Below are 144,179 nucleotides of genomic sequence, written 5' to 3' on the forward strand. Positions count from 1 at the left end.
ATTCCGGCGCCCATTCACCGACTATACTCGGCGGAACTTGAGACGCCGGACTGACCCGGGAGGAAGCCAAGGAGATGGCGCGTGACAGAGTGACTTGGAGACGTCTCGTGTTGGCCATATGCTGCACCTAGGGAGCGAACATGGAGAGTAGAAGAAGATATGACGTTCTCTCAATTTTCTGGATTTTCCAGGCAAGTGCTGATCAGTAAAGTAGCGCTAGGTAAGGTTTACGAGGAATCCTCCGGGAGCCATGAGACTGCTCACGGACCTGCCAACCACCATTCCCTTCACGGAGTCCCATACACCTCCAGCACACGATTCCCGGAATACGTCATCTACAGAGGAGCTCAGGTAACTTGCTAGTATAGACTGATACATACATAGGTATTAAATGTAAAATCAAACACTGATTTTTTAAATACTGCTTTATTTTTACTCACATAAATTGTATACATTTCGCTCACTCCTTTCAACAACGTCACATATCAAAAATCGTCAATTATCAGTTTTGCATGTTTTCGGAATGCCCAGAAAATGTATTATATCCCAGCAAAGGCGGCATATTTATAACTTAATATTTACCCGCTACAGGGCAGAAAGTGTTGTTTTTGCATTTTGAAGAAAAAGTATTGTTTAATTATTTTTTTAAATGCACTAAATATTTTTCAAATGGAGTAAAAACATTCAGGTTTTACCTAAAAAGATCTGTTGCACAGTAAAAATTTCAATAAGTGGCTTGATATTTATTTTTAATACATTTCATTATTTAATAAAACTTTAAAAACGATCTCCTGAAAAATCAATTTTTCGATATATGACGTTGTTGAAAGGAGTGAGCAATTTGCTTAAAAGAACAATTTTAAACATATTTAACATATTTTTATTTGCTAATGCGTCAGCATTATTATTGAATAAATTTGTAGCACAAATAGCCACCCCCTTATAAGGTTGATGCTTCTTAAAGTACGATGCAACGGTTTTCCGTGCTTTCAGCATTTCTCTTACTGTGCTAGAAGATTGTCGCTCTGCTACTTCCTTCTCCCCCATTAACAAACTCTTCTCCATAGTGTATTTATTTATTTATTTATTGAACGGCTGAAGCCTTTAAGATAATACATATATACAGTATCCAATATAAAAATACACTAATGAATACACTAATAGAGAAACAAAAAGTCTTAAACATAAAATCATAATAAAATAACAAGTAGTAAGCACTGGTCAATACATGTCTCCTTCAAACACTATTGGCGAGCAGTAAGAGAGAGTGAAACACAACATTTAAATTTATCCATTATAACATGGAGAAGAAATGCTGAGAAAGTACAAATTTCAAGGAGGATAACAATATATTAAATAAATCTATACTTTCAAACGCATTAGCTAACACGTGAAGCCGCGGAATGGGAGAGAACATGGCATAGTTTGCATTATGTACAAATACTGCGAATGCAGATTTTTGCCTAGTACCTCATTGGCGCACGCTAAGCTTTATTTGATTTAGAAGATCAGGGCTGTCCAAATTTTTTTTAAGAATTTTATATAACAGAACCAGATCAGTAATTACCCTTCTATCACTAAGATTTATCAATTTAAGCCGCTTCATTATTGCTGTGAAACACGGTGCAACTCCATAAGCTCTTCGGTGGTCAGCTCTTGGCTGTACTCTTTCACAGGTTCTTCAATATTGAGAAGTCCCGGCCCACGAATGTGGTGAAAAAGGGACTTACCCTTCTCTGTAACTTGTTATGCGAAGTATCGCTTGTTAAGGAAGCAACCTTTCTACATTTTTTTTGCTTGCTATACGAATTACCGTAGAACAGGGCTACTTGAACTTTGATGTGTTACTTGAGCCCGGTCCAAAAAAAATATTTAAATCTGTATTTGGTCCACAATAATGAACGTATCGTAACAATTAGTGTCACCGGTCAGGGAAACAATGAATCATGTCGATACGTTCATTATTGTAGTTCTCATATCGAGTAGCGTAGAACGGGCTACTTGAACTTTGATGTGTTATTTGAACCCAGTACAAAAAATATTTAGATCTGTGTTTGGTCTACAATAATGAACGTATCGACATGATTCATTGTTTCCCTGACGGGTGACACTTATTGGACCGGGCTCAAGTAACACATCAAAGTTCAAGTAGCCCCATTCTACAGTAATTCGCAAAGCAAGCAAAAAAAATGTAAAAAGGTTGTTTCCTTAACGAACGATACTTCGCTCAAGTAACACATCAAAGTTCAAGTTAGTAAACGATACGAGAGGTGCTCGTTGTAGTTTTCACTGTAGTTTATGGCTAGCTCCCAATGCACAACTAGCCCCGTTTTCACAGGTGTTTCTTCTGTTCGCAGGCGTTGCCGTATTATTTGGTCACGTACAAGATTTCGCGCAGAAACGTAATCGAGCGGAGGGCGTCCACCAGAAAACAAAAGAGTCATGCGTCAACGTCTGGCCTCGTGATGCCCGCTCTGAAGAACACGGTCATGAACAATAACGTCTTAAACGCTGCAATAGTCTTCGTTATAACATGCTCGCTGTTTTTGATGTTAGAGAGCGCAGTCGGCTTCGCGAAGTTCACGTACGACATTCCGATTCGGTTCACCTTTGCCAATTATCCGACTGCGATTTGCTTGTCTGTGGTAGCCTTTGCATGCTGGAAATTTGTCTCTGAATGCAGAAGACTCCGAGACATTAAGGACCTTATTGATGTCCTAAAATCTGACATATTTTTAAATCTAGCGACTAGCGCATCCGTGGCCGTTGTAAGTCGATTTGCACTCACAATTTTATCAGTTTTACTAGACATTTTTTTGTGTATACCCAAACTAACAATTTCCTACGTTAGTTCAAAACAAGGTTCCATAATGACGTTGTTTTTAATGCTTCTCATTTTAAGTCACGTGTCCTTTAGAGATGTCTTCAAATTCACAGACTCACGGGCAGGTTTTAAGACCTGTGTTTTAATAATGTTTCTGATGTTTTTGAGTATTATCTTAGACCTCGTCTTAGTGTTTTTCAAATACATATGCTACGGCATTTTACTTCATATCAGTTCTAACTTTATGTCCATAATTGCCACTTGCGCGGGCCTTTGTATAATAACTTACATATTTGCCGCTGATGATTTAAAGTCAGAGATACGCTCGTTCAAAACGCTATATTTTACGATATTAGTATTTTTGAGTATTCTGTGTCCACTTTTAATGGATTTGCTAGTGTTTTTACTTACTTTGAGCAAATACGTTTCATTTTACGTCAGTTCAAACTACGCGTATATAACGCCAGGGTTTGTACTTCTATGCGTTCTGAGTTATCGCTTCTTCAGGGGGCGGCAATTTCAACACCAATCCTGGCCTTTCAAATTCTTCTTTTTCATGGGTCCAGCACTTTTCAGCCTTTTGAGTCCGCTCCTAGAACATTTGGTGGTTTTCTCTGTTTACCTGTGCGGCAATGTCGGATTTTATCTAATGTCAAATTACTTGACTTTGTCTGTAGTCTTTTGGACTCTGGTCGCCACTGGTTTAGTGCTGGGAGTGACGCAACATGGCGTTACCATACCGGGGCTGGTAGTATTGTCATCGCTCGCCAGCGTTATTGTGACAGTTTTGCTGTCTAATTACGTATTTGTGAACAAAGTTTTTGCTCCATTGATCTTTTTAATCTTGCCTTTACTGCCTTTCACAGTCCCCTATCAAAAAATTGAAAGTTTTCCTAAATTCGTTGGCTGGACCCTACTTACATCTGTAATGTGGACCATATTTGCATGTTTCATATATCTTGTAGGGTTTTTTGTTTACTTATTTAGTTTTGTGATGGATTACATCCTTGCGAGGTATTTTTCCATAGTATTTTTAACCTGTTTGATTTTCCTACAAACATTTAAATAATTATCACAAATAGGCGAGGCATTTCAGATTTTAGAATGAACTACCTAACTACAGCATTTTTAGTGGTCCAAATACCAAATAAAATGTACTCCGCATGCCTCCCGAGAGCCCCCATCAAGCTTGCCTCTTTTACAAGGCATCAGGTCCCCGACCACTGCTGAAAATTCGTCGGCAGTTCGCGTCAGAACTTCGGGACGCGGATCTGACTTGGGAGGATGCATCTCCACCTAGGGAGCGGATATAGTTTAAATAATAATATGTAAATACCAAATATGTTCTATACTAACTACGAATATGGAAGTCTGGGTATTTACGGATTATAATTATAATTTATATGATTATAATCCAGGATTCGGACTTCACATGCGAATAAAAGAGTTTCTGCTCATTAAAAAAGCTTCTTCACTTCATGAATAGATGTCTCTAGTGAAAATTCTAGTGATTTAAGTACAATATTTAACTGCCCCTTGCTTGCTAACCTCGAGTTCCTTCGGGACATTCGCTCGGAGGGTTGTCCTTCCCGCTGAATGTCCAGCACCTTTTATCAATGATGATTAAATTACACAAACTCAAATTTCCCGTAACAAATTGATTAAATTCAATTTCAATTCAATTAATATAAACATTACAAACTATAAAAAAATTAAATTGTATACATTAAAAATACCTACATTAAAATAAAATATATGCAAGAACTATTGCTAAAGGTGTAGAAGAACCCGCTTCGGAAAACTCCTTCAGACACATGGAACAGATCAATATCCAATGAGATATTGTTCAAAAGCGGTAGCTCTTCCTACAGGCATAACCATCGGCAGGTTGGTCCTGTGTATAGGAATGTGAAACAATCTATGTCGACGCTGTCTTAGGTAACTATCGGGAACATACGGACCAATGTTCCAGATAATTTCAGGATTATCCATCATACCGCGCAACAATGGATAAAAATGCGTAATCAAATACACATTCCTTCTATTGATGGTGGCTGTGTGGCATGTTGCGCCATCTTGTCGAATCCACAGTCAATAGACGGTGGAGATGTGACCTTACCACTGCTGACATCCCTTTTGGCAGTGTTTTTGTTGCTCCGGCTAGGTGCAGTCTACGAACAGGACGGCATCATGTCCCAAATTGTAGTGCTAGACGTATAACGCGATTATCATGACCGCTAAAAATTGTTTACATGTGGCGATACTTGAATTTAAGCTTTCCCATTCCAAAGAATACCTTCCCCTTAAGGTGTTAAAAAACCTCCGCATGCATCGGTGATATGTATTTTGTTCACCATATGAAAATGTGGTTTAAAAACGGGAAAAATGTGAATATTCCCTAAATGTTGCTTTTATTGACCATAGTTTTATTTATTTATTTTTATTTATTTAAACTTCATGTACAGAAAATAAAAAGTACATTGGCGGGCTTATTGCTAAAAAGCAATATCTTCCAACCGACCAAAGACGGACTAGTGATATTGATCAAAACGTTTGATACCATATATAGCCGTTTGCAATCAGCGGGCAGATAGTACTTGAACATTTAAAAAAACATAAATTACAAATTGACATTTAAAAAGAAACATAAATTAACAAAAGACGATAATAAGGAGGGCAAAGGAAGAAGGGAGTTTAGGGAAGGAGGTAGAGGGAGGAGGTTTGATCGACAGTTAGGATTCTAATGACAGATAGTAATGTCTCAGACGTTTTTAAAAGTTAATACATATTATTGTCTGATGTAATAGATTTTATCAAAAAAAAACTAAAAAATTTATTTTAAATTTTAAATTTTATATTTAAAATTTATTTTTTATAAATATTTTTTGTTTTTGAATTTATGTAATGCAAAAGAATTTTAAATAAAGAAAAAAAAAAAAATTATTAACAATTAGACAAAAAAGTATTCTAGGATTCTAATGATAAATAGGTAGAATCAGGTAGCAAGTTTAAGAAAGAGAGGAGGGGTCAGGGGAGGAGGAGATGGACAGTTAGGGTTCTAAGGTAAGATAATGATGTTGATGATGTAGTTGAAGTAGAAATGTAACCATTTTTATAATGTTAGCTTTGGCAAGTATTTGAAAACAAGAAAAAAATACATTGCAAATAACCGCATTAGCTGGCGTAGCGACACGACCGTCGCGCATGACTATCTGTGTGCTACTAAACACGTTACGACATGCACGCATACACAAAGCACGCCACACGCACACACTGAGAAACGTAAGTGTATTGGTGATTTTATTCCCAATTTTTACACAAATTATGGTACTTTTATGTAATACGTAGTTATTTTACGGAGGAATACAAAAATTGTGAGCCCGTATCTATTATATTTTATATTGAAACGTCTGAGACATTACTATCTATCATCAGTACCCTAACTGTCCATCAAACCTCCTCCCTCTACCTCCTTCCCTAAACTCCCTTCTTCCTTTGCCTTCCTTATTATCATCAATTTGTAATTTATGTTGTTTTAAATGTTCAAGCACTATCTACCCTCTGATTGCAAACAGCTATACATATATGGTATCAAACGTTTTGACCAATATCACTAGTCTGTTTTTGGTTGGTCGGAAGATATTGCTTTTTAGCAACAAGCCCGCCAATTTACTTATTTATTTTCTGTACATGAAGTTTAAATAAACAAATATAATAATATTCTCATTTTTAAAATCGAGTTGTAGTAAATACATATCACCGGGAGGGGAAGGTTACAAAACTGAAAATTTACTTTTTCAATATATTATGTAAGTTATTTTAATATTTTTTTTATACTTAGCATTTACTTATTGAGATATTCATAAATTATTTCTATTTGTATTTATATTTTTATAATAAAACTTATAAATTAAAATATTTTGTTTGAATGTTCCTTTGCCCCGAATCTGTACTTATGTCGTCTGCGTTTTTATATTAAACGCATCCCTGAGACTAAAAATCAGACGCCTATTACAATATTCTACTGTACCCGACGGATTCTCCAGTTCTTTGGACACGTTGCGCGTGGCAACGAGGATAGCCTGGAACGACTAGTTGTGATCGGTAGCCTGGAGGGAAAGAGAGGGAGAGGAAGATCCCCACACGGTGGACTGATCAAATTAAGGCAGCAGCAGGCACCTCGGTGGTTGGAGCGCTACGTGCAGCGCAGTCAAGGGATAACTGGTGAAGAGGCATTGCTTCTGCAAGGGTCACAACCCTCAGCAATCAGGAATAAGACGGAGAAGAATTACAATGTTGCATTATTTCCTGGTGCCAATGTTCAAATCAAAACTTAAACCGCTTGTCCACTACCCGGAATTTGACCGTCTGGCAGTCCGGTTTTGAATAAAAGCGACTACGACAGTTTAGCGTGATGGAATTTACGCGCAACGCGTTCACGCACCGATCAAGAGCTCCGATCCGGAGAAAGATGGACAAAAGCACAAGCCAATCATCGTTTTAGACCGCTAACTGACGTGCCGGACGGTTAAATTCCGTGTAGTGGACAAACGCCCTCAGAGCAAATAATGTTTAAAATATATATTATTTTTCAACATCTCATCAAAGATGAAAAAGAATATGGAAGTCTGGGCATTTACGGGGCTGACGACCGTCTTAGGCTGGTTTAAGTGATCACTTTACACGTGTAACATTCACCAATTCTACCCATTATTGACAACCACACTACTCAAACTCTTGGAAGTTCTATATATATATATATATATATATATATATATATGAATCAATTTTGAAACATTGTAGAGTGATCACTTAAACCAGCCTATGACGGTTATCAGCCGTAAATGTATATATATATATATATATATATATATATATATATATATATATAATATATATATATATATATATATATATATATATATATATATATATATATATATATATATATATATATATATATATATATATATATATATATATATAGCTTAGAGATGATAAGGAATTATCTCTCTCAAGTTATATTTGCCATTACTTGACGTTTTATCGAATTAAAAATGAATAAGGAAATTATATATATATATATATATATATATATATATATATATATATATATATATATAAATATATATATATATATATATATATATATATAAATATATATATATATATATATATATATATATATATATATATATATATATATATATATATATATATATATATATATATATATATATATATATATATATATATATATATATATATATATATATATATATATATATATATATATATATATATATATATATATATATATATATATATATATATATATATATATATATATATATATATATATATATATATATATATATATATATATATATATATATATATATATATATATATATATATATATATATATATATATATATATATATATATATATATATATATATATATATATATATATATATATATATATATATATATATATATATATATATATATATATATATATATATATATATATATATATATATATATATATATATATATATATATATATATATATATATATATATATATATATATATATATATATATATATATATATATATATATAATATATATATATATATATATATATATATATATATATATATATATATATATATATATATATATATATATATATATATATATATATATATATATATATATATATATATATATATATATATATATATATATATATATATATATATATATATATATATATATATATATATATATATATATATATATATATATATATATATATATATATATATATATATATATATATATATATATATATATATATATATATATATATATATATATATATATATATATATATATATATATATATATATATATATATATATATATATATATATATATATATATATATATATATATATATATATATATATATATATAATTTCCTTATTCATTTTTAATTCGATAAAACGTCAAGTAATGGCAAATATAACTTGAGAGAGATAATTCCTTATCATCTCTAAGCTATCTATAATCGTACCCGAGTGGGGCTTGTGATAATATGAGTCAGTCGGTATGTCAACTATTATTCGTGTTCAATTAAAGTTTACTTCCACAAGTGCAAATTCCAGTGCATTTTGCAGTTCATTTTGTGAAGTGAATTATCCTAGGACATTTTAATGGTAACATTTATGTGGATGTCCCCACCAAAATGTTACATTTCCATTGTAAATGATTTTAAGTTATCAGGAATTCTATTTAACGATTTCATATCGGTTTGACACAGGATTGGTCACGTTTTGTCGCAACTTTGATTAAGATTTGGATAGCATACAGTAAACAGGACAGATTTGCATCTAAGGGATTTTTGTGCAATATTGGAAACGTAACATTTTGGTGAGGACCTACACATATGTAATCGTATATCGTAACGTCAGAATGTCATTATATTTTGAAGGCACAAAGAACGAACTTGTCTTGTCCCTCCTATGAAGTTTCCCGTGCCGATGACCAGTGTTGCCATATCGCTCACTCCTTTCAAGAACGTCATAAATCAAAAATTGTCAATTTTCAATTGTGCATGTTTTCGGAATGCCCAGAAAATGTTCTATATCCCAGCAAAAGCGGCATATTTTTAACATAATATTTACCCGCTACAGGACAGAAAGTGTTTTTTTTTGTATTTTGAAGAAAATGTATTGTTTAATTATTTTTTTTAAATATACTTAATATTTTTCTAATGAAGAAAAAACCATCAGGTTTACCTAAAACGATCATTTGCACAGTAAAAGTTTAATAAGTGGCTTGATATTTATTATTAATACATTGTATTGTATTTTTAAACTTTAAAAACTTTCTCCTGAAAAATCAAGTTTTTTTTTATTTATGACGTTCTTTAAAGGAGTGAGCGATATGCCAAACAAAAAAATCTTAATCAAACAGTCTAGAAATCTGTATAAAATCTGTATATAATCAAATAACCCAAAATCTGTGCACCTACACCGTTTGCCATTGCTTTAAAAAAAGCGAGTGTTTTTGCCTAGAATTTTCACTCATGAATTACATGAAATTATAGTAACTTTAAACATAAAGAGTAAATCCACTCACGAGTAGGCATAGGCTATGAAACTTATTAAGTTGAAGCCTGAGTAGGGACATGTTAGGGTGTTGCATAAACCGTAGCTAGATTTCAGAGTCACTTGGACGTTAGGTAATAAAAAAAATGCTTTAAAATGTTGATACAAATAGCACGATCTGTAAAAACTTACAGTATGCATATTCTTCACATATTTAATATATACAGTATGAATATATACATATTTTCATTCTTCTGTTTTATCATATACTATGTCCAATTCCAAAAATCTCTATAAAACTAAAAGTACTACCTAAGAGTGATATCTGTCATCTGTAACGGCTGCCTAAAATCTGTATCAATACAGAACAAATCTATATGGCAACATTGCCGATGACACATTTAGCAATTTAGAGATGTGACTGACCGGTGAATATAATACTTTTCGGTTAGGTGGGTACCTAACCGAAAAAGTTCATTAGGTACCCACCTCATGGGCGTGGGGGTCCATGGAATGGTATTCGTCTCGTTTTCTCCCTATATTTCTATATCTATTTATTTTCTTCGTTTATTTTTTTTTTGTCCGCCTTCGTAGTGTAATGGTCAGCACGCTCGGCTACCGTTCTGGAGGTCCCGGGTTCGATTCCCAAGGGGGGTCAAATAAATATTAGTGATTTTTTCACTCTTTTATTTACTTATTCAATATTACCCTGGACTGCTACCTGAAGCGGAGGGCTGATCACCTTTCCTTCATGTGTAAACGATCAAGATAACACTGCGTTTATATGACGCAGTGCCCTATGCACCATTGGGGTGCGGATAAGGGTTTTATTATTATTTTTTTATTATTTATTTTCTACTTAAGTTTTTGGTGGCAAATTTCCAAATTTATACCAGGAAATAGAATCCGCGTTGATTGGCGCGAATTATTTGGAATAGTCAATATTTAGAAGCAGAAAAGAGAGAAATTACGATAATTTTATTCCTGACTGCAAAATTGATTGAATTTTCATCATTAAATTGATATAAGATATTGAATCCATTGTCTGGAGGAATAGCTGGTCTTCCACCTCCCAGGAGAGGACCGGAGAGTGACAGAACATAGTCCTAAAAGAAGAAGAAGAAGGAGTAGAATCCATTGTATAAATGCTTATCTTTAAATATAACTAACTAACTAACTAACCATCACGCCGCTTCCCCGCAGGGGTAGGCAGAGAGAATAGAGCGCCACACCACTCTGTCCTTGCAAACATTCTTGCCTCTTCCACGTTCATGCATCTCCTCATACATACCCGCCGATTGTTACGACTCCTAACCTGACCACTTTCAAGTATTTGGCATACCTGACCGTGCCATGTTTTTCTCGGTCTTCCTCTGCTTCTTTTCCCACTAGCATTCGCCCCATAAATTTGTTTTACCGTTCTTTCCTCACTCATTTGCTCTACATGTCCAAACCATCTCAACACACCTTTAAAAGCACAGTAAAAAGTTCAATAAGTGGCTTGATATTTATTTTTAATACATTGTATTATATTTTTAAACTTTAAAAACGTCCTCCTGAAAAATCAATTATTTTGATTTATGACGTTCTTGAAAGGAGTGAGCGACATAAGAAACGCCAGAAAATACCATTTTCATTTTTATTATTTTTTTAAGCTTATAATTTGACCAGATAAAATCTGTATTATCTCCAATTACGGGAGTTATTTTCATATTATTTTTTGAGATCTCATCAAAGATGAAGAAGAATATGGAAGTCTGGGCATTTTCAGCCCCGTAAATGCCCAGACTTCCATATTCTTCTTCATCTTTGATGAGATGTCAAAAAATAATATGAAAATAACTCCCGTAATTGGAGATAATCCAGATTTTGTGAACAAGTATTTGGACACACTCAAAATGTTGTAAAGTTATATTTCAATTATAAAATGGAAAATTAAAAAAGTTAGTGCTTCAAATATAACATGTACAAATATTTTTCTTTTCTTTAAAGAATAATTAAAAATGTAAGTAATATGTGTCTGTGGCGTTTCAGAACTCTGGCCGGTGAAATAAAATGGCCCACCAAACCAAGTTTGTCGTTCTGGACGCCAAGGAAAAGGAATATTCTGATATTGAGCTCAGAATGCAATCTACAATAGTGCAACACAAGAACGCTTCGTCCACCGGAGGAGTGTTCACGAGCTACGACGTCGTATCTGTGAGAAGACAACACATCACTAACTAACCAACCTATTTTTTGGACTGGGGAACTTCTAGAAAATTTGGTGATGGACTTACAATCTTGTATTATTTAGATTGGCAGTGTCAGGTATATTGAAAGCTTTTAAATGTAAATTCATAGTAAAATCGGGATACAATTTTATGTTGTTTCACATTTTCAATAAATTTCGCAACTTAATTTAAAAAAAATTACTTAGCAAGAGCAGATCTGCCAGGAAGCCTAGATGCTTCTGTATCAGGTCTGGGAATGCGGTGGGACAGCTCTCAATGTACCTCGCTTATTATTATAGAGAAGGTCTGTCAGGAAGCCTAGATGCTTCTGTATCAGGTCTGGGAATGCGGTGGGACAGCTCTCAATGTACCTCGCTTATTATTATAGAGAAGGTCTGTCAGGAAGCCTAGATGCTTCTGTATCAGGTCTGGGAATGCGGTGGGACAGCTCTCAATGTACCTCGCTTATTATTATAGAGAAGGTCTGTCAGGAAGCCTAGATGCTTCTGTATCAGGTCTGGGAATGCGGTGGGACAGCTCTCAATGTACCTCGCTTATTATTATAGAGAAGGTCTGTCAGGAAGCCTAGATGCTTCTGTATCAGGTCTGGGAATGCGGTGGGACAGCTCTCAATGTACCTCGCTTATTATTATAGAAAAGGTCTGTCAGGAAGCCTAGATGCTTCTGTATCAGATCTAGGCATGCGGTGGGACAGCTTTCAATATAATCTACAATAGTGCAACACAAGAACGCTTTGTCCACCGGAGGAGTATTCACGAGCTACGACTTCGTATCTGTGAGAAGGCAACACTTCACTAACTAACCAACTTATTTTTTGACATCTCATCAATGATGAAGAAGAATATGGAAGTCACTTTACACATGTGTAACATTCACCAAATCTACCCGTTATTGACAACCGCACTACTCAAATTCTTGGAAGTTCTATATATACTAACCAATTTCGAAACATTGTTCTTGAATCACTAGAACTTCACTAGAGACATCTATTGGTGAGATGAAAAGAAGCTTTTTATTGAGCAGAAACTCTTTTATTAGTATGTGAGGTCCGAATCCTGGATTATACATGAGAAACGCCAGAAAATATCATTTTCATTTTTATTATCTAAGCTTATTATTTGACCAGATAATTTATTTACAACATTTTGAGTGTGTCCAAATACTTGTTCACAAAATCTGGATTATCTCCAATTGCAGGAGTTATTTTCATATTATTTTTTGACATTTCATCAAAGATGAAGAATAATATGGATTCATCTTTTATGAGATGTCAAAAAATAATTAATTATAATAAAACATGTGTTCGACCAATAGCCACTTATAGGATTGAGGCAAGAGCAGATACTTCCAGAACAAAATCTCGACTTCGAACCTCCGAAAAGAAGACTCTCCGATCCATAACCGGGAAACACGTTGCGAGACCGAGTAAGAAATACTGACATTCGAAGCATGTGTAAGACGGAGGATATCGTGAGGTGGGGACGACAACGAAGGCCATACTGGAAGGAACATATAAACAGAATGTCAGATGACAGACTTCCACGTATCCCTGAAGGACGCAGACCCCCAGGCAGACCTCCGAAAAGATGGAAAGACAGCTGGGAGTCAACATCCCAAGAGCGACATGCGTAGGCACAAACAGATCCCTAGGATCTACATAAAGAAGAAGAAGAAGAAGAAGAAGATTTATATATTGTGAAATATAGTTTTATAAATGCCCAGACATAAAGATATTCTTCTTCATGTATATTGTGATGCCAAAAAATAATGTTTTCTTAGTCTTTTCCGCATACTAGCATGGCCCGTTGAATATGCCCACTCCTGACCTAACCTAACCTACCAAACCTTGCTGTTTTTTTCCAGATAAAAAAGATACTGAACGCAAGACTCTGGAGGAGGTACCGGAATCGAAGGAGTGAGTTGATCGAGGAAAATGGGTCTCACAATGAGCGGATGCTGTTCCACGGCACCACTGCCATAGAATCCATCGTAAAGAAAGGGTTCGATGAGAGATACTCCTCCAGCGGTAGGTCGTAAGAATACATCGCTCACTCCTTTCAAGAACGTCATAAATCTAAAATTGTCAATTTTCACTTATGTTTGTTTTCGGAATGCCCAGAAAATGTACTATATCCCAGCAAAAGCGGCATATTTTTAACTTAATATTTACCCGCTACAGGGCAGAATGTGTTGTTTTTGCATTTTGAAGAAAAGGTATTGTTTGATTATTTTTTTTAACATACTAAATATTTTTCAAATGGAGAAATAACCTTCAGGTTTTACCTAAAAAGATCTGTTGCACAGTAAAAACTTGAATAAGTGGCTTGATATTTATTTTTAATACATTGTATTATATTCTTAAACTTTAAAAACGTTCTCCTGAAAAATCAATGTGTTTCCGGTTATGGATCGGAGAGTCTTCATCTCGGAGGTTCCAAGTCGAGATTTTGTTCTGGAAGTATCTGCTCTTGCCTCAATCCCATAAGTGGCTATTGGTCCAACACATGTTTTATATATTTTCATTTTATTTTCTATTCTCATGTGTTTGTTCCTCAAACCGAGTTTCTGAGGCATCCTGATATAACTGCAGCCTTGTTTATTTGTTTTTGAGTCTCACCATATAAATCACCGTGGCTACTGAATTATATTATGATACTAAATAATTTCATTACAGGGATAATCTAATTTGGGCCGTCAGGAGCTTGTCAGCATTTGATCATTGCTGGGAAAAATTTAATCAAATCATCGCTTTGCTGTTTCAGACGGAATGTTTGGGGCCGGAATATACTTCGCAGAGCAGTCTTCCAAGAGCAACCAGTACGTGTACGGGATTGGCGGGGGCTCCGGATGCAGCAGCCACAGAGACAAGAGCTGTTACGTCTGTGAGAGGTGAGCGGATGGCCATTCCTTGCACGGACAGTCCTTTGAAAGGCCATTCCTTGCATGGGTATTCCTTGCTCGGCCATTCCTTGCACAGCCATTCCGTACACGGATATACTTCGAAACCATTTTCGTGCACAGCCATTCCTTGCACTGATATTTCTTGCACGGATATTCCTCGAAAGGCCATTCCTTGCACGCCTATTTCACGCACGGCCATTCCTTGCATGACCATTCTTTGCACGGGTATTCTTTGCACGGCTATCCCTTGCACGGCTACTCCTTGCTCAGCCATTTCACTCACGGCCATTCCTTGCACGGATATTCCTCGAAAGGCCATTACTTGCACGGCTACTCCTTAGTCGGCCATTTCATGCATGGCCAATTCTTGCACGGCTACTACCTGCTAGGCCATTCCTTGCAAGGATATTCCTCAAAAGGCCATTCGAAACAAGTGTCACAATAGATTTTAAGTAAAAGTGGTATTTACTTAATAAAACTTAAATTAAAAATGGATAGAAATATTTGTGTTTTTACTGTTCTTCAAGCCCTTATCCGCACCCCAATAGTGCATAGGGCACTGCATCATATAATAATATAATATAATATCATATAAACGCAGTGTTATCTTGATTGTTAAACACATGTAGGAAGGGTTAATTAACCAGCCTATGGCAGGTCGCATACTCTGTAAATAGGCTTCCATATTCTTCTTCATCTGTGTTGAGATGTGAAAAACGAAAAATAAAGAGGATTGAATTTTTCAGGCAAATGCTGTACAGCAGGGTCTCGTTGGGAAATTCTCTGCAGCTGAAGATAGCCAGGAATAAACTGTCCCACGCGCCTCCCGGATACCATTCCGTGATTGGAGAACCGTCTCCCGGCGGCCTCATGTACAGAGAGTTCATCATATACAGGGGCGAACAGGTCAATTAATCTATTTTAACTATTTCAAAAAAAAGATAAATATTTGTGTTTTTATTACTTACAATAATAATATTAAAACCCTTATCCGCACCCCAATGGTGCATAGGGCACTGCTACATATAAACGCTGTGTTATCTTGATCGTTCACACATGAAGGCCTCCGCTTCTGGTAACAGTCCAGGGTAATATTGAATAAATATTACAATGAAAAACTTGTATTTATTTTACCCCCCCTGGGAATCGAACCCGGGACCTCCAGAGCGGTAGCCGAGCGTGCTGACCATTACACTACGGAGGCGGACAAAAAAAAAGAGAAATTTTTATTACTTACAAAAATACCTAAATTTCATACTACTTCTGTGAGTTTATTATTAGAAATAGGTATTCATTTGAATTCAAACACAGATTTTTTGAGTCTACTAAGTTGTATTTTATTAACAAAAACACATAAAAAAGTACTATTGTGACAATTGTTTCGCCTTGTTATGGCATTATCGAATGAATGTGAAGATCAAATGGACTACATTCTTATTCAAATAGATGTCTCTAGTGAAGTTCTAGTGATTCAAGAACAAGGTTTTTAAATTGGTTCATATATATAGAACTTCCAAGAATTTGAGAAGTGTGGTTGTCAATTATGGGTAGAATTGGTGGATGTTACACGTGTGTAAAGTGGTCACTTAAACCAGTCTATGACGGTCGTCAGCCCCGTAAATGCCCAGACTTCCAAATTCTTCTTCATCTTTGATGAGATGTAAAAAAATAATTTATTTTTTTGTTAATTAATCTGTTTGATACTGTTTATGTACCTATATTTAAATATTAATGAAGTGCTATATCGCTCACTCCTTTCAAGAACGTGATAAATCAAAAAAACAGATTTTTCAGGAGAACGTTTTTAAAGTTTAAAAATATAACACAATGCATTAAAAATAAATATCAAGCCACTTATTGATCTTTTTACTGTGCAACAGATCATTTAAGGTAAAACCTGAAGGTTTTTTCTCCATTTGAAAAATATTTAGTATATTTAAAAAATAATCAAACAATACCTTTTCTTCAAAATGCAAAATCAACATTTTCTGCCCTGTAGCGGGTGAATATTAGGTTAAAAATATGCCTCTTTTGCTGGGATATAGTACATTTTCTGGGCATTCCGAAAACATACACAACTGAAAATTGACGATTTTTGATTTATGACGTTCTTGAAAGGAGTGAGCGATATGTTAAAAATTGGCTTCTTATAATTTCACACATGTTTATTTTTTCAGGCGTTTCCAGAATATTTAATAACATACAAAATAGTCAACTCAAAACAACCCGTTGAGTTGTCCCAACGACCTGTGTCTAGCGTGCCAATCGTCCTGCACAAAAAGGTAAGTTCACACACAATATAAGTCTTTTTCTGTTCAATTCACTGGCGATGGTGTTTAGGGCACTGTCTCGAACTGACGCGGTGTTTACTTGCCACTCTCTCGAGTTGCCGAGCCAGGATATACGCCTTCTTCCTACGCTGCGTTTACCTTCCACGCCGCCTTGTAATATAATACCTATTACTCGCTATTTCTCTCCCCTCATACAACGGCCCGAGTACTCCACGCTGAAGGTTGGCAATCATCGTGTCAGTCTGCAGCCGCTCTGAGCAGCGCCCCAGTGCTGCAGCGGAGCCAGGATATACGCGGAGTTGCCGAGCCAGGATATACGCCTTCTTCCTACGCTGCGTTTACCTTCCACGCCGCCTTGTAATATAATACCTATTACTCGCTATTTCTCTCCCCTCATACAACGGCCCGAGTACTCCACGCTGAAGGTTGGCAATCATCGTGTCAGTCTGCAGCCGCCCTGAGCAGCGCCCCAGTGCTGCAGCGGAGCCAGGATATACGCCTTCTTCCTACGCTGCGTTTACCTTCCACGCCGCCTTGTAATATAATACCTATTACTCGCTATTTCTCTCCCCTCATACAACGGCCCGAGTACTCCACGCTGAAGGTTGGCAATCATCGTGTCAGTCTGCAGCCGCTCTGAGCAGCGCCCCAGTGCTGCAGCGGAGCCAGGATATACGCCTTCTTCCTACGCTGCGTTTACCTTCCACGCCGCCTTGTAATATAATACCTATTACTCGCTATTTCTCTCCCCTCATACAACGGCCCGAGTACTCCACGCTGAAGGTTGGCAATCATCGTGTCAGTCTGCAGCCGCTCTGAGCAGCGCCCCAGTGCTGCAGCGGAGCCAGGATATACGCCTTCTTCCTACGCTGCGTTTACCTTCCACGCCGCCTTGTAATATAATACCTATTACTCGCTATTTCTCTCCCCTCATACAACGGCCCGAGTACTCCACGCTGAAGGTTGGCAATCATCGTGTCAGTCTGCAGCCGCTCTGAGCAGCGCCCCAGTGCTGCAGCGGAGCCAGGATGTACGCGGAGTTGCCGAGCCAGGATATACGCCTTCTTCCTACGCTGCGTTTACCTTCCTCGGCGCCTTGTAATACAATACCTATTACTCGCTATTTCTCTCCCCTCATACAACAACCTTAGTACGCCAAAAAGTGCCGAAATTTGTCTAGGTTTCTTCTCTTTACAGTTTCTATAGCTTAACTGCCCGTATTGAAATACAAAGCTGTGTCAAATTTCAAAGCAATCCGTGAATCAAAGATCTAGAAGGAAAAAGGTTTTAAACAAAGGTGTATTGTGACCGGAATTTTTTAAACTTTTTCAGCCACTATTCGATACTAGCAGTGAGGAGAGCGAAACTAGTTCCGCGGAAAGCGACAGCGAGGCCGACACTTCAGAACCTGAGAGCGACGACGGTGTACCTGAAGATAACAACGATAGCAGTGACATTGACGAGAACGAATTTGTCACAGATAGTGACAACGACGATAGCAACAATTACGAAGATGACAGCGATGATGACAATGACGAAGATAATGACCAAGATGACAGCGATGATGGTGATAGTGTCCGAGATGAAGAGAGCGACGACGACGACTGTGATGACGGAACTAACCGGACTGATAGTGGTAGTAAAGTGGATGTTAGAAGTTTGATCCAAAAAATAGAAAATAAAGTTAATTAAAAATGTCTTCTTTTTCTACGTTGCTGTCCTCACTATTGAGGGCAGTGACCATCCTATTTCCTTTCCTTATAGCTGAGAGTCGTGACCATACTCTGTCCTGAGAGTCACGACTATACCCTCTCCTTGTTCTTATAGCTTAGGGCAGTGACTAACTAACTAACTAACTAACCATCACGCCGCTTCCCCGCAGGGGTAGGCAGAGAGAATAGAGCGCCACACCACTCTGTCCTTGCAAACATTCTTCGCCTCTTCCACGTTCATGCATCTCCTCATACATACCCGCCGATTGTTACGACTCCTAACCTGACCACTTTCAAGTATTTGGCATACCTGATCGTGCCATGTTTTTCTCGGTCTTCCTCTGCTTCTTTTCCCACATCATTCATACATTAGAGTTGGAACCAGGACCTCCGTTGTGCACTGCCAGTTTAGCTTCCGCTGATAGGTTTTTATTTGCTATAACTGATTTCAGTGCACCATTAGCTTTGTTCCCAGCATTTACTCTCCTTTCTATGTCTTTATCAATCTTTCCATCCCTAGAAAACATACTACCCAAATACACAAAATCATCTACCTGTTCCAAAATCTCTCCGTTTGCCAATATTTCACATTCAGATCTGCATTCTTCTCTTTCAAAAACCATTGACTATTTACTTTATTATTATTTTTTCCAAACGCCAAATGCCGCCTATACAATGCCTGCATTGCTCCCGTTCTCTTATACGGCTGTGAAACATGGCACCTTACAAGGGCCCAGAGCAGCCGTGTACTGAGCGCCGAGAATAGGTATCTGCGGAGAATCTTAGGCGTGCGGGGGTTTGACTTTGTGAGGAATGAAGAGATAAGGCGTAGCACGCAGCAAATCTTGGTCACAACTGTCGCCAAGAAAAGGCGATTCAGTCGGCTTGGCCATGTACTCCGCATGCCTCCCGAGAGCCGCATCAAGCTTGCCTCCTTTACAAGGCATCAGGTCCCCGACCACTGCTCACAATTCGTCGGCAGTCCTCGTCAGAACTTCGGGACGCGGATCTGACTTGGGAGGATGCGGGGAGCTGGCAGCCGACAGAAAAGCCTGGAGACAGTTTGGGGACTCCATGTGCTCCACCTAGGGAGCGGATATGGTTTATTATTTTTATTTACTTATTGAACGGCTAAAGCGAGGGTGGCCAACCCGCGGCCCGCTGGGTGTCTACTTGCGGCCATTAATTGCCGTTGTATTCTCTCTCCCTACCCCTGCGGAGAAGCAGTGCGATGGTTATTTAAGCAAAAAATTACGACAAAATTTGTATTTTTTTACGATGTTATAATTCTGGTTAAAAAAATAAATACAAATACAAATTTTATACAACTTTATTAGGAAAGATATTTAAAAAATTAACACAAAGTTAGACATCACAAATTGATTTAATTACACATATCATATAATATATACAAAAAAACATTACATCCAACGTTTCACCCACATCCAGCCAATGTCATATGAATGGTCTAATTCCCTAGTATGGGAGCTTTCCGCTAACTTAAAAATTTAGAACATAGATGGCTCAGGCGAAGAATGCATCGATTGTGGCATACATATATACAGCTTCCTGAAATTTGAGCAGTGCGGTCGTCAATCATTGGTAAAATGTGATCACTGAAACCAGCCAATGTAAGCCCTTTCCATAAACCGAGAGTTCCATATTCCCTTTTCGATACATTTCTTCTTCTATCGACATCTCAACAAAGATGAAGAAGAATATGGAAGTCTGGGCATTTACAGGGCTTACGACCATCATAGGCTTGGTAAAGTGATCACTTTACGCGCGTGTAACATTCACCTATCCTACACATGATTGACAACCACACTACTCAAATTCTTGGAATTAAATACTCCATCGTTGGAAACTATATCCAAAATTAAACACGGTTATTGGATTGAATTATACTTTTATTTACATATATATGATAATATGAGACGCGTTTCCTCTTATTAAGTGTTTGATAATGTCTTAATAAGAGAAAACACGTCACATATTATCATATATTGCTCAATCCTTTCAAGAACGTCATAAATCAAAAATCGTAAATTTTCAGTTGTGCATGTTTTCGGAATGCCCAGAAAATGTACTATATCCCAGCAAAAGAGGCATATTTTTAACTTAATATTTACCCGCTACAGGGGAGAAAGTGTTGTTTTTGCATTTTGAAGAAAAGGTATTGTTTAATAATTTTTTTAAATATACTAAATATTTTTCAAATGGAGAAAAAACCTTCAGGTTTCACCTAAAAAGATCTGTTGCACAGTAAAAAGTTCAATAAGTGGCTTGATATTTATTTTTAATACATTTTATTATATTTTCAAACTGTTAAAACGATCTCCTGAATTTTTTTGTTTGATATATGACGTTGTTGAAAGGAGTGAGCGATATATGTAAATAAAAGTAGAATTCAATCCAATAACCGTGTTTAATTTTGGATATATTACCCAACGATTCAATATGGAATTCCACCAACTGTCTGCAGTTACAATATATAAAATATTACAGTCTGATTTTTTTTTAAATGTAAGTAATGAATCCGGCAGACATTATAATTAAGTAATAATAATTATAATAAAACCCTTATCCGCACCCCAATGGTGCATAGGGCACTGCTTCATATAAACGCAGTGTTATCTCGATCGTTTACACACGAAGGGAAGGTGATCAGCCTTCTGCTTCAGGTACCAGTCCAGGGTAATATTGAATAAATATTACAGTGAAAAAATCACTTATATTTATGTGACCCCCCCCCTGGGAATCGAACCCGGGACCTCCAGAACGGAGGCGGACAATAATTAAGTTATAATAAAATATTCACAGTGACTTTAAAACAAAGTTACATTTTAATTATAAAATGGAAAATCACAAAGTTAGCGCTTCAAATCGACGGTGCCCCTACGTAAAGTACTCTATCTGCAAATCTGTTACTTTACAGGAGAGGACTTAGAAGATTTTTTCAATATATTTTTTTTTTATTAATTAACGGTTTTATCTGAAATTCTAAACTAGTATTATTCATATTATTTTTTGACATCTCATCAAAGATGAAGAAGAATATGGAAGTCTGGGCATTTACGGTTTAAGGACCGTCATAGGCTGGTTTAAGTGATCACTTTACACACGCGTAACATTCACCAATTCTACCCATTATTGACAACCACACTACTCTAATTCTTGGAAGTTCTATATATATATGAACCAATTTAGAAACCTTGTTCATGAATCACTAGAACTTCACTAGAGACATCTATTGGTGAGATGTAAAGAAGCTTTTTTTTTATATCAAAAAATAATATGAAAATAACTCCTGTAATTGGAGATAGTCCAGATTTTGTGAACAAGTATTTGGACACACTCAAAATGTATTCAAAAACACGATACGATAATGTATCAAATCGTTATAAAAATTTATGCTTTTTTGTCCGCCTCCGTAGTGTAATGGTCAGCACGCTCGGCTACCGTTCTGGAGGTCCCGGGTTCGATTCCCAGGGGGGGTTGAATAAATATAAGTGATTTTTTCACTGTAATATTTATTCAATATTACCCTGGACTGGTACCTGAAGCGGAGGGCTGATCACCTTTCCTTCATGTGTAAACGATCAAAATAACACTGCGTTTATATGACGCTGTGCCCTATGCACCATTGGGGTGCGGATAAGGGTTTAACAAAAACGGTTTTATCTGAAATTCTAAAACTAGTATTATTCATTCAAAAACACGATACGATAATGTATTAAATCGTTTTAAAAATTTATGCGGAATCGCGATGCGAAGTGATGGGGCAAGTGAACAAAGCTGCAGCCATCTCGGGACGCCTGAAAAACGCTATATGGAAAAACCCTGAGATGAACTTCGGCAGCAAGATCAAGATATACAAAACTTGCGTCCGACGCATCATGACGTATGGAATCCAAAGTAAAGCGGACACCGCTGCCACAAAAAACGCGCTTAGAGTGTCAGAAATGACTCTGAGAAGCATAACAGGCAAGAGTCTTCGAGATAGAATCAGAAATGCCAGGATCAGGGAAATATGCGAGATGGAAGATGCCGTTAGGTGGGGAAGGCAACGAAGGAGACAATGGTATGCGCGTGTGAGGAGAATGGAACCATCCAGACTCCCCCACATCGCACTGTACGGCCAACCCCAGGCAGACCACCAAAGAGATGGGCCGATAGCTGGGAATCGACGTCGCAGGAGGCTAATCCCTCTCAAAAACAGGCCGCAAGGCCTATTAATAAGAAGAAGAAGAAGGAGAGAAGAAAAATTTATGCTTTGTCAAAATTAAGTAGTTAGCGTTTTAGGAGTTCAGTTCATTTCGAAAATTCCACGTAGATAGCGCCTTATACGCCTGAAAACTAGGCGTAATTTATTTTATATATATTTTTTGTTTGTTTATATTTGTAATAATAATATAATAATAATAAAACCCTTATCCGCACCTAATGGTGCATAGGGCACTGCGTCATATAAACGCAGTGTTATCTTGATTGTTTACACATGAAGGAAAGGTGATCAGCCCTCCGCTTCACATACCAGTCCAGAGTAGTACTGAATAAATATAACTGTGAAAAAATCACTTATATTTATTTTACCCCCCTTGGGAATCGAACCCGGGACCTCCAGAACGGTAGCCGAGCGTGCTGACCATTACACTACGGAGGCATTATATTTGTAGTCAGTTGATAATGTACACCAAATATCTCAAAATTGTCGCAGATGTAGTTAGAGCGCTTTACGTAGGGCACGCTGAAATATAAATTATACTGTATTTATTGATGTAAGACATAATTGCAATTACAAATAAATCTCTTGTATTTTACCACTTGAGTATTGTATTATTACGACTAGTTTCGTAAGCTACAGACGCTTCCGTCTACAGGTTTAAATATGAAAAAATTCTATTCAAACCCGTAGACGGAAGCATCTGTGGCTTCCGAAACTCATTCGTTCATTCGAAACCTCATCCGCACCCGATGGTGCATCGGGGCACTGCATCATATAAACGCGGAGTTATCTTGATCAGCCACAGCGTCCCGAAGAAGGCCTAGGCGATGGCCGAAACATTGTGAAGAAATGCTAAGGAGAGGCGCCAGACGGATCACAATTCGGATAGCAGCGTGAAGCGCCAGCGGTTCAGTAATACGCGTGTACGATGGCCGAAATGTTGGGAAGAAACGCTGATGAGAGGCGCCACACGGATCACAATTGAGAGAATGGCGTGAAACGCCAGCGGTTCAGTAATACGCATGTACGATGGCCTCTGCGATGGTTGAAACATCGGCAAGAAATGCTGATGAGAAGCGCCAGACGGATCACAATTGGGGTATTGTCTTAAAGGGCCCATGATTCGGTGGCGTGTGTGCAGGGCCGGAGCAGGCGGCGGCACCTAGAGGTGGCTCTGCAGGAAGGACAGCAGCGTGGTCTCGTAGTGCGTGATGGAGGACATGTGGCGCAGGGAGTGGCGCTCGTTGGGGTACAGCTGCAGTCGGTAGGGCTTGTTGGCCTTGACGAGCGCGTCCACCAGCTGCTTGGTGTGCAGGAAGTGCACGTTCTCGTCCTGCGTGCCGTGGACAATCAGGAGACGATTCTCCCTGCAACGACAAAAACAACTCATTTTTCCCTCATTTTACAAACCGCTAGTACTGTTGTAGTACTAGTTTACTGACCTTAGACGTATAAATCTTTTTCTTCTCTCTAACCCTTATCCGCACCCGATGGTGCATAGGGCACTGCATCATATTGACGCAGTGTGCATATTGATGTAGAATGCACGCCTCTGTCCGTATGAACACCTCGCTTGGTCCCATGGCTGCAATGGGTTAAACCATCATCTGCGCTCGATGGTGCATAGGGCACTGCATCATATTGATGCAGTGTTATCTTGATTATTAACACATGAAGGAAAGGTGAAAGTGATTTTTTCACTCTAACATTTATTCAAAATTACCCCGGACTGGCACCTGAAGCGGAGGGCTGATCACCTTTCCTTCATGTGTTAACAATCAAGATAACACGTCTATATGGTGCAGTGCCCTATGCACCATTGGGTGCGAACAAGGGTTAGTAGTAGTGCAAGCAAGGTGTTCAAGTAGGTACTGCATAAACACGGTTTGGATACGTGGTACGAACAAGTGAGGAGATAACGGTAAAACAAATTTATGAGGCGAATATAGTTGGAAAAAAGAGCAGAGGAAGACCGAAAAAAATTAGGCTCGATCAGCTATGTCAAATATTTGAAAGCGGTCAGGTCAGGAGTGGGAATAACCGGCGGGCACTTGTGAGGAGACGCACAAATGCAGAGGCGGATCGGGGGACGCTACTCACTGGTCGGGGAACAGGGCCGCCTTCATGACCACGTTCCCGCGGTCGTACGCGGGCGCGTTGAGCGACGGCAGGTCCATGTAGCGCTCTGTGTAGGCCGTGTCGTACATCTCCCAGGAGGTGACGGGCGCGCATGCCACGCACAGCTTGAACACCTCTGGGTGCTGCGCCAGCGCCATCAGGGACAGGTACCCCCCTGGAGGGACAACACATCGCAATTTAGAGACAAGAAGGAATATTTGATGAGGCATATCCATCCATTGTTGCGCGGTACGATGGATAATCCTGAAACTATCCGGAGCATCGGTCTGTATGTTCCCGATAGTTAGCTAAGGACAGCGTGGGCATAGATAGTTTCACATACCTATATACAGGAGCAACCTGCCGATGGTCCTATATATATATAGGAATGGGAAATGCCTGTAGGAAGAGCTACCAGTTCCTCCAGGGTATGCTCGGCTACAATAGTTTATAGACTAGAAAGAATGTGTATTTGATGAGGCGTTTCTATCCATTGTTGCGCTGTACGATGGATAATCCTGAAATTATTCGGAGCATCGGTCTGTATGTTCCCGATAGTTAGCTAAGGACAGCGTCGGCATAGATTGTTTCCCATTCCTATATACAGGAGCAACCTGCCGATGGTTATGCCTGTAGGAAGATATGCTGAACAATACCCGTTCCATGTGCCTGAGGGGGTATTCCCATAAGGGATTCTTCTACACATTTTAACAAAAGGGCCAGGGTTGATGAACAAAACCACAATGCGTTAAGGGTGATGAGGTCACAGGATTAGGTCAAAGAGGACTCACCATAGCTCCAGCCGTGTACGGCGACCCTGTTCAGGTCGATGCAGCCAGTCTCCTTAGCCAGCCATTTCAACACCTCAATCTGTTCAAAAGACAAAACCTTAAATATACCTCTTATATATACCTTAAATATACCTCTTAAATATACCTCTGTACCTTAAATATACCTCTTTTATGGGTCGAGGGGCATTTGAATCACTATACTCCTCTTTTAATGGATCAAAGAGCAACTGAATCACTAAAATCCCCTTTTGTAAAATGTTTATATTCTTATTATTTTTTAACATCTCATCAAAGATGATGAAGAATATGGAAGTCTGGGCATTTACGGGGCTGACGACCGTAATAGGCTGGTTTAAGTGATCACTTTACACACGTGTAACATTCACCAATTCTACCCATTATTGACAACCAAACTACTCAAATTCTTGGAAGTTCTATATATATGAACCAATTTAGAAACTTTGTTCTTGAATCACTAGAACTTCACTAGAGACATCTATTGGTGAGATGTAAAGAAGCTTTTTTTTAAATCTTTTTTCATCTTTGATGAGATGTCAAAAAATAATATGAAAATAACTCCTGTAATTGGAGATAATCCAGATTTTGTGAACAAGTATTTGGACACACTCAAAATGTTGTTTATATTCTTAATTTGTTTTCTTTTTTGTGTGTATATTAGGTTAAAATGGTTAAAAACAATAAAAAAATGTATGTAAAAAGAACTCCACCGAAAAGGTGGCTTGGTGGTTCTCTGCAAAACAAAAAAAAAAGGTCTAAATATGTATAAATTGAGATTTAAATAAATGTATAAAATAATAAAAATTATAAAAGCCCTATCCGCACCCCAATGGTGCATAGGGCACTGCGTCATATAAACGCAGTGTTATCTTGATCGTTTTACACATGAAGGAAAGGTGATCAGCCCTCCGCTTCAGGTACCGGTCCAGGGTAATATTGAATAAATATGACAGTGAAAAAATCACTTATATTTATTTTACCCCCCTTGGGAATCGAACCCGGGACCTCCGGAACGGTGGCCGAGATTGCTGACCATTACACTACGGAGGCGGACATAAATAAATATATACAAATAAAAAAAATTAAAAAACCCAACAATTCAAAATGGAATTCTACTAACTGTCTGCAGTTACAATAAATATACAGTGAAACCTCTATCCGTCGTTTTTCAAGGGACCTATCGAAATAAACCATGAATGCGGGAAAACAATTTGTAAGACATACCAGTAACTCGAGTGTACTTTTTTGCAAAATTGCACAAAAATACTTGATTTTAGAACAAAAAAACGTGGAAAATGGGTATCATGCGAATTGACAATAAAACCAATCGATAAGTATTTAAAATGGTTTATTTAACTCTATCCACGCGGCTCGCATAACCGTTTGTGTTTTTACAAAACATTCCCCACACGCGGCTGACATAACCGTATGTGTTTTCACTTAGGTCCAAGTTTCGAACCTCAGTTCAACTTGGAGGGATTTTTTCATGGTGTGGAACTTTGGATAAAATAATACGTCAATCCTCGGCCTTATGACATATGTTGAAATATCTGACTAATAATTTGTAACATCGCAAGGATAAATAAAATAACAGATCCCTGATTTTTCTTGCGGTCGGTAATTAGTCCGCGCCATAATCATGCCCTATATCTGTCTCACTCTCGACGCTACGCATCGTCAGTGTGTAAGAGTGACACACGATGCGTGCTTTGATTTATTTATGTTACGATCTTCTTTGTTTATATTACGATATATTTCAAGAATAATGTGACACACGTGTATTATAGAGTACCAAAAAGGCACAATGAATCCCATTGAACGTTTTTGTTTAGGAAAATAAATCGTTTCTTAACTAAATACATGATAAAAGTAATCTTAGCGCCGCGTATGGGCGTCTCTCATAAACAAAGTTGACGCAGTTAAAAGGTTAATTTACTAATATAAGAGTTTCTGCTTAATAAAAAGCTTCTTTACATCTCACCAATAGATGTCTCTAGTGAAGTTCTAGTGATTCATGAACAAGGTTTCTAAATTGGTTCATATATAAAGAACTTCCAAGAATTTGAGTAGTGTGGTTGTCAATAATGGGTAGAATTGGTGAATGTTACACGTTTGTAAAGTGATCACTTAAACCAGCCTATTACGGTCGTCAGCCCCGTAAATGCCCAGACTTCCATATTCTTCTTCATCTTTGATGAGATGTCAAAAAATAATATGGTTTATTTAAAAAAATAAAGACAATTGATTACTATTTTAAATTTTTATAGTCAAAAATATCAAATTTGAAGCGTAATTCAAACGGTGAATGCGATAAAATGATGATAGAGAAACGATCAATGCGATCTATTTTTGTATGAAATGAATCCGGGGTAGAAGAAATAAACGACACATCCGGGAAAACGATTATTCGAGGAACGATAGATTGAGGTTTCACTGTATATATATTACCCAACAATTCAATATGGAACTCTACCAACTGTCTGCAGTTACAATAAATATACATATTTGCCCGGCGAGTTGTTCCCAGTCCGGCCGCTGGTCACTCTGGCGGTGGCTCACCTGGTCGTCGAGCTCCACGGTGCCCATGCGGCCGCGGATGTGCGCCTCGAAGGAGACCCCCCGGTGTTTGGAGCCCCGCGAGTCGATGCTGACCACGCAGTAGCCCCGCGCCGCCAGCATGTGCATGCGCAGCTCGCGGGTGCCCTGCGGACAGAGTCGCGTCGTCAAGTATGCCTTCCAAAGGCACAAAGTGCGGGTGTGGCAGAGTTACAAAACACATTCACAGCACCCCAGCGGTGCATAGGACATACATTTTCAAACCCTTATACATTGAAAAATTTTGTGACTCGGTTTTAAAATTAAAAACGAAGATATAAGAAAGGAATGTAAGGCTGAACGAGGAATAATCGAAAAGATTAGGATTAGTTCTTTGCGGTGGTATGGACATGTGGAGCGAATGGATAACGAGAGAATGACTAAGAAAATGTATATGTGGCGAATGTGAGAGGGAAACAGAACGAGGACGACGGAAAAAGACTCGGCACGATCAGATCAATCGGAACCTAAAATCTGGCGGTGTCAAAAGTCTGCGTAATCGGAGGGCATGTATGACTAGATGTATGGATGTGAAGGAGGCGAGGAGTGTGTGTCAGGACAGAAGAGTGTGGCGTTCCATCCTCTCTGCCTACCCCTGCGGGGAAACAGCGTGATGGTAGTAGTAGTGACTCTGTTTTTTTCAACAATGGCAGTCTTATTTTATCCTTATTTCTAGTAATATGTTCATGACAATTTTTTATTAAAAAATATTTTATCCTTAAAACATTTGGGTAATTTATCGTTTGAAAATGTATTTATCGCTCACTCCTTTCAAGAACGTCATAAAAAAAAAAACTTGATTTATCAGTAGAACGTATTTAAAGTTTAAAAATAAAATACAATTTATTAAAAATAAATATCAAGCCACTTTTTGAACTTTTTACTGTGCAACAGATCTTTTTAGGTAAAACCTGAAGGTTTTTTCTCCATTTGAAAAATATTTAGTATATTTAAAAAAATTATCAAACAATACCTTTTTTTCAAAATGCAAAAACATCACTTTCTGCCCTGTAGCGGGTAAATATTAAGTTAAAAATATGCCGCTTTTGCTGGGATATAGTACATTTTCTGGGCATTCCGAAAACACGCACAACTGAAAATTGACAATTTTTGATTTATGACGTTCTTGAAAGGAGTGAGCGATATAAAGATCAGCATATTTAATTTTAATAAGAATAATAGGGCTATCTCTCTATGCGAACAATCTTTGCCAATCTTCTCATACATCTTCTCAACACTTCAAACCCGCATCCGCACCCGATGGTGCATAGGACAATGCATCATACAAACGCAGTGTTATCTTGGTCGTCAACACACGAAGAAAAGGTGATCAGCCCTCCGCTTCAGTTACCAGTCCAGGGTAGTTGGAATAAATATTAGAGTGATAAATCACTTGTATTTATAAAACCCCCTTCTGGGAATCGAACCCGGGACCTCCAGAACGGTAGCCGAGCGTGCTGACCATTACACTACGGAGGCGGACAAAATACAGGTATGATAGGTAGGTAAATAGATAGATTCTCAATCAGGCTTATGTCTGGCAAAATTCTTGACCAGTCCAACACAGTTCATTATTTTTGTGTGAAAAAATTCATCAATTTTTTGGCAGGGGGTTAAATCCTGCTGAAATATTCCATTACCATTTGAACTTCGTTTTTGTATCTCTGGTAGTATCTTTTCCAGTAGAATTGAGTGATACTTCTCGCTGTTCATCATCTCAGTCACTGACAGAAGTGGCCCTGGTCCATAATACGAGGAATACCTCCAAAAAATTTTTTTAGAGGGTGTTGAAAATATGAAAAAAAAGTTTTGTTTCAATTAATCTGTTCGATACTGTACATATCGCTCACTCCTTTCAACGTCATAAATCAAAAATTGTCAATTTTCAGATGCGCATGTTTTCGGAATGCCCAGAAAATGTACTATATCCCAGCAAAAGCGGCATATTTTTAACTTAATATTTACCCGCTACAGGGCAGAAAGTGTTGTTTTTGCATTTTGAAGAAAAGGTATTGTTTAATTATTTTTTTTAAATGTACTAAATATTTTTCAAATGGCGATAAAACCTTCAGGTTTTACCTAAAAAGATCTGTTGCACAGTAAAAAGTTCAATAAGTGGCTTGATATTTATTTTGAATACATTGTATTATGTTTTTAAACTTTAAAAACGTTCTCCTGAAAAATCAAGTTTTTTGATTTACGACGTTCTTGAAAGGAGTGAGCGACATCACCGGTACATGCGGAAGATTTTAGCATCGTAAGGGAAGGATTAAGAATATGAATACGGATAGATGGTTTAGTACCTTGAAGGTGTTGGTGACGGTCTGCACGACGGGGCCCCCGTAGACGTAGAGCAGCGTGGGGCGGGGCTGCGGGGGCCCCACGTCAGGCCGGAACAGCATGGCGTGGAGCTCCTCCCCCCGGCCCCCCTCCAGCCGCATGCTGTACAGCTCCGGAGACCGGCTCTTGCACAGGGACCCTGGACGCGATGAAACGAGTCAATCATCAGGAATTTCTGTATTCGGCCACATCACCACACTACTTCACCAACTGCACTGGTCAAGCTTTGAGTATACAACCCTGTCTTCCTTTGGACGAGGCAGGGTGATCACTCCTGCGCTTCAGGGATGATTCCAACTAACTAAAAAAACTAACTAACCATCACGCCGCTTTCCGCAGGGGTAGGCAGAGAGAATAGAGCGCCACACCACTCTGTCCTTGCAAACATTCTTCGCCTCTTCCACGTTCATGCATCTCCTCATACATACCCGCCGATTGTTACGACTCCTAACCTGACCGCTTTCAAGTATTTGGCAACCCGATCGGGCCATGTTTTTCTCGGTCTTCCTCTGCTTTTTTTTCCACTTACATTCGCCTCATAAATTTGTTTCACCGTTCTTTCCTCACTCATTCGTTCCACATGTCCAAACCATCTCAACACACCTTTCTTAATTTTATCGATAATTCTTATCTCAGCTTTGCATTCCTTCCTTATTTCACTATTAGCACATCTATCATACATTGCTTTGTCGCACATTCTTCTGAGAGATCGCATTTAGAATTTATTTTATCCAAATTAAACGCCAAATCAATAAATTAGAAATAAGTATCAAATTGTGGTAGAGTGGGTTCGAACCGAGAAACTCTGACTCGAGAGTCCGCGACACTAACCACGGGACCACAACCTGACATATCGCTCACTTCTTTCAAGAACGTCATAGATCAAAAATCATCAATATTCAGTTGTGCATGTTTTTAGAATGCCCAGAAAATGTACTATATCCCAGCAAAATCGGCATTCTTTAAACTTATTATTTACCCGCTACAGGGCAGAAAGTGTTGCTTTTGGATTTTGAAGAAAAGGTACTGTTTAATTATTTTTTTAAATATACTAAATATTTTTCAAATGGAGAAAAAACCTTAAGGTTTTACCTTAAAATATCTGTTGCACAGTAAAAAGTTCAATAAGTGGCTTGATATTTATTTTTAATACATTGTGTTATATTTTTAAACTTTAAAAATGTTCTCCTGAAAAATAAAGTTTTTTGATTTATGACGTTCTTGAAAAGAGCGAGCGATATATCATCCATTCATTCATGCAGGTGCCAAAAACTAAAATTGGAAATGAATCGCAGATACTGGCGAATCGGACCGAGTAGCGATTCCACTACGAGGTTTGAAGTCTCCGCACCGACCTGGCAGCCTGTAGAGCGGGGAGTCCAAGTGGTTGGCTCCGTCGGGCCCCGAGGAGCTGGCCTCCAGCAGGGAGCCGTGCGCCGCGAGGTAGGGACCCGAGGACCCGTGCCTCACCAGGTAGACTCGGCACGTCGGCTGCGTGTGGATGTTGGAGTACGTCGCAACTACCACCTCGCATTTCTATAATAATAAAATTAAAAAAACAATTACAGAATAAGAGAAAGAGGAGTGTCCGCCTCCGTAGTGTAATGGTCAGCACGCTCGGCTACCGTTCTGGAGGTCCCGGGTTCGATTCCCAAGGGGGGTAAAATAAATATTAGTGATTTTTTCACTGTAATATTTATTCAATATTACCCTGGACTGGTACCTGAAGCGGAGGGCTGATCACCTTTCCTTCACGCGTAAACGATCAAGATAACACTGCGTTTATATGACGCAGTGCCCTATGCACCATTGGGGTGCGGATAAGGGTTTTATTATTATTATTATTATTAAGATTACAGATTTTACTCTAGGTTTATATTCACACAAATTATCAAAAATATCATGTTTTTGTAATAAATAACGAATCTCAAAGCAAAAATGGTGAAATGATATTCTCGGCACTGCCGTATAAATTTTAACCAGGCAGAGACATATTTATGACGATAAGACTTTTAACGATGTATGATAGATGTGCGAATAGTGAAATAAGGAAGGAATGCAAAGCTGAGATAAGCATTATCCATCAAATTAAGAAAGGTGTGTTGAGATGGTTTGGACATGTAGAACGAATGAGTGAGGAAAGAACGGTAAAACAAATTTATGAGGCGAATGTTAGTGGGAAAAGAAGCAGAGGAAGACCGAGAAAACATGGCACGATCAGGTATGCCAAATACTTGAAAGTGGTCAGGTTAGGAGTCGTAACAATCGGCGGGTATGTATGAGGAGATGCATGAACGTGGAAGAGGCGAAGAATGTTTGCAAGGACAGAGTGGTGTGGCCCTCTATTCTCTCTGCCTACCCCTGCGGAGAAGCGGCGTGAGGGTTAGTTAGTTTTTTTAGTTAGTTAAAGTTTTAACTTAAAAAAAATGCTTCCCGTATTCGAAGCATCACACGATAATAAACAAACAAAAAAAATAGTTAAAAAATATCACAAAACACCGTGTTACACAATCACTTCACTGGGTTTATATGATGCAGTGCCCTATGCATCTTTGGGGTGCGGATAAGGGTTGGAATAAATGGATTCCAAGTGTGTCCGAGCTGATATGAAATGGCTTCTGAGCCGAGCTAATCCGGTATACTTTGATGATTTGGACACACTCGGAATGGCATTTTCAATTTTCAATTTCAATTTATTCAATAATTAATATATACATTACAAACTAACATTTAAGGTGTATATATTAAAAAAACAAATTAAAAAGTAAGCAAAAAGACTCTTGTCAAATGTGTAGAAGAATCCCGCTTCGGAAGACTCCTTCGGACACATGGAACAGATCAATATCCAATGTGATATTGTTCAACATAGCGGTAGCCCTTCCTACAGGCATAACCATCGGCAGGTTGGTCCTGTGCATAGGAATGTGAAACAATCTATGCCGACGCTGTCTTAGGTAACTATCGGCAACATACAGACCGATGCTCCGGATAATTTCAGGATTATCCATCATACCGCGCAACAATCGAAAAAAATGCGTAATCAAATACACATTCCTTCTAGTCTCTAGACTGTTGTAGCCGAGCATACCCTGGAGAAACTGGGTCAGGTAGAGCCGAGGATAATAGCCATACTCTCTCATGTAGAGATACCTCAAAAACTTCTTTTGGACTTTCTCTACCATAAGAGAGTACTTAAGCTTGTGTGGCCCCCAGATCATGGAGCCACTCTCGAGTCTACTTCGCACCGAGGAGTTATAAAGAGTTCTCAGCACGCGGGTATTTTGGAAAACCCTGGCAGTACGCAGAACAAATCCTAGCGTTTTCAATGCATTAGCACTGACTGCCTCTATGTGATCGTGAAATGTCAGGGTGCTCACAAACATTTTACCTCGTCCATGTCTATGGTGAAGGAGTATCCGGGTTCGGTGAGTAGCTTGGGCGATTCCGGGTTCGGTTCCAGGTACGACGTGCAGTACAGGTGCCGCTCCAGTGGGGTTTCCTTCAGCCCCACGAAGTACACCAGGTTGTGAAGTTCGTCCACCTGGAAATGTACATATGTCGGTTGAACTAATGTGTATGTGGACTTGGGTGATACATGGACTTGGCTTTTGCGTAGGGGCAGGCGGAGAAAATAGAACGCCGTACCAATCTGTCTTTGCACATAATCTTCGCCTCTTCCACATACATCTTCTCATACACACACACGCCGATTATTCCGATTCCTGACCTGACCAATTCTAAGTATTTGAAATACTTGATCGCGCCAAGTTTTCCTGGGTCTACCTCAGCTATTTATTGTCAACCTATTGCCAGCCACACTCGCATCATAAATTTGTTTTACTATTCTTTCATCACTCATTCAATTCACACGCCCAAAACATCTCAACACACCTTTCTATATTGTACAGATAATACTTATCTCAGCCTAGATGACTTAACCGGATCCACGCGGCTCGCATAACCGTATGTGTTTTAACAAAACATGCCCCATACGCGGCTGACATAAGCGAATGTGTTTTTACATTGCTTCAAGTTTCGAACCTCAGTTCAATTAGAGGGATTTTTTCATGGTGTGGAACTTTGGATAAAATAATACGTCGATCCTTGGCCTTATGACATCTGTTGAAATATCTGACTAATAATTTGTAACATCACAAGGATAAATAAAAGAACAGATCCCTGATTTTTCTCGCGGTCGGTAATTAGTCCGCGCCATAATCATGCCCTATATCTGTCTCACTCTCGACGCTACGCATCGCCAGTGGGTAAGAGTGACGCAGTGTTATCTCGATCATTACTTACACGAAGGCAAGGTGATCACTCTTGCGCTTCAGGAACCAGTCCAGGGTAATATTAAATAAATAAATCAGTGTAAAATCACTAATATATATTTTTACCCCCCTGGTAATCGAACCCGGGACCTCCAGCACGGTAGCTAAACTCGCTGACCATTACACCACGGAGGCGGACATATATGTTTAGTCATAAATTAAACCCTGAAGAGGGCAACAGGTTGTTGCCGAAATTAGTTGGTTAGTAAAAATGTGAGTGGATCAAAAAACAAAGTATTTTTATTTCTTGAAATAATATATCGACATGATCCACAAAGTTAATGCTTTCAATATTCAAAACAACAAGTTAGTATGTTGATTTTTTTGAGGTGGGATGCGAGTATAGTGTGTCCGGTCCTCAGCCTGCACAGAAGGGACACTGTATGTGGACTTATGTGTATATGGATGTGAAGCTCCTACCGCCAAGGCAGGTCGTGAGTTACATGACTCCTGTAGGTCTTGGCAGTGAGCCGGAAAACACAGGGAAGTCACAATAGACCTGACATGGTCGCGGTGACATAAGGGATGCAAGATCCCATGACCCCCAAGGAAAAAAAAGGGTATATGGATTAATATATATGTAGTGGAAATTAATATATGCATATGAAAACATTACATAACTCACAGATCATTATCTCTTCTTCCCAAGAAAGAACACATTCCATTCCTCGCCATAACACATCATTCTTCAGTAATTCATTCTCTGTCCAAGCGGCCAGACTATATATAACGCTCACTCCTTTCAAGAACGTCATAAATCAAAAATCGACAATTTTCAGTTGTGCATGTTTTCGGAATGCCCAGAAAATGTACTATATCCCAGCAAAAGCGGCATATTTTTAACTTAATATTTACCCGCTACAGGGCGGAAAGTGTTGTTTTTGCATTTTGACGAAAATGTATTGTTTAATTATTTTTTTAAATATACTGAATATTTTTCAAATGGAGAAAAAACCTTCAGGTTTTACTTAAAAGGATCTGTTGCACAGTAAAAAGTTCAATAAGTGGCTTGATATTTATTTTAAATACATTGTATTATATTCTCAAACGTTAAAAATGATCTTCTGAAAAATTAAGTTTTTTGATATTTGACGTTGTTGAAAGGAGTGAGCGATATGTGTAAAAGCGGTAATATATTACCCATATCTTTCTGCCGATGACTTCCCATTTTCCCTTGGTGAGCGTTACCGTGGATATAATTTTGCGGTCGACGTACGACGGACTAACCATCAAATCTGTAACAAAAAATCTATATAAAGAAAAATGATTCCCTTCACCGATTCTTAGTGTAATTCTTACGATGAATGCGGTAAAATGGTGGATTTCTGTTTAAAAAAATATTTTATAAAATGTTCATTAAAATCCGGCAACCTTCCCGCGCGGTGACCGCGGCCGTTATGAGGTAGAGGTGCAGGTGCCCCGACTGCTCGGAGGCCCAGACGAAGCGGACCGTGCCGGGCCCCGCGCCCGGCAGGAAGTGCAGGATGTCGTGGACGTTGATCCACGCGTCCGGGGAGCGCTCCGACACCAGCACCTGCCGGAGGACAGTCGGACAATCAGACGGCGGCCGGAGTTCGCTTCAAAGACGGTAGCATGAATAAAATTGTAAAATAAAAATATTTTAATAAAGAAAAGCTTATAATTTGACCAGTTGATTTATTTACAGCATTTCGAGTGTGTCCAAATACTTGTTCACAGATCTGGATTATCTCCAATTGTAATAGTTATCCGCCTCCATAGTGTAGTGGTTAGCGCGCTAGGCTACCATGCTGGAGGTCCCGGGTTCGATTCCCAAGAGGGTCAAAATAAATATTATTGATGTTTCGGTCAAATATATATTTAATATGACCCTGGACTGGTACCTGAAGCGAAAGGCTGATCACCTTTCCTTCGTGTATTTAACGATCAAGATAACACTGCTTCTATACGATGCAGTGCCCTATGCACCATTGGGGTGCGGATAAGGGTTAAAAGAAAAAAAAAAGTAATAGTTATTATAACATGGAGAAGAAATGCTGAGAAAGTACAGATTTCAAGGTGGATAACAATATATTAAATAAATCTATACTTTCAAAAGCATTGGCTAACATGTGAAGCCGCGGAATGGGAGAGAACATGGCATAGTTTGCATTATGTACAAATACTGCGAATGCAGATTTTTGCCTAGTACCTCTTTGGCGCATGCTAAGCTTTATTTGATTTAGGAGATCAGGGCTGTCCAAAAAATTGTTAAGAATTTTATATAACAGGACCAGATCAGTAATTACCCTTCTTTCACTAAGATTTATCAACAACATTTTGAGTGTGTCCAAATACTTGTTCACAAAATCTGGATTATCTCCAATTACAGGAGTTATTTTCATATTATTTTTTGACATCTCATCAACGATGAAGAAGAATATGGAAGTCTGGGCATTTACGGGGCTTACGGGGGTTTACTGCTTAATAAAAAGCTTCTTTACATCTCACCAATAGATGTCTCTAGTGAAGTTTTAGTGATTCATGAACAAGGTTTCTAAATTGGTTCATATATATAGAACTTCCAAGAATTTGAGTAGTGTGGTTGTCAATAATGGGTAGAATTGGTGAATGTTACAAGTGTGTAAAGTGATCACTTAAACCAGCCTATGACGGTCGTAAGCCCCGTAAATGCCCAGACTTCCATATTCTTCTTCATCGTTGATGAGATGTCAAAAAATAAGATTTATCAATTTAAGCCGCTTCATTATACAATTATAATCCAACTCAACAATGGGTATATTTAGTATGAAATTAATATATCTAAGGAACTTGTGTCGTACCCTCTCTACGCTGTCAGCGTGTATAGCATAAATGAACGAAGGAAAGGTTAATATGCTTTATGGCGGTCGATGTGTTCCGGCGTTACCTGCGCAGGTATCCAGGGTCTCTGGATCTCCGGCTCCGCGGGATCAGCGTGAGACAGCGAGGTGTCCACGTCGTAGAGGAACGGCTCCGCAAACACCTGCAGATGCAGCAGCACCAGGTCCAATCGCTGCTGCCGTCGGTCCAGCAGCTGGCACCAAACGCTGAAATCGACATCTTCCGTGACTTTGTATACGTTGAGATGCAAAAAAATGATATGACAATTCCCCCATATGTACAGAGTCAACACCTAAGGACAATACATGGCTCACTCCTTGCAACAACGCCATATATCGAAAATCGGCAATTTTCAGTTGTGCAAGGTCCTCCAAGGATGTGACTTGGTTTGCGAGCGAGTGCGTCACAATTATAGAGAATGGATGGGTGTTTCGCTATCCTCCGTACAAAATCTGCAGACTGGGGAATCATGCCGTCCAATAAAATTTAAACATCGCACACTCCTTTCAACAATGTCATATATTGAAAATCGTCAATTTTCAGTAGTGCATGTTTTCGGAATGCCCAGAAAATGTACTATATCCCAGCAAAAGCAGCATATAGATAGCAGATATATAACAGCCAAGAGATGTTTATTGGTGAGATGTAAAGAAGCTTTTTACTAAGCAGAAACTCTTATATTAGTATGTGAGGTCCGAATCCTGGATTATAATCACACACATGAGAAACGCCAGAAAATACCATTTTCATTTTTATTATTCGTCAGCCCCGTAAATGCCTAGACTTCCATATTCTTCTTCATCTCTGATGAGATGTCAAAAAATAATATGAAAATAACTCCTGTAATTGGAGATAATCCAGATTTTGTGAACAAGTATTTGGACACATTCAAAATGTTGTAAAACACTTATATTTATTTGATCCCCCTGGGAATCGAACCCGGGACCTCCAGAACGGTAGCTGAGCGTGCTGACCATTACGCTACGGAGGCGGACTAAAACTATACTATATTAAGTATGTAAAAATTATGTCCGTAAGTAAATGGAGAAAAAATCAATAAAACGTAAGCGGAAGGGATTACTAGTTTCCGCAGGGCGTCCACCCAATCCTGGGAATGTACTCCGCCCAGGAGAAGACGTCTTTCAAAGGCCTCGTCAGGTCCAGCCATCTGCAGTCGGTGATGGATTCACTATCTGGAAATATGACTCAACTCAGTCTAAAACATCATTTTCAAATCATGTCACGGAAACTAACCACTCACTTGACTCTCATTCACTTAAACTATTACACTCTGTTACAAATAAAGGTCAAGTCATGAATACTTTAGAAAATTTAAAAATACATAAAAATTTTAATTCGGATAAAACAATAATTAATAATATACTGCTTCAAAATACGTCACCATTATTATCAATGTTTCCTTTTACAAAAAATGTTGTTCCTTAATCCCCCTACCTATATTTATTAACCTATATATACCTTTTTTGAGATGTGGGTTTGGAGGAAGATGACCAAGACATCATGGGTTGTAAGGAAGTCCAACGAAAAGGTGTTGCAGGACGTAAAAGAAAGAAGAGAGCTTTTAAATCATATTTTGAAGAGGAAGGCCAAGCTAATAGGGCACTCAATTAGAAATAGCACCTTTCTTAGCAACATCTTCGAAGGAAGAATCTTGGGAAAACGAACAAGAGGCCGCCCAAGAACTTCATACTTCCAGGATTTGAAGCGGCTCATGGACGTCTCCTCCTATTCGCAGCTCAAGAGGATGGCGACTGACAGAGACAAGTGGCTGACACTACAAGGCGCTGCCTTTAGAAGATGATGATGATATACACCTAAATATATTTTTATTCGTTAGTTTTAATTTGTACCAAAAGATGAAAACATTTGTCGTTTTCGAAACTAGTCGTAAATAAAAATAAAACTCAATAAAGTGGATTATTCAAGGACAGAGTGGTGTGGCGCTCTATTCTCTCTGCCTACCCCTGCGGAGAAGCGGCGTGATGGTTAGTTAGTTAATTTCTTATTTTTATTTATTCGGGAATTTTACAGCTTACATATAAAAAAAAATGATATAATAAACAATAGTTACATTAACAATAATAAACATTACATTACATGGTTACAAAAAATGGTTACGTTTAAAAAAAAAGCCAATTAAACAATTCCACATTTATGTTATAAAACTATTAAAAAACATGTTTTGAATATTGAAAGCATTAACTTTGTGGATCATATTGATATATTATTTCGAGAAATAAAAATACTTTGTGTTTTGATCCACTCACATTTTTATTAACCAACTAGTTTCAGCAACAACCTGTTGCCCTCTTCAGGGTTTCATTTATGACTAAACATATCGCTCACTCCTTTCAAGAACGTCATAAATAATAAATTGACAATTTTCAGTTGTGCATGTTTTCGGAATGCCCAGAAAATGTACTATATCCCAGCAAAAGAGGCATATTTTTAACTTAATATTTACCCGCTAATAGAAATAAAAACACAAAGTATTTTTATTTCTCGAAATAATCTATGAAAAAACATTCAGAGATTTAAAAAAAAGGGTATTACCTAACTAACTAACTAACTAAGCATCACGCCGCTTCCCCGCAGGGGTAGGCAGAGAGGATACAACGCCACACCATTCTGTCTTTGCAAACATTTTTCGCCTCTTCCACGTTCATGCATCTCCTCATACATACCCGCCGATTGTTACGACTCCTAACCTGACCACTTTCAAGTATTTGGCATACCTGATCGCGCCATGTTTTTCTCGGTCTTCCTCTGCTCTATTTTCCACTTACATTCACCTCGTAAATTTGTTTTACCATTCTTTCCTCACTCATTCGTTCTACATGTCCAAACCATCTCAACACACCTTTCTTAATTTTATCGATAAAAAGGGTATTATATAAAATAATAGATTTAGCAGGAAGGAGAAAGAAAGGAAGGAGAGTTATTTTGTTGGAAGAAATCGCATTAATACCTTCCGGCGTTGAAAGGGCCAAATGTTCCCGTTAATTTTAATAATAATAATAATAAATTTGGATAACTTATATAGCGCCATTTTCGTAAAACAAAAACCTTGTTCTTGAATCACTAGAACTTCACTAGAGACATCTATTGGCGAGATGTAAAGAAGCTTTTTATCAAGCAGAAACTCTTAAATTAGTATGCGAGGTATTCTTGGAATTCATTCATTGAAACCCTTATCCGCACCCTAAGGATGCATAGGGCACTGCATCATATAAACCCAGTGAAGTGATTGTGTAACACGGTGTTTTGGGATATTTTTTAACTATTTTTTGTTTGTTTATTATCGTGTGATGCTTGAAATACTGGATCATTTTTTTTTTAGTTAAAACTTTTATCGTCATAAACATGTCTCTACCTAATTAAAATTTATACGGCAATGCCGAGAATATCATTTCACTATTTTTGCTTTGAGATTCGTTGTTTATTACAAAAACATGATATTTTTGATAATTTGTGTGAATATACACCTAGAGTAAAATCTGTAATCTTAATAATAATAATAATAACACCCTTATCCGCACCCCAATGATGCATAGGGCACTGCGTCATATAAACGCAGTGTTATCTTGATCGTTTACACATAAAGGAAAGGTGATCAAGCCCTCCGCTTCAGGTACCAGTATAATAATATTGAATAAATATCCAGGGTATTGAATATTGAATAAATAGTCCAGGGTAATAATATTGAATAAATATTACAGTGAAAAAATCACTTATGTTTATTTGACCCCCCTGGGAATCGAACCCGGGATCTCCAACGGTACCCGAGCGTGCTGACCACTACACTACAGAGGCGGAGGCGGAGGAAGAGTAAAATCTGTAAAGTTATTTTAAGCATAATCTTTGTGAAATTGCGAATCATTCGAGTAAGTTTAACGATTTATTCTTTAAATCATTAATATGAATGCAACTTCTGAGGAGATAGTGGAGACATGGATGCTAATAATAATAAATTTGGATAGCTTATATAGCGCCATTTTCGTAAAATAATACCTCAAGGGCGCTTCACGGTGAATGCATTGGGGAAAATACGATGGTGGAAATGATCATAAACTAACTAACTAACTAACCATCACGCCGCTTCCCCGTAGGGGTAGGCAGAGAGAATCGAACGCCACACCACTCTGTCTTTGCAAACATTCTTTGCCTCTTCTACATTCATGCATCTCCTCATACATACCCGACGATTATTACGACTCCTGACCCGGCCGCTTTCAAGTATTTGACATACCTGATTGTGCCAAGTTTTCCTCGGTCGTCCTCTGCTTCTTTTTCCAACTACATTCGCCTCATAAATTTGTTTAATTGTTCTTTCTTCACTCATACGCTCCACGTGTCCAAACCGTCTCAACACACCTTTCTTAATTTTATCGATAATGCTTATCTCAGCCTTACATTCTTTCCTTATTTCATCATTCGAACATCTATCAAACATCGTTTTGCCACACATTCGTCGGAGCGATCGCATTTCGACTGCATTCAGCCTGCTTTCATCCTTCTTTTGCCAACTCCATGCTTCGCTTCCATACATAAGGGTTGGAACCAGAAATGAAATGAAATGATCATTATCGATAAAATTAAGAAAGGTGTGTTGAGATGGTTTGGACACGTGGAACGTATGAGTGAAGAAAGAGCGGTTAAACAAATTTATGAGGCGAATGTAGTTGGAAAAAGGAGCAGAGGACGACCGAGGAAAGCTTGGCACAATCAGGTATGTGAAATACTTGAAAGCGGCCGGGTCAGGAGTCGTAATAATCGTCGGGTATGTATGAGGAGATGCATGAATGTAGAAGAGGCAAAGAATGTTTGCAAAGACAGAGTGGTGTGGCGTTGGATTCTCTCTGCCTACCCCTGCGGAGAAGCGGCGTGATGGTTAGTTAGTTAGTTAGTTTGGAAATGATTTAGCAAACAAATGTGTTTTTAGTCTTTTTCTAAAGATCATCTCACTCTCGCTATTTCTAGCCATTGGTGGGAGAGCATTCCACGCCGTCGGTCCTGTAACAGCAAAGGCACAAAACAATTTTCTACAGAACGATGGTACACGCGTGTCTTACCGGAGTCCCAGTGGTCGAACTGGCCCTCGGAGCCCTGCGAAGACCCTTCCGATTCAAAGGCATTTTGTTTCATATCAGTCAATTTGAATTCCAACAGTCGCAGAACCGATCTGGCGTTCTTAGAGCCGGCACGGGGAAACCTACAAACCAATAATAAAAATAATAAACCCTTATTTGCTCCCCAATGGTGCATAGGGTACTGCATCATACAAACGCAATGTCATCTTGATCGTTTACACATGAAGGAAAGGTGATCGGCCCTCCGCTTCAGGTACCAGTCCAGGGTAATGTTGAATAAATATTAAAATGAATAAATCACTTTTCTTTATTAGACCCCCCTCTGGGAATCGAACCCGGGACCTCTAGAACGGTAGCCGAGCGTGCTGACCATTACACTACGGAGGCGGACAAGTGTAAATTAAGTAATAATAGTATATATTAGTGTAATATAAGCTAATTATTGATTTGGCGTTTAATTTGTAGAATTCCATTTTAATTTATGTATTAATTTGAAATCAAACACAGATTTTTGAGTCTATTAAATTGTATTTTATTAACAAAAACACATAAAAAATTATATTGTGACAATTGTTTCGCCTTGTTAGGGCATTATCAAACTGTCACAATAGTAATTTTTTATGTGTTTTTGTTAATAAAATACAACTTATAATAAATAATAAAAACCCTTATCCGCACCCCAATGGTGCATAGGGCACTGCGTCATATAAACGCAATGTTATCTTGATCGTTTACACATGAAGGAAAGGTGATCAGCCCTCCGCTTCAGGTACCAGTCCAGGGTAATATTGAATAAATATGACAGTGAAAAAATCATTTATATTTATTTTACCCGCCCTTGGGAATCAAACCCGGGACCTCCAGAACGGTAGCTGAGCGTGCTGACCATTACACTACGGAGGCGGACAAAAATACAACTCAGTAGACTCAAAAAATCTGTGTTCGATTTAAAATTAATACATAAATTAATATAAGCTAATTAAAGAAATAAATATAATGAAATCTCTCCGCCTGCCCCGGCGGTAGACGATTCGGCGGGCAGACAAAACCGTTACCTGAATTCTTCGATATCACCGTTGAGAGTGTCGCAGGACGGAAAACTGTACACCTTAACGTCAGACTCGTCCACCTCCTCGTAAAGTATCCTATATACATTATCTGAAACAAAGAAAAACACAAAACACTTGTTACGATATAATAATACATGAAAAATAAAAAATAAAGGGAGTTTGTGTCCTTCGCGATCAACCTACTGCTATGTTTGGGCATTCTGAAAACTTGCATAGCTGAAAATTGAAGATTTTTGATATATGACATTGTTGAAAGGAGTGAGCGACATGTCAGGCAGCTGGTTAATGTGGGTATAGGCAAATATATTGTAAGACCTATTACAAACTTAGTTATGTTCAGTAGTATATTTGATAATAATAAATAATAAAACCCTTATGTGCACCCCAACGGTGCATAGGGCACTGCTTCATATAAACGCAGTGTTATCCTTATCCTTAACACATGAAGGGAAGGTGATCAGCCTTCCGCTTCATGTACCAGTCCAGGGTAATACTGAATAAATATTACAGTGTAAAAATCACTTATATTTATATTATTTTTTGACATCTCATCAAAGATGAAGAAGAATATGGAAGTCTGGGCATTTACGGGGCTGACGACCGTCATCAGTTGGTTTAAGTGGCCACTTTACACACGTGTAACATTCAGCAATTCTACCCATTATTGACAACCGCACTACTCAAATTCTTGGAAGTTCTATATATATATATGAACCAATTTAGAAACCTTGTTCTTGAATCACTAGAACTTCACTAGAGACATCTATTGGTGAGATGTAAAGAAGCTTTTTTTATTAAGCGGAAACTCTTATATTAGTATGTGAGGTCCGAATCCTGGATTATAATCGCACACATGAGAAACGCCAGAAAATACAATTTTCATTTTTATTATTAAGCTTATAATTTGACCAGATAATTTATTTACAACATTTTGAGTGTGTCCAAATACTTGTTCACAAAATCTGGATTATCTCCAATTACAGGAGTTATTTTCATATTCTTGCACACATTATACACCAGACATCCATATTCTTCTTCATCTTTGATGAGATGTCAAAAATTAATATGGAAAATAACTCCTGTAATTGGAGATAATCCAGTTTTTGTGAACAAGTATTTGGACACACTCAAAATGTTGTCAATCAACCAACTGCATACATCTTTTGCAAATTCACCCTTTATGTCGTCATTCTGCGGGTTTTCCACTTTGACTCTAGGGGGAGCCGCCACCTTGTGTGTTTAGGCCCTCCACCCTTGGAACAGGATCACTCTTGAAACCACCGAAAAGTGATCTGTTTCCATTTGTTTCCATTCCAGTTGTAAATGGCTCATCTTCATCCTGGTTTGACATCTCTAAAGGTGTTAAACAGGGATGTGTAATGTCGCCTTGGCTATTTAATCTATACATGGATAACTGCATGCAAGAGCTGAAAGGTTAAAATGTTGGAACATTGATAATAATGGTGACGTATTTTGAAACAGTATATTATTCACAGGATCCACGCGGCTCGCATAACCGTATGTTTTCACAAAACATGCCCCATACGTGGCTGACATAACCGTATGTGTTTTTACTTTGCTCCAAGTTTTGAACCTCAGTTCAACTTGGAGGGATTTTTTCATGGTGTGGAACTTTGGATAAAATAATACGTCAACCCTTGGCCTTATGACATCTGTTGAAATATCTGACTAATAATTTGTAACATCACAAGGATAAATAAAAGAACAGATCCCTGATTTTTCTGGCGGTCGGTAATTAGTCCGCGCCATAATCATGCCCTATATCTGTCTCACTCTCGACGCTACACATCGCCAGTGGGTAAGAGTGACGCACGATACGCGCTTTGATTTATTTATGTTACGATCTTATTTGTTTATATTACGATATATTTCAAGAATAATGTGACACAGCGAATGGAAATATAAAAGTTCTCCATATGTACAAATGATTGTCCGCCTCCGTAGTGTAATGGTCAGCACGCTCGGCTACCGTTCTGGAGGTCCCGGGTTCGATTCCCAAGGGGGGTAAAATAAATATAAGTGATTTTTTCACTGTAATATTTATTCAATATTACCATGGACTGGTACCTGAAGCCGAGGGCTGATCACCTTTCCTTCATGTGTAAACGATCAAGATAACACTGCGTTTATATGACGCAGTGCCCTATGCACCATTGGGGCGCGGATAATGGTTTTATTATTATTTTATTATAAATGATTCAAATGTATTATGTTATAAATAAAAATGTAAATACATTAAATGAATGAAAAAAAAAAAGTGTATTATAAAGTACCAAAGAGGCACAATGAATCCCATTGAACGTTTTTGTTTAGGAAAATAAATCGTTTCTTAACTAAATACATGATAAAAGTAATCATTAAAAAAACGGCAAAATACCGCCGCGCACGGGCGTCTCTCAGGAACAAAGTTAACGCGGTTAAAAGGTTAATCAATGTTTTATCTAAGTAATAAAGCAATAAGAAGTTTCATTACCATTCGTGTTAGGCTGCCACCAGAATCCAGTGTACCGGGAGAACTCCTCCTGCATGACGTACGAAGGCACTCCGGCTTGCCGGGGATCGTCCGCCAACCTTCAAAGTGAAGAAACACGACAATCGATACGAGATCCACAACACACACCCCAGCACAAATCGCTCACTCCTTTAAACAATGTCATTTATCAAAAAACTTGATTTTTCACAAGATCGTTTTTAAAGTTTAAAAAAAAAATGTATCAAAAATAAATATCAAGCCACTTATTGAAATTTTTACTGTGCAACAGATCTGTTTAGGTAAAACCTGAAGGTTTTTTCTCCATTTGAAAAAAATTAATTTATTAAAAAAAAAATAAACAATACTTTTTCTTCATAATGCAAAAACAACATTTTCTGCCCTGTAGCGGGTAAATATTAAGTTAAAAATATGCCGCTTTTGCTGGGATTTAGTACATTTTCTGGGCATTCCGAAAACGTCATAAATCAAAAAACTTGATTTTTCAGGAGAACGTTTTTAATGTTCAAAAATATAACACAATGTATTAAAAATAAATATCAAGCCACTTATTGAAGTTTTTACTGTGCAACAGATCCTTTTAGCTAAAACCTGAAGGTTTTTTCTCCATTTGAAAAATGTTTGGTATATTAAAAAAAAAAAATTGCACAATACCTTTTCTTCAAAATGCAAAAACAACACTTTCTGCCCTGTAGCGGGTAAATATTGAGTTAAAAACATGCCGCTTTTGCTGGGATACAGTACATTTTCTGGGCATTCCGAAAACGTGCACAACTGAAAATTTAGAGGCACTTATTACTATAATTTTTTTTAGGGTCTTGCATCCCTTATGTCACTGCGACCATCTTAAGTCTATTGTGACTTCCCTCTGTATTACAGCTCACTGCCAAGACCTACCTGAGTCATGTAACTCACGACCCGTCTTGGTGGTAGGAGCTTCACCTTCTCGGAGTCCAGTAGAGGTCCTCCAAGGATGTGACTTGGTTTGCGAGCGAGTGCGTCACAATTGTAAAGAATGCGGATTGGCGTTTCGCTATCCTCATTCATGTACAGTTGATGGTTCGGTTGTTACCTGGGAGCCTGCCGGCACGCCCACGTGAGTCGGGCGGGGCGTCTGGCGGCGCCGGCTAGCCACAGGTCCCCGCGGGCCGCGTGCGCCACGAGCGACGCGCGCGCCGGGCACATGGCCGGCGTGAGCGCCGCGCCTGCGCCCGTGCGCAGCAGCTGCGGCTCCTGCCGGCCCTGAGGAGGGAACAAGGCGAATCACTCACTAGTACAGGGCCGCCCGAGGCGACGACACGTTCTCAAGTGATGGTCGACTGGGGCGGACCTGACTTGCACAGAACAAGATTCTTTAAAAAAAAAACTAACTAACCATCACGCCGTTTCACGAGTAGGCAGAGAGAATAGAACGCCACACCACTCCGACTTTGCAAACATTCTTCGCCTTCTTTTTTTCAATTTAATGTCAATGTCAATTTATTCAACAAAAAAATAATATATACATAACAAACAATATTCAAGGCGTATATATTAAAAGTAAGCAAGAAGACTTAAAGGTGTAGAAGAATCCCGCTTCGGAAAACTCCTTCGGACACATGGAACAGATCAATATCCAATGTGATATTGTTCAACATAGCGGTAGCTCTTCCTACAGGCATAACCATCGGCAGGTTGGTCCCGTGTATAGGAATGTGAAACAATCTATGCCGACGCTGTCTTAGGTAACTATCGGGAACATATAGACCAATGCTCCGGATAATTTCAGGATTATCCATCATACGGCGCAACAATCGAAAAAAATACGTAATTAAATACACATTCCTTCTAGTCTCTAAAATATTGTAGCTAAGCATACCCTGGAGGAACTGGTAGCTCTTCCTACAGGCATAACCATCGGCAGGTTGCTCCTGTATATAGGAATGGGAAACTATCTATGCCCACGCTGTCCTTAGCTAACTATCGGGAACATACAGACCGATGCTCCGGATAGTTTCAGGATTATCCATCATACCGCGCAACAATGGATAGAAATGCCTCATCAAATACACATTCCTTCTAGTCTCTAAACTATTGCAGCTGAGCATACCCTGGAGGAACTCGGTCGGATGGCTATGGCTAGTGTCAATGGGTTCGGGGTGTCTCTTACGTGGTGCAGGGTGTAGAGGGACCCCTGCACGGAGAACACGAGGCTGGGCTGCGTGGGGTGCAGCTGGTAGGCCGAGATGGAGCCCCAGGCAGGGGCGCGCTGGCGCTCCGACAGCAGGCGCTGCTCCCGGGAGCGCAGGCAGCTCAGCGCGGGCAGGTTGAACATGGCCGGGCGGCCCGCGAGGCGCGGGACGCTGCTGAAATCGACAGATATCAAGAAATTTATTGTAAAAAATTATATATAATAATAAAACCCTTATCCGCACCCAAATGGCCAGAAAATAATATAAAAGATAACTCATATAATTGGAGATAATTCCCATTTGTGAACAAGCACTTGGACACACTCAAAATGTCGTCAATTCTATTCAAATGATTTCAGGCTTCTTGATTACATGTTTGCATTATATCAATTTATTCAATAATAATAATAATCAAATAAACCCTTATCTGCACCACAATGGTGCATAGGGCACTGCGTGATATACCGCAGTGTTATCTTGATCGTATACACATAAAGGAAGGGTGATCAGCCTTCCGCTTCAGGTACCAGTCCAGGGTAATATTGAATAAATATTACAGTGAAGAAATCACTTATATTTATTTGAACCCCCCTGGGAATCGAACCCGGGACCTCCAGAACGGTAGCCGAGCATGCTGACTATTACACAAAAGTCACCAATTCTACCCATTATTGACAACCACACTACTCAAATTCTTGGAAGTTCTATATTTACTAACCAATTTCGAAACATTGTTCTTGATCACTAGAACTTCACTAGAGACATCTATTGGTGAGATGAAAAGAAGCTTTTTATTGAGCAGAAACTCTTTTATTAGTATGTGAGGTCCGAATCCTGGATTATAATCACACACATGAGAAACGCCAGAAAATATCATTTTTATTCATTTAGCTTATAATTTGACCAGAAAATTTATTTACAACATTTTGAGTGTGTCCAAATACTTGTTCACAAATCTGGATTATCTCCAGTTATAGTAGTTATTTTTCATATTAATTTTTGACTCATCAAGGATTTCAAAACAACTCATATAATTCTCATATTAGTATGTGAGGTCCGAATCCTGGATTATAATCACATAATAATAATAAATAATAAAACCCTTATCCGCACCCCAATGGTGCATAGGGCACTGTGTCATATTAACGCAGTGTTATCTTGATCGTTTAAACATGAAGGAAAGGTGATCAGCCCTCCGCTTCAGGTACCAGTCCATGGTAATATTGAATAAATATTACAGTGAAAAAATCACTTATATTTATTTTACCCCCCTTGGGAATCGAGCCCGGGACCTCCAGAACGGTAGCCGAGCGTGCTGACCATTACACTACGGTAGCGGACGGATAATCACATACATGAGAAAATGTTTTAGCTTACATTCAGACCTGAAGATGGAAGCATAGCGTCCGAAACTAGTCATAAATAAACACAAGTGGTAAAAAAACAGTGTTTTCTTTAATAATTTCAAGAAATCAGTACAAAACTTAACTTTATTTATATTATTTTTAACATCTCATCAAAGATGAAGAAGAATATGGAAGTCTGGGCATTTACGGGGCTGACGACCGTCATAGGCTGGTGTGAGTGATCACTTTACACACGTGTAACATTCACCAATTCTACCCATTATTGACAACCACACTACTCAAATTCTAAACCAGCCTATGACGGTCGTCAGCCCCGTAAATGCCCAGACTTCCATATTCTTCTTCATCTTTGATGAGATGTTAAAAATAATATGAAACTAACTCCTGTAATTGGAGATAATCCAGATTTTGTGAACAAGTATTTGGACACACTCAAAACGTTGTAACTCTATTTAGTTCCTACCTACCTTTCATCGGCCGTTCTCGCGGTGAGTGGTATATCAATGTACATTAGCGGTGGTGCCCAGTCCAGAGCGTTCAGTAAGTAATAAACCCTGGTCGTGTCATGGTTGACGTTGCTGAAGCTGATCTGCATGGGAACCATGCTGGTCACGGCAGCCAGCTCCCTCCGCAGGTCGTCCGCGATCTTCTTCAACTCGCCCCAGGAACACTTCTTCTCGCCTCTCACCACGTCCGCAACCGGACCGGTTTGCGACTCCATGATGAATACGGACTGTTCGAGCGGTGTTATAATACCCTCATGCTGCGGGCGTGCGTCGGAAATGTCTCTTCACCTCTTCACTGGGGCCGAAACGCGACTCTCGGGTTTTTCATATTATACTATATTTGACAGCTAGAGTTATTGCTCTGTCGAATCTCCGACCGGATTCGAACCGCGGCTCACTTCACGCTCATGTGGTGTGTTGCTCGATTATGCACGAATATTGCTAGTTTGACGTTTCTGTGCGATGCGCGTTCGTAAAATTACGCGCAAAGAGTGTGACGTTCCGATACAACAGTTTTTTTTTCATTTTAACCCCATTGCCGGGTATCAAATTAATTTTGACATTTACACCACAGCTTTAATTTTTTATTTGAATCACTAATTTTCATGGTAAAATCATTCAAAAAATATATTAATAATAGAAATGCTAGAAAATTTTAAGTCATTCAGAATATGATACTGGATGGAAAATATTGTTTATTTATTTTAAATACGATTATTGGCCACCCTCCCCCCCTCTCTCTCTCTCTCTATCGAATACAAGAGCTCAAGTTACATAGTGATTTCATCAAAATTGAACTACTATCCACCTTCGTAGGTACTAAGCTATAATGTATCAAGGCAAATTTTATGCAATTATCACCGAATTATGGTAACAAACTAATAATTATTCAAATAAGAAAGTAATTTAGAGTGCCTGCGACTGATAATCTAATAAACAAGTTATTTTTTTAGTAATGCTAGCATATCAAGTTCGTGTTTATACTCTTGAATTGTCAAATGGGAAGGTAAACATTAATCGGTTTAATAATATGAGAAAAATATAACATTCTAACTGGTTTCTAATTAAAAAGATAAGACTGAGAATGTAACGCAAAATGAGTATTTTTCAAATATTAGGTAGATAGGTATACTAACATTCAAAATATTTCGATTATAAATTAATCATTTTATCATTGGGCTGTAAATTATTTCAAATTATTATTATTATTAGGTATCAAGGTATGGGTAAGCGAAGATATAAGAAAGAAATGTTAGGCTGAACAAGGAATAATTGAAAATATTTGGAACAGTTCTTTACGATGGTATTCATATGCGGAGCGAATGGATGACGAGAGAATGACTAAGAAAATACGTGTGGCAAATGTGAGCGGAAAAACACAACGAGGATGACCGAAAAAGACTTGGCACGATCAGATCAATCAGAACCTAAAATCTGGTGGTGTCAAAAATTTGCGTAATCGGAGGGCATGTCTGACTAGATGCATGGATGTGAAGGAGGCGAGGAGTGTATGTTAGGACAAAAGGTGTGGCGTTCCACACTTTCTGTCTACGCCCTGCGGAGAAACGGGGTGATGGTAGTAGTGTAGTATCTATATAGGTATGGGGTTGACTTGGAAAGCTGATTCAGAAGGCGCTACATGTATGTTCATAAATGCCCCAAAATTTTCCATCGGCCAGTTGTCAATCGCAGGGCTGCCATACGGAATAAATGTCCGATTAGCCGGGAAATCGCCGTCTGACGTACGTTCGCGGCCGACGGCGCCAGTCGCCTCAAAAATGGCAACAGTGAATGTGGTGTGGCGGACTTGTGGCATAATAGTGGTCTTCGCAGTGTGTTTACAATATACGGCGGCGAGGCGCACGCCCCCGACCGTCAGTGCGTTCAGAGTCGCGAGGTTGTGCAACGGCCAACATGGCGGTGCTGCATGGGTCCTGCACGTACGGGGGCTCGGCATGCTCGGCAGCTCGGGCTGGATGCTCACAGGAGCGCCGGGGGACTTCGGATCCGTTTGTGCCGACGACCCGGTTCCTGGCAGCTCCGTGCGAGGAGTCGGAGCTGGTGCTGATTCACACGTCGTCCAGGTCGAGTTGACGGGTTTATACGACAAAAACGTATATTTCTGCACCCGATTCGACGACAAGTGGATTCATCAGGGACGTCTCTTGACGTTCAATCCTCTGGAAATAGAGACTGCCAACCCGTGAGTTAAAAAAATGTGTATTTTGTATTCAACATTTTGAGTGTGTCCAGATATTCGTTCACAAATCTGGATTATCTGATGAGATGTCAAAAATTAATATGAAAAATAACTCCTATAATTGAAGATAATCCAGATCTGTGAACAAGTACTTGGACACACTCAAAATGTTGTAAATAAATTAACTGGTCAAATTTTAAGCTTAAATAATAAAAATGAAAATGATATTTTCTGGCGTTTCTCATGTGTGTGATTTTAATCCAGGATTCGGACCTCACATACTAATATAAGAGTTTCTGCTCAATAAAAAGTTTCTTTTCATCTCACCAATAGATGTCTCTAGCGAGATTCGAGCACAATGTTTCGAAATTGAACAATATATATAGAACTTCCAAGAATTTGAGTAGTGTGGTTGTCAATAATAAGTAGAATTGGTGAATGTTACACGTGTGTAAAGTGATCACTTAAACCAGCCTATGACGGTCGTCAGCCCCGTAAATGCTCAGACTTCATCCATGAGATATCAACAAAAATTATGTACGGAGAATTTTCGTAGGCAACTATGTAATAAATATCTTTTATAAAATAAAATAACTTTGTTTTAACCACTTTTTATTGGTACACTTTATCCAACCGGTTTCGACAAGAACATTGTCATCCTCAGGGTTTATGTACTAATTCTAAAACATTGAAATACTCATAGTTAGGTTATGGTTAATTACCCTTCCCTTACGATACCAAAAACTCTACGCACTTCGTACACCATATGAAAATGTGATTTAAAAAACGGGGAAAAACTACTAAATGTTGCTCTTATTGAGCATCGCGCAGCGAATACGTCAACTCCGGACGACAACTTGTGAGCTACATACAAACGGAATCGTCCTAAAACAGTATGAAGCCGCGCGCGCGTACGTAAAGTGCAGCACACACACACAAAGTATCTGCGAAAAACGTTCAAGATTTTTTTTTAAGACAAAGCAGTGTGGCTTTGAATTCTCTCTGCCTACCCCTGCGGGGAGCGGCGTGATGGTCAGTTAGTCAACTAGTTAGTATCTAAATTACAAATAGTAGTATTCACTGAACCACTTAAGAACGCTCGCTAGGTTTAATTGATGTCACTAATACTTACAAATATTAAAATGGACATGTTGAAAGATAATTTATTAAATTGATGCGACAACATGTCGCTCACTCCTTTCAAGAACGTCATAAATCCATGATCGTCAATTTTCAGTTGTGCATGTTTGCGGAATGCCCGGAAAATGTACTATATCCCAGCAAAAGCGGCATATTTTTAACTTAATATTTACCCGCTACAGGGCAGAAAGAGTTGTTTTTGCATTATGAAGAAAATGTATTGTTTAATTTTTTTTAAAATACTAAATTTTTTCAAATGGAGAAAAAACCTTCAGGTTTTACATAAAAAGATCTGTCGCACAGTAAAAAAGTTCAATAAGTGGCTTGATATTTATTTTTAATACATTTTATTATATTTTTAAACTTTAAAAAAGATCTCCTGAAAAATCAAGTTTTTTTATTTATGACGTTTTTGGAATGCCCAGAAAATGTACTATATCCCAGCAAAAGCGGCATATTTTTAACTTAATATTTACCCGCTACAGGGCAGAAAATGTTGTTTTTGCATTATGAAGAAAAGGTATTGTTTAATTTTTTTTTAATATATTTTTTTTTTCAAATGTAGAAAAAACCTTCAGGTTTTACCTAAAAAGATCTGTCGCACAGTAAAAGGTTCAATAAGTGGCTTGATATATATTTTTAATACATTTTATTATATTTTTAAACTTTAAAAACGATCTCCTGAAAAATCATGTTTTTTTAATATATGACGTTGTTGAAAGGAGTGAGCGTTATCGTATTATAATAATATCTCTATATTATAACACATATATATAAGCATGTATCAGGAAGATTGATTAGTTTATAGGATAAGTGTAATTATGATTATTTTGTATTGATTCATTGATTTTCCATTTTATAATTAAAATGTAACTTTCATATTATTTTTTGACATCTCATCAAAGATGAAGAAGAATATGGAAGTCTGGGCATTTACGGGGCTGACGACCGTCATAGGCTGGTTTAAGTGATCACTTTACACACGTGTAACATTCACCAATACTACCCATTATTGACAACCACACTGCTCAAATTCTTGGAAGTTCTATATATATATGAACCAATTTAGAAACCTTGTTTTTGAATCACTAGAACTTCACTAGAGACATCTATTGCTGAGATGTAAAGAAGCTTTTTACTAAGCAGAAACTCTTATATTAGTATGTGAGGTCCGAATCCCGGATTATAATCACACACATGAGAAACGCCAGAAAATACCATTTTCATTTTTATTATTAAGCTTATAATTTGACCAGATAATTTATTTACAACATTTTGAGTGTGTCCAAATACTTGTTCACAAAATCTGGATTATCTCCAATTACAGGAGTTATTTTCATATGATTTTTTGACATCTCATCAAAGATGAAGAAGAATATAGTGATTCAAGAACAAGGTTTCTTAATTAATTCATATATATATATAGAACTTCCAAGAATTTGAGTAGTGTGGTTGTCAATAATGGGTAGAATTGGTGAATGTTACACGTGTGTAAAGTGATCACTTAAACCAGCCGATGACGGTCGTCAGCCCCGTAAATGCCCAGACTTCCATATTCTTCTTCATCTTTGATGAGATGTCAAAAAATAATATAAAAATAACTCCTGTAATTGGAGATAATCCAGATTTTGTGAACAAGTATTTGGACACACTCAAAATGTTGTAAAATGTAACTTTGTTTTAAAATCACTATAAATATTTTATTATAACTTAATTATAATGTCTACCGGTTTCCGAGCTAACCGCTTCTTTATCAAGACTGATTAATACTAAAACACTATCTACTTGACAAAATTCTAAATATTTAGACGGCTAGGCAAAGGGGCTTGGGTAGATCTCAAGTGGCTTTATGTTGTTGTGTCGATTGGCAGTCACAGGCAAAAGGGATCAGGGATGCTGAGGGATTGGAAACATATTTAATAACGGACTTTTAGAAAAATCATTTACTTGTGTATTTATTTGTTTGTAAATTATTATTGTCCGCCTCCGTAGTGTAATGGTCAGCACGGTCGGCTACCGCTCTGGAGGTCTCGGGTTCGATTCCCAGGGGGGGGGTCAAATAAATATAAGTGATTTTTTCACTGTAATATTTATTCAATATTATACTGGACTGGTACCTGAAGCGGAGGGCTGATCACCTTTCCTTCATGTGTAAACGATCAATATAACACTGCGTTTATATGAAGCAGTGCCCTATGCACCATTGGGGTGCGGATAAGGGTTTTATATTATTATTATTTTATTTATTAAATTATTATTAATTGCCTTTTTAATTTATAATAGTTCCATTTTTTTAAAAATATTTTTAAGTAGATAGTGTTTTTTGTGAACAAGTATTTGGACACACTCAAAATGTTACAATTTGGTTGGTTACACGTTCAATTTGGTTTGTTACGTCCAATTTGGTTTGTTAAACGTTTAATTTAGTTTGTTAAACGTCCAATTTGGTTTGTTAAACATCCAATATGATTTATTCAACTCCCAATTTGGTTTGTTAAACATCCAATATGATTTATTCAACTCCCAATTTGGTTTGTTAAACATCCAATATGATTTATTCAACTCCCAATTTGGTTTGTCAAACATCCAATATGATTTATTCAACTCCCTATTTGGTTTGTTAAACATTCAATATGATTTATTCAACTCCCAATTTGGTTTATTAACATCCAATATGATTTATTCAACTCCCAATTTGGTTTGTTAAACATCCAATATGATTTATTCAACTCCCAATTTGGTTTATTAACATCCAATATGATTTATTCAACTCCCAATTTGGTTTGTTAAACATCCAATATGATTTATTCAACTCCCAATTTGGTTTGTTAAACGTCCAATATGATTTATTCAACTCCCAATTTGGTTTGTTAAACATCCGATATGATTTATTCAACTCCCAATTTGGTTTGTTAAACATCCAATATGATTTATTCAACTTACAATTTAGTTAGTTAAACGTCCAATTTGGCTACTTAAACGTCCAGTTCGGTTAGTTTAGCGACCAATTTGTATGTTTAACGTCCAATATGATTTATTTAACTTAAAATTTGGTTAGTTTACACGTCCAATTTAGTTTATTAAACGTCCAATATGATTTATTCAATTTGGACACACTCACAATGTTCCAATTTGGTTAGTAAAACGTCCAGTTTGGTTTGTTAAAGGTCCAATATTATTTATTCAATTTGGACACACTCACAATGTTCCAATTTGGTTTGTTAAACGTCCAATTTGGTTTGTTTAACGTTCAATATGATTTATTCAATTTGGACACACTTAAAATGCTCCAATTTGGTTTGTTAAACGTCCAGTTTGGTTTGTTAAAGGTCCAATATGATTTATTCAATTTGGACACACTCAAAATGCTCCAATTTGGTTTGTTAAACGTCTAATATGATTTATTCAATTTGGACACACTCACAATGCTCCAATTTGGTCTGTTAAGCGTCCAGTTTGGTTTGTTAAACGTCCAATATGATTTATTCAATTTGGACACACTCAAAATGCTCCAATTTGGTTTGTTAAACGTCCAACATGATTTATTCAATTTGGACACACTCAAAATTTTCCAATTTGGTTTGTTAAACGTCCAGTTTGGTTTTTTAAACGTCCAATATGATTTATTCAATTTGGACACACTCAAAATGCTCCAATTTGGTTTGTTAAACGTCCAACATGATTTATTCAATTTGGACACACTCAAAATTTTCCAATTTGGTTTGTTAAACGTCCAGTTTGGTTTTTTAAACGTCCAATATGATTTATTCAATTTGGACACACTCAAAATGCTCCAATTTGGTTTGTTAAACGTCCAATTTGGTTTGTTAAAGGTCCAATATGATTTATTCAACCTCTAATTTGATAAGTAAGACGTCCAATTTGTTATGTTAAACGTCCAGTTCGATTTGGTTTATTTTGTTTGAAGTAAAAACCTGTATCAATGAAATATCTTGTGTTTGGGTTTTTAATGGGTTTAAATAGTATTTAAAAATCATAAAAAATAAAACAAAAACGTGGTCGACCGAAAAAGACTTGGCACGATCAGATCAGATCAATCAGAACCTAAAATCTGGCGGTGTCAAAAGTCTGCATACTCATGTATGACTAGATGTGTGGATGTGAAGGAGGCGAGGAGTGTATGTCAGGACAGAAGAGTGTGGCGTTCCATCCGCTCTGCCTACCCCTGCGGGGAAACGGTGTGATGGTAGCAGTATATAATAATAATAAAACCCTCATTCGCACCCCAATGGTGCATAGGGCACTGTGTCATATAAACGCAGTGTTATCTTGATCGTTTACACATGAAGGCAGGGTGATCAGCCCTCCGCTTCAGGTACCAGTCCATGGTAATATTGAATAAATATTACAGTGAAAAAATCACTTATATTTATTTTACCCCCTTGGGAATCGAACCCGGGACCTCCAGAACGGTAGCCGAGCGTGCTGACCATTACACTAGGATGGTAGTAGTAGTAAATAGTATTTTTTTACGACTTTACCTTACCGTGTCGGTAATTTTTGATTAGCGAGGCTAATCACTGCCTTGCTTACCATTCTCCTACCTTCTTATATTATATAATGATAAAAATCACTCTTCTTATCAAACATTTAATATAATCTATAAGTATGTAAAATAAAACATTAAATGATATGGGATAATCTACGTAAAAAATCACTTTAAAAAAATTATAATAGGGTATTATCACTCAGGAGGAAAATCTAATTTAACATACTCAACCTATAAAGGATTGTATTAGACTCGTGAAGTGTTTATAACAGCCGATATAATCAATATTTTCATTCATCATTTTCTTTTGCAAAATTCGCTTTCGTAAAAATGTTGTTTTCGTAAGTTGGTAACGAATGACGTCGCGGAAACGAATCCACACTACTACTATTACAACTCTTTAAAGCGGATACATAAAGGGATACGCCGCATAACACACCCGATGACGTAAAATTTCATGACGTATTGCGGTGGGATAATCTACGTAAAAAAATCACTTTTTTTAAATTATAATAGGGTATTATCACTCGGAAAGAATATATAATTTAACATACTCAACCTATAAAGGATTGTATTAGACTCGTGAAGTGTTTACAACAGCCGATATAATCAATATTTTCATTCATCATTTTCTTTTGCAAAATTCGCTTTCGTAAAAATGTTGTTTTCGTTAGTTGGTAATGAATGACGTCGCAGTAACGAATCCACACTACTACTATTACAGCTCTATAAAGCAGATACATAAAGGGATACGCCCCATATTACACCCGATGACGTAAAATTTCATGACGTATTGCGGTGGGATAATCTACCTAAAAAATAACTTTTTAAATTATAATAGGGTATTATCACTCGGAAGGAATATGTAATTTAACACACTCAACCTATAAAGGATTGTATTAGACCCGTGAAGTGTTTATAACACCCGATATAATCAATATTTTCATTTATCAATTTCTTTTGCAAAATTCGCTTTCGTAAAAATGTTGTTTTCGTAAGTTGGTAACGAATGACGTCGCGGAAACGAATCCACACTTCTACTATTACAACTCTATAAAGCAGATACATAAAGGGATACGCCGCATAACACACCCGATGACGTAAAATTTCATGACGTATTGCGGTGGGATAATCTACCTAAAAAATCACTTTTTTATTATAATAGGGTATTATCACTCGGGAGGAATATGTAATTTAACATACTCAACCTATAAAGGATTGTATAAGACTCGTGAAGTGGTTATAACAGCCGATATAATCAATATTTTCATTCATCATTTTCTTTTGCAAAATTCGCTTTTGTAAAAATGTTGTTTTCGTAAATTGGTAACGAATGACGTCGATATTTCCTGGCGTTTCTCATGTGTGTGATTATAATCCAGGATTCGGACCTCACATAAGAGTTTCTGCTCAATAAAAAGCTTCTTTTCATCTCACCAATAGATGTCTCTAGTGAAGTTCTAGTGATTCAAGTACAATGTTTCAAAATTGGTTCTATATATATATATGTATATATATATATATATATATATATATATATATATATATATATATATATATATATATATATATATATATATATATATATAAAATGGAATCTGGGACAGCATAATTTTATCTTATCAACAGGGGATAAACTAATACAAACATAGCTATCAACATTTCTATATAGTGTCGATTCTCGTTACATCTTATCACCGTAACGACATTTAGCGTTTTCAACTACCTAACTGACTAAATTAGCCTTTCTCACCATTTTCTCATCGCAGGGGTAGGCAGAGAGAATAGAACGCCGCACCAATCTGTCTTTACAAACAATCTTCGCCTCTTCCGCATTCGTGCATCTCGTCAAACATGCCCGCCGATTGTTCCGGCTCTTGACGTGACCACGCCCACGTATTTTCAAATGCTTGATCATGCCAAGTTTTTCCTCGGTCTTCCTTTGCCTTCCGCAATCGTAAGAAGCAGGCCTGTTTTTAAAATACCGAACATTGGTTTTGCCCGCTATTTTCAAACTATTGAAATTGAAACATCGATATTGGCTGCTGTTTTCAAACTATTGAAATTCGAACACCGATATTGGCTGCTGTTTTCAAACTATTGAAATTCGAACACCGATATTGGCTGCTGTTTTCAAACTATTGAAATTCGAACACCGATATTGGCTGCTGTTTTCAAACTATTGAAATTCAAACACCGATTTTGTCCGCCATTTTTAAACTTTTGAAATACGAACACCGATATTGGCTGCTGTTTTCAAACTATTGAAATTCGAACACAGATTTTGGCCGCTGTTTTCAAACTATTGAAATACGAACACCGATTTGGCCGCTGTTTTTAAACTAATAATAATAAAACCCTTACCGCACCTTAATGGTGCATAGGGCACTGCTTCATATAAACGCAGTGTTATCTCGATCGTTTACACATGAACGAACGGTGATCAGCCCCCCACTTCATGTACCAGTCCAATGTAATATTGAATAAATATTACAGTGAAAAAATCACTTATATTTATTAAACCCCCCTGGGAATCGAACCCAGGACCTCCAGAACGGTAGCCGAGCGTGCTGACCGTTACACTACGGAGGCGGACAGTTTTTAAACTAATATATTGAACATTTTGAGTGTGTCCAAATACTTGTTCACAAAATCTGGATTATCTCCAATTACAGGAGTTATTTTCATATTATTTTTTGACATCTCATCAAAGATGAAGAAGAATATGGAAGTCTGGGCATTTACGGGGTGTTGCGCACAATTTAAATATATAAACTGCCGGTCGTCACCCACTCTCAGCCCCAGTCTCCTACCCTTTGTAAGAGGGAGGGACAGCCCGCTCGTGCTTCGTTCGCTCCTTTCAGCAGTCCTGGTCCGACTCGCTGATGCAACAAGAGGAGACGAAATCAGCTCGAGCCAAATTTCCGTTCGAAATTATCGTTCACCTTAACAGTCTTGAAAAAGACTTTCTAGCGATCCTGGTCCGACTAGCTAGTTCGATAAGGTGAAGCGATGAAATCTCAGGAGAATTCGGCGGCAGGTACAATCGGCGAGAAGCGGCGATTTCACAGCGAAAGGAGAACACAGCGAGGTAAATGAAAACACGGAGGTTGACTTCAGACTGATTTATTTAGAAAAATATCTCCTATATATACCCGCTCTGGGTGCCTTGCCGCAGCCCCGCCCGGCTGCGCCTGACCAATCGCGGAGGGGGGTATGTCCGCCAATCACGGCGTAGAGGGAGCGAGGGCATTCGTGTGCCGTCTCCCTCTAGCACGTATAAGGACATCCCCACTCCGCTACCTCGGCGCAGTCGGGCGCGCACCACAGAGCAGTATAGATTACAATTATTTTATTCTTAAAAATATCTTAATATTAACTTAACCTAGCCTATTCTACGTCGGCTGCACTTCCAAAAGATGTCCGATACACGGGGATTTAATCCAGATTTTGTGAACAAGTATTTGGACACACTCAAAATGTTGTAAATAAATTATCTGGTCAAATTATAAGCTTAATAATAAAAATGAAAATGGTATTTTCTGGCGTTTCTCATGTGTGTGATTATAATCCAGGATTCGGACCTCACATACTGATATAAGAGTTTCTGCTTAATAAAAAGCTTCTTTACATCTCACCAATAGATGTCTCTAGTGAAGTTCTAGTGATTCATGAACAAGGTTTCTAAATTGGTTCATATATATAGAACTTTCAAGAATTTGAGTAGTGTGGTTGTCAATAATGGGTAGAATTTTAGAATGTTACACGTGTGTAAAGTGATCACTTAAACCAGCCTATGACGGTCGTAAGCCCCGTAAATGCCCAGACTTCCATATTCTTCTTCATCTTTGATGAGATATCAAAAAATAATAATATATTGAAATTCGAATACCGATATTGGTTACTTTTATCAAACCTCTGCAATGCGAACACCGATATTGGCCGCTATTTTTTAAAGACTGAAATTCGAATATCGCTATTAGCTGCTATTTTATTCAAATATTTAATTTTTAATGTGTATTTTTACATCGGATCTAGTAGGCCCTGCATACGAAAGACTGACGGGCACATACTACCTCAACTTTCGACCTTGTAGACCTCATTCAGTAGCTTCTACTCTTCCACTGAACGCGTATAATTGCGCTATTTATAGCCACAATAAAAACCCGACATTTCGACACGCCCGACGGGTAGGGTCGTATCTGCTAAAACGCGAGACGATCTAATCTCGATCTAACGGCTATTGAATAACATTCAGCAAATATTATAGTGAAAATATCACTTTTATTTATTTGACTCCCCCCCTGGGAATCGAACACGGGACCTCCAGCACGGTAGCAATATGGAAAACGTAAAATATTTTAATATTAAAAAAAAGTCATATTTGTTACTGTATTCTCGTAACTAACTTACTAACTAACCATCACGCCGCTTCCCCGCAGGGGTAGGCAGAGAGAATCGAACGCCACACCACTCTGTCTTTGCAAACATTCTTCGCCTCTTCTACATTCATGCATCTCCTCATACATACCCGATGATTATTACGACTCCTGACCCGGCCGCTTTCAAGTATTTGAAATACCTGAATGTGCCAAGTTTTTTTCGGTCTTCCTCTGCTTCTTTTTCCAACTACATTCGCCTCATAAATTTGTCATAGAGTATATTATGGTTTCCAGTAAGAGCTTGAATAGTATGTGAATCAAAATGGGGTTTTTGACATCTTAACATGTGAAGAATGTGGAAGTCTGGGGATTTACAGGGCTTTTGTGAGCACATAACTAAGTGCTCACAAAAGCCTACGGGGCTTTTGTGAGCACTTAACTACGTGATCACAAAAGCCCTGTGTAAAGTGATCACCTAACCAAGTTTATGAGTGTGTCATAGGCTTGCTTAAGTGATCACTACACATCGCTCACTCCTTTCAACAACGTCATGTATGAAAAAAAAATCAGGAGATGGTTTTTAAAGTTTAATAATATAATAAAATGTATTAAAAATAAATATCAACTCACTTATTGAACTTTTTACTGTGCAACAAATCTTTTTAGGTAAAACCTGAAGGTTTTTTCTCCATTTGAAAAATATTTAGTATATTTAAAAAATAATTAAACAATACCTTTTCTTCAAAATGCAAAAACAACACTTTCTGCCCTGTAGCGGGTAAATATTAAGTTGAAAATATGCCGCTCTTGCTGGGATATAGTACATTTTCTGGGCATTTTGAAAACACGCACAACTGAAAATTTACGATTTTTGATTTATGACGTTGTTGAAAGGAGTGAGCGACATGTGTAACATTCTACCCATGATTCACATATAAATGGAAAGAGTCTCTGCTTCATAAAAGCTTTCCTCGTCCCAACATAGGGGTTGTGAATTATGTACTGTGTCACGAGTTTGATCAATACTCGCATATGTAGGAGTTCCGAAAAATGAATATTTCGGTTTTGAATCGTTGGTAGAATTGGTGAATAAGAGTTTCTGCTCAATAAAAAGCTTCTTTTCATCTCACCAATAGATGTCTCTAGTGAAGTTCTAGTGATTCAATAACAATGTTTCTGAATTGGTCCATACATATAGAACTTCCAAGAATTCGAGTAGTGTGGTTCTCAATAATGGGTAGAATTGGTGAATGTTACACGTGTTTAAAGTGATCACTTCGCTAGTGATCCTATGACGGTCGCAAGCCCCGTAAACGCCCAGACTTCAATATTCTTCTTCATCTATGTTGAGATGTCAAAAAATAACACGCTTAAAGTCTCTCAAAGACATGACGTGCCATCTCCTATCCGAGCCGATTTTTTTCTAAACCTTTTGAACTGCGGGCTATTTTGGCGATACCACGTTATCCGTTGGGCCTGTCGTCCATGTCTGCTACAGCGGCCACTAAAATTATCATTTATCTTAAATTAGTATTTTTGCTTCAATTACTTTTAATGAGATGTTTGATCTTGTAACGCATCAAAACTAAAACTAATTAATCGTCACGCCGCTTCTCCGCAGGGGTAGGCAGAGGGAATAGTACGCCACACCGATCTGGCTTTGCAAACAATCGCCTCTTCCAAGTAGCCAATCATATCGTAATTTAAGTATTTAAAGGATCTTTGTCAGACGGGAGGAATATGTAATTTAACATACCCAACCTATAAAGGATTGTATTAGACTCGTGAAGTGTTTATAACAGCCGATATAATCAATATTTTCATTCATCATTTTCTTTTGGTAAATACGCCTTCGACAAAACGTTATTTTTGTAAGTTGGCAATGAATGACGTCACAACTACATTCGCCTCATAAATTTGGTTTACCGTTCTCTCGTCGCCCGTAAGGCTTCGAATTTGGTTTATTAAGCGTCTAATATGATTTATAACCTCCAATTTGATTTGATTAATGTCCAACTATTATCACAAGTCGTCCAATTTGATTCGTTGATTGTTCAACTATTATCACAAGTCGTCCAATTTGGTTTTTTAGCGTCCAATTGGATTTGTAAATGTCCAACTATATTAACTAGGCGTCCAATTTGTTTGTTAACGTCAATTTGATTTGTTGAATATCCAACTATTATCACAAGTCGTCCAATTTGTTTGTTAACGTCCAATTTGATTTGTTTAATATCCAACTATTATCACAAGTCGTCCAATTTGGTTTTTAAGTGTCCAATTTATTCGTAAAATGTCCAACTATATTCAAAATGCGTCCAATTTGTTAATTAAGTAGTCCAAATTGATTTGTAAAAAGTCTAATTTGATTTTTCACATGTCCAATTTTAATCACAAGGCGTCCAATTCGGTTTGTAAAACGTCCTGTTTGATTTATAAAATCCGGTTTGATTTGTAAAACGTCGCATTTGATTTATACAAGCGTCCAATTTGATATATACAAGCGTCCTATCTGATTTATACACGCGTCCAATTTGCTTTATACACGCGTCCAATTTGATTTATACACGCATCCAATTTGATTTGTACACGCATCCAATTTGATTCGTACGCGCGTCCAATTTGATTTATGCTAGTGTCCATTTTCATTTTCAAAACGTCCAATTTGAATTTAAAAATCGTTATCAGCACACTCTCTGTCAGATGGAATGTACACAGCTTCTTGCTTTCATTCTTATCCCACGGATCTCGTGTGGGTCCAAAAATAAAATGCATTCCCCGAGCGTAAATTTATTTTTAAATAGTAAATATTGATGTGTAAACTGGCCATTGTGTATGTGTGTTTATGTGTGTGGCCACGCGGAAATTAGTAGAACAGACTTGGCCTTTATACACGTGTATATGCGTCGATGAAGTATGTTTATACGAGATGGAAAGGTGGATAAAACTGTATTGAATGTTTTATTTTTTTATTTATTTCATACATACATACATTTTTTACTGTATGTATTACGGCTCTTTAGGCATGGCCTGTGTTGAGCCGAATAACATATCGCTCACCCCTTTCAAGAACGTCATAAATCAAAAAAACTTGATTTTTCAGGAGAACGTTTTTAAAGTTTAAAAATATAATACAATGTATTAAAAATAATTATCAGGACACTTATTGAACTTTTTACTGTGCAACAGATCTTTTTAGGTAAAACCTGAAAGTTTTTTCTCCATTTGAACAATATTTAGTATATATATTTAGTATTTAAAAAATAATAAACTAATACCTTTTCTTCGAAATGCGAAAACAACATGTTTTGTTAAACCCTGTAATGCTGTAAATCTATTGTGGACCTGGTGAAATTTTTTTATTTTTTTTTATGGACCGGAAAGGGTTAAATCCACCTCTTAGATCTGGACTGGTTTAAACCTTGTTTTCATAAGAAAGTTTTGATTTTTTTGTTGTTCAAGGTGCGCTGATCAAGTTTCCGAGCCACTCACAGACCAATTGGCAGACCCCCAGATCAGAGAAGCAGCCAGCAGAGACTACCAGAGTGTCCTAGAAGACCTGCGAGGCTCTGAACACACCACCGGTGGCAACCGCCAACGACAAGTCGGCACTCAAACGGAAGAAGCCCAAGTCAAAGTAGAAGACGAAGATGTACTTAAGAAACAGGGCCAAGTATTACTTAATGATAGGGAATCAGAAACTGATGTACAAGAATTACCTCAAAGCGAATCCAAACCTCAAAGTTTGGCAGATGTACTTATTAATGATGAAGATAAAGCCGTAGATGTAGATGAAGATAGTGCTAACGTTTCGTTGGCTTATGAAATCGAAGCTAAAACTCAAAGTTTGGAAGATGTACTTAAAAATGTTGAAGATAAAGCCTTAGATGAAGATGGTGCCATCGATTCATCAGCTTACGAAATCGAATCCAAAACTGAAAGTTTGGAGGATGTACTTAAAAGTGATGAAGATAAAGCCGTAGATGTAGATGGTGCTATAGATTCATCAGCTTACGAAATCGTATCCAAAACTCAAAGTTTGGAAGATGTACCTATAAATGATGAAGATAAAGCCGCAGTGGAAGATGTACTTACAAATGATGTCGATGCAGCCGTACCTGCAGATGTAGACAGCGCTAACACTTCATCAGCGTACGATGGAGCTGAGCCGCAGGGCTTGCGGCGAGACTCTTTCATCGTAGAAGTTAGCAACGACATACCCGATGGTGATAAAGTGTACTTAAAAGAGGAAAGAGAGAGAGAATACTTGAGCAAGTATCCAGATTTTGACGGAGATCTGGACGATGTTGACGCCAAAGCCCCTCGCGACAAGTGGATCGATCTGTCGCACGATATTGACGTGAATTACGACGATAATGAAACAGATTCGTCTGGAATTGGCGCTGGTGGAGAAAGATACAAGTATTTAACAGAACAGACAGTAGAAGATAATGGAGTGGAAATGGAAGTCATCAGTATTAAGGATAAGAAGAGCGGTGACACGCAAAGCCAGGATGAAGATCAAAACACCTGGAACTATTTCAAGGGTACTTCGTCTGATCGGACCATCCCAAAGCACTGGATCGATCTGTCTCACGACATCGATGTCAACTATCCCCGAGTCGACAGCGGCGTCGTCCTAGACGTCGAAGGTGTCAACGTCGACAAGAACATCTTCGACAAAGACTTCGAGGATGTGGAAATCGACCCGACGCCTTCCAGGGGCGAATTCGAAGGCTACCCAGAGGAGATTAGTCAGAGCAAGTCAGAACCGAAATCGGAGATGTTGGATAACATCGAAACTCTCGAGAAACGCGTAGAAGCCGACCTGCTGGAAATCAACCCGACGCCTTCCAGGAGCGGATTCGAAGGCTATCCAGAACAGATCGGTCAGATCAAGTCAGAACCGGACTCGGATATCTTGAAAAACATCGAAACTCTCGAGAAACGCATAGAAGCCGACCTGCAGCAGATAGCGGATGAGGAAAATGATAGAAATTACCAAGTCAGGCGGAAGAGAGACGCTTCGACGGACTCCTCCGTCTCTCAAGGCACTACGCTCTCGGACACTACTGTGCCGGACCTGCAATCGGCGGACCCGAGGCAGGACCGGCTCGTCATCGAGGCGCTGAGGGTCGAGCACGCGGACAGGGATCCCTCGTTCAGTGATGACGGCATTCCGGAGCTACTGGCTGGCACGGAGGCCATCTTGAGGATCTTCGGCAAGGGAATCACCGAAGATACGATCATCACCTTCACCCATCAGATAAACGAGTACGGGGGCTCCTGCCAGTTCCCTGTTACCGGAAGCTTCAAGGTCAGTACCGCTTATTTTTTATTTTTTTATTTTATTTGTTCGAGCTTACATATAAAAAAATGGTATAATAAACAATAGTTACATTAACAATAATAAACATTACATTACATTAACAAAAATAGTTACGTTTAAAAAAAGGCCATTAAACAATTCCACATTTATGTTATAAAACTATTAAAAACATTCAGCACCTTACATAAAGACTAACTCACAACTTGACACAAAGGTCTAACTAGGACACAGAATGATAATAACACAATGCATCACAAAGGCCTAAAACTACGACACAGAAAGACAACAACACAATGCAACACCTTCAACAAAGACAACAACACAATGCATAACCTTACATAAAGAAAGCAACACAATGTAGCATCTTAAATAATAACACTACCGAAACCTTACCGAACACCCTACGTAAAGACAGCACCTTAAACAAAGACAACAACCCTAACTCACAACTTAACACAAAGGTCTAACTAGGACACAGAAAGATAACACAATGCATCACCTTACATAAAGACAACAACACAATGCATCAAGTTACATAAAGACAACAACACAATGCATCACCTTACATAAAGACAACAACACAATGCATAACCTTACATAAAGAAAGCAACACAATGTAGCATCTTAAATAATAACACTACCGAAACCTTACCGAACACCCTACGTAAAGACAGCACCTTAAACAAAGACAACAACCCTAACTCACAACTTAACACAAAGGTCTAACTAGGACACAGAAAGATAACACAATGCATCACCTTACATAAAGACAACAACACAATGCATCAAGTTACATAAAGACAACAACACAATGCATCACCTTACATAAAGACAACAACACAATGCATCACGTTACATAAAGACAATAACACAATGCATCACCTTACATAAAGACAACAACACAATGCATCAAGTTACATAAAGACAACAACACAATGCATCACCTTACATAAAGACAACAACACAATGCATCAAGTTACATAAAGACAACAACACAATGCATCACCTTACATAAAGACAACAACACAATGCATCAAGTTACATAAAGACAACAACACAATGCATCACCTTACATAAAGACAACAACACAATGCATCAAGTTACATAAAGACAACAACACAATGCATCAAGTTACATAAAGACAACAACACAATGCATCACCTTACATAAAGACAACAACACAATGCATCACCCTACATAAAGACAATAACACAATGCATCACCTTACATAAAGACAACAACACAATGCATCAAGTTACATAAAGACAACAACACAATGCATCACCTTACATAAAGACAACAACACAATGCATCACCTTACATAAAGACAATAACACAATGCATCACCTTACATAAAGACAGCAACATAATGTAGCATCTTACATAATGACACTACCGAAACCTTACCGAACACCTTACATAAAGACAGCACCTTACATAAAGACAAAAACCCTAACTCACAACTTAACACAAGGTTAAACTAGGACACAGAAAGACAACATCACAATGCATCACCTTACATAAAGACAACCTATTTCCACCCTTAGATCGAGCCCGGCAGCGTCTCCCCCAGCAGCGCGCGCGTGCGCGTGACCCTCCCGAAGGGCACCGGCGACAGCTTCTACATGTGCGCCAAGCGGCCGGAGCCCGGAGCCGAGCAGCCGTTCGTGCACCAGGGCGCGCGCGCCTGGCAGCAGCTCCACTCGTACGCCAAGCTGCTGCCTCTATGGACCACCCTGCTCATCATAGCGACCTGCCTCCTCTTCTCGGCGCTGTTCTCCGGGTTGAATCTGGGACTCCTGTCTCTAGATCGCACAGAATTGAAGATTCTCCGCAACACGGGAACGGACAAAGAAAGAGAGTACGCCAGGATCATCCAGCCGGTGCGCGATCACGGGAATTATCTGCTGTGCAGTATCTTGCTGGGGAACGTCGCGGTAAATTCGACTTTTACGATCTTGCTGGACGATCTGACCTCCGGAGTTTTTGCTGTCTTGTTCTCGACTGTGACCATTGTGCTTCTTGGGGAGATCACGCCGCAGGCCATCTGCTCCAGGCACGGGCTGGCCGTCGGGGCCAAGACTATCCACGTGACCAAGGCGGTCATGGCTGTCACGTTTCCGCTGTCGTATCCCGTCAGCAGGCTGCTGGACTTCCTGCTGGGAGAGGAGATCGGGAACGTGTATAACCGGGAGCGCCTCAAGGAGCTAGTCAAGGTAGGACACATAAACTCTTGTTTACATTTACTCGGACCCATCGTTCTTCCTGGCTCCATCTCAACTTATCATCTTTGTAGACCATTGGGTCATCTCTCTTCTACCACAGGCTGTAGGTCCTTCTGTCATAAACAACGTCACCTAGGCCGTGCCTTGGGATCAGGTTATCTCTCTGCAGCATCCATGATACTGGAATGATCATGTAAACAGAATGTCAGATGACAGACTTCCACGTATCCCTGAAGGACGCAGACCCCCAGGCAGACCTCCGAAAAGGTGGAAAGACAGCTAGGAGTTAACATCCCAAGAGCTACAAGCGGAGGCACAAACAGATCCTTAGGATCTAGAAGAAGACGATGATTCTTCTTATTCCTGGCTTCATATCAACTTATCGTCTTTGCAGACTGTTGGAGTCAGCTCTCCTCGTCCTCAGGCTGTAGGTCCTTCTGTCATATACAACGTCACCTAGGCCATGCCTTGGGATCATGTCATCTCTCTGCAGCATCCATGAATTCTTTGGTCTTCCTCTAGATGCCATTCTATGGCGATTGCCTGGTTCACAATATGACCAGGTTCTCTGCGCCCTATGTGCCCATACCACCTCCAATTGCCTTTCCCCTACCTTACTATTTATGCCTGTTACAGCCAGGCTCCCACGAATGCGTCAACTCTTTATCTTGTCTTCAAGGGACACTCCAGCTGACCATGTAGCCATTCGCATTTCAGCAGTTTCTAGTTGCCTAGAGTAGGTGTTGTACATCGTCCAGCATTCGGAGCCATGGAGGAGTGCGGGTCTGACAATTGTTTGGTAGGCTTTTCCCTCACCTTTCAAGAACGTCATCAATAAAAAAAACTTGATTTTTCAGGAGAACGTTTTTAAAGTTTAAAAATATAATGCAATGTATCAAAAATAAATATCAAGCCGCTTATTAAACTTTTTACTGTGCAACAGATCTTTTAAGGTAAAACCTGAAGGTTTTTCTCCATTTGAACAATATTTAGTATATTTGAAAAATAATAAACCAATACGTTTTCTTCGAAATGCAAAAACAACACTTTCTGCCCTGTAGCGGGTAAATATTAAGTCAAAAATATGCCGCTTTTGCTGTGCTATAGTATATTTTCTAGGCGTTTCGAAAACATGCACAACTGAAAATTGTCGATTATTGATTTATGACGTTCTTGAAAGGAGTGAGCGATATATATTAATACAATTTTTACTTTATTATTAGTTTGTTTTTTTTTTTTTAAATTATTACATTATTTGCATTACATACAAAACGGCTGTCTAAACTCAAAACACAGTAAGGGACATTTTTTTGTAGTACGTTTTTTTGCATTTTTGGACTAAGTAGTTTGGTGCGATGTCTGGTAGTAAGTGTTTGGTAGGCTTTTGCCTCAATGTGATCAGTTTCTCTGCATCGTATGTGCACATACCACCTCCAATTGCCTTCTTTCTTCATCTATGTCGAGATGTCGAAATGTAATGTGTCATATTTGCTTAGATTATTTATAAAAGAGACAGATTTAAGTTCCTTTTTCATTTAGAACATGATCGCTAGCTTTTTACTTTTTTACTTTGTCATCTTTTTTATGTTTAAATTTTAATTAAAAAAAAATAAAATAAAAAATTGCTCCCTGAGAGTCAAGTATTTTTATTTTTATTTTTTCTTTGTATTTAATTTAAGTTTTTTGTATTTTGTATTAACTAATTATACTTAGAAACCTATACCCTTATACCCTGTACTATGACTATTTATTTTGTATACCCACACACAGGCCATGCCTTTGTGGGATCTTTTTTGTATTTATTTTTATTTTTTATAAATATTTTTTGTTTTTGAATTTATGTAATGCAAAAGAATTTTAAACAAAGAAAAAAAATATATAATGGCACAGTGAGGCGCCCTTGAGGTAATTTTTTTTCCCATTCGCCCATTTTGCGAAAATGGTGTTGTATAAATTATAAAATAAATTACATAGTTCGACATTTTTGCATACATTTCCGTGGATTTTTATTCGTCATTGGTGTATGACGATCCCCCCAAATGTACAGAGTCAACACGTGAAAATGCCTAAGCACAATACATCGCTCACTCCTTTCAACAACGTCATATATCAAAAAAACTTGATTTTTTAGGAGATCGTTTTCAAAGTTTAAAAATATAATAAAATGTATTAAAAATAAATATCAAGCCACTTATTGAACTTTTTTTACTGTGCAACAGATCTTTTTAGGTAAAACCTGAAGGTTTTTTCTCCATTTGAAAAATATTTAGTATTTTTAAAAGTCCGCCTCCGTAGTGTAATGGTCAGCACGCTCGGCTACCGTTCTGGAGGTCCCGGGTTCGATTCCCAAGGGGGGTAAAATAAATATAAGAGATATTTTCACTGTAATATTTGTTCAATATTACCCTGGACTGGTACCTGAAGCGGAAGGCTGATCACCTTTCCTTCATGTGTAAACGATCAAGATAACACTGCGTTTATATGACGCAGTGCCCTATGCACCATTGGGTGCGGATAAGGGTTTTTTTTTAAATAATTCAACAATACCTTTTCTTCGAAATGCAAAAACAACACTTTCTGCCCTGTAGCGGGTAAATATTAAGTTAAAAATATGCCGCTTTTTCTGGGATATAGTACATTTTCTGGGCATTCCGAAAAAGCGCACAACTGAAAATTGACGATTTTTGATATATGACGTTGTTGAAAGTAGTGAGCGACATGTACATACAGTTGAAACACAATACGATCGTTTGATTTACATACAGCTGTTAGGCATCGGTTATGAATTGTCATTCGGCCATATTAAGGCGCGTACCCACTCATCATCTTTTTATTCGGATGTATTTTCGACAGCAATTTGTCGTAATAATGTGCGTTCTTCGTCCGTATTTTGGGCACTAATTTGACATCAAATTTTTGTATTTTGGGCACTTATTTGACGTAAATAATGACCATATTTTGGGCACTAATTTGACATCAAAAGTTTGTATTTTGGGCATTTATTTGACGTAAATAATGACTATATTTTGGGTACTAATTTAGCATAAATAAAGTACGCATTTTAAGCGCTAATTGACTTAAATAATCTCCGTATTTTGGGCACTAATTTGAAATCAAATGTTTGTATTTTGGGCATTAATTTGACGTAAATAATGACCATATTTTGGGCACTAATTTAGCATAAATAAAGTACGCATTTTAAGCACTAATTGACTTAAATAATCTATTTGGGGCACTAATTTGACATAGATAAAGTTCGTAATTTAGGCACCAAATTGACATAAATAATGTTTACAACATTTTGAGTGTGTCCAAATACTTGTTCACAAAATCTGGATTATCTCCAATTACAGGATTCTTTACATCTCACCAATAGATGTCTGTAGTGAACTTCTAGTGATTCAAAAACAAGGTTTCTAAATTGGTTCAAATATATAAAACTTCCATGAATTTGAGTAGTGTGGTTGTCAATAATGGGTAGAATTTGTGAATGTTACACGTGTGTAAAGTGATCACTTAAACCAGCCTATGACGGTCGTCAGCCCCGTACATGCTCAGACTTCCATATTCTTCTTCATCTTTGATGAGATGTCAAAAAAATAAATAATGTTCATATTTTGGGCACTAATTTGGCATAGTAACATCTGCATTTCGTTTGTATCTTTTAGGTACCAATTTGCCATAAATAAGTCCGTATTTTGTGCACCAGTTTATCATAAATAATGGATTTTTTATCATTTAATGTCCTCAATTTTTTATATAAGGTTTTTCAAGTACTTGGTTCCCAAACGTTTAACGTTCTTTTGGAATTTTTTGCATAATTTGTCTTTTTCTCAAAATATTTTGCTTAAGCGCCCTTGAGGTAGTATTTTACGAAAATGGCGATGTATTATTTTTATTTTATTTTTTAAACCCTTCTCCGCACCCCAATGGTGCATAGGGCACTGCGTCATATAAACGCAGTGTTATCTTGATCGTTTACGCATGAAGGAAAGGTGATCAGCCCTCCGCTTCAGGTACCAGTCCAGGGTAATATTGAATAAATATGACAGTGAAAAAATCACTAATATTTATTTTACCCCCCTTGGGAATCGAACTCGGGACCTCCAGAACGGTAGCCGAGCGTGCTGACCATTACACTACGGAGGCGGACAAAATACGGACGTATAAATTAGCCAAATTAATTATTAATATTAGTATCGATGAGTGGGTACCGACCTTAACCAATATAGTACACAGCACACTTCGGACGCGTGCCCAGACTCATAACACGATCCTCCGGGTTCCGTGCTTGTCTCGCTCTTTTCGCCGCTCCTTGTAGTCGAGTAGTTGCCAGGGCGCGGTGCGAGAGGCCTTCGAGTCGAACCTATTGATTTTTCCCTCGCTCGCGACCTATGAACCTGCGAAATGTCAGATTTGTAGGTCAGCGTGTGGCGAAACGGTGCGAACGATCGATCGGCTTGTGAAAACGTTGAACGGTCGAAAGTTAAGGCCTTCTTCGTAATAATAAATTTCATTCGGCAACCGGCTGCGCTGAGAGCCGGACGTTAGGTAAAACGAAAAGAATATTTGTTTTTTTTTTTTAAATAATATATATTGAAAAAATATTTTAATATATATTATTTTAACTCCTTAGTGGTCAGGTTAGGAGTCGTAACAATCGGCGGGTATGTATGAGGAGATGCATGAACGTGGAAGAGGCGAAGAATGTTTGCAAGGACAGAGTGGTGTGGCGCTCTATTCTCTCTGCCTACCCCTGCGGGGAAGCGGCGTGATGGTTAGTTAGTTAGTTAGTTATTTTAACTCCTTACCTTTCAAGGACTGTTTTATTTTCAAAAGTTTGCACTCCGTCCGTATTTTGGGCACCAATCTGGCCCAATACGTTTGCACTCCGTCCGTATTTTGTGCACAAATCTGGCGTAATAACGTTTGAACTCTATCAATATTTTGGGCCAAATCTGTCCCAATAACATGTGCACTCCGTCCATATTTTAGGCACCAATTTGACATAATAACGTTTGCATTTCGTCCGTATTTTGGGCACCAATCTGGCCCAATACGTTTGCACTCCGTCCGTATTTTGTGCACAAATCTGGCGTAATAACGTTTGAACTCTATCAATATTTTGGGCCAAATCTGTCCCAATAACATGTGCACTCCGTCCATATTTTAGGCACCAATTTGACATAATAACGTTTGCATTTCGTCCGTATTTTGGGCACAAATCTGGCGCAATAACGTTTGCACTCCGTCCGTATTTTGGGCACAAATCTGGCGCAATAACGTGTGCACTCCGTCCGTATTTTAGGCACCAATTTGACACAATAACGCTTGCGTTTCGTCCGTATTTTGGGAACCAATCTGGCGCAATAACGTTTGAACTCTGTTCGTATTTTGGGCACTAATTTGACATAATAACGCTTGCATTTCGTCCGTATTTTGTGCACAAATCTGGCGCAATAACGTTTGCACTCCGTCCGTATTTTGGGCACCAATCTGACGCAATAACGTCCGCATTTCTTACGTATATTGTACATCTATTTGGGATAAATAACGAAGTTTTGAACATTCAGTAGCCTGTGAAGAGAGATTGAAGAATTTATAGAAAAAAAACTACCTTTTCGGGCACCCATCGACGAATGTCTGTCCCCACGACGTCATTGGCTTATGTTTTTTTCATTTCCTAATCCGGCAGATAGGAAGGAAGGCATTACGTCGGACTTTTCCGGAATGGAACCGGAAAAATCCGAAATATTTGGCCGCGGATGGTGACATAAATAGACCACCGAAAATTCTAGAAGGATATTCTGAAAAGTTATTCAATTGATTCTGACGTCATTTACGCGTCTTTTTCTGCGTTTTTCACAGTCGAATAAAGCTAGAAATTATTATTATTACTAACCATATCCGCACCCTAGGTGGAGCATATGGAGTCCTCAAACTGTCTCCAGGCTTTTCTGTCGGCTGCCAGCTCCCTTGCATCCTCCCAAGTCAGATCCGCGTCCCGAAGTTCTGACGAGAACTGCCGACGAATTGTCAGCAGTGGTCGTCCTGGGCGGCGCGAACCTGATGCCTTGTAAAAGAGGCAAGCTTGGCTCTCGGGAGGCATGCGGAGTACATGGCCAAGCCAACGGAATCGCCTTTTCTTGACGACAGTTGTGACCAAGATTTGCTGCGTCCTACGCCTTATCTCTTCATTCCTCACAAAGTCAAACCACCGCACGCCTAAGATTCTCCGCAAACACCTGTTCTCAAAGCTTAGTACACGGCTGCTCTGGGCCCTTGTAAGGTGCCAAGTTTCACAGCCGTATAAGAGAACAGGAGTAAGTGATCAAGCCCAATATGAATGATATGAATGATGGGCAGACGTTATTGTGCCAATTTGTGCCCGAAATATGGAAGAATTGCAGACGTTATTGTGCCAAATTTGTTCCCAAAGTATGGAAGAGTTGCGTACATTATTATGAAGAGAAAAAATGCCCAAAATTAGGAAGTTTTGCGGACGTTTTTATGCCAAGTATGTGCCCAAAATATGGAAGAATTGCGTTCATTGCTGTGCCAAATTTGTGCCCAAAATAATTAGTGCCAAAACCATTATTTTTTTCTTTCTTTAGTAAGCTTATATTACACTAATATAAATTATTATTCACACTTCATTTACATCACATATATATATTGACATCTTCTTACAGTAAACAAAACATTTATTTTTAAATTCTTTAAAACTATGGACGAAGTGCGGACGTTTTTATGCCAAATTTATGACCAACATACGAAGAAGTGCAGAAATACTTGTGTCAAATATGTGCCCAAAATATGGAAGGATTTCAGACATCACTGTGCCAAATTCGTGCCCAAAATATGGAAGGATTTCAGACATTATTGTGTCAAATTTGTGCCCAAAATATGGGAGAAGAGCAGACATTATTATGCCAAATTTGTGCCCAAAACATGGAAGGAATTCATACATCATTGTATCAAATTTGTGCCAAAAATATGTAAGAAGAGCAGACATTATTATGCCAAATTTGTGCCCATAATATGGAAAAGTGCAGAAATTATTATGCCAAATTTGTGCCCAAAATATAGAAAAAGAGCAAACATTATTATGCCAAATTTGTCCCCAAAACATGGAAGGATTTCATATATCAGTGTAAAATTTGTGCCCAAAATATGGAAAAGTGCAGAAATTATTATGCCAAATTTGTTCCCAAAATATGGAAAAGTGCAGAAATTACTATGCCAAATTTGTGCCCAAAATATGGAAAAGTGCAGAAATTACTATGCCAAATTTGTGCCCAAAATATGGAAAAGTGCAGAAATTACTATGCCAAATTTGTGCCCAAAATATGGAAAAGTGCAGAAATTACTATGCCAAATTTGTGCCCAAAATATGAAAAAAGAGCAGACATTATAATGCCAAAATTTGTACCTAAATATGGAAGGATTTCAGACATCATTGTGCCGAATTCGTTCCCAAAAATGGAAGGATTGCTTACATTATTGTTCCAAATAATTGGTGCCAAAACCACGGACGAAGTGCGGACGTTTTTATGTTTCTTTTTATTCAAATTCAATCAAAATTATGAGATACAAGGTGCTGGCATCGACTTAGTAAAATCGGACGTAACGTAACTCTGTAAATACATATAATACGTATGAATATCTGACCTAGATTCGATAGAAATGATTTTTTTCTTTTTTTTTCTCTAAATTTTCCATCAAAATAAAAAGTCTGTTGGACGATCGCCAAGCCGAGAGAGCGCGTCGCATTGCGTCGCCACGCGAGAACCAGATGTGTGGGCAGATCGCTCACTACCCGCTCGTAACGACCCGTTCTTACTGACCCAGATCCGGTGAACGGATCTCGAGTCTGGGAGTGCATCTCTTTCGCGAACGCCGACCCGGTTTACTGCTGATTCGCTGATACATCAATTTACGCATAACTGATTCTTCTGACTGAAATCTCGACTTGGAACCTCCGAGATGAAGACTCTCCGATCCATAACCGGAAACACATTGCGAGACCGAGTAAGAAATACCGACATCCGGAGCATGTGTAAGACGGAGGATATCGTGAGGCGGGGACGACAATGAAGGCGATACTGGAAGGAACATATAAACAGAATGTCAGATGACAGACTTCCACGTATCCCTGAAGGACGCAGACCCCCAGGCAGACCTCCAAAAAGATGGAAAGACAGCTGGGAGTCAACATCCCAAGAGCTACAAGCGGAGGCATAAACAGATCCTGAGGATCTAGAAAAAGAAGAAGATCATTCTTTTTATTCCTGGCTCCATACCAACTTATCGTCTTTTGCAGACAGATGGAGTCAGCTCTCCTCGTCCTCAGGCTGTAGGTCCTTCCGTCATATACAACGCCACCTAGGTCATACCTTGGAATCATATTATCTTCCTGCAGCATCCATGAATTCTTTAGCCTTCCTCTAGATGCCTTTCTATGGCGATTGCCTGGTTCACAATATGATCAGGTTCTCTGCGCCCTATGTGCCCATACCACCTCCAATTGCCTTTCCCCTACCTTACTATTGATGCCTGTTACAGCCAGGCTCCCACGAATGCGTCAACTCTTTATCATGTCTCCAAGGGACACTCCAGCTGACCATGTACGCATTCGCATTTCAGCAGTTACTAGTTGCCTAGAGTAGGTGTTGTACATCGTCCCGCATTTGGAGCCATAGAGGAGTGCGGGTCTGACAATTGTTTGATAGGCTTTTCCCTTAAGCTTGGCTGGTATTTTAGGGTCACAAAGGACCGTCGAGGGTCGATCCGGTACCGGCGAACGGTTCGTTCATATTATCCGGATCTTCCGAATGAACGGATCTCGTCCGCCTCCATTTTTTCATCGCTTACTACGCATATAAATAGAAATGAAAAAAATGTAAACAGCGCTTTGTACAACTTGTCAATGGTTTATTTCCGTCTCGTCTCTGAGCGGCGCGTGTCGAGATGTCCTCGCCAGATGGTGCGCTGGGCACCGCGGGATCTAGGATCTAAGGGTGGACTATGTTCAGAGGCATACATGCAGGTGACGCGGCATGATGGGGAAGGAAACGAAGGAGAGACAGCTCTTTTGTATTTTTACCCGAGTGGTGCATAGGGCACTGACGGGTTAGTTGTTGACTCGATCCTCTTTATAAGATGGTGATTTATTTTTCCCATTGACGAGAAATTTTGATAAGGGGACGCCGGACTAATAAAGTTTGGGAACCCGTGGTCTAGATATAGGAGTAGGTTGAATGCTGATGACGTAGGCGAAGGAGCTCTAGATGAAGAATCACCGCTAAATCGCTCACTCCTTTCAACAACGTCATATGTATATCATAAAACGTGATTTATCAGGAGATCGTTTTTTGAGTTTCAAAATATAATAAAATGTGTTTAAAATAAATATCAAGCCACTTATTGAACTTTTTACCGTGCAACAGATCTTTTTAGGTAAAACCTGAAGGTTTTTTCTCCATTTGAAAAATATTTAGTATATTGAAAAAAGTAATTAAACAATACCTTTTCTTCAAAATGCAAAAACAACACTTTCTGCCCTGTAGCGGGTAAATATTAAGTTAAAAATATGCCGCTCTTGCTGGGATATAGTACATTTTCTGGGCATTCCGAAAAAACATGCACAACTGAAAATTGACGATTTTTGAAATATGACGTTGTTGAAAGGAGTGAGTGATATGGCAACAGTGACACTAGATTTTTTGTTGTTGTTTAGTACCTAAATATCGTGATTAAAATTTGACATACCTCTCAGATCATGGTCTATCACTTCCTTCTTCCCAAGAAAGGACACTTTCCATTCCTCGCCATAACACATCATTCTTCAGTAATTCCTCCTCTGTCCAAGCGGCCAGACTATGGAATGAATTACCTCTCCGCGTAAACAAATGCACCTTCTCTAATAACTTTCAAGAAACGTCTGAGACATTACTATCTATCATTAGTACCCTAACTGCCCATCAAACCTCCTCCCTCTACCTCCTTCCCTAAACTCCCTTCTTCCTTTGCCCTCCTTATTATCATCAATTTGTAATTTATGTTTTTTTTAAATGTTCAAGCACTATCTACCCTCTGATTGCAAACAGCTATATATGGTATCAAACGTTTCGACCAATATCACTAGTCTGTTTTTGGTTGGTCGGAAGATATAGCTGTTTAGCAATAAGCCCGCCAATGTACTAATTTCTTTTATGTACGTGAAGTTTAAATACAATAAAGTGGCCACTTAAACCAGCCGATGACGGTCGTCAGCCCCGTAAATGCCCAGACTTCCATATTCTTCTTCATCTTTGATGAGATGTCAAAAAATAATATGAAAATAACTCCTGTAATTGGAGATAATCCAGATTTTGTGAACAAGTATTTGGACACACTCAAAATGTTGTAAATAAATTATCTGGTCAAATTATAAGCTTAATAATAAAAATGAAAATGGTATTTTCTGGCGTTTCTCATGTGTGTGATTATAATCCAGGATTCGGACCTCACATACTAATATAAGAGTTTCTGCTTAATAAAAAAGCTTCTTTACATCTCACCAATAGATGTCTCTAGTGAAGTTCTAGTGATTCAAGAACAAGGTTTCTAAATTGGTTCATATATATATATAGAACTTCCGAGAATTTGAGTAGTGTGGTTGTCAATAATGGGTAGAATTGGTGAATGTGGCCACTTAAACCAGCCGATGACGGTCGTCAGCCCCGTAAATGCCCAGACTTCCATATTCTTCTTCGTCTTTGATGAGATGTCAAAAAATAATTTGAAAATAAAATATATTGAAAATATATTTTAATAAAATAAAATATCGGAAAAAATTGTGGATTTCTTAAAAATACAATGACGATTGTCAGTTACGACTACATTGCTTAGTATACCTATGAATCATTCAGCATTGAAAGTGCTACCGCGAATTAGGCATGGGCTACGAATTGAAGGACGACTGTTTAAAAATAAATCGGTTTTTTAATTCGATCACTTGAAGTAAGCCTCTCCGATCGTATTGCGTATTTCCAGCTCAAAATTTCCGGCACAAAATTGATAACCCTATCTGTCGGTCATATTTGACATTTCGCTCACTCCTTTCAAGAACGTCATTAATAAAAAATCGCCAGTTTTCAGTTGTGCATGTTTTCGGAATGCCTAGAAAATGTACTATATCCCAGCAAAGGAGGCGTATTTTTAACTTAAAATCTTGCCTTGGCAGAAGCTCTTGGGCTTCCGACAAGAGTGGACCTATGCTTGTTCCGTGAGCGTTGCCAGATGTTTTTTTTTTTTAATGTTTTCAGCGAATAACTAACTAACTAACTAACCATCACGCCGTATCACCGCAGGGGTAGGCAGAGAGAATAGAGCGCCACACCACTCTGTCCTTGCAAACATTCTTCGCCTCTTCCACGTTCATGCATCTCCTCATACATACCCGCCGATAATTTTCAGCAAATAAATCTAAATTATCATAATTTTTTACTTCATTTATAAATAATTTAGGGGATTAGCCACGAATGTCCGTATTTTTTCGATTTCAATTTGATTTAAATAAAAAAAAATTGTGTAGTGACTACCCAACACCGGGACCAGCGTTTTTATTTTAGCACCGGAAGGGAAAGTTCTAATAAAAACACCATTCCGATCGGTAATCGTTAGTTTTCCGGTTACCGATCAGTCCCATCTCTACCGGAAAGTGCTGACATTATTATTCATACATACCTCGGCTCACCGCAGCGATAAGGAACTTATCCATTGCTGACATTCGTGTTTTTTTTATATTTATTTATCTCAACATAGACGATGAAGAGTATGGAAGTCATTTACAAAACTGTATTTCAATATATATAAATAAAAATAATAATAAAACCCTTATCCGCACCCCAATGGTGCATAGGGCACTGCGTCATATAAACGCAGTGTTATCTTGATCGTTTACACATGAAGGAAAGGTGATCAGCCCTCCGCTTCAGGTATCAGTCCAGGGTAGTATTGAATAAATATGACAGTGAAAAAAAATCACTTATATTTATTTTACCCCCTTGGGAATCGAACCCGGGACCTCCAGAACGGTAGCCGACCGTTCTGGAGGTCCCGGGTTCGATTCCCAGGGGGGCTCAAATAAATAAAAATGATTTTTTCACTGTAATATTTATTAAAAAATATTACCCTCGACTGGTACCTGAAGCGGAGGGCTGATCACCTTTCCTTCATATGTAAACGATCAAGATAACACTGCGTTCATATGAAGCAGTGCCCTATGCACCATTGGGGTGCGGATAAGGGTTTTTATATGTTATATTATATATGATTTCATGTAATTCATGGGTGAAAATTCTAGGCAAAAACACTCGCTCTTTTCGCCCTGCGTTCGTTCACACCCATATTGAACTGGATGAAAAATTAGCTAGCTACTTCAGCTGTCAATCTCGGCAGCAGGCGAGGCGCTAACTGGCGCGGGGTGCGACCCACTGACGCAACACGACGTCATCCCTACGTCCGCGTCAATGCAGGTTTTCCCCTTCAAATTGGACGCTTAAAATATCAAATAGTTTTATCAAAAATTAAAATGGACGCGTTACCAATCATATTAAACCCTTACACGCACCCCAATGGTGCACAGGGCACTGCGTCATATAAACGCAGTGTTATCTTGATCGTTTACACATGAAGGAAAGGTGATCAGCCCTCCGCTTCAGGTACCAGTCCAGGGTAATATTGAATAAATATGTCAGTGGAAAAAATCACTTATATTTATTTTACCCCTCTTGGGAATCGAACCCGGGACCTCCAGAACGGTAGCCGAGCGTGCTGACCATTACACTACAGAGGCGGACGACCAATCATATTGGACGCCTAATAATCAAATTGAACGTTTTGACTAAAATTAAATTGCGACGCCTGATAAATCAAATTAGACGTTTTTAAATAAAATTGGACGCTTTGCGAATCAAATTGGACGCTTAATAATCAATTTTAGCGTTTTGACTAAAATTAAATTGCGACGCCTGAGAAATCAAATTAGACGTTTTTGAATAAAATTGGACGCTTTCCGAATCAAATTGGACGCTTAACAATCAAATTGAACGTTTTGACTAAAATTATGACACCGTATACGGTGTTTGAAAATGATGCGGAATGCATCGAAACACGTGTCACAGTAGATTTTAAGAAATAGTGGTATGTATTTACTAAGTAAAACATTAATTAAAAGTTTTGTATTCTTCTTCGTCTATGTTGAGATGTCAAAAATGTATGAATTTTTCACACAGGTGGCGTAGTTTGCAATAAACGACTATCTATTGTGGTATTTACTTAGTAAAACGTGAATAAAAATTAAAATAATTTTATGTGATTAGTGAAATAAGGAAGGAATGCAAAGCTGAGATAAGCATTATCGATAAAATTAAGAAAGGTGTGTTGAGATGGTTTGGACATGTGGAACGAATGAGTGAGGAAAGAACGGTAAAACAAATTTATGAGGCGAATGTTAGTGGGAAAAGAAGCAGAGGAAGACCGGGAAAAACATGGCACGATCAGGTATGCCAAATACTTGAAAGTGGTCAGGTTAGGAGTCGTAACAATCGGCGGGTATGTATGAGGAGATGCATGAACGTGGAGGAGGCGAAGAATGTTTGCAAGGACAGAGTGTGTGGCGCTCTATTCTCTCTGCCTACCCTTGCGGTGAAGCGGCGTGATGGTTAGTTAGTTTTTTTTGCATGTGATTCATGAGTGAAAATTCTAGGCAAAAACATTCACTGTTGTTTTTTTAAATCAGTCTCCAAGATGTATCCGCAAACCGAGGATCTGTGATGAAAGATTCGGATACGCTTCTGACATGGACCCGTTCTGTTGCGCAGGTGACGAACGACATCAACGACTTGGATAAGGACGAAGTCAACATCATCTCGGGCGCGCTGGAGATGAGGAAGAAGACGGTGCTGGAGATCATGACCAAGATCGAGGACGTCTTCATGCTGGACTACGAGGCCGTGCTGGACTTCGAGACCGTCTCCGAGATCATGAAGTCAGGTGAGTCACCTTCCCCTCCCGATGATATGTCGCTCATTCATTTCAACAACGTCATGTATCAAAAATCGACAATTTTCGGTTGTGCATGTTTTGCATTGTTTTGGGATGGCCAGAAAATGTACTATATCCCAGCAAAAGCGGCATATTTTTAACTTAATATTTACCCGCTGCAGGGCAGAAAGTGTTGTTTCTGCATTTTGAAGAAAATGTATTGTTTAATTATTTTTTCAAAATATACTAAATATTTTTCAAACGGAGAAAAAATCATTCAGGTTTTACCTAAAAAGATCTGTTGCGCAGTAAAAAGTTCAATAAGTGGCTTGATATTTATTTTTAATACATTTTATTATATTTTTAAACTTTAAAAACGATCTCCTGAAAAATCAAGTTTTTTTTATATATGACGTTGTTGAAAGGGGTGAGCGATCTATTTACTACAACTCGACTTTTCAAATGAGAATATCAATATAAAATATAATAGATACGGGCTCACAATTTTAGTATAAATTTAAGTGATTTTTTTTACTGTTATCTTATTCAATATTACCCTGGACTGGTGCCTTAAGCGGAGGGCTGATCACCTTTCCTTTATGTATTTACTAACAAGATAACACTGCGTTTATATGATGCAGTGCCCTATGCATCATGCGGATAAGGGTTTGAATGAATGAATGAATGACATGAGGAAAGGGTGCAAGGCTGAGACGAGCACTATCCAGCAAACTAAGGAAGGCGGCTTGGGATGGTTTGGGAAGGATGAGAGTAGACTGGATGCAGTCGGGACGCCATCTCTCAGTGCGGCAAGACCATGTATGGTAGATGTTCCAATGGTGATATAAGGAAAGGGTGCAAGGCTGAGATGAGCACTATCCAGCAAACTAAGGAAGGCGGCTTGGGATGGTTTGGGAAGGATGAGAGTAGACTGGATGCAGTCGGGATGCCATCTCTCAGTGCGGCAAGACCATGTATGGTAGATGTTCCAATGGTGATATAAGGAAAGGGTGCAAGGCTGAGATGAGCACTATCCAGCAAACTAAGGAAGGCGGCTTGGGATGGTTTGGGAAGGATGAGAGTAGACTGGATGCAGTCAGCATACCATCTCCCAGTGCGGCAAGACCATGTATGGTAGATATCAAAAAAATGATACAATATTATGATCGTCTAAAAGCCATGTCTCTCTTACCGACCGGATTTCTCCAGGGTATGCTAGAAACGCCGTTAAATTTCGTAAGACTTTAGGACTTGCGATGTATCGGTGGTGACCGGTGGTCGATGGGTGGTGGGTGGACGGGTGGAGTCGAGGGGTGACGTGGAAAATGCGTATAAATTACATCAAGTCTGGCACATTCGTGCCGGCGTATTCGCCCTGATAAGCGAAGGTCAGTTTGTACTTGGGGATTTGGTCGGTGCCCGCTCCAGGGCTGCCAATAATGCCAAAACAGAATTGGTTCATGTCCTCAACCCTAGGTAACTATACATTCGTCCACGCGACGACGCCCTTCTGAGTGCAGGTCGAGTGCACTTACTTCACTGCACCCCGCATCCGCTGTGTAATGGTCAGCACGCTCGGCTACCGTTCTGGAGGTCCCGGGTTCGATTCCCAGGGGGGAGTCAAATATTTTTTTTTCTTTCATAAATACATAGATACATTCATAGATACATATTTATTTCGTATATACATTTACTATATGTATTACGGCTCTTTAGGCATGGCCTGTGTTGTGCCGAATACTAACATATTAATACAATTTTTATTTTATTTTTTAAAATTATTTTTTGTTTTATTTTTTTTTTAATTATGAGATTATATACATTACATACAAATGTAAGTGATTCTTTCACTTTAAAATTTATGTTACCCTAGGTAACTAAACATTCGTCCGCGCGACGACGCCCTTCTGGGTGCGAGTCGAGTGCACTTACTTCCCCGCACCCCGCACCCGCCAGGCTTTGTTTACGGAATAGTGATTTATTGTTGAATGTCTCTTACATTCATTCCTAATAAAACAAACATATCGCTCGCTCCTTTCAGGAACGTCATAAATCAAAAATCGTCAGTTTTCAGTTAAGTATGTTTTCGGAATGCCCAGAAATTGTACTATATCCCAGCAAAAGCGGCATATTTTTAACTTAATATTTACCCGCTACAGGGCAGAAAGTGTTGTTTTTGCATTTTGAAGAAAAGGTATTGTTTAATTACTTTTTTAAATACATTAAGTATTTTTCAAATGTAGAAAAAACCTTCAGACTTTACTTAAAAAGATCTATTGCACAGTAAAAAGTTCAATAAGCGGCTTGATATTTATTTTTAATACATTGTATTATATTTTTAAACTTTAAAAACGTTCTCCTGAAAAATCAAGTTTTTTTATTTATGACGTTCTTGAAAGGAGTGAGCGATATGTAAGTGCCATGTGACCAGTTCCTATTTTTAATAAATACTTTTGATAATTTTCACGTTTTTAATGCACCTTTGTCAGACGGAAGTAATATCGAATTGAACATACTCAACCTATAAAGTATTGTATTAGACCCGTGAAGTGTTTATAACACCCGATATAATCAATATTTTCATTCATCATTTTCTTTTGGAAAATTCGCCTTAGAAAAAACGTCATTTTCGTAAGTTGGCAATGAATGACGTCACAGAAACGATGGAGTTATTTTAATGTTGGTATCATTGCAAAATTATTGGCGGCTCTATTTGTTGATGTCTATGGTCCATCCTACCATTTATATATATATATATATATATATATATATATATATATATATATATATATATATATATATATATATATATATATATATATATATATACATTTTTTTTTTCAATTCAAAACCTTATCCGCACCCCAATGGTGCATAGGGCACTGCATTATATAAACACAGTGTTATCTTGATTGTTAACACACGAAGGAAAGGTGATCAGCCCTCCGCTTCAGGTACCAGTCCAGGGTAATATTGAATAAATATTAGAGTGAAAAAATCACTTGTATTTATTTGACCCCCCCCTGGAAATCGAACCCGGGACCTCCAGAACGGTAGCCGAGCGTGCTTACCAGTACACTTCGGAGGCGGATATGTATATATGTGTATACGAATAAATCAAAATTTACCCTATTTTAAATTTTTAAATTTAAAATTAAAATAAATTTAAAAATGCCTTTTTTTGCGACCCTACCATTGACTATACGCACCTTGTAGTCGTTCTGGGTCATTCGGTACGAGTATAGGGTAGTCCGAAAATGTTGCTACCGATCTACGCCAGGAATATTACTACTGGCAGATAATAGTCTGTCATGTGTATAGTGACTGTCATGAGCTAGTCTCTGTCTTACTATCTTATTTTTAATTTATATTTTACTCAATCAATTAATGAAATTATTATCTTATCCCCAATATATGAATTTACCCTATGGGCGCCCATATCGCTCACTCCTTTCAAGAACGTCATAAATCAAAAAACTTAAAAGTGGCTGCCGAATCAATGAATGAAATTATTGAAGGCATATCGAAACTTAATATTTACCCGCTGCAGGGCAGAAAGTGTTGTTTTTGCATTTTGAAGAAAAGGTATTGTTTAATTATTATTTTTTAAATATACTAAATATTTTTCAAATGGAGAAAAAACATTCAGGTTTTACATAAAAAAAGATCTGTTGCACGGTAAAAAGTTCAATAAGTGGCTTGATATTTATTTTTAATACATTTTATTATATTTTAAACTTTAAAAACGATCTCCTGAAAAATCAAGTTTTCTGATACATCACTCCTTTTAAGAACATAAATAAAAAAATACAATGTATTAAAAATAAATATCAAGCCACTTATTGAACTTTTTATTGTGCAAAAGTTCTTTTTAGGTATAACCTGAATGTTTTTTTCTCCATTTGAAAAATATTATCATAAAAAAAATAATTAAACAATACATTTTCTTCAAAATGCAAAAACAACACTTTCTGCCCTGTAGAGGGTAAATATTAAGTTAAAAATATGCCACTTTTGCTGGAATATAGTATGTGCATTTTTGGGGCATTCCGAAAACATGCACAACTGAAAATTGACGATTTTTGATTCATGACGTTCTTGAAAGGAGTGAGCGATATGAGTATGTTGTATGAAGACGTGTTATACAGTATCGAACAGATTAATTGAAACATTTTTTCTGTATCGACTTTACTGATTGACTCTTTTGTCAACCGGGAACGTCATGGTCAACCAATTTGGTCACCTTTTGTGTGTGCGTTATTAAAACGGGAAGCCAGAAAAGGGTATTTAAAGAATTCTTACTTACAGATCGTTTATGTATATAAGTTGGTACACTACAATTACTATTGATATTAACTATTAATATTTAATCTAATTAATTAATGAACTAGTCCACCTCCGTAGTGTAATGGTCAGCACGCTCGGCTACCGTTCTGGAGGTCCCGGGTTCGATTCCCAAGGGGGGTAAAAAAAAATATTGGTAATTTTTTCACTGTAATATTTATTCAATATCACCATGGACTGGTACCTGAAGCGGAGGGCTGATCACCTTTCCTTCATGTGTAAAAACGATCATGATAACACTGCGTTTGTAAGACACAGTGCCCTATGCACCATTGGGGTGCGGATAAGGGTTTTATTATTATATTATATTATTAATTAATGAAATATAGAAATGAAAATGTGAAGTTAGATACACGTCCGTTAGAACCAAGCGATGCAGGCGAATCTCCATAGCGAATTCGTATTTTTCAGTAGTGCCAACTTGGCAGTGTAGCTAGGCGCCTACAGCTCTTTTTCCCGAACGCACTGTACCTCGGGGTGGGTCGCTAGGGAGGGTGTACGGATTGACCCAATTCCCCGATATCCAACGCCAACGACCCCCCAATTTTACAATATGTACAGAGCGGGGATTTTTGTACGGCACGCACGCCACATTAAAATGTATACTGCAGCCCGGCGGCTCTCAGACGGCGGGTCGCGAAATAATTTTGACATTTCGCCGAAATCATTCTCAGACGGGAGGAATATCTAATATAACGTACTCAACCTACTGTAAATGTCTTTGCACTGTTCCGTGTCTGTCTGCTGTGCTGGTCGGGGTTGTGGGCGTCTGTGTACCGGCCAGCGTCGGGTCGGAATCGGATCTAGCTGACCAATTGAACTAAATACTAATCCCTTTCACTACCTACACCGGGGTACTTCTAGAAAATTTGGTGATGGACTTACAAGCTTGTATTTATTTAGATTGGCAGTGACAGGTATATTGGAAGCTTTTAAATGTAAATTCACAGTAAAATCGGGATACAATTTTATATTGTTTCACATTTTCAATAAATTTTTCATCTTAGTTTTAAAAAAAAATTGCTTAGCAAGAGCAGATCTGTCAGGAAGCCTAGATGCTTCTGTATCAGATCTGGGCATGCGGTGGGACAGCTTTCAGTATTATTCGAACCATTATCCGCACCCAGATGGTGCATAGGGCACTGCATCTTATAAACGCGGTGTTATCTTGATCGTTGACACGCGAATGAAAGGCGATCAGCCCTCCACTTCAGGTACCCGTCCAGGGTAATATTGAATAAATATTAAGGGTGAAAAAATCACCCCCCCTGGGAATTGAACCCGGGACCTCCAGTACGGTAGCCCAGCACGCTGACCATTACACTACGGAGGCGGATAAGTGATCACGTAACCAGCCATTTTCAAACTACTGTACTACTAGCTTTGTGATACCACCCGTACGCTTTTGTGATACCACCCGTACGCTTTTGTGATTCTGGCAAAAGACGTCAACTCGAAATAAAAATAAAAATAAAACAAAAAAGGTTCTCGAAATAAAAAAGTTTGGGAATGTCCGCTGTATGATATAGATACCTCCCCTATTTATCAACTAATCAAGTTACGCCATCGACGCTAAAAAGCGAAAGTACTCTAAACGCCATTTTGTGTTTTTTTTCTTTCTATAATGTGGATAAGGTCATCGATATTATGGCTGGTACACGCACCACACACACACACACACACATATATATAATTTGCAGAAAAAAATAATGGCCATCCGGTTCATCTATGATTCTCGATATCCGGTATTTTATTTTAATTCAACTTGTTTTTAAAACTCCACTATATATGTATTTAACAAATCTAATGTGACGCGCATGTTGATGTATCCGGCGGCATTATCAAGCATTTGCGAGATTGTGATAACTTGCGTTTGAGAGTTGCGAAAGCTTGCATTTGAGATTTGTGAAAACTTGCATTTGAGGGTTGTGAAAACTTTATTTTGAGAGTTGTAATTACTTGGATTTGAGAGTTGTGAAATCTTGCATTTGAGAGTTGTGAAAACTTGTAATTGAAAGTTGTGAAAACTTGGAATTGAGAGTTGTGAAAACTTGATTTTGAAAGTTGTGAAAACTTGCACGCGACAGTTGAATAACTTGCATTTGAGAGTTGCGAAAACTTGCGTTTGAGAGTTCTGATAACTTGCATTTGAGAATTGTATAAACTTACATTTAAGAGTCCAAAAATATATTTTACGCCATAAATGTTGAATTCATATTATGCCTGAACTAATCAGTACTTATCATAGAAAATAATTTAGGCTTTTAATTTTTCAAAACCTCTTTTCAAAATAATCAATGTCGGAAATATTGTACTATACGACAGAGTCGTCTAAACTTGCATTTGAGAGTTGTAGAAACTTGTATTTTTTGAGTTGCGAAAACTTACATTTGAGTATACACAGTTGTATTATTGGGACGCTGAAGAATGAGGGTATACGTGATAATTATTATTATTCTTCAGCTGTTGCAAGGAGAATAAAATTTAATTATTATATGAATTTCTATAGTTATACAAAATTAGATGTTAGGGCCTATTGGATTTATGAATAATTATGTTTGAAAAAAAAAACAGCACGTATATTCGACCAAGAAATCTAAAATACCTGCTCTGTCCGCTTATTGTTCAGCGTGAACGAGAGCAATAAATTTAATTATTTAAAAATCAATGCTCCGCCCTCGTAGTGTAATGGTCAGCACGCTCGGCTACCGTTCTGAAGGTCCCGGGTTCGATTCCCAAGGGGGGTAAAATAAATATAAGTGATTTTTTCACTGTAATATTTACTCAATGTTACCCTGGACTGGTAGCTGAAGCGGAGGGCTGATCACCTTTCCTTCATGTGTACACAATCAAGATAACATTGCGTTTATATGACGCAGTGCCCTATGCACCATTGGGGTGCGGGTAAGGGTTTTATTATTATTATTATTCTTAAAAATCAATTTCTTTATTCTATAGTTACTTGGGGAATTTCTATAGTTACAAAAATCTGAATGTTTGGGCTTAAGGGTGCGTCAGTTTTGGAAAATGTGCCGCGCTTTTCGCCGCGTGGATACTAAGTTTGTTTGCCAAAAAATCCGCTCGGAAATATCCCACCTGGACAGATATATTTGATCGTTTAATATTAGCATTCTTCGAATCTCTTCGTAACTCACCTTTTAAATTAAATATCTCCGGCTGATGGCTGAATTTGTGAGTTATGTTGACGTTTTTTTCAGCGTAGCGAAAAACTCGGGACTTTAGCGAACGTAGCCCGTCTACTGTCCATTTTAACGTATCGATAAACTAGGGACTCTAGCGAACGTGGCCATTCTATTGTCAATTTTAACGTATCGAGAAACTAGGGAAAAGTCCCTATTGGCTACGTTAGCTAAAGAGCTAACGTAGCCCTTCTACTGTCAATTGTAACGTATCGATAAACTAGGGACTCTAGCGAACGTAGCCCGTCTGCTGTCAATTTTAACGTATCGAGAAACTAAGGACTTTAGTTGACGTAGCCCGTCTACTGTCGAATTTAACGTATTGTGAAACTTGGGACTCTAGCGAACGTAGACCTTCTCTGTCAATTTTAACGTATCGAGAAACTAAGGACTTTAGTTGACGTAGCCCGTCTACTGTCGAATTTAACGTATTGTGAAACTAGGGACTCTAGCGAACGTAGACCTTCTCTGTCAATTTTAACGTATCGAGAAACTAAGGACTCTAGCGAACGTAGCCATTCTATTGTCAATTTTAATGTATCGAGAAACTATGGATTCTAGCTAACGCAACCCCTCTACTGTCAATTTAACGTATCGAGAAACTAGAGACTCTAGCAAACACAGCCCTTCTACTGTCAATTTTAAACGTATCGAGAAACTAGGGACTCTAGCGAACATAGCCCTTCTACTGTCAATTTTAACGCCAATCTCACGACCGCCACACACGCTTAGTCATTCTCTCGTTATCCATTTGCTCCACGTGTCCGTGTCGCCTTAAAGAAGTCTTATTTTTTTAAATGATAAATTAATCCTGGCCCGTCGGAATTTCCTAGGACGTCATCGGTCACTAAACTGAAAAGAAACAGCATGAATGAAGCCATCTGTGTATAGTTTTCCTAACCTCATAAATCCCTGCATTTAAAATAATAAAATAAAAAAAAAAATTTTTTTTACTATTTATTCTCCATTTATTTTTCATCCGCCTCCGAAGCGTAATGGTCAGCACGCTTGGCTAACGTACTGGAGGTCCCGGGTTCGATTCCCAGGGGGGGTAAAATAAATAAAAGTGATTTTTTCACTCTACTATATATTCAATATTACCCTGGACTGGTGCCTGAGGTGGAGGGCTGATCACCTTTGATTCATGTGTTAACGATCAAGATAACACTGCGTTTCTATGATGCGGTGCCCTATGCACCATCGGGTGCACATCAAGTTTGTAAAACGTCCAATTTGATTTGTAAGACGTCCCATTTGGTTTATAAAAAGTCCAATTTTAATTAGTATGCGTCCAATTTGGTTTGTAGAACGGCCAGTTTGATTTATTAGCCGTCCAATTTGGTTTATAAAGCGTCCAATTTGTATCGAAAAACCTGCATAAATTTATGATCGAGCTTTTTTTGCGTCCGGCTTGAACGTGTTAGCGTGAGCGTACCGCGGGCCTGCGTCGATACACAGTCGTGTGTAATATGACGCATGCACTTATTAATAACCGGCGAACGATATGACTATTGGCAAGCAATGCCAGACGGAATTACGCGCGATGTTACTTACCATCGCGCCGTGCGTTGTGTGTAAACTCTACAGACTGTAGACTCTAGCAGTCTACAGTCTGATGTAAACTCTTTCCTGAAGAGCGCTGCGAACACGCGGCCTCTGGGCTACTACTGTGCCGCGTATCTTGTTATGTTCCCGTGCAGTCCTTTTATATGGGAATGAGAACAAATTTACGTGGGATCACTTCACATGGGATTGAGAACTTTTATATAGTATATATGAATGAGAACTGTTGATATGGGATGAGAACTTTTGACATGAGAATGAGAACTGTATTACATGGTATTGAGAACGTAAATGTGGCAATCGCGATATTTTATATGAGAATGAGAACTGCTTTACATGAGAACGAGAAGATGAGTACCGCTTTACATTGTAATTAATCGATTTGTCGTGGTAATTAAAACCGTTCTACATGAGTATGAGATATTTTTACATGAGAATAAGAAATGTTTTACATGGTAATGAGACCATTATTACATGGCAATGAGAACGGTTTACATTAGAATGATACCTGTGTTTTATGGGAATGATATGTTTTACATGAGAATAAGAAATGTTTTACATAATGGATATGAGACCTGTATTACATGGTAATGAGAACTGTTTTACATTAGAATGAGACCTGTATTACATGGGAATGAGAACTGTTTTACATGATAATGAAAACTGATTTACATGAAAATGAAAACTGATTTACATGGGATTGAGACTTTTTTTTTTGTTTTCCGCAGGTTTCTCCCGCATCCCCGTGTACGAGAACAAGCGCACGAACATCATGGCGATGCTGTACGTGAAGGACCTCGCGTTCGTGGACCCCGACGACAACACGCCGCTCAAGACGCTCTGCCAGTTCTACCAGAACCCCTGTAATTTCGTCTTCGAGGACGTCACGCTCGACGTCATCTTCCGCCAGTTCAAGGAGGGTGCGTACTCCATGCGGTGGACGGGGGCGCGCCCTATTCACAGTCGCGAAGTGTCCGTATGCGTAGACGAAAAGCAAATGTCACTTTACAACATTTTGAGTGTGTCCAAACACTCGTCACTCTTTCGATAATAATACGCAATTCTAAGTTCATATGTCTGGGGCCTTATTCACGTGGAAGACCACATGAAGGTTGTTAATATACCGCTCACTCCTTTCAACAACGTCATATATCAAAAATCGTCAATTTTCAGTTGTGCGTGTTTTCTGAATGCCCAGAAAATGTACTATATCCCAGCAAAAGTAGCATATTTAAATCTTAATATTTACCCGCTACAGGGCAGAAAGTGTTGTTTTTACATTTTGAAGTAAAGGTATTGTTTAATTATTTTTTTTAAATATACTGAATATTTTTCAAATGGAGAAAAAACCTTCACGTTTTACCTAAAGAAGGGAAAAGAAAGAAAGGGAAAAGAAGCAGAGGAAGACCGAGAAAAACATGGCACGATCAGGTATGCCAAATACTTGAAAGTGGTCAGGTTAGGAGTCGTAACAATCGGCGGGTATGTATGAGGAGACGCATGAACGTGGAAGAGGCGAAGAATGTTTGCAAAGACAGAGTGGTGTGGCGTTCTATTCTCTCTGCCTACCCCTGGGGTGAAGCGGCGTGATGGTTAGTTAGTTAGTTAGTTAAAATAAAATATCATAATCCATATCTGTATACACGCCCTTGAGGTAGTTTTTTTTTACAGGAGTTGTCTTGGCTTGGTTTACAGGACACAAGGGACACCTTGCCTTCGTGCAGAGGGTCAACAGCGAGGGGGAGGGTGATCCGTTCTACGAAACCATCGGTCTGGTGACTCTGGAAGACGTCATAGAAGAGATGATCCAAGCAGAGATCATGGACGAGACGGATGTATTCAGTAAGTACTGTTCTCACTTGTTTATTTCTCATTTCCAATGTTTAAAGGCAACTAGCCTTAATTTTTCTTTCTCCGATCCCCCCCTGTAATGGAGCATGGAATACAGTGCCGGATCAATTTATTTAAAAAAAAGACATTTGTGTTTTTATTATTTACAAAAATACTTTAATTTCATACCATTTCTGTGAGCCTAAGCGGCTCATTACTAGAAATAGGTATCAAACTGCGGTAGAGTGGGTTCCAACCGAGAAACCTGACTCAAGAGTCCGCGACACCAACCACGGGACCACAACCCCACACTTATATATTAATAATAATAACAAAACCCTTATCCGCACCCCAATGGTGCATAGGGCACTGCGTCATATAAACGCAGTGTTATCTTGATCGTTTACACATGAAGGAAAGGTGATCAGCCCTCCGCTTCAGGTACCAGTCCAGGGTAATATTGAATATATGTAACAGTGTAAAAATTACTTATATTTATTTTACCCCCCTTGGGAATCGAACCCGGGACCTCCAGAACGGTAGCCGAGCGTGCTGACCATTACACTACGGGGGCGGACGAAATATATTACTTTAATGAAACATATCGAGGGTGTACTGGCAAAAGACGTTAACTCAAAAATATGCAATTTTGACTTAATGGTGCGTATTATAAAGTTTTCAATATTCTATAAACTAGCATAATACATAAAGTAGTTTGAAATCTCATATATATGTGGTTTTACTAGTAAATTCAACCTTGAGTTTAATTTCATTTTTTGACATCTCACCAAAGATGAAGCAGACTATGGAAGCCTGGGCATTTACGGGGCTGACGACCGTCATAGGCTGGTTTATGTGATCACTTTACACACGTGCAACATTCACCAATTCTACCCATTATTGACAACCACACTACTCAAATTCTTGGAAGTTCTATATATCGCTCACCCCTTTCAAGAACGTCATAAATCAAAATACTTGATTTTTCAGGAGATTTCAAAGTTTGAAAATATAACACAATGTATTAAAAATATATATCAAGCCACTTATTGAACTTTTTACTGTGCAACAGATCTTTTTAGGTAAAACCTGAAGGTTTTTTCTACATTTGAAAAATATTTAATTTATTTATTAAAATAATTAAACAATACATTTTCTTCAAAATGCAAAAACATCATTTTCTGCCCTGTAGCGAGTAAATATTAAGTTAGAAATATGCCTCTTTTGCTGGGATATAGTATATTTTCTGGGCATTCCGAAAACATGCACAACTGAAAATTGACGATTTTTGATTTTGATGACGTTCTTGAAAGGAGTGAGCGATATGTGAACTCCGCGTATAATTAGTTGGACAGTACTCTGAATAAAGATTGTGACTTGTGATGGGCACGGTAGCCGGGTACATTATACCTTATTTGGGAAGTCAAAACCGGACTATCTAGACGTCCACTGATTACATCCTGGAGGATAACAGGGATTATTCAAACAGCAATTTTAGGTTTAACGTCTGGTGGCTTGTACACAGATGCCTCCACAACCCCGACCGGCACAGCAGATAGACCCGGAAATGGACAAAGTTTTTTCAGAAAATTTCCAGTCATCGCATTTCCCACTCGACAATTATTCATCTACATTCAATAGCAGATCTTCCAACCTGACCTAGCCTCTCCTTACCTCTTCTAACCTAACCTAACCTAACCTAACCCGTCCCTCTTATCATGTCCCAACCTTCCTTGCAGACATGAAGCGAGCGCAGGAGGAGGCCGAGAAATACGGAGAGACTTCCGACGGCAGACGCAGATCGAGGAAGATGTCGCTCGTGTACTTCCGGTCCATTCCCAAGAAGCCCAAATCCGATAACCGATCCTAACATAACCCGATCCAACCCTGCCTGACCCGACCTGACCTGTGATATTGTAACATCCACGCCCCAATCCGACACTGGAAAGTATACCAGAGCCGTTGCAGCCATGTCTCAATCGCAATCGTCTTACCTGACAATAGCTAATGTCCAATGCCTCCTACATAATAAATACAATGCCACCAAGTTTATATTTTGATATCTGATCTAATAGGGTTCCGTGCGGAACTGTTCCCGAATAGCACATGTAATAATTGAAGGTAAATTTAAACTCCATATTAAAAAATATATATTTATTTTTAATTTTTTAAAAGTAGTATTTGTGTTTTTTTTATCATTATTTGCAAAACCACTTCAATTTCATACTATGTCTGTGAGACTAAGCGGCTCATTATTAGAAATAGGTATCAAATTGTGGTAGAGCGGGTTCGAACCAAGAAACTCTGACTCAAGAGTCTGCAACACTGACCACGGGACCACAACACGACACTAATTGTAACCAAGAGTCGATTTGCTGACCCTCTGTGCCGTTTGAACAGTGCCAGGTGCGTGTTTGGCACGCTGTTGTCAATGCTGGGACGAAACCACGTTGCACTCCTCAGCGGCTTCTCCTGAGGAGTGCAACGGGTTTCCTCCCAGCAATGAGCAAATACTGACAAGTTCCCGACTGGCCCACACTAGATTATCCCTCCTGTTCCCAACACAGATTCCAATAAAACATGTTCTTAGCTTGAAGAAACAAAACCTCACTCAATGATCTATAAGAAAATGCTAGGATTTGTTCTGCGTACTGCCAGGGTTTTCCAAAATACCCGCGTGCTGAGAACTCTTTATAACTCCTTGGTGCGAAGTAGACTCGAGAGTGGCTCCATGATTTGGGGGCCACACGAGCTTAAGTACTCTCTTATGGTAGAGAAAGTCCAAAAGAAGTTTTTGAGGTATCTCTACATGAGAGAGTACGGCTATTATCCTCGGCTCTACCCGACCCAGTTCTCCAGGGTATGCTCGGCTACAATAGTTTAGAGACTAGAAGGAATGTGTATTTGATTACGCATTTTTATCGATTGTTGCGCGGTATGATGGATAATCCTGAAATTATCCGGAGCATCGGTCTGTATGTTCCCGATAGTTACCTAAGACAGCGTCGGCATAGATTGTTTCACATTCCTATACACAGGACCAACCTGCCGATGGTTATGCCTGTAGGAAGAGCTACCGCTATGTTGAACAATATCACATTGGATATTGATCTGTTCCATGTGTCCGAAGGAGTTTTCTGAAGCGGGATTCTTCTACACCTTTAAGTCTTATTGCTTACTTTTATTATAATATATACGCCTTGAATATTGTTTGTAATGTATATATTATTTTTTATTAAATAAATTGAATTGAAATTTAATTGAATTGAATAAACCTTGTACATAATAAGCATAAAAAATATAAATATATATGTATTTATTTAAACTTCATGTACAGAAAAGAAATAACTGCATTGGAGGGCTTATTGCTAGAAAGCAATACCTTCCGACCAACCAGAAACAGACCAGTGATATTGGTCAAAACGTTTGATACCATATATAGCTGTTTGCCATCAGAGGGTAGATAGTACTTGAACATTAAAAAAATATATAAATTACAAATCGATGATAGTAAGGAAGGCAAAGGAAGTAGGGAGTTTAGGGAAGGAGGTAGAGGGAGGAGGTTTGATGGACAGTTAGGGTACTAATGATAGATAGTAATGTCTCAGACGTTTTAATATAAAATATACTAGATACAGGCTCACAATTTATGTATTCCTCCGTAATATAATTACGTATTACATAAAAGTAATAATAAATAATAATAAAACCCTTACTGCACCCCAATGGTGCATAGGGCACTGCTTCATATAAAAGCAGTGTTATCTCGATCGATTACACATGAAGGAAAGGTGATCAGCCCTCCGCTTCGGGTACCAGTCCAGGGTAATATAGGATTCTAATGATAGATAGTATGATACACGGAGACTGCTGACTGTCCTCAGCAGGCCTCCCGTTCCACTAGAAGAGGGTTGCTCGTTTAGTGTCCCAGCTTGATTTATGGCACCAATGTCCTTGGCTAGTATTATCATGTATGATACCGGAACTGTCTCTCTTGCAGCCGACAACAAGTCCAAGAGGCGCCGGAACCATCCCGCCAACAAGCTGCAAGACTTTGGCGTCTTCGCAGAGAGGAGGGAGAACCAGCGAATCCGGATCTCCCCCCAGCTGACCCTGGCCACCTTCCAGTACCTGAGCACGTGTGAGTACGCCCCTGCACTGCTCGCTAGCCGACCCGATTCGGCTCTGGTTTTTAAAAATACAAGCAAAATCGACCATTAAGTACACATATTCATTGTAACCGCAGACAGTTGGTAGAATTCCATATTGAATCGTTGGGTAATATATCCAAAATAAAACAAGGTTTGTTGGATTGAATTCTACATTTATTTATGTGTATATTTTGTCCGCCTCCGTAGCATAATGGTCAGCACGCTCGGCTACCGTACTGGAGGTCCCGGGTTCGATTCCCAGGGGGGGTCAAATAAATATAAGTGATTTTTTCACTCTTATATTTATTCAATATTACCTTGGACTGGTACCGGAAGCGGAGGGCTGATCACCTTTCCTTCATATAACGATCGAGACAACACTGCGTTTATATGATGCGGTGCCCTATGCACCATTGGGGTGCGGATAAGGGTTTGAATGAAAATGAATAAATATTAATACGTGACGCGTTTCGTCTTCTTAGGACATTATATATATAATATCCCAACTAAACTAACTAACTAACCATCACGCCGCTTCCCCGCACGGGTAGGCAGAGAGAATAGAGCGCCACACCACTCTGTCCTTGCAAACATTCTTCGCCTCTTCCACGTTCATGCATCTCCTCACACATACCCGCCGATTGTTACGACTCCTAACCTGACCACAATATAATATATAATATCCCAAGTCCCATATATAATGTCCCGAGTGTTTGATAATGTCCTAAGAAGAGGAAACGCGTCACGTATTAACATATACATAAATAAATGTAGAATTCAATCCAACAAACCTTGTTTTATTTCGGATATATTACCTGACAATAAGTACACGTTTTTGACAATGTTTTCAGTGTCCAAATGCTTTTTCACAAATCTGGGTTTCTCCACTTTTTTAATAATTTTTTTGTTAGTTGGAAATTGCATTTAATTTTTATTTTATAACCCTCATCCGCACCCAACGGTGCATAGGGCGCTGCATCGTATAGAAGCAGTGTTACCTTGATCGTTTAATACACGAAGAAACTTCACCTTTACCAGGGACTATGTCGATGTACCAGTCCAGGGTATAATTGAACAAATATTAGACCGAAAAACCTCTGATATTATAAAACCGCTGAAAAATAACTCTAATATTTTTTTCTTCTTTATTTTAAATTCTTTTGCATTACATAACATAAATTCAAATACAAAAAAATATGAATAAAATATAAATATGAATACAAAAAAAGATCCCACAAAGGCATGGCCTGTGTGTGGGTATACAATATAATTTAGTCATAGTAAAAGGTATAAGGGTATAGGTATTATCAGTAGAACTAGAATAATAATAATAAAACCCTTATCCGCACCCCAATGGTGCATAGGGCACTGCGTCATATAAACGCAGTGTTATCTTGATCGTTTACGCATGAAGGAAAGGTGATCAGCCCTCCGCTTCAGGTACCAGTCCAGGGTAATATTGAATAAATATAACAGTGAAAAAATCACTTATATTTATTTTACCCCCCTTGGGAATCGAACCCGGGACCTCCAGCACGGTAGCTAAACACACTGACCATCACACCACGGAGGCGGACAGTGTTGATATAAAATACAAAAAATATAATTGGAGTATTTGGACACACTCAAAATGTTATTATAACCTGTGACGCCATTTATCAAATGTTGCTTGGATCATTTTGTTCACTGCGTGTATTGTATCTTTCCGGAGCAGTGGAGCCGTTCAAGTCCGACGTGGTCTCGGAGACCATCCTGCGCCGGATGCTGAAGCAGGACATCATCCACCACATCAAGTTCCGGAACAAGGAGCGGCTCAAGTCGGATCCCACCACGCTCATCTACGAGCAAGGCAAACCGGTGAGCCTCAGCATCCACACCCTAGGCTCGGCACGCAATCCCGAGTGCATTTTGATTCCCTGTAAAAATGTGCTGTAAAAGCATTTATGTTCCCTATAAAACTGCACAGCATTTTGATTCCTAAAGGTGGAAGACTGACCGGAGCGTTTCGTCGTAATATAACGTCGTAACATCGCTCGCGGCGAGCATCCGGATGGAGAACTAGGGATGGAGCGTGCGGCTCGCTGTACTGACTATACGAATGCTTGCATCGTAACATGTTACGTTACGACCAAATGCTCCGGTCAGTCTCCACCTTAATACAAATGTGTACAATTTGATTCCTTATTAAAATGCGTATCATTTTGATTCCCTTTCAAATTGAATAGCATTTTGATTCCCTGTCAAATTCTAAAGCACTTTGATTCCCGATGCAAATATGTATTATTTATATTTCTAATCAAATTGTAATGAATTTTGATTCCTAATAAAAATGTATAACATTTTGATTCCCTAAAAAAATGTATAGCATTTTGATTCCCTAAAAGAATTTATAGCATATATAGCACAGAGTGAATGCTGGGAACAGAGTGAATGGTGCACTAAAATCAGTTTTAGCAAATAAAAATCTATCAGCGGAAGCTAAACTGGCAGTACACAATGGAGTTCTGGTTCCAACCCTTATGTATGGAAGCGAAGCATGGAGTTGGCAAAAGAAGGATGAAAGCAGACTGAATGCAGTCGAAATGCAATCCCTCAGACGAATGTGTGGCAAAACGATGTTTGATAGATGTTCGAATGATGAAATAAGGAAAGAATGTAAGGCTGAGATAAGCATTATCGATAAAATTAAGAAAGGTGTGTTGAGATGGTTTGGACATGTGGAGCGTATGAGTGAAGAAAGAACGGTTAAACAAATTTATGGAGCGAATGTAGTTGGAAAAAGAAGCAGAGGACGACCGAGGAAAACTTGTCACAATCAGGTATGTCAAATACTTGAAAGCGGCCGGGTCAGGAGTCGTAATAATCGTCGGGTATGTATGAGGAGATGCATGAATGTAGAAGAGGCAAAGAATGTTTGCAAAGACAGAGTGGTGTGGCGTTGGATTCTCTCTGCCTACCCCTGCGGAGAAGCGGCGTGATGGTTAGTTAGTTAGTTAATGTAAAGCATTTTGATTCCCGTTAAAACTGTGTGGACGTATTGGTGGCCCGTTGGTACTGATCACGGGCCCACGCGTCCCAATCTCCTCAAAGATTGCAATTGATTATTATATGAAATCATAAAAAGAATAAATACTTGAATTTACTTGATATAGCGTTTATTTTGGACAAAAAAAATTTGTTTTACGATTTAACTTAAGATTAACAGGTTTTACTTCTTCTTCTTTCTGTGCCACTTCTAACGAAGATCGGCGATCATCATGGCTATCTTCACTTTAGATGCTGCAGCTCGGAACAGAGATTTGGTGCTTCTGCCAAACCATTGACGTAGGTTTTTCAGCCATGATGTCCTTCGGCGTGCTTGAGTTCTTCGCCCCTCAATCTTTCCTTGTATGATTAGGTGGAGAAGACGATATTTTTCATTTCTCATGACGTGTCCGAAGTACGTCAGCGCACTCTGCTTGATGGTTGCGCTAGGTTTTACGCTAAACTTAATTCACTAAAATATTACTGAAATGTTACAAAATTTGTCACGACGAAATGGTACGGTAAATGGGCATCTGAAGTTAGGTCAGGTCGCTCCGGTGGCTTGGGACGAAAGAGAATCTACTTTGCGTTGTAACTACTTTTAACGGCGTGGTGACGTCATGTTGTTGCACGACCGTCCATGGTTTGTCGGGCCGACCGAGGCACCATACTGTATAGCATTTTGATTCCCTTTAAAACTGTGTAGCAATTATGATTCCCTATAAAATTGTATAGCGTTCTTTCTCTGTGCTTCCAGGTCGATTACTTTGTCATTATTTTGGAGGGGAGAGTGGAGGTGACCGTCGGGAGGGAGAAGCTCGTCTTCGAGAGCGGCCCCTTCACCTACTTCGGCGCCCAGGCCCTCATGCAGAACGTCTGCATCGGTGAGTGTCATTCTCGGAAGGAAAGGGTGCAAGGCTGAGATGAGCACTATCCAGCAAACTAAGGAAGGCGGCTTGGGATGGTTTGGGAAGGATGAGAGTAGACTGGATGCAGTCGGGATGCCATCTCTCAGTGCGGCAAGACCATGTATGGTAGATGTTCCAATGGTGATACAAGGAAAGGGTGCAAGGCTGAGATGAGCACTATCCAGCAAACTAAGGAAGGCGGCTTGGGATGGTTTGGGAAGGATGAGAGTAGACTGGATGCAGTCGGGATGCCATCTCTCAGTGCGGCAAGACCATGTATGGTAGATGTTCCAATGGTGATATAAGGAAAGGGTGCAAGGCTGAGATGAGCACTATCCAGCAAACTAAGGAAGGCGGCTTGGGATGGTTTGGGAAGGATGAGAGTAGACTGGATGCAGTCGGGATGCCATCTCTCAGTGCGGCAAGACCATGTATGGTAGATGATCCAATGGTGATATAAGGAAAGGGTGCAAGGCTGAGATGAGCACTATCCAGCAAACTAAGGAAGGCGGCTTGGGATGGTTTGGGCATGTGGATCGAATGAGTGAAGAAGAACGGTAAAACAAATTTACGAGGCGAATGTGGTTGGAAATAGAAGCAGAGGAAGATCAAAGATAACTTGCCATGATCAAGTATTTCAAATACTTGGGCATGGACAGTAGAAGAAGGCAATGCAAGGCATTATCGATAGAATTAAGGAAGGTCTGTTGAGATGGTTTGGACATGTTGAACGAATGAGTGAGGAAAGGGTAGTGTAACAAATTTATGAGAAAATGTGGTTGAACACAGAAGCAGAGGAAGACCGAGGAAAACTTGGCATTGTTTACTTTAGATAACTGAGCTTGGTCAGGTCAGGAGTGGGAATAATCGGCGTGTATGTATGAGGAGATGGATGAATGTGGAAGAGCTGAAGAATGTTTGCAAAGCTAGAGTGGTATGGCATTTTATTCTCTCTGCCTACCCCTACAAGGGATCGGCGTAATAATTCATTAACACATATTTATATATATATATATATATATATATATATATATATATATATATATATATATATATATATATATATATATATATATATATATATATATATATACACCCCTGGACAAAAAAATTTACGAGTCCTCAAAAAAACTAAAATTGACACATAATGAATTATTCTTGATATTTAATTAGTTTTTTTTTGTATTGTTTGACATATGTGATGACTACTCGTTACTTCAAGGTTAAAATAAAAGATCCTACTCATGAATTGTACTTGGAAATTGCCATTATATACCAGGTATCAGATTACCCGAACCTTAGAGACCCATAACGGTTCATTTATGGTCGAGTGTTTGTGATGAAATAATAAAAGACATGTTTTTTTTCAATTCATATTTAAGAAGTAGGTTCTAATCGCTTTATTTTAAATTAAGGTATTTTACATTAAAACATATTTATAACATTTAAAAATATTTAATACTTAGTGAATTCGCCTTTATTTTTTATAACATGTAAAATTCTATTATTTAACGAAGCGTAAAGCGAATCTAAAATTTCTGAAGTTATTTCTTCTTCCCAAACTTGAATCAAGTTTCTTTTTAATTCCTCAATGTTTTTTGATTTTTTTTTTCCGACTTTTTTCTTCATAATAGCCCATAAATTTTCTATCGGGTTCAAATCAGGACTATTCCCGGGCCACGTCATCGATTTTAAGCCAATTTTATCCTTGAATTCATTGATCTGTAAAAAAACAATAAATTATTTATCAAGTGGTCACAAAATGCATTAAAAAAATAAATATTTGTACTCACAGTGCGGGCTCTATGGCACGGCGCAGAATCGTCCTGAAAAATCGGGTCCGCGGTATACTGCGTAATGTCCTCGATTGTTGGAATAAGATGGTTTTTCAACACTTTTTTGTACTGGATGGCATTCATCGTACCCTGTATAAAATTTAGAGGTCCCAAACCGTACGCTGTCATGCACCCCCAAATCATGACGTAGGGTGAATGTTTAACGGTTCGAGTGACGCACGACGGATGATATCTTTCCCCAGGTTTTCGTCGAACTATCTTTATGCCGTCTGGACCAAAAAGGTTGAATTTTGATTCATCGGAGAAAATAACGTTTTGCCAATCCTCCAAGGTCCAATTCTGGTGCTCTTTCGCCCAATCCAGTCTAGCCTTCTTCATTTTGTTCGTCAGTAATGGTTTCTTTGCGGGTCTTCGTGCTTGGAAACCATGCTCCAACAGCCGCCTGGACACTGTTTTTACTGAAAATGTTGATGTGCTGGTAGACTGCACCTCTGCGTGTATTTCAGATGCCGTTAAAAATCGATCGCGCATAACAATTTTTTTTATTAAGCGATCATCTCGGGCAGATGTCACGCGCCCCCGTCCGCTTCCTTTTTTCCGTTCTATGGATCCAGTTTCTTGGAATTTTTTTAATAAAAACCTCACTGCACCTTCTGAATACCCAACTCGACGAGATATTTCACAATTAGATATGTTTTGTTGCGACAATGTGATTATTTTGGATTTCATCGCAATCGACATTTTCTTTGCACTTTTCATGATTGTTGTGTTATGTTCACTCAAACGCGGGTAAAACAAGACTGTTTGAGACATTTTTAAATATAAATATTGTAGAAAGGTGACACATAGTGTCCTTAATTTATCGAACAAAAGAAAGAGGTATCAAAAAAGGATTTCTTAGAAAAAGAGTTAAGTAAAGTCAAGGCGTGCGGTAGCAGGTAAACTCGTAAATTTTTTTGTCCTGCGGTGTATATATATATATATATATATATATATATATATATATATATATATATATATATATATATATATATATATATATATATATATATTATTTATATACATATATATATATATATATATATATATATATATATATATATATATATATACACATCGCTCACTCCTTTCAACAATGTCATATATCAAATATCGTCAATTTTCAGTTGTGCATGTTTTTGGAATGTGCAGAAAATGTACTGTATCCCAGCAAAAGCGGCATATTTTAAACTTAATATTTACCCGCTACAGGGCAGAAAGTGATGTTTTTGCATTTTGAAGAAAAGGTATTGTTTAATTATTTTTTAAAATATACTAAATATTTTTTAAAAGACGAAAAAACCTTCAGGTTTTACCTAAAAAGATCTGTTGCACAGTAAAAATTTCAATAAGTGGCTTGATATTTATTTTTAATACATTGTATTATATTTTTAAAATTTAAAAGTGATCTCCTGAAAAATCAAGCTTTTTGATAATATGACGTTGTTGAAAGGAGTGAGCGATATGTGTGTGTTTTATACCTTATATTCAAATGTTTTTTTAAAATACTGCGGCAGGTCTTAGCCAATCTAACACGGCCACGCTGGATCAAGCGGATGACAAAAAACTTCCTAACGCTCCCAGCGGTTGGTCTGACAAAAACTAACATATTCACTCACGACACACTCGCTTCCACACACCGCACTACGCTTTGTCAAATGCAATTTTAGTATCACAAAAGCATACGGGTGGTATCACAAAGCGTACGGGTGGTATCACAAAAGCGTACGGGTGGTATCACAAAAGCGTACGGGTGGTATCACACAAGCTTACGAGTAGTACAGTAGTTTGATAATGGCTGGTTTAGCGATCACTTATCCGCCTCCGTAGTGTAATGGTCAGCGTGCTGGGCTACCGCACTCTAGGTCCCGGGTTCGATTCCCAAGGGGGGTGATTTTTTCACTCTTCATATTTATTCAATATTACCACGGACTGGTGCCTGAAGCGGAGGGCTGATCACCTTTCCTTCATGTGTTAATGATCGAGATAACACTGCATTAATATGATGCAGTGCCCTATGCACCATCGGGTGCGGTAAGGGTTAAAAAAAAAAGTGATCACTTTACGCACGTGCGAAATTCACCATTCTACACATGATTGACAACCACGGTACTCAATTCTTTGGCACCTCTACATTTAATATCATTACACTGTATGTGAGTTCAATAGAGCCATCTATGGTTGGCTTGGGAAAACTTTTATTTAGCAGAAGCTCTATGTTTGGACGCAAGATCAGAACCCGGATTGTTTTTACATACGTTGAAACGCCTGAAAGATGATTTTAATTTTTTTATGTAGCTTTTTATCTGACAGACTTTTGTATCCTTCTTCATCTGAGGTGTTAAAATGTCTAAATAACTCAGAAGAGAAAACCAGATTTGTGGACGAGTATTTGGACGCATGTTTTGATTAAAATGTGTTGATTTTTAAGTTTTACTCACAAAATTTTGAGTGTGTCCAAATACCTGTTCACAAATCTGGATTATCTCCAATTACAGGAGTTATTTTTCATATTATTTTATGACATCTTATCAAGGACGAAGAAGAATATGGAAGTCTGGGCATTTACGGGGCTTACGACCGTCATGGGCTGGTTTAAGTGATCGCTTTACGCATGTGTAACATTCACCAATTCTACCCATTATTACAATACAACCACACTACTCAAATTCTTGGAAGTTCTAGATATATGAACCAATTTATAAACCTTGTTCTTGAATCAATAATATAAGAGTTTTATACTTAGTAAAAAGCTTCTTTACATCTCACCAATAGATGTCTCTAGTGAAGTTCTAGCGATTCAAGAACAAGGTTTCTAAATTGGTTCATATATATATATAGAACTTCCAAGAATTTGAGTAGTGCGGTTGTCAATAACGGGTAGAATTGGTGAATGTTACACGTGTGTAAAGTGATCACTTAAACCAGCCTAAGACGGTCGTCAGCCCCGTAAATGCCCAGACTTTTATATTCTTCTTCATCTTTGATGAGATGTCGAAAAATAATATGAAAGTGACATTTTAATTATAAAATGGAAAATCACAAATATTTTAAATATATTTTAATTTCTTTATCAATATATTTGTCGTTTAATTTCTAGAACTCCATTTTAATTTTTGCATTCAATTTACGTATCAAACATTAGTTTGAAAATACCATAACTATTTTATTTGTAGTTTTGGCATTTACTTTGTGGTAAGTCATGATGAAACTACTAAAGAAAACACATTTATAGACCTATTAAAACAAAAACAAGTGGAAAAAAGAGCAGAGGAAGACCGAGAAAAACATGGCACTATCAGGTATGCTGAATACTTGAAAGTGGTCAGGTTAGGAGTCGTAACAATCGGCGGGTATGTATGAGGAGATGCATGAGGCGAAGAATGTTTGCAAAGACAGAGTGGTGTGGCGTTCTATTCTCTCAGCCTACCCCTGCGGGGAAGCGGCATGTTGGTTAGTTAGTTAGTTAGTTAGTCATTTATAGACATTTTAAAATAAAGTTAAAATGAAAATGTGTTGTTCTTCGCAGCTGAGTCTCCCGTGATCCCCCCGACGGCTCTCGGCTCCCTGCAGTCCATCAACATGGACTCCATGATCCGGTACACCTTCGTCCCGGACTACTCCGTGAGGGCCATCACGGAGGTCTTCTACGTCAGCGTCAAGAGGTAATTAATATTTCTTTTCATCTCACCAATCACAAACGAAATCAGTGCTTTTAACCGGATCCACGCGGCTCGCATAACCGTATGTGTTTTCACAAAACATGCCCCATACGCGGCCGACATAAGCGTATGTGTTTTTACTTTGCTCCAAGTTTCCAACCTCAGTTCAACTTGGAGGGATTTTTTCATGGTGTGGAACTTTGGATAAAATAATACGTCAATCCTCGGCCTTATGACATCTGTTGAAATATCTGACTAATAATTTGCAACACCACAAGGATAAATAAAAGAACAGATCCCTGATTTTTCTCGAGGTCGGTAATTAGTCAGCGCCATAATCATGCCCTATATCTGTCTCACTCTCGACGCAACGCATCGCCAGTGGGTAAGAGTGACACACGATGCGTGCTTTGATTTATTTATGTTACGATCTTATTTGTTTATATTACGATATGTTTCGAGAATAATGTGACACAAGTGTATTATAGAGTACCAAAAAGGCACAATGAATCCCATTGAACTTTTTGTTTAGGGAAATAAATCGTTTCTTAACTAAATACATGATAAAAGTAATCACTTAAAAACCGGCGAAATACCGCCGCGCACGGGCGTCTCTTAGGAACAAAGTTAACGCGGTTAGAAGGTTAATATACAAAATATAATTTAAAAAGTTGTGCCACAAAAATGTGCTAAAACATTAAAAAAATTACATAATAATGTTTCGCTTCATGAGTAAGATTCTGGAACGAATTGTTCGCGTTATGAGAGGTTTCGCTGCATATTTACATCTTTTGTTGCCCCCGCAGGTCCCTGTACCTGGCCGCCAAGCGGGCCACCCTGATGGAGCGCTGCGCCGGCAGCCGCCAGAAGGGCTCCGAGGACGCTGGCGAGCAGTTTGACGATGAAGTGGAGAAGGTGAGGAACTCTCCGCCTCCGCGCGCATCAGAGACGCCAGAACGCGGCGTCTTAAAATGGGCGACATCGCCCATTTGCGGGTGATCGAGGAATCTCAAAGGGCAATTTGGCGGACGACGCGAGGAGTCAAACAGACAAAAGCAGTTTGCTGAAAAAAGAATGTGTGAAAAATGGGTTCAGCATTTATAACGTTGGTGCTTGTCTGTCATGATGACGTGGCCGAATGACATGGCCTATTTCGTTTCTACCCGCCTCCATTATCCTTGTTTTATGGCTCTCTAATGCATAGTTTTATTGTTTAATGACTATGTATAAAAAAATAAAAAAAAATAAATATATCGTAGTCATACAGGAGAAAGTGACCAACTAACGGAACGTTAAATGTTCAGGAGGGCCATTTAAGTCACTTTTGCTTGGCAACAAAATAAACACCAATGCCGTTAGCCATTTTTACCAAGTCAATATATTATACTTCCAAGTTTAAAATCCTTTGGGATGTTTTTCAGGGCAATATTAAGCTAGTAAGATATCAAATAGTCAATGATCACGTTTTTGTAAGCAAATGCACTTGGTCACTTTCTCCTGTATGACTACAATATAATAAACAATAAAATTTAATGACTATATATATATATATATATATATATATATATATATATATATATATATATATATATATATATATATATATATTTATATATATATATATATATATATATATATTAATAAGCTAATTATTTATAACTATTTTTACAGCTATTGCATTCGTTAGAGGAAGAAGGCAGCCCTGTTGAAAACAGATCACCTTCTCACCACCTGAATTCACATCCGGTAAGGGAAATTTCATATTACTACGGCCAAGTTGACGCCGCAATGATCCGTTGCAATATCCGAGGGTCAATTCTTACTGTGCCACTCCAGCTTACTACACTTTAGGTTTTGTCACTTGTCTCCTTTCTCCCACCTTCTCGGCGTCCAGTAGGGGTCCTCCGAGGATGTGACTTGGTTTGCGAGCGAGTGCGTCACAATTATAGAGAATGTTGATGAGTGTTTGGCTATCCTCCGTACAAAATCTGTATACTGGGGAGTCATGTCCAATAAAATTTAAACATCGCTCACTCCTTTCCATAACGTCACATATCAAAGATCATAAATTTTTGCTACAGGGCAGAAAGTGTTGCTATTGCATTTTGAAGAAAAGGTATTGTTTATTAATTTTTTTAATCACTTAATATATATATATATATATATATATATATATATATATATATATATATATATATATATATATATATATATATATATATATATATATCTTGTCTTCCTCCGTAGTGTAATGGTCAGCACGCTCGGCTACCGTTCTGGAGGTCCCGGGTTCGATTCCCAATGGGGGTAAAATAAATATAAGTGATTTTTTCACTGTAATATTAATTCAATATTACCATGGACTGGTACCTGAAGCGGAGGGCTGATCACCTTTCCTTCATGTGTTAACGATCAAGATAACACTGCGTTTATGACACAGTGCCCTATGCACCATTGGGGTGCGGATAAGGGTTTTATTATTTTTTTTATTATATCTCGCAGCTATGAGATGACGAGTCTCTCTCTTCCCTTGCAGGTGTCCCCTTCGAATCCCAACGGCTCCGTGCGCAGCTCGCGCCACCAGTCGCCCGTGAAGCAGCTGGCGCAGCTGGCCGAGCCCGAGTTCATGGACGCGGTCGCCCACGAGACCAACACGCTGCTGCCGCACAGCAAGAGCTAGTGCCGACCGCGGCCGGTCTAGACCGAGTCTAGACGCCCGGGGCGAGCGCGCGGCCGCGTCCACCCGTCCGGGAGAACGTCCCTCCGATGTTTCCAGATCACGCCGAGATCCGGACCGCCCAGGGATAACGTAACGCAGTCGAATCATCCTTTGATGATACGTCACAATCAAATTATCCATTTATTGTAACTGGAAACTGGTGGTAGAATTCCATATTGAATTTTTGGGTAATATATCCAAAATTATACAAGGTTGTTGGATTGAATTCTACTTTTATTTACATATTTTTTTATTGAACGGCCTTTAGCATAATACATATATACAGTATCTTATATAAAAATACACTAATGAATACACTAATACAGAAACAAAAAGTCTTAAACATAAAATAATAATAAAATAACAAATAGCAAGCACTGGTCAATACACGTCTCCTTCACACACCATCAGCGAGCAGCGAGAGAGAGTGAAACACAATGTTTACATGTATATATATATATATATATATATATATATATATATATATATATATATATATAATAAAACCCTCATCCGCACCCCAATGGTGCATAGGGCACTGCTTCATATGAACACAGTGTTATCTTGATCGTTTACACACGAAGGAAAGGTGATCAGCCCTCCGGTTCAGGCACCAGTCCAGGGTAATATTGAAATATTACAGTGAAAAAATCACTTATATTTATTTGACCCCCCCTGGGAATCGAACCCGGGACCTCCAGAACGGTAGCCGAGCGTGCTGACCATTACACTACGGAGACATATATATACATATATAAATATATATATATATATATATATATATATATGTATATATATATATATATATATATATATATATATACATATATGATAGTAGTTAGTCCGCCCCCATAGTGTAATGGTCAGCACGCTCGGCTACCGTTCCGGAGGTCCCAGGTTCGAACCCCAGAGGGGGGTCTAATAAATTTAAGTGATTTTTTCACTCTTATATTTATTCAATATTACCCTGGACTGGTACCTGAAGCGGAGGGCTGATCAACGTGTGTTAACGATCGAGATAATACTGCGTTTATATGATGCAGTGCCCTATGCACCATTGGGGTGCGGAAGAGGGTTCGAACGAATGAAAAATGATAGTGTTACGCGTTTCTTTTTATTAAGACATTATCAAACATTTGTTTGACAATGTCTTAATAATACAAAACGCATCACATGCGTCGGTTGTGGTCCCGTGGCTAGTGTCGTGGACTCTCAGGTCAGAGCTTCTCGGTTGGAACCCACTCTACCACAATTTGATACCTATTTCTTATAATGAGCCGCTTAGGCTCACAGAAATCACAGAAATAGTATGAAATTGAAATAATTGTTTGAATAATAAAAATACAATTATTTATCTTTGCTTTGAATAAAAAAAAAACCTAAATATTATCAGATATCCCTCACTCTTTTCAGCAACGTCATACATCAAAAATCGTCAATTTTCAGTTGTGCGTGTTTTCGGAATGCCCAGAGAATGTACTATATCCCAATAAAGCGGCATATTTTTAACTTAACATTTACCCGCTACAGGGCAGAAAGTGTTGTTTTGCATTTTGAAGAAAAGGTATTATTTAATAATTTTTTTAAATATACTAAATATTTTTCAAATGGAGAAAAAACATTCAGGTTTTACCTAAAAAGACCTGTTGCACAGTAAAAAGTTCAATAAGTGGCTCGATATTTATTTTAAATGTATTTAATTATATTTTTAAACTGTAAAAACGATCGCCTGAAAAATTAGGTTTTTTGGTATATGACGTTGTTGAAAGGAGTGAGCGATATATGTAAATTAAAGTAGGATCCAATCCAATAGCCGTATTTAATTTTTGATATATATTACCCATAAATTTTAATCGTCCCTTGATGATACAATATAATCCAATGATCAATGTCTCTAGTTACGTACTTCTTCACCCACAGAATAAATCGTCTTTGAAAATGTCACTTACCTTACCCTCCCGGTGATATGTATTTCCTACAACTTGGCTTTAAAAATGAAAATATTTATTTAAACTTCGTGGAAATAAACATTGGCGGGCTTGTTGCTAAACAGCTATATCTTCCCGTCCGCCTCCGTAGTGTAATGGTCAGCACGCTCGGCTACCGTTCTGGAGGTCCCGGGTTCGATTCCCAAGGGGGGTATAATAAATACAAGTGATTTTTTTCACGGTAATATTTATTCAAAATTACCCTGGACTGGTACCTGAAGCGGAGGGCTGATCACCTTTCCTTCATGTGTAAACGAGATAACACTGCGTTTATATGATGCAGTGCCCTATGCACCATTGGGGTGCGGATAAGGGTTTAATTAAAAACTTGTGTATAGAAAATAAACATTGGCGGGCTTATTGCTAAACAGCTATATCTTCCGACCAACCAAAAACAGACTAGTGATATTGGTCAAAGCGTTTGATACCATATATAGCTGTTTGCAATCAGAGGGTAGATAGTGCTTGAACATTTAAAAACAACATAAATTACAAATTGATGATAATAAGGAAGGCAAAGGAAGAAGGGAGTTTAGGGAAGGAGGTAGAGGGAGGAGGTTTGATGGACAGTTAGGATTCTAATTATAGAAAGTAGTGTCTCAGACGTTTCTATATAAAATATACTAGATACAGGCTCACAATTTATGTATTCCTCCGTAGTATAATTCCGTATTACATAAAAGTAATAATAAATAATAATAAAACCCTTACCGCACCCCAATGGTGCATAGGGCACTGCTTCATATAAAAGCAGTGTTATCTCGATCGATTACACATGAAGGAAAGGTGATCAGCCCTCCGCTTCAGGTACCAGTCCAGGGTGATATTGAATAAATATGACTGTGAAAAAATCACTAATATTTATTTTACCCCCCTTGGGAATCGAACCCGGGACCTCCAGAACGGTAGCCGAGCATGGTGACCATTACACTACGGAGGCGGACAAGTACATAAAAGTACTATAATATAATGCTATTCATTTGCAGCGACGGAAATAAATAATTTGTAAAAAAATCGGCCGATACACAAACGTTTCTCACTGTGTGCGTGCGTGCCGTTCTTTGCGTATGCGCACATGTTGTAGCAAGTTTAGTAGTGCGCGGATCGTCTTACACGGTGGTCGTGTCGCTACGCTAGCTGTCGCAGCTACTTGCGATGTATTTTTTTCTCGTTTTCAGATACTTACCAGAGCTAACGTTGCAAAATTTTTATGTTTTAACTTCAACTATGGTCAATGAATGCTGCATTTAGGAATATTCATATTTTTCGACATAGAAAGGAGAGTGAATGCTGGGAACAGAGTGAATGGCGCACTAAAATCAGTTTTATCAAATAAAAATCTATCAGCGGAAGCTAAACTGGCAGTACACAATGGAGTTCTGGTTCCAGCCCTTATGTATGGAAGCGAAGCATGGAGTTGGCAAAAGAAGGATGAAAGCAGACTGAATGCAGTCGAAATGCGATCCCTCAGACGAATGTGTGGCAAAACGATGTTTGATAGATGTTCGAATGATGAAATAAGGAAAGAATGTAAGGCTGAGATAAAAGCATTATCGATAAAATTAAGAAAGGTGTGTTGAGATGGTTTGGACGTGTGGAGCGTATGAGTGAAGGAAGAACGGTTAAACAAATTTATGAGGCGAATGTAGTTGGAAAAAGAAGCACCGAGCACGACCGAGGAAAACTTGGCACAATCAGGTATGTCAAATACTTGAAAGCGGCCGGGTCAGGAGTCGTAATAATCGTCGGGTATGTATGAGGAGATGCATGAATGTAGAAGAGGCAAAGAATGTTTGCAAAGACAGAGCGGTGTGGCGTTCGATTCTCTCTTCCTACCCCTGCGGGGAAGCGGCGTGATGGTTAGTTAGTTAGTTAGTTAGATATTTTTCCCGTTTTTAAGGCCAATTTTCATATGGTGTATAAAATGCATATCACCGGTGCACGCGGATGTTTTCAGCGCCGTAAGGGAGAGATCAAATATCCCCATTAAGACTAGTTACAATTCTCTTAGGAAATCACCCTAGAATGCGGCTGTAGTCCAATTATATAAAAACTAATTATACGACGCTTAGAAAAATCAATCGCAAATTTATATAGGAATAGTATGAAAAAATCAACGTAGCTGAATTATGAATTATAAAAAAATATATATATATTTATTCAATTTATATTAATTGTGTCCTGATGCTTCAAAGCTAGCCACATCTCAAATATCGCTCTCTCCTTTCAAGAACGTCATAAATCAAAAGTCGTCAATTTTCAGTTGTGCATGTTTTCCGAATGCCCAGAAAATGTACTATATCCCAGCGAAAGCGGCATATTTTTAACTTAATATTTACCCGCTACAGGGCAGAGAGTGTTGTTTTTGCATTTTGAAGAAAATGTATTATTTAATTTTTTTTTTCTTTACTTCAAACCCTTATCGGCACCCCAATGGTGCATAGGGCACTGCGTCATATAAACACAGTGTTATCTTGATCATTAACATGAAGGAAAGATGATCAGCCCTCCGCTTCAGATACCAGTCCAGGGTAATATTGAATAAATATTAGAGTGAAAAAATCACTTATATTTATTTGACCCTCCCTGGGAAACGAGCCCGGGACCTCCAGTACGGTAGCCGAGCGTGCTGACCATTACACTACAGAGGCGGACTAATTATTTTTTTAAACATACTTAATATTTTTCAAATGGAGTAAAAACCTTCAGGATTTACCTAAAAAGATCTGTTGCGCAGTAAAAAGTTCGATAAGTGGCTTGATATTTATTTTTGATACATTGTATTATGTTTTTAAACTTTAAAAACGTTCTCCTGAAAAATCAAGTTTTTTGATATATGACGTTGTTGAAAGGAGTGAGCGATACGGGCAGGATATTTTCACTCGTAAAAAAAATCAGTTAGACAAACACATGAGAATGATAGTTCTCTAAATATAACACAGGTGTTTTGATACTTTAAAACTAGCCACATCTCAAATATGAACAGGATATTTTCACAACATTTTGAGTGTGTCCAAATACTTGGACACACTCAAAATGTTGTAAATAAATTATCTAGTCAAATTATAAGCTTAATAATAAATATGAAAATGGTATTTTCTGGCGTTTCTCATGTGTGTGATTATAATCCAGGATTCGGACCTCACATACTAATATAAGAGTCTCGACTTAATAAAAAGCTTCTTTACATCTCACCAATAGATGTCTCTAGTGAAGTTCTAGTGATTCAAGAACAAGGTTTCTAAATTGGTTCACGTATATAGAACTTCCAAGAATTTGAGTAGTGTGGCTGTCAATAATGGGTAGAATTGGTGAATGTTACACGTGTGTAAAGTGATCACTTAAACCAGCCTATGACGGTCGTCAGCCCCGTAAATGCCCAGACTTCCATATTCTTCTTCATCTTTGATGAGATGTCAAAAAATAGGATATTTTCACACATAAAAAAATGTCGGATTTTTCATTCTCTGAATGTAACAGCGGCTTCAAAACTAACCACATCCAAAATATGAACAATCTATCTTCGCTGGTATAAAATATCAGATTTATCAGTCTCTGAATATCGGTCTTAAAAAAAACATATGAATCCTGCATACTGCCAGTGAATACATATGCGCTAGAGCGGTGTTCAGCATAATTTTTTATTCAAGGTACATCTACCAAATTAAGAAATTTCAGAGTTACATATTTACCATATGCATACGTCCGCCTCCGTAGTGTAATGGTCAGCACGATCGGCTACCGTACCGGAGGTCCCGGCTTCGATTCCCAGGGGGGTCGAATAAATAAGTGATTTTTTCACTCTAATATTTATTCCATATTACCCTGGACTGGTACCGGAAGCGGAGGGCTGATCACCTTTACTTCGTGTGTTACGATCGAGATAGCACTGCGTTTATATGATGCAGTGCCCTATGCACCATTGGGGTGTGGATAAGGGTGTGGATAAGGGGATATATACATTACAAACTATAAAAAATTTAAATAGTATACATTAAAAATACATTAAAATAAAATATATGCCAGAACTATTGCGTGAGGTATAGAAGAATCCCGCTTCGGAAAACTCCTTCAGACACATGGAACAGACCGAAATCCAATGTGATATTATTCAACATAGCGGTAGCTCTTCCTACAGGCATAACCACCGGCAGGTTGGTCCTGTGTATAGGAATGGGAAACAATCTATGTCGACGCTGTCTTAGGTAACTATCGGGAACATACAGACCAATGTTCCGGATAATTTCAATATCATGGGTCGTGGGGCAAGACTCAAGTGGCAGTGGGCAGGACATATTGCGAGACAAGATGGACCCCTAAAATTTTGAGATGGAGACCTTGGTAGAGTAAAAAAGGCATCAGAAGACCTCAAAAAAGATGGTCCGATAACATAGCCACTGTGGGGGTTAGAAACTGGATGCAAGCAGCAACAGACTGAAAGGTATGGAAGCTTGCGGAAGAAGCCTATATCCAGCAGTGGAAGTCAGAAGGCTATAGAAGAAGGCAGTAATTTATTCAATAATAGCTAACTAATATTCAGAGCACATACATTAAAAACATAAATTAAAAAGTAACCAAGAAGACTCTTGTTAAAGACTTAGAAGAATCCCTTATGGGAATACCCCCTCAGGCACATGGAACAGGTATTGTTCAGCATATCTTCCTACAGGCATAACCATCGGCAGGTTGCTCCTGTATATAGGAATGGGAAACTATCTATGCCCACGCTGTCCTTAGCTAACTATCGGGAACATACAGACCGATGCTCCGGATAGTTTCAGGATTATCCATCATACCGCGCAACAATGGATAGAAATGCCTCATCAAATACGCATTCCTTCTAGTCTCTAGACTGTTGTAGCCGAGCAAACCCTGGAGCAACTGGGTCGGGTAGAGCCGAGGATAATAGCCGCACTCTCTCATGTAGAGATACCTCAGAAACTTCTTTTGGACATTCTCTACCATAAGAGAGTACTTAAGCTCGTGTGGCCCCAAAATCATTGAGCCACTCTCGAGTCTACTTCGCACCAAGGAGTTATAAAGAGTAACATCATAGTCGTACAGGAGAAAGTGACCAACTAACAAAAGGTAAAATGTTCAGGAGGGCCATTTAAGTCACTTTTGCTTGGCAAAAAAATAAACACCAATGCAGTTAGTCATTTTTATCAAGTCAGTATATTATACTTCCAAGTTTAAAATCGTTTGGGATGTTTTTCAGGGCAATATTAAGCTAGTAAGATATCAAATAGTCAATGATCACGTTTCTGTAAATAAATGCAGTCGGTCACTTTCTCCCGTGTGACTACGGTATTACGATGATAGGGTTTGAGAATGTGGCTGGTTAGCCAGGGACATACGTATCGGTACATTTTTCCGTGACAAAAGTCAATCGCAATTCGTAGACGGATGAATCGCTTCATTTTAGAAACCGTCATACGTGTAAGGGTGGATACTGACCGGAGCATTTCGTCGTAACATCGCTCGCGGCGAGCATGTTACGTTACGGACATTACGGCATTGCTGACTGACCGCGATCAGTGCTCGTTTGTGGCCTTGTGCTCAGTGTTGACACATCACTCACTCCTTTCAACAACGTCAAATATCAAAAATCGTCAATTTTCAGTTGTGAATGTTTTCGGAATGCCCAGAAAATGTACTATATCCCAGCAAAAGCGGCGTATTTTAAACTTAATATTTACCCGCTACAGGGCAGAAAGTGTTGTTTTTGCATTTTTAAGAAAATGTCTTGTTTAATTATTTTTTAGAATATACTAAATATTTTTCAAATTGAGAAAAAACATTCAGGTTTTACCTAAAAAGATCTGTTGCACAGTAAAAAGTTCAATAAGTGGCTTGATATTTATTTTTAATACATTTCGTTATCTGCTGAAAAATCAAGTTTTTTGATATATGACGTTGTCGAAAGGAGTGAGCGATATGTCTAAACACTAAAAAATCTGAATTACAGTCTAGAAATCTGTATTAAATTTGTATAGAATAATAACCCGTCTGTATGAATCTTTGCGACTTTGCATTCGTAGTTAAAATGTCGGATGAGATTTTTGGTCCTGTAATTTTAATAAATTACAGCTTACTCCGGATGAAGAAGAAAAAAGATTCCCCGCAGTTTGGGCAATTTGCCACAGATTGGCAACCCTGGTATAGACCTAAAAGTGCATCCGACTCCGGATGGAGCATTCGGAAGGAGCGGGAGGAGCTCGGCTCGCTGTACTGACTATAGTCAGCGTATACGTAACATGTTACGATACGAATGCTCGCATCGTAACATGTTACGTTACGACGAAACGCTCCGGTCAGTCTTCACTCCAAGAGCTGAAAAATACCACGTGTGGTCCAGGTCCATCACGCATACAGAATATGTATTTATTTTTATGAACGCAGGCGATCGAATTCAAGCGACGCGGAGTAGATTAATATTGTTGTAATTTGTTTGTTTACTTTTACGGATTTAGTGTTGTTCGCTGTTTGTTTTCGTTCCGCGGCCGGAGTTCGCATGGAGATATTTTCTTTCTCCGATTCCCCCCTGTAACGGAGTAAAGAACACAGTGTCGGATCAACTCTGTGTTATTTATTTATTAATTTTATTTGTACTAATGTGTAAAGGCAACTCGCTGTAAGTCAAGTTGCGGCTGTTTGGCGTAACACGGCTCAAAGCATTCTTATACCTGGCCTCTATCATATACAATCACAGACTTTGCTCCATCTCTTTCCTTCACCGAGATATTCACTATCCAAATAGCCGCAAAATTGTATTAATTTGATACATGTGTTGGCAAAAAGCATCATTTTAAGTTAGCTATAAACTCGCTTATCTCAAAACTACTGTTTTTAACTTGTAGCTATTTGCCTTTGCACATTAGTATATATATTAAATATTAGATTTGAAGTTCCCTAGATATAACAGTATTAATAGTATTTTGAGTGTCCAAATTGTTCGAAACAAGAAGTATGCTGTCCGCCATGAGCAATGCTAAATATTGCTGCATTATACTATTTATTTTTATATAAATGTACAGAAAAAAATACGTATATTCGTGGGCTTATTGCTATGAAGCAATATCTTCCATATGTGTGTGTCTTTTTCTTCTTTCCTGGCTCCATCCCAACTTATCACCTGTATAGACTGTAGGGGTGTCAGCTCTCCTATCGTAGTCGTACAGGAGAAAGTGACCAACTAACAAAACGTAAAATGCTCAGGAGGGCCATTTTAGTCACTTTTGCTTGGCAACAAAATAAACATCAATGCAGTTAGTCATTTTCACCAAGTCAATATATTATACTTCCAAGTTTAAAATCCTTTGGGATGTTTTTCAGGGCAATATTAAGCTAGTAAGATATCAAATAGTCAATGATCACATTTTTTGTAAAAAATGCACTTGGTCACTTTCTCCCGTATGACTACGATATATGAAGTTAGGTGCAATTATTATTATTATTAATGTAGGAGGGTAGGTTACAAGGGATGAAGACCTGCCGTCCTGTACACACTTGTTGAAATAAAAAAAATATGTATATATGCAATATTTATGTACTGAATAAGCATATTTATTACGTAATTTATAAAAAATGATACTTAATTTTTTATTTATACAAAAGTCAAACTTAATTTTATACCTTAGGTTGGCACACAGTGCGTGCCCGCTTGGACAGCGCCAGGCGCGCGTTTGGCACACGGTATGTGCTAGATTTGTATGGACCGTCATGGATTCTCCATACCATCACAATCCCCAAGAAAAGTATTCTATATATCGCTCACTCCTTTCAAGAACGTCATAAATAAAAAATCGTCAATTTTCAGTTGTGCATGTTTTCGGAAAGCCCAGAAAATGTACTATATCCCAGCAAAAGAGGCATATTTTTAACTTAATATTTACCCGCTACAGGGCAGAAAGTGTTGTTTTTGCATTTTGAAGAAAAGGTATTGTTTAATATTTTTTTAAATATACTTAATATTTTTCAAATGAAGAAAAAACATTCAGGTTTTGCCTAAAAAGATCTGTTGCACAGTAAAAAGTTCAATAAGTGGCTTGATATTTATTTTTTATACATTGTATTGTTTTTAAACTTTAAAAACGTTCTACTGAAAAATCAAGTTTTTTTGATTTATGACGTTCTTGAAAGGAGTGAGCGATATATGTATATTCCTACAGTTACATGATGTAAATGGGCTATGCCGATCTTGGCGGCAATAGGTTAGCGCGTTTGGCTTAATTTTTTTTGCAAAAATTTACTTAATTATATATATATATATATTAGGTTGGCACACAGTGCATGCCCGCTTGGACAGAGTCAGGCGTACGTTTGGCACACGGTTTGTGCCCGATTTCTATGGAGAATGTTATACGCGTGTAACATTCACCAATACTATCCATGATTGACAACCGCACTACTCAAATTTCTATATACATTGTTTAAAATTCGAAACATTGTGCTTGAATCACTAGAATTTCACTAGCGACATCTATGGTGAGATGAAATAGGCTTTTTATTGAACAGAAACTCTTTCATTTGTATGTGAGATGCCGTAAATGCCCAGACTTCCATATTCTTCTTCATCTATGTTGAGATGTCAAAAAATAATATGAAAAATAACTCCTGTAATTGGAGATAATTCAGATTTGTGAACAAGTATTTGGACACACTCAAAATGTTGTAAATGAATTATCTGGTCAAATGCTTATATAATATAAATTAAAATGATGTTTTCTGGCGTTTCTCATGTATAATCCAGGATTCGGACCTCACATACTAATAATAGAGTTATTAGTATGTAATATTCTGCTCAGTAAAAAAGCTTCTTCGTCTTACCAATAGATGTCTCTAGTGAAAATTCTAATCATTCTTGTACAATGTTACAATGTTTCTTGTACAATAATGCAGGATTAAAAAAATTACTCCTATAATATTGTCCGCCTCGGTAGTGTAATGGTCAGCACGCTCGGCTACCGTTCTGGAGGTCCCGGGTTCGATTCCCAGGGGGGGTCAAATAAACATAAGTGTTTTTTTCACTGTAATATTTATTCAATATTACCCTGGACTGGTACCTGAAGCGGAGGGCTGATCACCTTTCCTTCATGTGTAAACAATCAAGATAACACTGCGTTTATATGAAGCAGTGCCCTATGCACCATTGGGTGCGGATAAGGGTTTTATTATTATTATATAATATTTGTTTTTTGTTAAGTTTTTGGACACACTCAAAATGTTGTACTTAGAGTTGGTCAAACAGATGTCACCGCCATGCGAGTTCCGGCCGACGTTGACGTACGGACAAGAGTAGAATGTATGATTGTTGGACGTGTTTAAAGAGTGGGAGAGAGTATACCCAGTTGTTATGTGTGGACGAAAATGCAGTGCGATTTTCAATCGCTATATAGAAAATATATTATACTTTTATTTAAATATATACTTGTTTTTATTATGAACCACCCCTCCCTTCCATCCCTTCTAAACTCCAGGCGGATTGGTGGACGTTACACAAGTCGCTCCTTTCAAGAACGTCATAAATAAAAAATCGTCAATTTTCAGTTGTGCATGTTTTCGGAATGCCCAGAAAATGTACTATATCCCAGCAAAAGCGGCATATTTTTAGCTAAACCCGCTACAGGGCAGAAAGTGTTGTTTTTGCATTTTGAAGAAAAGGTATTAACTGGATCCACGCGGCTCGCATAACCGTATGTGTTTTCACAAAACATGCCCCATACGCGGCTGACATAAGCGTATGTGTTTTTACTTTGCTCCAAGTTTCCAACCTCAGTTCAACTTGGAGGGATTTTTTCATATTTTTCACTTTGGATAAAATAATACGTCAATCCTCGGCCTTATGACATCTGTTTAAATATCTGACTAATAATTTGTAACATCACAAGGATAAATAAAAGAACAGATCCCTGATTTTTCTTGCGGTCGGTAATTAGTCCGCGCCATAATCACGCCCTATATCTGTCTCACTCTCGACGCTACGCATCGTCAGTGGGTAAGAGTGACACACGATGCGCGCTTTGATTTATTTATGTTACGATCTTATTTGTTTATATTACGATATATTTCAAGAATAATGTGACACACGTGTATTATAGAGTACCAAAAAGGCACAATGAATCCCATTGAATGTTTTTGTTTAGGAAAATAAATCGTTTCGTAACTAAATACATGATAAAAGTAATCATTTAAAAAACGGAAAAAACTGCCGTGCACGGGCGTCTCTCAGGAACAAAGTTAACGCGGTTAATTAATTATTTTTTAAAATATACTAGTTATTTTTCAAATGGAGAAAAAACCTTCAGGTTTTACCTAAAAAGATCTGTTGCACAGTAAAAAGTTCAATAAGTGGCTTGATATTTATTTTTAATACATTGTATTATATTTATAAACTTTAAAAACGTTCTCATGACAAATCAGGTTTTTTGATTTGTGACGTTCTTGAAAGGAGTGAGCGAAGTGTGTAAAGTGATAATTTAAGGCGGCCAAACGCCGGTCGCAGGTCCTGGGTGGCTCGGACTTAAAAGTAAAAATAAAAATATATATGCATTTATTAACTTAGTACCTAATGAAGTAATTTTTTGTATTGGTCCGCAACGGGAGCGCTATGGGACCAATTCCAGAACGCTGAGGCCCTATTGTCAGGAGTGGAAGGCGGACTCGCGTCAATAATACGCACTGGATGCAACGAATAACTTCTAAGTTGATATTGCTTAACCCGATGGTTGCCAGAGACGAGATATCTCGGCAAATGGCGGAGTGCCCGTATGGCCAGAGACGAGATATCTCGTCAGTACTTTTGATGACGTATTACTCCGCAGTTTTAACTCATATTGACAATCTGTCAAAAACGGAACATACATTGCCATCAGTTGAAGTTGTCACAAAATATTTTATAAAGTTTTTAAATACTTTTAAGTGATTTATCGGTATCACTTTCAGCTGACAGTTGACAGATGTCATTAGGGCTACCACTCAAACCACTTGAAATATTGATTATTTTAATCGATTGTTTTGAACGCCAGGGGTTTTTATTTTGCTCAATTTTTTTGTGTTTTTCTTATTATTTTAAAATATTCCATTGATAAATAATAGTTGTGTGTTAATATTAAATTTAATAAAAACTTGCGTTTGCGACTTAGTGTGACAACCCTGAAAATTTGAAACTGGTTTAACTTCAAGAATAAAACTCTAACAATCGATGCGGGATATAATATTTGGTAAGTAAATTATAATTCAATAAAAACAACAAAAAAAAAATTCTTTAGACAACTTTTTTTTTTCAAAAAAATACTTGGCCTGTTGAGCACTGCCGCGTAATTTATTTGCGGCTATGAAAAGGTTAAGCTTGCAACTTTTGACTACCGTAACGAGTGGCGTGAATCGCTTCTAGATAACTGCCCTTAACTGTCCCTGGTGTTACAGTGGGTGGCAGGTTTATATATCTATCCATAGGACACTAATCAAACATGGTCACAAGATGACTTGCACGTAGCTCCAAGTGGAATTCCACCTGTTACAGAATCAATATTACGTCGGTTATCAGTCTATGGGATATTTATGTACTAAATTCTAAGGCGAATGGCAGGTCCATTACATTTTAAAACAAACGCAGAGTTTTTGAGTCTAAGTTGTATTTAATTTAAAAAACATATAAAAACATATTGTGACAATTCATATTTATTTATCGAATGGCTAATGCCTTTAACATAATACATATATACAGTATCTAATATAAAAATACACTAATAGTGAAACAAAAAGTCTTTTAAACATAATAATATAATATAAAACCCTTATCCGCACCCCAATGGTGCATAGGGCACTGCGTCATAGAAACGCAGAGTTATCTTGATCGTTTACACATGGAGGTAAGGTGATCAGCCCTCCGCTTCAGGTACCAGTCCAGGGTAATATTGAATAAATATGACAGTGAAAAATCACTTTGATTTATTTTACCCCCCTTGGGAATCGAACCCGGGACCTCCAGGACGGTAGCCGAGCGCGCTGACCATTACACCACGGAGGCGGACTATATATATATATATATATATCTCCTGTACGGATATATATTTATATATATATCCGTACAGGAGAATGTGGCCAACTAACAGAACGTAAAATGTTCAGAAGGGCCATTTAAGTCACTTTTGCTTGGCAACAAAATAAACATCAATGCAGTTAGTCATTTTGAACAAGTCAATATATTATACTTCCAAGTTTAAAATCCTTTGGGATGTTTTTCAGGGCAATATTAAGCTAGTAAGATATCAAATAGTCAATGATCACATTTTTGTAAAAAATGCACTTCTCCTGTACATATATATGTATATAGAACTTCCAAAGATTTGAGTAGTGTGGTTGTCAATCACGAATGAGTATTTGGGACACACTCAAACTGTTGCTACTATTCTAATCGTTGAATTTAATAGTGATGTCCGTCCTGCCCTTATCCAACATCGTGAAGTAGATATTATCCTCTGCTATGATCCCGTGGTGCGCCATGTCCGCGAGCGAGTGCGCCACGTGCTGCGAGGCCAGCGTGGCCGTCATCCTCAGCGTCTGCGCCCCCGGGACCTCCGCAGTCACCGAGAGCGCCTGCAGCAGCGGCGGGCGCTCCCCGAGCCGGCCGCCGCCCGGCGCCCCCCGGAAGTCCAGGCCGAAGGCCGTGCGGACGGGCCCGCGGGGCTCCGCCGCCGGCCGGAAGGCCTCGGCGCCGCGCTGGCCCTTGCGCGACTCCAGGAGCCGGAGCAGAGACGGGATGTGCTTCCCGGAGAGGTGGCAGTCCTTGACGTGGCTGTAGCCGAGAGCTGGAATCAAAAAGATGTTAAAACTATTTATTAGTTCAGTCCTTTCAACAATGCCATATATCGAAAATTGTCAATTTTCAGTTGTGCACGTTTTCGGAATGTCCAGAAAATGCACTATATCTCAGCAAAAGCGGCATATTCTTAACTTAATATTTACCCGCTACAGGGCAGAATGTGTTGTTTTTGCATTTTGAAGAAAAGGTATTGTTTAATTATGTTTTTAAATATACTAAATATTTTTCAAATAGAGAAAAAAACCTTCAGGTTTTACCTCAAAAGATTTGTTGCACAGTAAAAAGTTCAATAAGTGGCTTGATTTTGTTTTCAATACATTTCATTATATTCTTAAACTTTTAAAACCATCTCCAGAAAAATCAAGTTTTTTGTGTGACGTTTTTGAAAGGAGTGGGCGATTTGTCTGAGGCCACACTCTTGGGCAGGTCAAATTGAATTGAAATTATGATCAAGTCTCTCCGCACCTGTGGCGATGGCCTCCACGACGGCCGGCCTGCGGAAGGCGGCCAGCAGGCAGCGCTGCTGCGGCAGCAGCATGACGGGCGCGGGGCGGCGGGCGGCGCCCAGCCCCAGCAGCGCGGCGCCGTGCGGCCCCCGCACCGCGCGGCAGCGCGCGCCCAGCGCGGCGCCCACGCGCGCGCACACCTCCCGCAGGGCAGGCGTGGCCTCCGGCCCCCCGCCCGCCAGCAGGTGCACGTGCCAGAGCGCCGACGGGCTGTACGCGGCCGCTGCAATAGTAATATCAGTATACAATGAAACCGCCATTGCTTTCAATTTTTCCTTTGTTTTCAAACTCCGTTCCTTGACTAACCCCTTCCCCTTACTTTCCCCTCTCCTTATTTATAGAAAAATTTTATATTTTATATTTTAGTTATTATACAGACCTGAATGATGGAAGTTTAACTTCTGAAACATGTAGTCTTTAATAAAAACTCAAGTGGTAAAAAACAAAGTGTTTTTTCTTTAATTATTGTTAATAAATGTATTTGTTAAAAACAAAATACAAAGTTGAACAGAACCCAAAGATCTTCAGACTTCTTCTGCTGTGTCCATCACACAAGCTTTCGATAGTCTGTATCCCACACGTTGAAATATTGTCGTCAAATGTAACAAAATTCAGAAAATTAAAAAAACAGATAAATTATATCAAATATGTAGCGTAATTCAAACGATGAATGCGGTAAAATGGTGGATAGAAACGATTGATGTGATATATCTTGTATGAAATGAATTCGGGATAGAAGAATTAAACGACACATCCGGGAAAATGATTATTCGAGGAACGATAGATAGAGGTTTCACTGTATAAACGAATTGTGTAAAGTGATCACTGAAGCTAACGTAAACAAGTGGAAACGTGAGAACAGTGGGAGGGTTGGCGCTGTACGAGGCATGCGCCGTTCCCCAACACCGCTCTTTCAAAAAAGCATTGAGTGGCTAAGCAGCCATGGTGAGCCAGTGCTATTCTCGTACAAGGCTGCGATGCCTTGAATAAGGTACTGCTCACACTCTGCTAACATTGCCTGTTCAAAAACAGGTAAAAAACTGGTAAAGATTTCGAGACCCTATAAGGGTCCTCCCTTCAATATATATATCTGACAGGAGCCATAAACCTTCAATGTTGAAGCTTTTAGTACCCTATAAGGGTCCCCCTTCAATTTATCCCTCAGATAGAAGCTCTAAACCTTCCATATAAAAGCTTTCGATACCCTATAAGGGTCCCCTTTTAATTTATCCCTTACAAGGGTCCCCCCTTCAATTTCTCGCTCAGATAGGAGCCTTAAACCTTCTATATAAAAGTTTTCGATACCCTATAAGGGTCCCCCTTTAAATTTATCCCTCACAAGGGTCCCCTCTTCAATTTATCGCTCAGATAGGAGCCTTAAACCTTCTATATAAAACTTTTCGATACCCTATAAGGGTCTATAAGGGGTATCCCTCAGATAGGAGCCACAAACCTTCGAGGCAGAAGCTTTTGATACCCTAAAAGGGTCCCCCCATCAATTTATCGCTCAGGTAGGAGCCATAAACCTTCCATATAGAAGCTTTCAATGCCCTATAAGTGTCCCCCTTCAATATATCTCTCAGATAGGAGCCATAAACCTTCAATGTAAAAGCTTTCAACACCCTATAAGGGTCCCCCCTTCAATTTATCCCTCAGGTAGGAGCCATAAACCTTTCATGTAGAAAGAAGCTTTCGATACCCTATAAGGGTCACCCCTTCGATATATCCCTCAAATAGGAGCCCTAAACCTTCCATGTAGAGGCTTTTAATCACATAAACCTTCCATATAGAAAGCTTTCGATACCCCCTATGATATTACACTGTGACTATTACATCTGGTGACATTACACATCCCTGTTTAGCACCCTAGAGATGCCATTTACCCTGATGCGTGCAGTGCTATCCAGCCAGTGAGTTACCTTTCAGCCTCAGGTTGTCCAGGTGCAGCTCGGGGCGCGGCGTGCAGCGGGCCAGCGCGGCGGCCAGGGCGGGCGCGGAGGCGCGGCGCCCCGCGGCCTGCAGCAGGCGCTGCGCCCTGCGCACGGGGCCCGCGCCCAGCTCCTGCGCCGCCTGCGCCAGCAGGTCCTCCAGCGCGAACCGGCGGAGCGTCTTCTCCAGCTCCGCCACCGGGTCCTCGGGCTGGACTGCGGAGTCAAGAGTCAAAGCATGAATCACCGAAGGCTCTTTTAGTCCGACTCCGTTATTATATTTCGCAACTAAGTTAAAAAAAAAAAAAATTGCTTGGCAAGAGCAGATCTGTCAGGAAGCCTAGATGCTTCTGTATCAGGTCTGGGAATGCGGTGGGACAGCTCTCAATGTACCTCGCTTATTATTATAGAGAAGGTCTGTCAGGAAGCCTAGATGCTTCTGTATCAGGTCTGGGAATGCGGTGGGACAGCTCTCAATGTACCTCGCTTATTATTATAGAGAAGGTCTGTCAGGAAGCCTAGATGCTTCTGTATCAGGTCTGGGAATGCGGTGGGACAGCTCTCAATGTACCTCGCTTATTATTATAGAGAAGGTCTGTCAGGAAGCCTAGATGCTTCTGTATCAGGTCTGGGAATGCGGTGGGACAGCTCTCAATGTACCTCGCTTATTATTATAGAGAAGGTCTGTCAGGAAGCCTAGATGCTTCTGTATCAGGTCTGGGAATGCGGTGGGACAGCTCTCAATGTACCTCGCTTATTATTAAAGAGAAGGTCTGTCAGGAAGCCTAGATGCTTCTGTATCAGGTCTGGGAATGCGGTGGGACAGCTCTCAATGTACCTCGCTTATTATTATAGAGAAGGTCTGTCAGGAAGCCTAGATGCTTCTGTATCAGGTCTGGGAATGCGGTGGGACAGCTCTCAATGTACCTCGCTTATTATTATAGAGAAGGTCTGTCAGGAAGCCTAGATGCTTCTGTATCAGGTCTGGGAATGCGGTGGGACAGCTCTCAATGTACCTCGCTTATTATTATAGAGAAGGTCTGTCAGGAAGCCTAGATGCTTCTGTATCAGGTCTGGGAATGCGGTGGGACAGCTCTCAATGTACCTCGCTTATTATTAAAGAGAAGGTCTGTCAGGAAGCCTAGATGCTTCTGTATCAGGTCTGGGAATGCGGTGGGACAGCTCTCAATGTACCTCGCTTATTATTATAGAGAAGGTCTGTCAGGAAGCCTAGATGCTTCTGTATCAGGTCTGGGAATGCGGTGGGACAGCTCTCAATGTACCTCGCTTATTATTATAGAGAAGGTCTGTCAGGAAGCCTAGATGCTTCTGTATCAGGTCTGGGAATGCGGTGGGACAGCTCTCAATGTACCTCGCTTATTATTATAGAGAAGGTCTGTCAGGAAGCCTAGATGCTTCTGTATCAGGTCTGGGAATGCGGTGGGACAGCTCTCAATGTACCTCGCTTATTATTATAGAGAAGGTCTGTCAGGAAGCCTAGATGCTTCTGTATCAGGTCTGGGAATGCGGTGGGACAGCTCTCAATGTACCTCGCTTATTATTATAGAGAAGGTCTGTCAGGAAGCCTAGATGCTTCTGTATCAGGTCTGGGAATGCGGTGGGACAGCTCTCAATGTACCTCGCTTATTATTATAGAGAAGGTCTGTCAGGAAGCCTAGATGCTTCTGTATCAGGTCTGGGAATGCGGTGGGACAGCTCTCAATGTACCTCGCTTATTATTATAGAGAAGGTCTGTCAGGAAGCCTAGATGCTTCTGTATCAGGTCTGGGAATGCGGTGGGACAGCTCTCAATGTACCTCGCTTATTATTATAGAGAAGGTCTGTCAGGAAGCCTAGATGCTTCTGTATCAGGTCTGGGAATGCGGTGGGACAGCTCTCAATGTACCTCGCTTATTATTATAGAGAAGGTCTGTCAGGAAGCCTAGATGCTTCTGTATCAGATCTGGGCATGCGGTGGGACAGCTTTCAATAGTCCGACTCCGTAGTGTAAGGGCGCTTGTGCAGGAATTTTACCGTCCGGCAGTCCGGTTAGCATGATAAAACGGATGATTGGCTTGTGCTTTTGGCCGTCTTTCTTCAGCTCGATGCGTGATCACGGTGCACGTAAATTCTTCTTCTTTTTGTAGATCCTAGGGACCTGTTTGTGCCTCCATGTTGACTCCCAGCTGTCTTTCCATCTTTTCGGAGGTCTGCCTGGGGGTCTGCGTCCTTCAGGGATACGTGGAAGTCTGTCTTCTGACATTCTGTTTATATGTTCCTTCCAGTGGCGCAAATTCCATCACGCTACACTGTCGTAGTCGCTTTTATTTTTAAAAACCGGACTGCCAAACGGTTAAATTCTGTGTAGTGCACAAACGCCCTAATGGTCAGCACGCTAGGCTACCGTGCTGGAGGTCCCGGGTTCGATTCCCAGCGGAGGGGTCAAACAAATATGCGGTAAGTAAGGATGGAGCCAGAAAGAAGAAGCAAATAATGTTTTGATTGATAAGGCATATACAAACTACATATAATTTTAAGATGTTCTTTATAAATAAGTGAGTTCTCTTAATATTTAACTAACTAACTAACTAACCATCACGCCGCTTCCCCGCAGGGGTAGGCAGAGAGAATCCAACGCCATACCACTCTGTCCTTGCAAACATTCTTTGCCTCTTCTACATTCATGCATCTCCTCATACATACCCGACGATTATTACGACTCCTGACCCGGCCGCTTTCAAGTATTTGACATACCTGATTGTGCCAAGTTTTCCTCGGTCGTCCTCTGCTTCTTTTCCCAACTACATTCGCCTCATAAATTTGTTTAATTGTTCTTTCTTCACTCATACGCTCCACATGTCCAAACCATCTCAACACACCTTTCTTAATTTTATCCATAATATCTCTTAATATTTACTAATAAAATATATATCATTATTAAACCAACGGAGTCCTGGTTCCAACTCTAACGTATAGAAGTGAAACATGGAGTTGGCAAAAGAAGGATGAAAGTAGACTGAATGCAGTCGAAATGCCATCTCTCAGAAGAATGTGCGACAAAACGATATATGATAGATGTGCGAATAGTGAAATAAGGAAGGAATGCAAAGCTGAGATAAGCATTATCCATCAAATTAAGAAAGGTGTGTTGAGATGGTTTGGACATGTGGAACGAATGAGTGAGGAAAGAACGGTAAAACAAATTTATGAGGCGAATGTTAGTGGGAAAAGAAGCAAAGGAAGACCGAGAAAAACATGGCACGATCAGGTATGCCAAATACTTGAAAGCGGTCAGGTTAGGAGTCGTAACAATCGGCGGGTATGTATGAGGAGATGCATGAGCGTGGAAGAGGCGAAGAATGTTTGCAAGGACAGAGTGGTGTGGCGCTCTATTCTCTCTGCCTACCCCTGCGAGGAAGCGGCGTGATGGTTAGTTAGTTAGTTGGTTATTATTGAACCATATCCGCTCCCTAGGTGGAGCACATGGAGTCCACAAACTGTCTCCAGGCTTTTCTGTTTGCTGCCAGCTAACTTGCATCCTCCCAAGTCAGATCCGTGTCCCGAAGTTCTGACGAGAACTGCCGACGAATTGTCAGCAGTGGTCGGGAACCTGATGCCTTGTAAAGGAGGCGAGCTTGATGGCGGCTCTCGGGAGGCATGCGGAGTACATGGCCAAGCCGACTGAATCGCCTTTTCTCGACGACAGTTGTGACCAAGATTTGCTGCGTTCTACGCCTTATCTCTTCATTCCTCACAAAGTCAAACCACCGCACGCCTAAAATTCTCCGCAGACACCTATTTTCAAAGCTCAGTACACGGCTGCTCTGGGCCCTTGTAAGGTGCCATGTTTCACAGGATAAGGGTTTAGAAGAAATGAACGTGTTAAGAGGTTAAAAGGTTGGTTCAAAGAAAGACATTTGGGAGGGGGATATATTACAAAAGTGGCGAGTTCTTCACCCTTAAACCCGCATTATATCCGTAGTTACGTTATATTTCAAATATATCGCTTCGGACATGTTTAAAAGAGTTTAATTATTTAAAAACAACACTGAAAAATTACGATTTTACTTGTCAACAGAACGCATATTTTCGATGGCCTTACCCATTTTTGTGTTTGAAATTCGTAGAAAAACGGACACACTTGTTCGAAAGTCTTATTTTTAATAGAGAATGGAAATTTTAGAAGTATTTTCTTAAGAGAAATCAATATTTTACTAAGAGAACTGATGAAACATCACTAACGGCCGACGGAAACATTCATATTTTCAAATCGTTCAAATTCAAGAACTGTCAAAAAAGTTGCCAGTGTAATAAATCACAATTTTAGTGCTGCCATTTTTTTAAATTTTATTTGCTAAAGTACATAAGTAGTAGACACTACACTATTATTTCTTTTGCTTCTTCAAACCCTCATTAGCTCCCGATGGTACATACGGCACTGGATCATACCTCCGCTTCAGGTAAAAAATATATTGCTTCGGACAAAATTTAAAAAAAATTATGATGAATGATTTGAATATTTATATATTCGATATTTATTAGCGTACGTTGACTGCTTTCTATTTAAAAAAAAAAAATTGTTTTCCTCTTTATAAGGAGAAATCACTTATTAAAAATAAGTAACTTAAAATTGAATGCAGTTTGTATATGCCTTATCAATGAATACTGTATTTGCTTTTTCTTTCTGGCTCTATCCCAACTTATCGTCTTTGTAGACTGTTGGGATCAGCTCACATCGTCCTCTAATATGATTTTAAGTTACTTTGAGGGAAATCAAAATGATTGAGACTTCGCGAATTGTATTATATTTAAATTGGATTGAGTGTTAGGCTTATGCGCATAGAGTTTTGTATGCGATTCCCTAGGGAAGGGGGAGTAAAAATAAATATAGTGTTTTTTTATTATAATATTTATTCAATACATCCCGAACTTGTACTTGACGCAAGGTGATGAACAATCCTAACTTTTGATCTGCATACATATAGATTGAATTTATCGGGTACAGAGAAAAAGAGATTTGAATCAATAGAATTTTTTTTAAAGAAAAAAGTAGGTACTAGTAAATAAATATTTATAATGGCAATACTGGATACAATGACAGTTTTCTAACCTAACTTATTATTTCGTGTCAAATTACTTCGCAATATGTCATAACACTTATTGATGTCAATTATATATTGAAAATATAATACACGCGGACGCTTTATTTTGTTTCAAAATGCCGGAAATACAATTGGATGAAGACGTTCTCGGATCAGTCGTCAAATTCATTTCAGACATTAAAAATAAGTGAGTAAATATTATTCCGATATGCGTTAATTGTTATATTAGAAAGGAATGTAAGCCTGAACTAGGGGTAGTTGAAAAGATTAGAGTTCTTTAAGGTGATATGGACATGTGGAGCGAATGGATAAAGAGAGAATGACGAAGAGAGTATATTTGCCAAATGTTGATTCCCAGAATGAATTCTTAGGTCTTCCTCTGCCCTATTTCTAATTAAATTCGCCTCATAAATTTGTTCTACTGTTATTTATTCGCACATTAGATTCACACGCCCAAACCATCCCAAGCCGCCTTCCTTAGTTTGCTGGATAGTGCTCATCTCAGCCTTGCACCCTTTCCTTATATCACCATTGGAGCATCTACCATACATGGTCTTGCCGCACTGAGAGATGGCATCCCGACTGCATTCAGTCTACTCTCATCCTTCCCAAACCATCCCAAGCCGCCTTCCTTAGTTTGCTGGATAGTGCTCATCTCAGCCTTGCACCCTTTCCTTATATCACCATTGGAGCATCTACCATACATGGTCTTGCCGCACTGAGAGATGGCATCCCGACTGCATCCAGTCTACTCTCATCCTTCCCAAACCATCCCAAGCCGCCTTCCTTAGTTTGCTGGATAGTGCTCATCTCAGCCTTGCACCCTTTCCTTATATCACCATTGGAGCATCTACCATACATGGTCTTGCCGCACTGAGAGATGGCATCCCTACTGCATCCAGTCTACTCTCATCCTTCCCAAACCATCCCAAGCCGCCTTCCTTAGTTTGCTGGATAGTGCTCATCTCAGCCTTGCACCCTTTCCTTATATCACCATTGGAACATCTACCATACATGGTCTTGCCGCACTGAGAGATGGCATCCCGACTGCATCCAGTCTACTCTCATCCTTCCCAAACCATCCCAAGCCGCCTTCCTTAGTTTGCTGGATAGTGCTCATCTCAGCCTTGCACCCTTTCCTTATATAACCATTGGAACATCTACCATACATGGTCTTGCCGCACTGAGAGATGGCATCCCGACTGCATCCAGTCTACTCTCATCCTTCCCAAACCATCCCAAGCCGCCTTCCTTAGTTTGCTGGATAGTGCTCATCTCAGCCTTGCACCCTTTCCTTATATCACCATTGGAACATCTACCATACATGGTCTTGCCGCACTGAGAGATGGCATCCCGACTGCATCCAGTCTACTCTCATCCTTCCCAAACCATCCCAAGCCGCCTTCCTTAGTTTGCTGGATAGTGCTCATCTCAGCCTTGCACCCTTTCCTTATATCACCATTGGAACATCTACCATACATGGTCTTGCCGCACTGAGAGATGGCATTCCGACTGCATCCAGTCTACTCTCATCCTAGTTTTGGTAATTCCATGCTTCATATTCATTTATTACATTGGATTGGAATTGACTCCATTGTTAGTAAGATAAAATATATAATAAAAATTATGATTTTCTACTTAATACATTGTTTGCGGGAAACGCTTAAAAGCCCTTTTCCATACTGTGGGTAGAGAGCGGGAGACGCTTGCGAGCGTTCTATTTGCTTACTTTAGGTAGAGCGCGAGAGACGCCTGCAAACATTGTACAGATGGGAATTGGGTGTTGCGGCTACTTGTGATTAGTATACTGAGGGTCGGGCGGCAGACTGCCAGAGTATAATTAGGGTCCTTTTCCATACTGTCGGTAGAGAGCGGGAGACGCTTGCGAGCGTTCTATTTGCTTACTTTAGGTAGAGCGCGAGAGACGCCTGCAAACATTGTACAGATGGGAATTGGGTGTTGCGGCTACTTGTGATTAGTATACTGAGGGTCGGGCGGCAGACTGCCAGAGTATAATTAGGGTCCTTTTCCATACTGTCGGTAGAGAGCGGGAGACGCTTGCGAGCGTTCTATTTGCTTACTTTAGGTAGAGCGCGAGAGACGCCTGCAAACATTGTACAGATGGGAATTGGGTTTTGCGGCTACTTGTGATTAGTATACTGAGGGTCGGGCGGCAGACTGCCAGAGTATAATTAGGGTCCTTTTCCATACTGTCGGTAGAGAGCGGGAGACGCTTGCGAGCGTTCTATTTGCTTACTTTAGGTAGAGTGCGAGAGACGCCTGCAAACATTGTACAGATGGGAATTGGGTGTTGCGGCTACTTGTGATTAGTATACTGAGGGTCGGGCGGCAGACTGCCAGAGTATAATTAGGGTCCTTTTCCATACTGTCGGTAGAGAGCGGGAGACGCTTGCGAGCGTTCTATTTGCTTACTTTAGGTAGAGCGCGAGAGACGCCTGCAAACATTGTACAGATGGGAATTGGGTGTTGCGGCTACTTGTGATTAGTATACTGAGGGTCGGGCGGCAGACTGCCAGAGTATAATTAGAGGAGGGGTCGATGAACATAATTGCCCGACAGCAGTGTGTTAAAATTCATGTTTTAATACATTTCTTTTTTTCCAGAAAGATACACGGCTCCTACAATATATCGGTAGAAACTGTCTCTCTTTTGAAGTCGCTGGTGTCCGAAGTCAAATTCCACAATGCAGAGTAAGTTCTTTGTCTAAGATTATTATTTGTACAGTAAAACCTCGATATAATGGACCTATTGGGGGGAGAGGGTGTCTTTTAAATCCGAAAGTCCGTTCTATAAAAATAAGTTTGATGCTGACACCCTTGCTTTCGGTAATCCTGCTTTGGAAAAGGAATCAAGTTATATTTTTCACCTGTCGATGAAAACATCTGTTAGTTTTTAAAACTAGTCGTGTTGAAAAAAATATTCTAAAAATATTTACAACATTTTGAGTGTGTCCAAATACTTGTTCACAAAATCTGGATTATCTCCAATTACAGGAGTTATTTTCATATTATTTTTTGATATCTCATCAAAGATGAAGAAGAATATGGAAGTCTGGGCATTTACGGGGCTTACGACCGTCATAGGCTGGTTTAAGTGATCACTTTACACACGTGTAACATTCACCAATTCTACCCATTATTGACAACCACACTACTCAAAATTCTTGGAAGTTCTATATATATGAACCAATTTAGAAACCTTGTTCATGAATCACTAGAACTTCACTAGAGACATCTATTGGTGAGATGTAAAGAAGCTTTTTAGTAAGCAGAAACTCTTATATTAGTATGTGAGATCCGAATCCTGGATTATAATCACACACATGAGAAACGCCAGAAAATACCATTTTCATTTTTATTATTAAGCTTATAATTTGACCAGATAATTTATTTACAACATTTTGAGTGTGTCCAAATACTTATAACTAAGAAACTCTTATATTAGTATGTGAGATCTAAAAATATATTAAAAATTGTCGGTATCCTTATTTTGCTGAGAAGACAATTCAAATTTGCACAACATTTCGCAGTCCTGAGTACGGCAGATTCAGCTGCGTCGGGCGAGGCCGATATGAGAATGTAATGTAGGTAGTCATACGTAATTTAGTCAAGAAATATCGCTCACTCCTTTCAAGAACGTCATAAATCAAAAATGGTCAATTTTCAGTTGTCCGTGTTTTTGGAATGCCCAGAAAATGTACTATATCCCAGCAAAAGAGGGATATTTTTAATTTAATATTTACCCGCTACAGGGCAGAAAGTGTTGTTTTGCATTTTGAAGAAAAGGTATTGTTTAAGTATTTTTTTTAAATATACTAAATATTCTTCAAATGGAGAAAAAACCTTCAGGTTTTACCTAAAAAGATGTGTTGCACAGTAAAAAGTTCAATAAGTGGCTTGATATTTATTTTTAATACATTGTATTATATTTTTGTCTGCCTCCATAGTGTAATGGTCAGCACGCTCGGCTACCGTTCTGGAGGTCCCGGGTTCGATTCCCAGGGGGGATCAAATAAATATAAGTGATTTTTTCACTGTAATATTTATTGAATATCACCCTGGACTGGTGCCTGAAGCGGAGGGCTGATCACCTTTCCTTCGTGTGGAAACGATCAAGATAACACTGTGTTCACATAAAGCAGTGCCCTATGCACCATTGGGGTGCGGATAAGGGTTTAATAAAAAAAAAAATTTAATTTTTAAACTTTAAAAACGTTCCCCTGAAATATCAAGTTCTTTGATTTATGACGTTCTTGAAAGGAGTGAGCGATATGTTTATGGCAGTATGAGCTCTGAGCACACCGAGCCATAGTGCACAACATCAGAGTCTGGGATTATGGGCGTTTATAACGCTGCTAAGGGATACTTTCCTATGCTTTGCGATGAATGCCATCAAAATAGTCAGGGGTGTATTCACGAAAATATATTTTGCGCTTAAAGAGAATTTACATTGTATATTAAATAAATCTCAAGTGGATTATTTAAAAAAAAATAATTATAACCCTTATCCACACCCAATGGTGCATAAGGCACTGCATTGAATTGACGCCGTGTTATCTTGATCATTACTTGCATGAAGGCAAGGTGGACACTCTTGCGCTTCAGAAACCAGTCCAGGGTAATATTAAATAAATATCACAGTGTAAAATCACTAATATTCATTTTCAACCCCCCCCCTGGGAATCGAACCCGGGACCTCCAGCACGGTAGCTAAACACGCTGACCATCACACCACGGAGGCGGACAGTGTTAATATAAAATTCTTCTTCTTACCCTTATCCGCACCCAATGGTGCATAGGGCACTGCATCGTAGGGACGCAGTGTTATCTTGATCGTAAATTGCACGAAGGCAAGGTGATCAGCCCTGCGCTTCTTGTACCAGTCCAGGGTGATGTTAAATAAATATGAGAATGAAAATCAGCCATATTTATTCTGACCACTCTGGGAATCGAACCCGGGACCTCCAGCACGGTAGCCAAACGCGCTGACCACTGCGCTACGGAGGTGGATAATATAAAATACAAAAAATATAATTGGAGTATAGGTAAACTGCAAACCATCTGGAAAAAATTGCAATCGGTATGCGGTATGACCTTCGTATTCCGGGGCTGATGAATTGTGTGTTTGCAGGGAGCTTCTGGGCCAAGTGCGGACGGCCGGCAAGCTCATCTGCAGGGGGCTGCCGCAGGAAGCCGTCACCGGGAATATGGTCCGGAGGATTCTGCACATTATCCGGGAAGAGCTCCACGCTGACGGAAAGGTCTGACACCGTTGTCCCTATATCCGGGGACAAGTCTGACATAGATCCATCCTGGGCTAATCTCTTTCTACGTTCTTTACAAACCTCATTCGCCTATTTCTCGTAATTCATTTTTTATGCATATCGCTCACTCCTTCCAACAACGTCATCATATATTATTTTTTTACTACTGCTACCACCATCACGCCGTTCCTCCGCAGGGGCAGGCAGAGAGGATGGACCGCCACACTCTTCTGTCCTGACATACACTCCTCGCCTCCTTCACATCCATACATCTAGTCAGACATGCCTTCCGATTGCGCAGACTTTTGACACCGCCAGATTTTAGGTTCTGATTGATCTGGAGTCTTTTTCGATTGTCCTCGTTCTGTTTTCCCGCTCACATTCGCCACATGTATTTTCTTAGTCATTCTCTCGTTATCCATTTGCTCCACATGTCCATACCACCGTAAAGAACTCTTCCTAATCTGTTCAATTATTCCTTTTTCAGCCTAATATTCATTTCTTTTATCTTAGTTTTTAATTCTGTCATACAATGATTTTCCACACATTCGTCTGAGGGAGCGCATTTCAACAGCGTTCACTCTGATTTTTTTTCACTCTATTTTTTTTTTAAACAGCAATATTTGTGTTTTTATTATTTTACAAAATACTTAAATTTCATACCATCTCCGTGAGCCTGAGCGGCTGATTATTAGAAATAGGTATCAAATTGTGGTAGAGTGGGTTCCAACCGAGAAACTCTGACCCAAGAGTCTGCGACACTAACCACGGGACCACAACCCGACGCCTTCACCTTTTCTTTATTAAAATAATTAATATTGTAACTTGAAAAATAAACTTTTTATTTTTAAAATAATAGAATATATTTTTTTTATTTTTAATAATAAATAAAACCCTTATCCGCACCCCAATGGTGCACAGGGCACTGCGTTATATAAACGCAGTCTTATCTTGACTGTTTACACATGAAGGAAAGGTGATCAGCGCTCCGCTTCAGGTACCAGTCCAGGGTAATATTAAATATATGTAACAGTGTAAAAATCGCTTATAATTATTTTACCCCCCTTGGGAATCGAACCCGGGACCTCCAGAACGGTAGCCGAGCGTGCTGACCATTACACTACGGAGGCAGATTTTTTTATTTATTATTGAATGATTTATTTTATCATCCTTAGCGAATATCTTATAAACTTCATTCACTACTCTTCTCAAGAGAGAACACTTCGCTCACTCCTTTCAAGAACGTCATAAATCAAAAATCGTCAATTTTGATTTGTGCACGTTTTCGGAATGCCCAAAAAATGTACTATATCCCAGCAAAAGCGGCATATTTTTAACTTAATATTTACCCGCTACAGGGCAGAAAGTGTTGTTTTTGCATTTTGAAGAAAAGGTATTGTTTAATTATTTTTTTCAAAAAACTAAATATTTTTCAAATGGAGAAAAAACTTCAGATTTTACCTAAAAAGATCTGTTGCACAGTATAAAGTTCAGTAAGTGGCTTGATATTTATTTTTAATACATTGTATTATATTCTTAAACTTTAAAAACATTCTCCTCAAAAATCAAGTATTTTGATTTATGACGTTCTTGAAAGGAGTGAGCGACTTGTGAACAAAGATTTTGGCACACTCGGAATATTGTACCGCGCTTTTTGTCTGCCAGGTATGTGCCGGGGGCACGGGTGACTCGCTGCAGGGCCTCATCAGGCCCGCCGGAGAGGACGGGGCCCCTCCGACGCAGGATCTACCCGCCCTGAGGGAGGCCGTCTTGGACCATATATCGGAGTTCCAGAGCGAGTTAGAAACATGGTAAATAAAATTCTCAATGCCTTAAAACATACTACTACTGACATGCTAATATTTTTTTTAAGAGATTTTGGAACAGGTAGATGATTTTGTGTATTTGGGTAGTATGTTTTCTAGGGATGGAAAGATTGATAAAGACATAGAAAGGAGAGTGAATGCTGGGAACAAAGTGAATGGTGCACTGAAATCGGTTATAGCAAATAAAAACCTATCAGCGGAAGCTAAACTGGCAGTGCACAACGGAGTCCCGGTTCCAACTCTAATGTATGGAAGTGAAACATGGAGTTGGCAAACGAAGGATGAAAGTAGACTGAATGCAGTCAAAATGCGATCTCTCAGAAGAATGTGCAACAAAACGATGTATGATAGATGTGCGAATAGTGAAATAAGGAAGGAATGCAAAGCTGAGATAAGAATTATCGATAAAATTAAGAAAGGTGTGTTGAGATGGTTTGGACATGTAGAACGAACGAGTGAGGAAAGAACGGTAAAACAAATTTATGAGGCGAATGTTAGTGGGAAAAGAAGCAGAGGAAGACCGAGAAAAACATGGCACGATCAGGTATGCCAAATACTTGAAAGTGGTCAGGTTAGGAGTCGTAACAATCGGCGGGTATGTATGAGGAGATGCATGAACGTGGAAGAGGCGAAGAATGTTTGCAAGGACAGAGTGGTGTGGCGCTCTATTCTCTCTGCCTACCCCGGCGTGATGGTTAGTTAGTTAGTTAGTTTATATATATATATATATATATATATATATATGTAGCGGTCAATAAGTCGTGTAAGTCAGTCACCCTGACTGCTAACAATAGCGAATTCTCAGAATCCAATAACTCCAACTATGTCATGTAATCATTGCACATCAGGCATGTTGGCTTTGTTTTAAATTCCACGAAAAAATAGTTTATAGTCCATCTGTCTTAAAAACTTGTCAGTTCTTTTGTCACTCTTCTCTTCTTCAGGCCAACGTCTTTACTACTTGACGCCATTATGGGTCTTGAAATTGTCAGGATAGTGAGATACTCCCATATACGGGATATGATACGAACTACGCGTGATGGAATGTTCTTTTGGTGGTTTTCTGGATTTGCTCAGCGGTCCGCAAGTCGACACCCGGCGGGCCGCGGGTCGGCCACCCTTGCTGCAGTGCGTAAAAAGAATATCTTCAACATTTTGAGTGTGTCAAAATACTTGTTCACAAAATCTGGGTTATCTCCAATTACAGGAGTTATTTTCATATTATTTTTTGATATCTCATCAAAGATGAAGAAGAATATGGAAGTCTGGGCATTTACGGCATATTCTTCTTCATCTTTGATGAGATATCAAAAAATAATACGAAAATAACTCCTGTAATTGGAGATAATCCAGATTTTGTGAACAAGTATTTGGACACACTCAAAATGTTGTAAATAAATTATCTGGTCAAATTATAAGCTTAATAATAAAAATGAAAATGGTATTTTCTAGCGTTTCTCATGTGTGTGATTATAATCCAGGATTCGGATCTCACATACTAATATAAGAGTTTCTGCTTAGTAAAAAGCTTCTTTACATCTCACCAATAGATGTCTCTAGTGAAGTTCTAGTGATTCATGAACAAGGTTTCTAAATTGGTTTATATATATAGAACCAAGAATTTGAGTAGTGTGGTTGTCAATAATGGGTAGAATTGGTGAATGTTACACGTGTGTAAAGTGATCACTTAAACCAGCCTATGGCGGTCGTAAGCCCCGTAAATGCCCAGACTTCCATATTCTTCTTCATCTTTGACGAGATATCAAAAAATAATATGAAAAGAATATGTCATTTTTTTCAGCGGATACAATATCACGTGTCAGGCGCCCGAGCACATTCACGCTATTGAGATGATCCTGACGCTCGGAGCTTCGCGTATGGTGGAGATGTTCCTGAAGAAGGCGGTCGTCAATAAAAAAAATCTTCACGTCATCGTAGCGGAGGGAGCTACGCGTACCGAGGCAAGTTGCTACTATTTTTGTGAAATATCGCATTATAAATTCTACCGCGTCTAGCGTACTTGATTTTACAGCGGATAAAGACTTTGTATATATATATATATGTGAAGAAGAATATGGAAGTCTGGGTATTTACTGGGCCTACAGGCTGATTTAAAATAAAAATAAATAAATTTATTATTAGATTAAAACCAATATTTTTAGCTTTCCCACTTTTTTATTTGACCAGCGACCGGGTTTCGTCGTTACCGACATCACCAGTCTGATGATGTCGGTAACGACGAAACCCGGTCGCTGGTCAAATAAAAAAGTGGGAAAGCTAAAAATATTGGTTTTAATCTAATAATAAATTAAAAATGCAATTCCATCACGAAGTGTCAGTGGATAATATAAATCTATTAAAATAAATAAATACAAAATGTTGAAGAAGAAAAAATATTTTAATATCCAAATCTTCTAGTACACAGCCATGATACACGATTTACCCACAATGAAGGTTTGATAGTCCCAAGACTACTCTGAATATTTAAACTGTGTGTTTTCTGAGTAAGCGGCAGCTCAAACGCCACACGGTGTGTATATTTGGCAAGGTTTTATAATATCCTTTATATCTGCTAGACAAA

The 144,179-nt window shown here is 38.8% G+C and overlaps 5 protein-coding genes and 1 long non-coding RNA gene across 9 annotated transcripts in view; 4 read left to right on the forward strand and 2 right to left on the reverse strand.

Moving 5' to 3' along the window:
- Window positions 1–195: 195 nt before the first annotated feature.
- On the forward strand, window positions 196–5,469 carry LOC148301611 (uncharacterized). Its single transcript, XR_015838771.1, has 2 exons — window positions 196–351; window positions 2,358–5,469. It is a non-coding gene; the product is annotated as an uncharacterized LOC148301611 (long non-coding RNA).
- A 3,494-nt stretch (window positions 5,470–8,963) lies between these two features.
- Window positions 8,964–19,066, forward strand: LOC148301612 (poly [ADP-ribose] polymerase tankyrase-2-like). The gene is made up of 7 exons (XM_088272982.1): window positions 8,964–9,268; window positions 11,983–12,147; window positions 14,046–14,208; window positions 14,945–15,071; window positions 15,830–15,989; window positions 17,261–17,365; window positions 18,707–19,066. Exons 2-7 carry the CDS (start codon window positions 12,004–12,006, stop codon window positions 19,064–19,066), a joined length of 1,059 nt encoding a protein of 352 aa, XP_088129108.1. The 5' UTR covers window positions 8,964–9,268; window positions 11,983–12,003.
- A 4,404-nt stretch (window positions 19,067–23,470) lies between these two features.
- On the reverse strand, window positions 23,471–51,496 carry LOC148301613 (dipeptidyl peptidase 8). 2 transcript variants are annotated; one of them, XM_088272963.1, is made up of 17 exons: window positions 51,047–51,496; window positions 49,191–49,386; window positions 48,114–48,283; window positions 47,024–47,121; window positions 44,515–44,617; window positions 43,442–43,581; window positions 39,430–39,541; window positions 38,395–38,554; window positions 36,879–37,041; window positions 36,648–36,742; window positions 34,565–34,717; window positions 32,532–32,712; window positions 31,140–31,315; window positions 28,801–28,944; window positions 26,224–26,302; window positions 25,415–25,607; window positions 23,471–24,681 (listed from the first exon to the last, which is right to left on the reverse strand). In XM_088272963.1, the coding sequence occupies exons 1-17, from the start codon at window positions 51,298–51,300 to the stop codon at window positions 24,477–24,479; spliced, it is 2,622 nt and encodes an 873-aa protein (XP_088129089.1). In that variant the 5' UTR covers window positions 51,301–51,496; the 3' UTR covers window positions 23,471–24,476. The 2 variants fall into 2 exon arrangements, with proteins under 2 accessions (XP_088129089.1, XP_088129090.1); XM_088272964.1 differs by having other exon boundaries at window positions 23,744–24,681; window positions 49,191–49,383; window positions 51,047–51,471.
- A 1,354-nt stretch (window positions 51,497–52,850) lies between these two features.
- LOC148301614 (uncharacterized) lies at window positions 52,851–112,506 on the forward strand. 3 transcript variants are annotated; one of them, XM_088272984.1, is made up of 14 exons: window positions 52,851–53,288; window positions 66,780–67,213; window positions 67,307–68,634; window positions 70,194–70,862; window positions 84,740–84,911; window positions 94,738–94,929; window positions 95,705–95,851; window positions 99,840–99,980; window positions 101,705–101,847; window positions 103,772–103,898; window positions 109,287–109,422; window positions 110,226–110,334; window positions 111,091–111,165; window positions 111,956–112,506. In XM_088272984.1, the coding sequence occupies exons 1-14, from the start codon at window positions 52,864–52,866 to the stop codon at window positions 112,097–112,099; spliced, it is 4,242 nt and encodes a 1,413-aa protein (XP_088129110.1). In that variant the 5' UTR covers window positions 52,851–52,863; the 3' UTR covers window positions 112,100–112,506. The 3 variants fall into 3 exon arrangements, with proteins under 3 accessions (XP_088129110.1, XP_088129109.1, XP_088129111.1); XM_088272983.1 differs by having other exon boundaries at window positions 66,780–68,634; XM_088272985.1 differs by lacking the exons at window positions 99,840–99,980; window positions 101,705–101,847; window positions 103,772–103,898; ... (2 more) ...; window positions 111,091–111,165; window positions 111,956–112,506 and adding an exon at window positions 97,579–97,806 and having other exon boundaries at window positions 66,780–68,634.
- Window positions 112,507–122,338: 9,832 nt separating this feature from the next.
- On the reverse strand, window positions 122,339–133,648 carry LOC148301615 (uncharacterized). The gene is made up of 4 exons (XM_088272986.1): window positions 133,489–133,648; window positions 129,378–129,602; window positions 127,418–127,681; window positions 122,339–126,938 (listed from the first exon to the last, which is right to left on the reverse strand). The coding sequence occupies exons 1-4, from the start codon at window positions 133,490–133,492 to the stop codon at window positions 126,541–126,543; spliced, it is 891 nt and encodes a 296-aa protein (XP_088129112.1). The 5' UTR covers window positions 133,493–133,648; the 3' UTR covers window positions 122,339–126,540.
- Window positions 133,649–134,482: 834 nt separating this feature from the next.
- Window positions 134,483–144,179, forward strand: part of eIF2Bbeta (eukaryotic translation initiation factor 2B subunit beta) — a 21,170-nt gene continuing 11,473 nt past the window's right edge. The window contains exons 1-5 of the mRNA XM_088272957.1: window positions 134,483–134,675; window positions 137,113–137,199; window positions 139,640–139,769; window positions 141,438–141,583; window positions 143,400–143,559. Of these exons, the coding sequence (XP_088129083.1) occupies window positions 134,605–134,675; window positions 137,113–137,199; window positions 139,640–139,769; window positions 141,438–141,583; window positions 143,400–143,559 (594 nt within the window). The 5' untranslated portion in view covers window positions 134,483–134,604. The remainder of the gene's footprint in view (window positions 134,676–137,112; window positions 137,200–139,639; window positions 139,770–141,437; window positions 141,584–143,399; window positions 143,560–144,179) is intronic.

Source organism: Brachycentrus maculatus, unplaced genomic scaffold, assembly GCF_059751285.1.
Source record: "Brachycentrus maculatus isolate JH-2025_06_01 unplaced genomic scaffold, ASM5975128v1 h1tg000534l, whole genome shotgun sequence".
NCBI lineage: Eukaryota > Metazoa > Arthropoda > Insecta > Trichoptera > Brachycentridae > Brachycentrus > Brachycentrus maculatus.

What these genes read in the sequence shown, in the direction of transcription:
- LOC148301614 (XM_088272983.1), top strand. Translation starts at nt 52,864, where the DNA reads ATGGCAACAGTGAATGTGGTGTGGCGGACTTGTGGCATAATAGTGGTC. An exon ending in CTTCCGCCAGTTCAAGGAGG is followed by an intron (nt 94,930 to 95,704) that starts GTGCGTACTCCA and finishes CTTGGTTTACAG; the next exon opens with GACACAAGGGACACCTTGCC. An exon ending in TTCTACGTCAGCGTCAAGAG is followed by an intron (nt 109,423 to 110,225) that starts GTAATTAATATT and finishes TTGCCCCCGCAG; the next exon opens with GTCCCTGTACCTGGCCGCCA.
- LOC148301612 (XM_088272982.1), top strand. Translation starts at nt 12,004, where the DNA reads ATGGCCCACCAAACCAAGTTTGTCGTTCTGGACGCCAAGGAAAAGGAA. An exon ending in AGCTGTTACGTCTGTGAGAG is followed by an intron (nt 15,072 to 15,829) that starts GTGAGCGGATGG and finishes TGAATTTTTCAG; the next exon opens with GCAAATGCTGTACAGCAGGG. An exon ending in TCATATACAGGGGCGAACAG is followed by an intron (nt 15,990 to 17,260) that starts GTCAATTAATCT and finishes TTATTTTTTCAG; the next exon opens with GCGTTTCCAGAATATTTAAT.
- LOC148301615 (XM_088272986.1), bottom strand. An exon ending in GGACAACCTGAGGCTGAAAG is followed by an intron (nt 127,682 to 129,377) that starts GTAACTCACTGG and finishes TTACTATTGCAG; the next exon opens with CGGCCGCGTACAGCCCGTCG. An exon ending in CGTGGAGGCCATCGCCACAG is followed by an intron (nt 126,939 to 127,417) that starts GTGCGGAGAGAC and finishes TTTTGATTCCAG; the next exon opens with CTCTCGGCTACAGCCACGTC.
- LOC148301613 (XM_088272963.1), bottom strand. Translation starts at nt 51,300, where the DNA reads ATGGAGTCGCAAACCGGTCCGGTTGCGGACGTGGTGAGAGGCGAGAAG. An exon ending in GCGAGAACGGCCGATGAAAG is followed by an intron (nt 49,387 to 51,046) that starts GTAGGTAGGAAC and finishes TGTCGATTTCAG; the next exon opens with CAGCGTCCCGCGCCTCGCGG. An exon ending in GGTGATATCGAAGAATTCAG is followed by an intron (nt 43,582 to 44,514) that starts GTAACGGTTTTG and finishes ATTGGTTTGTAG; the next exon opens with GTTTCCCCGTGCCGGCTCTA.